We start from the raw sequence: 144179 nt of genomic DNA, 5'->3' as shown, positions 1-144179 counted from the left end.
TAAATTAAGACTGGGTGGGTGAAATTTATCAAGCCTTGTTCGTGCAAAAAAGTGCAACTTTTTTTCCCTTTTCTGCCATCCTCGCAAGTTCCGTGATGTGGTCGGGCTGCAGACCCCATTAGATCTATGATTATAGACAGGAGTTGACTGGTGTGAATGATGCCTGACATCTATGTGAGCTACGGCCCCCTTGGAGGATGCGTCAGATGAGGCAGCGGTGCAGAGATTATCTAACACGGGTCTTAATAAATCCCCCAAATGTTTTGTTTGAGCTGCAGCCAGCAGTGCCTACAATACAACATCCTTTCCCTACATTTAACCTTCTTTTCAAATTCACTCCCAGCTTCGGCTTAAAAACTGCATTAAAATCTGCAGTGGCATTTTTCCAAAATATCTGTGTTGTGAATAGATATTTTTCATTTCTATCATAGGAGCAGAAAAACAACTCAAGCTGTGATCGATCCATCTCTTGACACCCACAGCGCCCACCAGACATCGCTGACTTACAATGGAGTGCAGAAAGTTATGTTATTATAGCTGTCATCTTGCCAGACAACTATAGCGCTGCATGCACCAGAGAGAGATTTGTGCGCCTGCTGCTGTATATGCTGGATCTGCATCGATACATTGTAACAAACCCTCAGTTTTATGACCAGGTACAGTCGTGACTTTATGACTTATCTTATTGTAATGCCGGCCTATGAGTGTATCCACAGTTGGCGTGTCTGTTTGGATCGTTCTCGACATATATGCCAATAGGAACCCATTTCCCCCGGCTGATACCATCGTCGGTATAACTTTTGTTGTATACAATAGTATAGTTTGCTGCACTGTTCTATGCAAACATAAGAGCCCTCAGGCGACGTATACGACAGTATGGATATGTAGTGGTGAATATTGGAGGCATCCATTGGAGATGAAGTCAGCAAATCCTCCAATGACATGCGCTGCAAATTGACCTTTAAGAGGAGTCGGATGCCAATGCAGCATATATAAGAGAGAAGAGTGAGCTGTGACAGCTGACCTATCAGCACTCCCATAGGTGAATACCATCTTGTCCGCACGCCTCTTTATTTGTCTTTCTATACTAATATGGTGCCCCTGTAAAACCGAGGAGAGGAGTGAATGCAGTTTCTGCCTACGACAAGATCAGAGGTTACATCCAAGATAAATAAGACACATTTCTGAGACATTTTTGTACATGTCTCTCTCTCTCTCTTGCAGCCGCCCAGATGCCGCAAGCTCCGGCTTTGGCAGGATTTGTCGGGTTACATCACCAGGGCACCAGCCCAACAATGCAGGGTGGCAATCATGCAGGAAGTCAAGTCTTAAAGCTGTTACAAGTCTTGCCAAACCTCATCGGGAACTCTTCATAGGAAATGCAAATCTATCTAAGAGGTTTTAGATGAACATCTTTACTTAAGGTAACTAAGCCAATACAATTCAGAGTGAAAATAGAAAAAAAAATCTTTTATGTCTTCATACCTCTTACTGGGTCTCGATATGGCGGGTGAACACACAGACCATTTACCCTAGTCATGGGGCTATAAGTGTGACACAGCTCTGAACTGCTACACTTAGAAAATTTTGGCTGCTTAGTTAAAAAAAATAGTGCCACACCTGTCCATGGGCTGTGTTTGGTATTGCAGCTCAGCCCCATTCATTTCAATGGAGCGGAGATGACATCCCAGGCACAGCCCATAGACAGGCGTTGCACTGTTTTTGGAAAAAACAGCCTGGTTTTCTTAAATATGGACAACCGCAAAGACAAATCATTTAGGTCTACCATAGGATGTATTGCCACTGTATAGACCCACGGTGAGGCTAACTATGTGCTGTGGATACTAATGGTTGTCACCCACGGCTGGTTTCCTGTTGAGGAGACCAAGATTACTCAGGACGGGAACATCAGAATAAACAAGACTATGGATGGCTATTTCTAGATCAGTTTATATTAACTCATTTTTAGACCACGCCCCTTTTCCCTGTAATTAGCTGTTGGGAGAACCCTACAAGATTCATCTTGTGAGGTTCACCTGGTGGTTTTGTTTGGACAGTACACATCTAAACCAAAACTGCTATTATTATACTCTGGGGGTCTCTTAAGACTCCAGAGTATAATAAGCGGAGGGCCAGGGAAGGTGTGGAAACATAAAAAAACAGTGTTATTGACAAGCTGATATCAGGGACCACTGATTAGTCCATAGCGTCATGTGGTGTCACACAGTCCCTGACGTCAGGCAGAAGCCCAAAGACAGCAGAAAGTCACGCAGGACAGGTGAGTAACACTGCTTTTTATGTTTCCTCACCTCCCCTGACCCTCTGGGGTCGCTTTAGACCCCAGATTATAATAATTGCAGTTTTGGTTCGGATGATATTGCAAATATTGTAATAACGAAACCAAAATAACCTGGTTGGTTCAATTTCAGTTATTTTTCGATTAGTCGCCCTACTGTTAAGTTTAACATTCTGCACAGATGAAAATCATAATGTGTCATTATACATACTTGCAAACTCTCCTGAGTCCTTGCATAAAGGGGTGACCTCCTGGAGTCCCAGAAGAGTGGGCAGATCACCTGTGCCCCACAGAACGCTCCTGTATCTGCCAGGCTCCTTGTCTTTTTGTATATGATCTGGGAATATTATGTACCAGTCATGTAACAAAAAAAGAGCCGTGGCTGTCATACTGTATACCAACACCCCAAAAAAAGGAGTAACTAGAGCAACAAGGGGGCATGTCACTCCCCAGAAGGGGCAAAGAGAAACGTCCACCCGAATATGCTGTTCTCCCTAGACCTCCTGGATAGATATTGACAAGTATATCTTTTATAGCAACTAGAGCTTTGCTTTTCTGCTACAGAGCTCCAAATTCACTGCATAGTCATAGAGTGAAATGATAACATTCTTTCTGCCTTTAGTCACCACTAGGGAGAGCTTAAGAGCTTACTGCATACTGTTTATACTTTGAACTCTATGATAACCCAGTATGCAGTAAGTTCTTGAGCTCCACCTAGTGGTTACTATGGACAGAGAGAATTATATAATTTAAAGGGGTTTCCTGAGATTTACTATCCCACGCAGATCAGCTGTTTGTGGTGCCAGTGACTCTCCCTGAGCATCACTTCATCACAGTTCATGTCATGTTCATTGGTCATAAGGCCTGTTTGCAACTCTGTCCCATTCAAGTGAATGAACTGAGCTGCAATGCCAGGCATAGCCACTATACAATGTATAGCGCTGTGCTTGGTAAGTGGTGAAGATCCCACACGGCTCACCCAAATGCAGAATCTTCAACCAGTTCACCAGGTGGGGTGCCCAGGTGTCAGACCCCCAACAATTTTGAGTTGTTGCCGTACCCTAAAAGAAAGTCATCAATTATTAAGCCTGAAAAATCCCTTTAATTCTCTCAATACGCAGGCAGTTTAGGGCTCTGCAAGAAAAAACTGAGCACCAAAGGCTCTAAAGATATCAGGGTATGGTTCAGTGCTCAGCTCTGGATCTATTATAGATTAATATAAAATGGTGATCAAGGGCGGCCATTCACTTTAAGACTTTAGCTAGAAACCTCAGAGGTGATGCGGTGAATAATTCACCTTGGATGCAGCTGTGGGTACTTAAGGACAGGACTGAGAACGCGTGCTCACCTTATCAGTACAATAAATATTCTTATCATGCCCATTGCCAACATCAAACAGGATTAAAGAACAAAGATCATATTGCGCCTACTTTTATGGGAATATAAAGGGCTTGGAATGTCTGCCCGATGAATGGACAAGTACCGTATAGTGGAGAACAAACATCGGAGAGCTGGTAATGGGGTATGTGGTCAGGGCAGTTTGACCGGGGAACTTCCCAGAAGTCTACAGACCATATCAGCTTTAATTGCATTTGTTGTGCCAGTAATGAAATAAGTATCCAGTTTAGTCGACAGGGTGATGAAAATACGCCTTCATTGAAGTGATCTTACACTGCTCCATTGATCCACCTTGGCGGTGGGAATAACATCTGTGTAGGGATCAAACATCAGCCTTTTACTTGTACTTAAAGAGGGTCTTTCATGTCCTCTACGATGTGACATATTATATACTGCTGCAAAGCAGATGACACTGAGCTGTGAAGCCGGCCCCCCTGACAGTACAGTAATATCAGTAGCCAAAGCGAACGGCACCAATATCTGTGACCACGGGGCACCTACCTGCAAAGCTGAAAGTGTTGAATTCAGGGCAATATCAGCCTTGTAGTAGTATATAATATGTCACATTGGAGAGGACATAAAGTAGGGCTGGGCAATGAATCGAAAAATAACCAAAACCGGTTACGCAAAATTCCTCTGCAGTTTTGTTCAGATCAAAACTGAACCAAAACTGCTCTTATTGTACTCTGAGGTCTCTTCAAACACCAGAGTATAATAACTGGAGACACAGGGGAGGTGAGCAAATATTTTAAAAAAACAGTATTACTCACCTCTCTTGGGCTCCGGCTTGACTCCCTTCCCTGAAACACATGGGTGTTGGAGCATCATGGCGCTTGTGACTATGCGTCATGGCACGTCACAGAAGTCATTGGTCCCTGACATCAGTCAAAAGCGCTGAAGACAACAGGGAACTTTGACCAGGAGAAGTGAGTAATGTGTCCAGTCCAAACTAAACCGCTGGGCAAACCTCACAGGACGAATCTCGCAAGGTTCGCCCAATACATAATCTTAATTTTTAAAGGGGCGTGGTTTAAAAAGGGGAGTGACTTAAATAATCGCCATCAATCATAATCAAGATAAAATGCCCAATTAATTACTATTTTGATTTAGGTCATCATCGCTGGCCCCTAACCTAAAGGTCCTGTTTAATTGACATGTCAAAGTTGCTGAGCTCGAGCCTATATGTTATGATGCAGACTGAAGCGCAACAACTCTGACATCTAAATTAAGAGGTCTATAAACGGTTTAGAATTTCTTGTATTACTCTTATGCATGTAAAATACTGAGTGAAGGCAGCACAACTAGTATTCAGTTCCTGCGCAGACGTATGTGTTTTCATGGTTACAGGCTACAATGAAAACCCTGTGCAGTCTGATCCTGAAGCCATTAGAGATGAGCGAATATACTCGATCGAATACCTCCGAGGCAGGGAAGGTGGGGGGGCAGTAAAAATTCGAAGCCCCGGAAGTGTTTTTGCATCGGGAGCTATGCAGCGGAGGTATTCGATCGAGTATATTTGCTCATCTCTAGCAGCCATGTGTTACTCCCTATCTGTATAGTATAGTATAGTACATCTATATAAGGGGTTTTCATCATGGCTGTTTGCATATTGGCTTTATTTTTACAAAGACTGCGCAAATGGACTTTACCGAGATCTCAGTCACCATCGGAAGCCCCAATGCTTTATTCATGCATAGACACATGTCTCTCATCACCTCTGAAGATCAGGATGGCCGCTTAACAATGGCTTTTGTGATGTCACAGTACCCCATTGTGATATCACAGTTCTCCATTGTGAGGTCACAGAGCCCATAGAGATGTAACAGTGCCACATTGTGATGTCACAGTGGAGTTGTGTACAGTTTTATCCAATATGGAGTTGCCTATCAGGCCATTTAGGTCAGAGGCGATGAACAAAGGAAATTCAATCTGTAGATGTCATAGGGCTCGTTCAGATGGAACAAGAGGGGGTGGATTTAGGCGCTGAATCCATGTCATAATCCACCCCCTCAAAATAGAGGTCTATGTAGACCGCTAGCTTACTTTTTTCCGTGAGCGGCAAAGAAATGAGCTGGCCTTTCTTCAAGTGGATTCCGTGTTTCAGAGAAGGGAGTCAAGCTGGAGCCCAGGAGAGGTGAGTAATACTGTTCTTTTTATGTTTGCTCACCTCCCCTGTGTCTCCGGTTATTATACTCTGGGGTTTGTAGAGACCAGATCAACAACCGGGGTACAGCTTGTGCCTAGAACAATCATGTTCTCTACATATTCCTCTGTCCGCACCCGCTGTATCTGCCTTGTGCCTCCCAACATAGGTGGGAAAGGAAATGCAAATCAATTCTTCTCCATCCATGTTTCTTTTCCTAGAATTCCCAGGGTCGTATGCACTCCCTTTACCTGAAAAGGTGGTCTCAGTTAGAAGACATAATGTCCCCCTAATCCAACATAGGTTATCGGATCAGTAAAAAAGGTATTGAAAGGAGTTCTCCAGGAGTCATTGGAAACCCAGAGGTGGGCAGGGTACGTGTAACACAAAACAACAAAAAGTCATACTCACCTTTCCCTTTGGACAGTCCTGATCCTCTTTCCCTCCTGTACCAGGACTTGCCAGGTCTGAGGTGGAGAGGCTCACATGACTGCTGACTTTCCTATGATTCCTGGAGAACCCCTTTAATTCTCCCCCATTGACAGAGTCTGAAGAACCTGAGATATAAGGCAGGTGTTCAGTGATACAACCCACATAATACCACCATATCGTGCCCTATGCAGCGTCCACATAATGCATGCTACGATATAATATCACCAAACACCAGTAAGGTAATAGTGGGTGGCTTTAGTTTGCCTAGTAAACAGGGGCTCTAGGCAATTGCCCAATTTACTAACCCCTAAAACATGCCCTGCATGCGCCCTATGGCAATCCTACAAAATACTGGTTAAGAAGCAGAAGCTGCAGCTCACACTTGCTGCGTCTAATGATCCCCCGTCTTAGAGCAGCTTTAATAGGAAAGCAGGTGCAGAGCGCAGATCTATTCCATCCGACATGACAGAGCAATTCATTGTGAACATCTGGAGATGTGCTCAGATCGCTGCCGCATACCAGGGCATTACCAGCACAATAAAGCCGGCTTACTGTACGCACATGATACATGACCGGGCCGCTGCTGATGACAAACGTTTGCTGCATGCCCCTAATATCTGCGATAAGGATTCCTCCAGCACGAATACAAGTAGACATTTTGTCTTACAGGCCGATGATAGAAGAGCCTACAAATACCAGCACATGCATACGAGGCTAGAGAATGTTACACCATGGAAATGTCCTACATCTTATAGTATCAGGACTGTCTCCTACTTCCCACGTTTCTCAGATATTTCTGATTTTGGAACGAACTGAGTGGTAACTAATATGGCTGCCAATCAGTTCATCTACGAATGCAGTAATGTGAGTAAGGGGGATGTATTCCTTCATGGCTTGGCGTGTTTGACATTAACCTGTTTAGAGTTCCATAAATGGAACATAAATGGGTTAAAGGGGTTGTCAGGACTTCAAAAACATGTCTGCCTTCTTCTTCTCAGGGAGTGATATCATGTCCGTTAGTCACGTGGCCATCATGCAGCTCAGTCTCATTCAGTTTAACAGGACAGAGCTGTGGCATGGCCATGTGGCCAATGGATATAATATTACTTCCTGAGAAGAAGAAAGTGGACATGTTTTTGAAGTCCTGCACAACCACTTTAATAATTGATAATTACCATAATTGATACTGATGACCTATCCACAGAATAAGTCATCAGTAGCAGGTTGGTCAAGGTCCAACTCTTGGATGCCGCACCGATCAGCTGATGTGGCCACCAGCAGTCCTGTTGCTATTCAGGTGACTGGGCGCGGGCCTCCGGTTTTGGGCACCACTGCTATAGTGTATGGACCAGAAACTGTACACAGTGCACAGAGCTTTGTACACAGTAGTGGTGTCGCCTGGAGTTAAATCCCCCTCTATTCACTTGACTAGGGGCAGGGCTGCTTTCGGCCCTATATCTTGTATATGGCTTCTAGAGGCAGCTTCAGCTGATTGTTGTGGGATCTGGGTGTCGGACAAAGGCTGATCTGATATTGATCCATTATGTTCAGTTTTCCAGGAATTTGGGATAGGTGGGTGCACTGGTGTAACTATAGAGGTCACTGTTGTTGTATCTGTGACTATGACCATAAACCAGGGGCCCTACAGGTCATTCTCACCACACTTAAGCTGAATACATATCTTTGATATACTTTATGATTTCCTTTGTTTTTCGGGCGTCAGTGCATCGTAGATGTAGAGCATGCCCCTTGCTCTCTGGTGCACTGGAGTGAGAAGTGTTATGATACACAGCCTTCCACTGTCAGAAAGGAGAAAATTAGCCTTTCCAGTAGCATATAGTCAAACTGGACATGGTTACTATGTGGAGGGCCCCAACAGGGAATGGGAATGATAGGAAGCTTGTGTGCACAGACACAAGTCTTTATGGTGGTCTGGATGCAGATAGAGAAGATAAGGAGAATGTAGTGCTGCTAAGGGCTCGTTCACATCAGCGTTGTGAACTCCGTAGTTCAGGTTTCCGTTTCCTGCCTAAAACAGAGGCAGGAGACGGAAACCTGCAGGAGTCTTTCTCACCCATTCATTTGAATGGGTGAGAGAGATGTCCGGCCGTGAGCGGCGGTGAGCGTTTTATGCTCTCCACCGCAAAACCGGGTTTTTTAATCCGGACACAGAGTCGGACATGCAGTACTCTGTGTCCGGATAAAAAAATCCGGTTTCACGGCGGAGAGCATAAAACGCTCACCGCCGCTCACGGCCGGACCCGGTCTGAGCTTTCCGACTTCTGGCATGCAGAAGACGGAAAGCTCAGAACGGACAGATGAACGCAGGTGTGAACCTAGCGTAAAATGTATGGCTAGGACACGGCCTACGGTCATGAGTAGAAATTGCACAGGAGCCCATGAGCCTTAAGTAACGCCCCTGGTTATGTGACAACATCTTGAGCCTTATAATGGCTATGGATCAATCCAGCATCAAAATCATATATAATCCAATGGGGTTTCAACCGTCCTATTCACATACAACAAAAGAGTCTATTAAATGGGACTTTGTGCAGATCCGCGGCACAACAACCTGCACATCTACAGCAGAAATCCAAGCGTACGCCCTAGTAAATATGTGTTGTAATTGGAGGAATCAATAGTTCATGAATAGAATTCCAGAACTGTAGTGAAGACTGACACAAACATCGAGCTATGGAAGAAAGGCAGAGGATTGTAACTTTGGTCCAGCAGTGCCAATATGCTGGGTGACACCTCTATGAATACCATAGTCAGTAGCTGCTATATGTATAGCGGAGCAGATCATTCAGACATGGTTGAATAGAAGAAGGGGCTTATAGGGAAGATTTTACCACTTTTTTTCCCGGTAGAAATCATCATTCATTTGCTCCCACTATAACAACACAGTGGGCTGGGCGACCATTCTTTCTACATAGCCAGAATACCTCCCAAATCTGACCCCTCCCTCTCATTTGTCAGCGACCACAGACAGTAGATGTCAATAAAGTAGAAGGAGGGGGATTAAGTGAAGTAGCACAATGCAAAATATGAAACTTCAGGACAAAGGGCTCATCTTGTACGAATCAGGAGCTCAGGGTGGTAATCCGGGCGACAAAGGATCTATAGATGGGGGAACTTGTCGCTGTCCATTAAGGTGATGGCTTCAAGGACTGTTTTAACTATTAAGACATGAAGCACAAAAAGGAACCTGCAACGTATTTATTCTGGGTAATTGTCTGGGAGTGGAGATAAGTGCCGCTCCGAAATATCACCGCCAAAGGTCGAAATTCCTATAACAGAGCAGGAAAAGTGCCCATTATTCCAGTATAGCCCAGTATTGGTGGGTTATATGCTTCCTTCTGGTCCTCCGCTGTGTCATGTGACCATCGATAAGACTCTCATGTGTGGACAGGTAGTCTGTCATCTGATTTCCTGATACTTGTCATGATATTACAAGACTGACGGCATTACTATAAGTAGTGACAGAACAGAAGAGAACATTCTCTGCTCATCCTGACATCTTAGAGAGGATCGGCTGACTTCACTGGTTGCGGTGATTTTGTGGCTCTCGGTAGCGGCAGACTAAATAAACACATGGATTGTCCCCCCTGCTGTATGTGGACCCTGCACAGAGAATGCCCTGTGTGCTGGAACCTACAGACCTGCTCTATACTAAGAATAAATCCCATTCTGCTCAGGACGTCTGTGTTGTGACAGTGAAGACAGCTCCGGGGCTTTTTCTTGAACTTTAAGTATATTTTCCTATTCCTGATGAGCTCATCCAGAATATTACAGTACAGTACAGAGTACATGGTTTGAGAGTCCAGGGAGATCAGTTGCAAGGAGTAGAAAATCCCTTTAATATCTTACTGTTGCCTAATATGTATATCATATATATATAATAACTAGTAGAAGGACCCGGATTCGCACGGGCATATTTCAATTTTGTTTGATTAGTGGCCCCATAAGAATTGGCACTGGTCTATTTTGTATGTCATTTGTATATAGTTTAAATACGTTTCAATTTCTAAGAATGCTGACATCCAGTATGGCAGTCCAGTATAGGCACAGTCTATTTATGGCTGTCTTGTTATGGAAACCTGGTAAATGAAATGTGAAGTTATATTGGCTGATACACATCATACGACTGAATATTTAAGGACCCATGAACAGCTATTGACTAATTCAAGTCCTAAATAGCTTGTTTCCTATGGAAACCTGGTGTAAAGCTGTGTGTATGTCAAGACTGAAGAACCTGCGAGTTTCCATTGGTCCATAAGCGTCATGTGATCAAATGTATCTCACTTTGGATATGAGTGAAAAACCTGCAATTGGTTGTTATGAAAACATGGAGTAAAGCGGTGTCTATGTGACCTTGTGTAACAGTGTCATCCAAAGCACCCTGCCCCTTTAACGCTGACCTACAGCAGTGAAGAAAAATGGCTGGTTTGTTTTGGAAACCTGGAGTAAAGCTGTGTGTATGTGACCTTGTGTCATCCACAGTGCCTTGCGCCTTTAAAGCTGACCTACAGCAGTGAGGACAAATCGTTGGGTTGTTATGTAAACCTGGAGTAAAGCTGTGTGCATGCGGAGACTAATTGCCTGTGAGTTTCTATTGGCTGATAAGAAACATGTGACCATGTGTATGGCTGTTGGAAGATGATTGAAAGACTTGAAGGCTTCTATTGGCTAATGCAGGTAATTCTTTGGGAATACTATATCTCAGGAATGGTACATCCTATTGAGCTGTGACCCGGTCTAAAACCTTCCAAGACACCTGATGTACCTGTGTGCCAAATTTGGTGAAGACCGTTCCAGTCGTTTGGTTGCGCATAAAGAACAGATAGACAGAAACTTATTTTAATATATATAAAAGATGTATATACAGCCAGTTGTGAGGTCACTACATCACCAGCTCTGACCTTTTCTATCACAGGGACCTCTGATATTCCTATAATTTACAGTAGGCGGTATCCATTATATAAATTGTATACCATGGACATGAGGGGAGAACTGTATCCGGTTTCAAGTTTATTTAACAACTAGCAATAGTGACCCAGTTGTTGCTTATGGCTTAACACTTGGGTGGTTGAGGGAAGTTCTATGAGTAGTGGAAGATGGGAGTCAGGCATAAGTGACATACCATGAATGCTACAAGAAGCTGCAGGGAAAGGAGCTTAGAATATGACACTACAAGACGCGGCCGTGCTCAGTGCAGGGATGTGGAGCTTCAGGAACCGCCATTGAAGAGCAACACTTAATATTGTAGCCTTACGCTGGGTTCACACTAGCGTTCGATCTCCGTTTTCAGGTTTCCGTCTTCTGCATGCAGAAGACGGAAACCTGTCATGCCGAGTCCGGCCGGTGAGCGTATTATGTGCTTAACTGTTTATTTTTTAAACCGGACACAGAGTACTACATGTCCGACTCTGTGTCCGGTTTAAAAAAACGGTTTCACCGCGGAGAGCATAAAACGCTCACCGACGGTCACGACCAGACACTTTTCAAGCCCATTCAAATGAAGAGGATTGAAACATGCCGGCAGGTTTCCGTCTCCTGCCCCTGTTTTGTGCAGAAAACGGAAACCTGCAGAACGGAGACCGGGCGCAGATGTGAATGAGCCCTTAGTCGCAGATTTTTAAGTTATTCTGTCTCATTTTACAAGGAAAGATACATACAAAATCACTTTTCTGTATCCCGGAAGAGCATTCATTTTCCTCCCTTATTTTCAGATCGAACCGTTTTTTGTGGCTGTGAGGCAACTGTCTGCAGCAGGAGCTCTCCCCCCCCAGCTCTGACTCTAGGATCACACTAGCATTGGGGTTTCCGGGAACTGAAAATTGGAAGCAAATGGAAACTCCATCCTGCAGAAACCCACGAACCACATAGACTATAACGGGGTTCACCGGGTTTCCATCTGGTTTCTGCCTGAAATTTCTCTCTGCCTATTTGAAGCGGAATGGGGGACGGGTCTCTGAATGCTAATGTGACTGCAGCCTTACTATAGAAGTAGCCCTAGACATTACGCTAGGCTCACACCTGGGTTTCTGTTCTTCGGGTCCACTTGGTAACCCAAAAAACGGAATACCGATCTGTTTCAAAAACGGTTACCCGCGGTCCACATAGGCTATAATGTGGAGAAAAAAGTCCTGCAAGCATTTTGCAACCGTAATGGGGAACGGAATCCCCAAATAGTCACCAACGCAGGTGTGACTGTAGCCTTAGACTATCGCGGACTGAGCCTATTGGACCAGTAAACCATCTTATGTGCACGGATGTCTCATGATTTGCCAGAGGTGACTCCCCTCTTCCTATTGATAACACATAGGCTCGCCAAGGCAGAGTGTCCACGTGCATGAGAGTAACAACCTTGTGTCCTTGCCGTATTTCTCAGCTCTCCATGCACTAACCTCCTGCTGCATAGTAACCAATCTGAACAAGCATGGCTGCAGTGTAAATCATGGAGGAGAGGCAAAATAGCAGCTTGAGCCTCTAATAAAACTATATCTAGGCAATTTGCCATCACAACTCTGCCTTTATGAAGAAGAGTTAAACAAGACCTAATAAAGTAGATCAACAGGGTGCTGACAGATTTCATCCGAATTTTGAATGCAGCTCTGGATGTGACTGGAGTGTCTATGTAAGCAGGGCTGAGAGGTTGAGCAGTGACTTGTACTTTACCCACTATCTATATATAGAGATAGGTTATTCTTTGTCAATACATTCTTGCAAAAAAAAAAAAAAAAGATTATTAACTATTCATTCTCTGAGTATGGTGTCAGGCAGGGGACACACATTGTGAATGGCATTCCTCAGTATATCCTGTTGCCAAACAAGCTTGTGACATCAAGTGCCAAGAGGTGGCACCGGCTTGTGTCGGCTCTTGTTACAGATAGTTCATAAAGGAGTGCATCTTGCCTTGTAAATTTCACTCAGCAGCTGCTATTAGAAAGCTATGTGGCCTTTTAGGTCATATCCACAAAATAAAGGTCACGTCAAAAACTATTCCAGAAAAGAACTGCCGGGGTGAAGGGGAAGAAAGCTGCAGCGCCGACATACTGTATATGCAAGAGCTAAACGTTCACCTTTATAGTGTTTCTAGCTGTAGAGTTTTTATGTATACATCTATATCTATCTATTTATATGGCTCTATGCACTCAATCATGTTTAGTTTCCGTAAATATCATTTCTATGACCCCTTGCACGGGACTATGGTCCATAGCGTGTATCCAGGCTGCAAAATATAAGGCAGCTCCTATTCCTGTCTGTTTTGCAGTCCAGGCTCAATTATTCAAGTGTATGGGCCCGTGACAAACATGGAAGGTGCATGGATGTCACAAACTCTATGGTCATGTACATGTAACCTTAGGGCCTATGAACATGGAGCAATCTGGACTAGGGAATTTAATTTGTATTCAATCTATAATCCTGGGGGTCCCTGCCCACCTGCGTTGTCACCATCTTCACTGTATACAGTGCCAATGTACGTATCAGATTTTCTGTTCTGGATTGCCCCATGTATATGGGCCTTATAACAGAAAAGTGTCATCTTCCCGCAGTCTGTAGCCAATTCCATTGCTAAAGCCTTAAATGGTAGATTGAAGGGGAGGAGGGGGATGTAGCTGCAGATTTACTCTGAGACTGTATGCTGTGAGAGGGGAAGTATGGAAAATCTCATTGGTCAGAGTGCAGTGATTTGTCTGAAGTGTATATCTATATACTATTATATCCTTTTGTAGGATGGGCAGCATTATGCCCAGAATCCTATCTAGGTGTTCTTGGGGCACCTGATCTCTTGGGACAAAGATTTAGTTTACTGCCCCAGTCCATATGTAAATACCCTGTCCAAGGCAAAGTGACTTGTTTGCATCCCCTTTGTCACTTACAACCCAGGGTACATGCCCCAGCTGTTCCCCTAAGGTATCCCAGAATTTGTATCTTCACCAAACCATGAAGTCTGAGAACATTCATGGAGGATCCAAGTTCATTAAACATATGACGCTGGAATTTTACTACATTAAGGTCCCAGAAGTGACTCGCTCAGATGCACCTGCTTAGCAGCAGAGAGTCTCTGCAAATTGTTTACAGATGGTCGGTAGCTACACGCTGTGCGCATGGACTTTCCATCAACACATGCAACTAAATTAAGCATATGTAGGTCACCGAGCCAAGTTGGGGCCATTTATGAGAGGTTCTCCCCGGTCACACGGTGGTGCATGGAAACCAGAGATACAGAGGAGATAGGGGGTGCACAGATGATGAGCAAGCCTCATGATGGGCTATCACATAGACTCACATCTGTTACTCGTACATTATCTACAGGGCCGTAGGGATGGCTGGCCATGGCCCCTGGAGGGCCTAATATACAGTTCGCTGGGTTTGGTCTTAAAGCAATGACTTGGCATGAGTTTATAAACTCATAAACAACATGAACAGGCAGAGCTGCAGTGTAAAACATGGTAGATGGCCAGAGAAGAAGCCTGTGGTATAGCTAATGGAAATGACAACATGGAGACACCCAAGAAATCAGATGGCATATCTAGATCCTTGGACCCCCGCTTACCCTACCAGTTTACTGCTTATAGTGGCTGCACCTTGGAACACGGACTGTTTTTTTACTTTTTAGCAGTGCCCTCCACAATTTTTATTTTCTAATAGACCTAATAGACTTAGGTACTTGAGTCGTGCGCAAGGACATGCCCTAAAAATCCTGACCTTCTATCATGGCTGTAGTGGGTTGTCATCCAACTTGCCTAGAAAGATTTATGATGGAAATCTTAAAGCAGTTTCCATAATGATGTTCAGTCCTGAGGATACATCATTAATATGTGATTGGTTGACTCCCAACGCCCAGGACCCCCACCAGTCAGCAGTTTGGAGAGGCTGCAGAGGTTGGGTGAGCACAGCTCCGTACATTGCGTAGTGGCTTTGCTGGGTATTGCAGTTCAGCTCTGAGCGTCTGCTGTACCACGTGACTGATGAATGTGACATCATCGGCGCAGTGAGAGGCTCATGAGCACCACAACCTCTTCAAACAATTGATGGGCAGGGGCCCGGATGTCAGACAATCAGTCATCAATATGTAAATCCTAGAAAACCTATCCAGCTTGAGGGGGCGTAGCATAACACAAGGATTCTTCTATCTTGGGAGTTGTCATGCTCCACCCCTTCAGGTCTTCACTAGGTATAGCACGTATTGGTGTTCCTTTAACAATATGGAGGATTTATACCCTGTGATCTATAGATGCTATAGATACCCTAATTTTAGGATAGAGATACTCGGTAACTGCAGCTCAGGATTGTTCAGTGTGAATGGCTCTTATACAATATTTAATCACAACCTCTTGTCTACAATTCTTCTTCTTTTGTTCAAATGTCCTCTTGAAAATTAGCCGAGGAAATTCACTCTCTGTGGAATGAAATGTTCTCAATTGTCTTCCTGCCGAAACCTCATGAGGTTGATTTCTGTATTCAGTGTATGCGTGATTGCGCTAATTAGTGATGGAGGCGAAAATACGGCTGGCAGAGGATACCAATGTACGGCTGGTGGAGAATACCAATGTATGGCTGGTGGATGATACCAATGTAAGGCTGTTGGAGGATACCAATGTATGGCTGGTGGATGATACCAATGTACGACTGGTGGAGGATACCAATGTATAGCTGGCGGAGGATACCAATGTATAACTGGTGGAGGATACCAATATATGACTGGCGGAGGATACCAATGTACGACTGGCAGAGGATACCAATATACGACTGGAGGAGAATACCAATGTATAACTGGTGGAGGATACCAATATATGACTGGTGGAGGATACCAATGTATAGCTGGCGGAGGATACCAATGTATAACTGGTGGAGGATACCAATATATGACTGGTGGAGGATACCAATGTATAGCTGGCGGAGGATATCAATGTACGGTTGGCGGAGGATACCAATATATGACTGGCGGAGGATACCAATGTACGACTGGCAGAGGATACCAATATACGACTGGAGGATAGCACATCTCCCCATATAAGCAGGGGTTCAGTGTTTGTCAGCAGCACATCTCCCTATATATACAGGGGTGTGATTGTTTGTAGGCAACATATCTGCCCGTATATACAGGGGGTCAGTCTTTGTCTGCAGCACATCTCTTCTTATATACAGGGGGTCAGTCTTTGTCTGCAGCACATCTCTTCTTATATACAGGGGGTCAGTGTTTGTCAGCAACATATTTCCCTGTATATACAGGGGCTCAGTACAGACACCTGATGGTCGATTATCTGTCCAAGAATAAAAGAACCCATTGATCCGTATCTACCCCGACATCTGCCATAGGGGAGAGCCAAGAGGCCCCAAGTACATATTAGATGGTCATCCATTCCCATTACAGTCTACAGAGCTAATGTATATGTCGAGTTATAATCCACCATCTGAAAAGTAGTATAGTATAGGTGGATCATAGTTAACAGAACTGACACATTCCCTTCACACAGTATGGGGGTCCTTTCATTGAAACTCAAAAACCCAAACCATTGGGTTCATACGTTTTCTTTCTCCTCCACCCTGCCGAGATGAAGTGTCATAGCTCCACCCTGTCTCGCCTTCACTCAATTACAGCCCAAGGTGGAAGTGATGACCCGCCGACTGACGTCCCACGTAATAAGCGGCTGTTTTTGAACCCAACATAAATAGCAGGACGGCCGGCACCAACGCTGAGGTTTGTAAACCGCGTCATGAATCACTGTTTGTCCGACTCTTCCATTCAACTCCCTCCTTCAAATGTGTTTTGTGTCCCGGGGTTGTTGCAGGAGATGAATCACTTCATTAATGAGGATTATTTGTCTCAGTTGCTGATCTTGGAGCTCAGCACCACGTCAGACTCGTTCTACCAGTGTCTCTTCTCTCTATTTCGGGACCTTAGTGTTTGATCATGACGCGTCGGGTCATAAAATAATATCGCGTGTTGTTCTTTAATTAAAAAAGTACCACGTCTGGTATTTAAGCCAATGGGGCTGCAATACCAAGTACGGCCTGTCGACAAGAGGGGCGTTGTTTCTGGAAATAAACATCAGATTTTTGTATAACGTTATACATTCATATCCAAAGATCTCTAAAGACAAATATCTCCTTGTGCGGGGCAAAAACATCAAATGCGGGTCTCTTCTTTGCACCCAAACAATGGAACCATTCTATGGCAGGCGTGTGTAATAAAGAAGACATCTGCAGATTCCACTCTTGTTCATGTGCCCTGCTCATAGGTGGGACCTATCACCCGCGATGAAGGCTATCTCAGAATCAGCGGCAGCGGCACTGAAAGCTTCTCTCCGCAGTGTTTAATCTGATAGGACTCGCCGGGTCAGGCAGGGCCAAGATAAAAAAAAATCCTATATCTGTCTATTGTTGAATGGTTATTTGTTGGCTGCTGTTTGAAGCCTGCGCCTCTGAAGGCTGATCACAACGCTGCTAAGTATAGACAAGCTGCAACAAAGGCAGAACCAAAGAGGAACGGTCAGACGCATTCATCCAGCGCACGTCAAATATTCATCAGCCAAATCCCACAAGGAGCCCTGCCAGGCGTTCCTCTGATTAAACCTGACGGCGCTGAATATAGAGGGGATCTGAAGGGCTGACGAAGAAGTCACTGGCTAGATGCAGAAATGGAGCTCTATACTAGACTTTTGCAGCTGATTATATTCATGAGTATACAGCTCCTGTGCAGAGTTATGTGTCTCCTTGGTTACAGACTACAAACGTACCCCATATGTAGTCTGTTTCTGTAACCAGGTCTACTGTCACTGATCCAACAACATTCCCTGCTTGTTCAGTTCCTGTGCAGAGACTTCTGATTTCTCTCAGTGATACATGGTGTTGCATCCTTGGGTTGACCTTTGCCAGGAACTTGGGAGACTATCAGGTCCGCACCTCTTGGAGTGGTCCTGGTATAGGCGGCAAATTGGCAAAGGTCAAAGACAGACTGGAGTGAAATATGGGCTGCGGTCAGTGCAAAGACAAACACAAGATCAGGGATGACAGCACAGGTGTGGTAGTCAGAGGCAAGTCGGGATCCGACACGAGAGATCAGCAGAGCTGAGTGAGGATCACAGATGGTGTGATAAACAAGCCAAGATCAAAATACAGAGGGAGAAACAGAACACATTAACAGCACGTTTTTGCAGGAACTAGTAAGTTACAAACCTATATTGCTCAGGCTTCATGTGGACCATGGAGCTGTAACTCAGGATCAGTACAGGATAATGTAATGTAATGTAATGTAATGTATGTACATGGTGAATGCATCAGCAGAATAGTGAGCGCAGCTCTGGAGTATAATAGAGGATGCAACTCAGGATCAGTACAGGATAAGTAATGTATGTACACAGTGACTGCACCATCAGAATAGTGAGCGCAGCTCTGGAGTATAATACAGGATGTAACTCAGGATCAGTACAGGAAAAGTAATGTAAAGTATGTACACAGTGACTTTACTAGCAGAATAGTGAGTGCAGCTCTGGAGTATAATACAGGATAAGTAATGTAATGTATGTACACAGTGACTGCACCAGCAGAATAGTGAGCGCAGCTCTGGAGTATAATACAGGATGTAACTCAGGATCAGTACAGGAAAAGTAATGTAAAGTATGTACACAGTGACTTTACTAGCAGAATAGTGAGTGCAGCTCTGGAGTATAATACAGGATAAGTAATGTAATGTATGTACACAGTGACTGCACCAGCAGAATAGTGAGCGCAGCTCTGGAGTATAATGCAGGAGGTGACTCAGGATAAAGTAATGTAATGTATGTACACAGTGACTGCACCAGCAGAATAGTGAGTGCAGCTCTGGAGTATAATACAGGATAAGTAATGTAATGTATGTGCACAGTGACTGTACCAGCAGAATAGTGAGTGCAGCTCTGGAGTATAATACAGGATAAGTAATGTAATGTATGCACACAGTGACTGTACCAGCAGAATAGTGAGCGCAGCTCTGGAGTATAATACAGGATAAGTAATGTAATGTATGTGCACAGTGACTGTACCAGCAGAATAGTGAGTGCAGCTCTGGAGTATAATACAGGATAAGTAATGTAATGTATGTGCACAGTGACTGTACCAGCAGAATAGTGAGCGCAGCTCTGGAGTATAATACAGGATGTAACTCAGGATCAGTACAGGATAAGTAATGTAATGTATGTACATAGTGACTATACCAGCAGAATAGTGAGTGCAGCTCTGGAATATAATACAGGATGTAACTCAGGATCAGTACAGGATAAGTAATGTAATGTATGTACATAGTGACTGCACCAGCAGAATAGTGAGCGCAGCTCTGGAGTATAATACAGGATGTAACTCAGGTTCAGTACAGGATAAGTAATGTAATGTATGTACACAATGACTAAACTTTTTATGTAGATTTCTTCTTTATGTAACGGGTGAAATTATGTTTATAGCTGAGCATGCGCTTGGAATATATTTCTCTATAATGAATCTTCTGATGTAGAAGGTTTCTCTAGTTTCCTCAGTATGACAACATTGTTTTGTTCTCTGCTGAATGGATAGCATTTCCTCATTGATATTCATTTATCATACATATCTGTTTTCTTATCCACAGCCCTGCGGAGAATTACTGCCTATGGAAAAAGTAGAGAGCTGGCTGTATAATGTAACCATGCTGAGGGCAAGTCTGCTTCATCTTCCTGCTACAATTACAGCACACATGAAGAGCAGCTACATCAAGGTGAATATGTTCTCACACCTCAATCATTATTCACTTCTTTGACTCCTCAGACTTAACAAGAGCCCTGCAGCCCTTCACAAATGGCTTCCATCTGTGAGCGACAATACTCTGTCAATGCTCTTGTAGCCTCGTAGTAGTCAAGTATTTCCAAGTCCTTTAATACGTGACCTGTGTGACACTCCTCCTGCACAGCGCAGCAGGAGTCTATGAGGATACTGTGCAAATTGGGATATATTTAACTTATCATAGCTCACGGCTAAGTATAAGATATATGTGATATATATACACATACCTTGTTTCTTTGGGACCTGTGCCCTATTTATAGGTAAAGGAGAAATCTAAAGACTAGATAGAAGCGTATATCTCCTCCACTCATGTGCCTACATTAGTAAATACTTGTATTCTCCATTGGAGTTGTTACTGGAGTTGTTGTTCTGTTCCTCTGTTATTCCTCCTGAAAAGGGGTGTCAGTATGCAGGAACACAAACCCTCAATGGTAATAGGAGGTACGATATAACACAGAGCTATAAGAAAATATGGTCTAGCCACGGTGGGATGCTGATGTTGCGGCATCCCACTCCGGATGAATGGGCCTAATCAAGAGGGAGTCTCGAGCCACGGATGCCATGGCAGACTCAGCCGGAGAATCCGCCTGAATATAGGTTATGTTGCTTTTTTTTCCCTCTAGCTGAAAAAAATCGCTTGTGGGGAAAAAAATATCCAGTGACTCCGATTGAAATGAAAGGTGGCTTTTGAGGCATATTCCACATCAAAATCCGCCTGCAAAAAACTCTGTGTGAACTGACCCTAACAGTGTTTATAAGCATTTCAATCTCATATTACAAATAATACATATAAGTTGGAATAATTGTAGGTATACATCACATTATACACATCACCCCCTAATTCCAAGCGTGCGTACATCCTCTGAATGCCTGCATGCAGTCCAAGTCACTAGGCAGCCTAACCCTGAGTTACAGCAGTGAAACTCTGTCCGCTATGTTTGCCAAATTTACCGGCCAGAACAGTGTGCCAGGAGAAGGACGACTAGCAGTATAGTGATCTATGTTACTAGGAGTCCCTGCCTCCCAGCTTCATACTGTCCCATAATCAGTATGCAGTATACTTCAGAGCTGCGCTCACTATTCTGCTGATACAGTCACTGTGTACATATATTACATTACTTATCCTGTATTATACTCCAGAGCTGCGCTCACTATTTTGCTGGTACAGTCACTGTGCACATACATTACATTACTTATCCTGTATTATACTCCAGAGCTGCGCTCACTATTCTGCTGGTACAGTCACTATATACATACATTACATTACTTATCCTGTATTATACTCCAGAGCTGCACTCACTATTCTGCTGGTACAGTCACTGTGCACATACATTACATTACTTATCCTGTATTATACTCCAGAGCTGCGCTCACTATTCTGCTGGTACAGTCACTGTGTACATACATTACATTACTTATCCTGTACTGATCCTGAGTTACATCCTGTATTATACTCCAGAGCTGCGCTCACTATTCTGCTGGTACAGTCACTGTGTACATACATTACATTACTTATCCTGTACTGATCCTGAGTTACATCCTGTATTATACTCCAGAGCTGCGCTCACTATTCTGATGGTGCAGTCACTGTGTACATACATTACATTACTTATCCTGTACTGATCCTGAGTTACATCCTCTATTATATTCCAGAGCTGCGCTCACTATTCTGCTGGTACAGTCACTGTGTACATACATTACATTACTTATCCTGTGATCCTGTGATCCTCACCTTGCTCTGCTGATATCTCATATCTGACCCCAATATGTCTCTGACTACCAAACAGGTAACTTTTTTTCCGCCTTCTACTTTGAACATATTCCACCTTCCCTTGACCTCGGCCTGTACAGTATTACCTAGCCTCTCCTCCTGTCAGGCCACCCTGCATCCATCTTGTCTTGCAGTGACATAGGCAAGACCTAGCAGGTTCAGGTAGGTCACTTCTGCTGGTTACACAGTGCTCCGATACTTGTACAGTAACCTGCACTGTATGTCCATCATATGACCAGACCATATCTTTATGTATTTTGCCCCGATTTGCCTGTTTTCTCCCCAAAACTTTAGCTGCAGTATACATTCGCCAAACCTCTATGTTTGGGTGTCCATTTTTACACAATATAAGAACTCTGTTGACTTGTTTAACCCTTAGAAACCAAGCATTTTTTTCCTTGTAGCAGAAAAATTGTGAATGAAATTACATGCCAGCTATGAGATAACAAAGATTTCAGCACATGGCCTCGCCTTAGGAGGCACCTGATTTATAATGAAGCGTACACCATGTCATAAATAAGATACCTGTACCAGCGACGCAGGGATTATTAAGACTGGCCTACTAAATACTGATAATACTGGTCCTGATAAATTTCCCCACAATGCTTTTGAATACTTAAGAAAGGATTGTCCCATCTCAAGGATCCTATCTATACTGGCAGTTTATGTAAATTGAAGACTTTTCCTAAGTATATTCCATTAGAAATGCTGCTTTGTTTGCCTGCTATGTGAACTTATTCTTCCCATTGTTTACAGAGTGTTGCTATAACCACAGACCTGTGAGATAGGACAAGTGACATCACTTACTCAGTTCCGGCAGGACAATCGTTCAGCTAATTGCAGTTTGCTGATGAAGCTGAATCTGTTATCTCTCTATGTAAACACACAGATAATACTGAGTCCATTGTGTACAAGCATCTGCATATTATCTGATCTGCATAAGTTTGTTCAGCAAGCTGGGAGGGGAGGGGGGAGAAATACAGGAAGTGAGAAGAAGAGGCTGCAGGCAAAGCTTAAACACTGAGATGGGAAAACCCCTTTAAAGTTTTCCAAAGCGCTATTGCTTGTCAGTGTAATACTGACAGGTAACCTATTAGACCACCCCTAATAGGCAGATACCATTGGCAGGTCTGGGGGCATTTGTAAGACCCCCTATCTCCAATCAGTGACCACTCTGTGATCTCACTGCAGGGGGAGGGCAGGCAGAGGGAGTCTCCTTCCGATCTCAATCTCCTTAGATGCCGCAGTTGTAATTGACCGCGGCATCTAAGAGGTCAAGGAGCCCCCATGAGAGGCTTTGCTGACGCTGTCAATGGGATGGGCGATCATTATAGCCTAACGGGACTCCCTGCTCTGCGTGACAGTTGTAGTGGTCTCCTGGTTGGACAATACAGCTGTCACTTGTATGTAATATGGAGTCGCTTACTACAGAGACACAAGGATGAGCATTTGTCACCGCACAGGACACTTATGGGAAGGAAATGTTCCCACTCTCCAACAAGGTATGTTTTAACATGTCAACAGGGTCTCGATCTAATGCTGTCATCATTATTCAGGGTCAACCTGCTGACAGACTCCCTTTCAGACTTAGTGAATGCATCATTTTCTCCTCTAATAACAAAATCTCTTCCATAAATCAGTGGGATGATGGATAAAAGACTTTTATGCAATGGATGATACAACTTACGTCATCCATTAGTTTCTTCATTGTCCCATTGACATCATTGCATCAAAAAAAGCAAAAGTCCGGCATACTTCTTACCTGCAGACGGATGTTACCCTGCTCCATTTCTTGTCACTTCCAGTTGCGAACCTCAGGTAAATACATCGGCGGTCTGACAGATGTTACAGCGACGTCTTGGATTGCACCACCAGATCCTGTAATATTTCCGTCTGAATTTTTTAGTTTTGTTCTTTAACTTCTTCCTCTTCCCTTTTCTTCTCCACAGACATAGCAGTTGTTTGCAAAGTGATAAAGATGACGAAAAATTACCCGAAAACTGTAAAAATAATTATATAAGAATTAGTTTAGGTATATTGTAACCCGTCTTATTGACGTCCCCGGAACGGCCATAAAAAATGGGGAGAGCTCCCATAATGTGTCATAGAATGAGAATATCTTCACGTTCCCAGGAGCGATGTAATAGTTATTAACTGGAAACAGACTTGACGTATTTGTTAATTTATATAGCAGTATTATTTGGGCACTATATGGCAGGGCTATTTGTGACTGTATATCAGTATGTCATTGGCACTATATGGAAGTATTATTTAGTTTAGTAGTACTTAGTTTTTGGAGTCAAAATAGTTGTAGACTCAGAGTTAGATTCTATATAGTGAAGCTCCAGTTTATAGTAATAATATTCTATCTATCTATCTATCTATCTATCTATCTATCTATCTATCTATCTATCTATCATCTATCTATCTGTCTATCTATTATCTATCTATCTCCTATTTATCTATCTATCTATCATCTATCTATCTGTCTATCTATTATCTATCTATCTATCTATCTATCTATCTATCTATCTCCTATTTATCTATCTATCTATCTATCTATCTATCTATCATCTATCTATCTATCTATCTATCTATCTATCTATCATCTATCTATCTATCTATCTATCTATCTATCTCCTATCTATCTATCTATCTATCTATCTATCTATCATCTATCTATCTGTCTATCTCCTATCTATCTATCTATCTATCTATCTATCTATCTATCTATCTAGATGGATATGAGATAGATAGATAGATAGATAGATAGATGATAGATAGATAGATAGATAGATAGATAGATAGGAGATAGATAGATATATAGATAGATAGATGATAGATAGATAGATAGATAGATAGATAGATAGATGATAGATAGATAGATAGATAGATAGATAGGAGATAGATAGATAGATAGATAGATAGATAGGAGATAGATAGATAGATAGATAGATAGATAGATAGATAGGAGATAGATAGATAGATAGATAGATAGATAGATAATAGATAGATAGATAGATAGATAGATAGATAGATAGATAGATAGGAGATAGATAGATAGATAGATAGATAGATAGATAGATAGGAGATAGATAGATAGATAGATAGATAGATAGGAGATAGATAGATAGATAGATAGATAGATAGATAGATAGATAGTAGACAGATAGATAGATAGATAGATAGATAGATAGATAGGAGATAGATAGAGAGATAGATAGATAATAGATAGATAGATAGATAGATAGATAGATAGAATAAAATGGCTGCCACACTTATTTGTAGGCTCCTGTATTGATTAGATAAGCCAATGTTTGTAACCTGTGAAACCTGGGGCATTAAACACAACAATTCTTGTTCCATTCCTCTCCGGGACTGCCTTGTGTTACACGCTGTATGAATATTAATAAGGGAACATCATCTGGATTATTTTTCGCAGGGCTGGTAGAAAAATGCACAATTCATGACATGCTAATGATGGCTGATTACCTGGAGGTGGCAGCACGCTGTTGCCACTTGGGTCCTATTATGGTTCTGGCTCTTCGCTCTGCAGTCTATGTTAATTATCATCACTTCCCCGGCTACACACAACATACCCGGCTACACCGGGCCCTGCACTTAGTGCTGCCACTGCGGCTGTCATGACAGTAAGTTTGTCCCAGTATTCATTCATTTATTAGTATTCTATATAATCACAGAAAGAGCATCCAGTATAAAAAATAATCCTCCCAAGTCAGTCACAGTCACCTTCTCAGACTATTCTGTACTACTTTTCCCTGTGACCTCCCACATGTCCACGTTTTGCATCTTAGCCACATATCGGGACTTATTTTGGTAAACTCTTCCGACTGAGAACGTCAAAGCCTACTGGAAGCCTCCAATATGGCAGCCAGAACAGTTGCGGCCATGTAATTGTCCTTGACCGGTATCTAAGGGCACATAAATTCCAAAGGAGGTTTTATTTTAGCCTAATATATTTAAAGGCTGTTGGTCTTATCTTTGGATCAACATGGTGATCTCAGGACAGATCAGTTTGGTGCTACAGAAGTCCTAAGGGTATGTTCACATCTTTATTATTACAGTCCATTGGTGTCATCCATCATAGGATAAGAGCAACGGACAGTAACAGTAGTAGAGTGTAACAGTCATAGACGGAGTTCCTTCCGTTTGCATCCATTCCATCAGAAAAGTAAAGAATATCGTGGAAGAAAGCTTCTGTCGTGTTTTGTACACGGGGGTGAGGTCAAGCGGAGGGGGCTCCGTCTGCATCTGATGTGTAATGTCCATTGCTCCTGCCTTGAGATGGATAAGAGCAATGGTCATTAAATGACCTCCCCTTATACAGATCAACAACCCCTTCATTTATCATTGACTATGCTCTACATGTCACGATACTTGGCTAGGACGTGTATATAAAATTTGTCAACCTAGCAGACAAAAATTTAGCTTTTTTTTTTTTTTACCCTTTACCCTTTACACACTATTGCAGTTTCAAAAATGAACATAGCAATCGCCAATAAGATATTTTTTCTTGACTACCTTGGAGCCATTTTGTCTTCTCGTCAACCGTTCTCCAACCCGAGCGTCCTACAAGCCACAACCAACCAAATATCTTTCGTTAATATGTGTCCCGTCAAACTTTTCCAAAAAAGTTGGTGGTTCTTTGCGGAAAAAGCATCTTTTTTTTTTTTTGATGCGTGATGTCTTCGTTCTCAAAGAAATATGGCCGCCTTCTACTAATTCCTACTTCAACGCTTGGCGTATCCACTGATCTTAAAAAGTATTATTCGAGCTTTTACTTTTCTTCTTTGGCTCGAAACCACTCGACTCAAGTTCTTCATTTCCCTCAACAGGATCTCTTTGAAGACGTGAACATTAGCCCGTAGTGTTGCCGTCGATCAAAGTCCACCTTGAAACGTCTTTTTCTGGTCATCCATAAAACCCAAGGTTATAAATTCATTATGTATGCCAGTGTCCCGCTGAAGCGTCTTTGTTGATGTTGAATGTATGAGGTTCTACAGAAGTAGACTGGATTATCCACAGTGGATTAAAAGATTTGTGACTATGGGTTTACTGAAGGATGTGACAATCGCCAAAGATGAGCCTATTAAAATTCTACAGGAGGGATGTTTTTGGCTTTTTTTTTCTTCTCGAGTATAGTCTACTCTAACAACTAGGAACATATCCAGTTATACAGATAAGACAATTAAAAAAAATTATAAAAAACCCATTAGATCTCGAGAAAACAATCAAATCACATCAACGCAGTCGAAAAGAAAAAAAAAAAAGATCAAAAACGGTGGAAAAAGTTTTTGTTTGGCTCGGAAATTTCAAAGAACTCAAGGATGTGAGCGGTAAGCTGTACTTTGGGATAAGATGCTCCAAAGTCTTCTTTTCTGTCCTCTTGGCTATTCATCTTCCGGTAAGAAGCTGCGACAAGTCTTTGCCCAATTTTACTGATGAAAAAAAAAAAGAGAGAAAAAAATCTAAAAAAAAAGTTCAAAAGGGACAAAAAAGAAAATGATTTAGTTCCCGAATCTTTTTTTTTTTTTTTTTTATTCCTTTAACGGTCCGTTCAAAACGGTGACGTGATCCGGGTCTTTCTTCTCGCACGACATTTTTCTGGAAAAAATGGGTCACGCAGCAGGAACTCCGGATAATATGGAGTACAACAGAGGAGCTTGTACAGCGTCCTGCGGGTTCTGCCGTCTCAGTGTTTCTGCCATTCGATTTTCTCCCTAAAGAGTAAAACCGCGTAGAAAAAAAGAAACAAACAGCAGCCATTGCTCCTCGCCGCCTTTGATGTGGATCAGATTTTCATTTAAATATCATAGAGGCCTTTAGAAAATATCTCTCCTCAGATGTTCCGAATAATGAGATTTGAAGTACGGCGATGAGTCCAATGGTCCCTTCATGTCTTTTAAATACACATCGATTTTCTGTATTGTCACAGTACTCAAGAACCCGAAAGAGAAAAAAAAAAAAAAAAATAAGAGAAGAAGGGGGAGGGGGGAAGTGCCGCGAAGAATGGAAGAAAATATCAAACTATATAAGAGCCCAGCTGGAAAGCTTTGCTAATGCTGTTTTGCAAAATTCGATCTGAAAGGCCTACAAAGAAAATTTTTTTTTTAGTCTGATCCGAGTGGAACGTCCTTTTGCAAAATCTACGCTGTCATTTATTATGACGCTTTTGTTTTGAAAGGCGATGGCGTGTCGGGGGAAGAAAGCCCATGCGGGATGGAGAAGAAAAAAAAATTCCAAAATAAGAAAAAGGAACATTGGTTTTATTAAGGGACAATAAATGGCAATACGCGAGGTCAGGATTATTTTTTTCTCACCTGCTCCTGCTGCGTTGGTCTCCAGCTTCGATTTTCGCAGTCCGCCATGTTTGGGCGCAGCCATTGTCAGCTGTCCGGAGCGGTTTCACTACACTCTACAGACCTATTTCCTTTTTTTTTTTTTTTTTTTTTTTTTTTAGACCGAGTATTATGATGAGGCTGAAGATGAGAATCGCTACTTCTACATATTGCAGAATTGGTGCTACATCCGGATTGGCTGTGCCGCGAACCAGATGATGGTCCGTAGAATCCCATTGTAACTATAGCAACAATCCCCCCAGGCACCACAATTTATAATTGCCATGGAAACAGTTAAACAAAGCCCCTTTTTGTGAATGAATATATAAATTTGCTTCTCCGTTCTGTTCTTAAAGAAACATTTTCCTGGGTAATTTCTAGAGGTCGAGTTCTAAGAAGGAGGCGACTGCTAAGCTGTTTACAGGGTTGTCATCCTAGACAATCGCCTTTCCTGCTGGGACTCTCAGAGATCGGCTGTAATCTGTCACAGCTGCAAGTATTCAATCTCCCTACAGCGCCACCACAGGGGAAACGTAGCATTGCATAGCTCTCAGTAAAATCAATGGAATGACTTTGTATTGCACGGATGCACCAGGTCCTCCAGAGCAAACAGGGATTTCGTTGTGCGTTCCTGATGCCTGTGTGTCTGATGCATATTAGCTCCTTTGTTATGAAGGCAGCAGCCGCTGCTTTCTATCGTGTGGGAACCATGCTGTAAACAATTTTTTAACTGGATTTTTAATGCAATTTCAGTTGCAGAATTTTTTCTCCATGCTGTATATTCCAGCCTTGCTTGTCAAGATTGTCTGGTGTAAGATCCCAAAGCTGATCTAAAGGGTCTTTTTACACTTGACTTTAAGATCAAGTACCGTATTTTACGGACTATAAGGCGCACTGGACTATAAGCCGCATTGCCCATGAGCGCCTTATAGTCCGTCTCGGTTCATATATAAGGCGCACCGGACTATAAGCCGCAGTCCGGTGCGCATTATATGTTATTGAAAGCGGCGGTAGGCAGACTTTGCCAGCGGCCGCTTAACCCCCTGCGTGCCAGCCGCTTCTATTGGAAGCGCTCGGCAGGCGAGGAGGGGCTCTATCAGCAAAATCATGCTGATAGAGCCCAACCGTAAAAGTTAGATTAAACTACCCCCCCCCCCCCCCCCCCCGTTTTAAAATAAAAGCCTGAAACAGAATGTGAAACTTACCGAGCGGTGCAGGGTGGGCGGGCATTCAGGCCTCCTCTTCCTCCGATGTTCCGTCCTCCTCCTCCGGCGCTCGCTAACTGATAATGGCCTGGGTGCATGCGCAGTAGCCGTAGTAGAAGCATTATGATATTGCGCATGCGCCCTGGCCATTATCAGATCGCGAGCGCCGGAGGAAGTGGTCAGGACATCGGAGGAAGAGGAGGCCTGAATGCCCGCCCGCCCGCCCTGCACCGCTCGGTAAGTTTCACGTTCTGTTTCAGGCCGGCGTGACAGCAGGGCTGCCGGACACTTCCCACTTCCCTGCTGTAACGCCGGCGTGTACGGCTGTGATACACGCCGGCGTTCTGTAGTGTGAATGCACCCTTACGGTGCCTTTTATGTATGTATGGAAGTGGCACGCAGACTTTGCAGCCGCTTCCATCCATATATAAGGCGCACCGGACTATAAGCCGCACTTACGATTTCTGAGGAAATCGTAGGTTTTTATGTGCGCCTTATAATCCGGAAAATACGGTATTCATTTACTTTTTTATATGTTTTAATTTTTTGTACAATCATTTAAGGGGACCTTTCACCATCTCCACCAACTCCTTAATAGGTGCCGCTCCACTGATACCAGCGCAGTTGGAATTTTTTCTCTAGCCTGGGCCATTCCTTAGAAATCAGTTCTGTTAGTTTCTTCACCCAATATGCTAATTGGGCTTTGTACTGTCAGATGGGCGGTCCTGGACTGGAGCAGGTAGTCTAAGGGCTTGTGCACACGGAGTTAACGCAAGCGTATTTTAGCATAATACACGTGTATAGAATACACATGAAAAAAAGCGTAAACGTGTCGCGTTTTATGACGCTTTTTTTTTTACACGTGTAAAAGATTTCATTGAAGTCAATGGGAGTGTTATTTTTGCACGTGTATTATACTATATACATGTGTATTATGCTAAAATACTCTCGCGTTAACTCGGTGTGCAGGGGCCCTAAGGCTGCCCACCTAACAGCACTGATTGCTTGAGAAGGGTGACGAATACAGAAAAATTCCAACTGTGCCAGTATCAGAGGAGTGGTGCTTATTAAAGGATGCAAAAAGTTGGTGTTGGTGGAGAGGTCCCCTTTAAATGCAGTATGTACTAATATATACATATATAATACGGTATATTACTGAAAATTGTCTAGTTCTGGGGATATTATCACTCCTTAAGGAGAGATCACCTTCACAGGCGTATGGAGACTTACAAAAGCCTTTTTCACTCCACTGGGGGATTATGGGAAAAATATGCAAATCTGTTTTCCAAAATTGTCATCAATTCTTGTTTAAAAATGTTAATTGTAATTCTTACCCCACCAATCCCTTTAAGGTCCTGTTGTTCCGCCTCCTGGTTACCTACTTCCCTGTCCCTCTTGACAACGAAAATCCCGCTCAGCCAATCACTTCTTGAGGTGTGTCATTGCTGCGACCAGTGATCGGCTGATGTGTGAGATTTCCTGTGTCGATGGACCAGGAAGTAGGGATCAGTAGGGGACCCAGGAAACATTGGATCAGTGAGTTCTGTGCTACTTTTTTAGTTTCTTAAGCCATTCTGAATATTTTTACCTTTTTTTTTTCTTTTACTGGTAGGATAACACCTGTAATAGTAGTTGTTAGGTAAGTATTGAAGTTGCATAGCTCAATATATTCCTAAAAAAATGTCAAAAAACTAATTTAGTGCCCCGCATAGGGTAGTCGTGGTAAGACAAAAAATCATAAAACTACTACAAACCAAAAAGAAGCCAAAAACTTATATTTATCCTGAGGTTTTTGCTCTAAACATGGTTAGTCACTGTAAAAAAAAGTATCACGTCCCTAAACTCCTATTATGACCATCAACTTCCAACCTCTCTATTATGTATATATGGTGGACACCTGAAGATGGTCGCCCCTCTAATACACAGTGGCCTACTGATATGAGTCCAGAGGGAGGGGGAACACAATACTGACTGGGGTCTATACACTTACTCATGTTAACCGAAGGGCACCATGTTGGGCGCCAATTAATAAATGGGGCCCCTTTATAGCTTCCATTCAGTGACTGGTAGGTTCCCCTGACAACACCCCCTCCAGTAATGAGACATTAGTCACAGTTGTCAATGCAGGTAAAAAAAGAACATAAAAAATAGGAATTGTTTCTAAGATTATTTCTCTATCTCTAATTTAAAAAAAAAAAAATTATGCAATTTTTTGAAGTCAATAAAGAGCACAAAACACCCCAAAATTTCTACAGTTTGATACTACAGAGTTGTAAACCCTCAACGTTCCACCACATATATACGTAGTACCTTTCATGGTGCCATATTACAGAGATATTAGGAACGGAATAACACCTCCCTAATATGACGTCCGAACATGGCAGAATTTTTTTCACTTTTGGATTCCACGTAAACAAATCTGCGTTCCTCGAGGTTTCGATATGAGCTCATGAATTTCTTTCGGGGCCATGTTACAGCTTTGTACAGATTGTTCTTATTTTTCCACTTTTTGCTTTATTTCCGCGACGTCACCGGTATAAAATATTTCTATTTGTTATGTTGTTTGTTTGTTTTTTGGCCTTTTTTTTTTAATCCCGTTTTCACATCACAAAAACATCGATTTCGGTAGAGTCAAATAACAAAATTCTGTATCTCAACAATTCCTTCTGTGTTTCCATGGAAACAGGACTACGTTGACGGGGCAAATCGAAATTTATGTCTTAAGCAACAACTCACCTAAGAAATGTAATTTTGTAGATAGTGGTCAATAATAACATTGTTGTGTTTTTTTTTCATTTATTCATTTATTTTGGAGATGGGCCAAGTCCCGGGTTGTGTTTTGATAAATATTAGTTATGGGTTGAAAGGGGGGGGGGGGATTTAACAAAACTAGTTTAGGGTTAGTTCACACGTGAGTTTTTTGGACCGGAATTTGAAGCGGAGGCCGCCTCAGATTCCGATCCAAAAAATGGCTAGCCGCGACTGGATGCCGGTGCAGTGTATCAGTATCCAGTCGTGGCATTCCGCTCCGGATTAGGCCCAAATGAATGGGCCTAGTGGGGGGGGGGGGAGGTGTCGCGAGGCGGATGTCCGCGGCTGAGAATCCGCCTGAAGAAAGGGAATATCGCTTCTTATTTCCGCAAGCGGGAAACAATAGGAAGTGGCTTTTTGAACCGGATTCTGACGCGGATTCTGTGTCAAAATCCAGCCCAATATACCCCGTGTGAACTAGCCCTTAGTGTGCCCCAAAATGTCTGCCTCCAAAAAGTGTCACAGATATAAGCTACGACTATCTAATACACAACATAAGAGTCCTCCACTCACCTTGGCATCAGCTGATCGCTCCTGGCATAGACGTTTGAGTATCTCTTGGCTGCTCGTTTCCTCTATAGCGGCCACTACAGGGGAAATGTAGTATTACACGCTGACCATTCAAATAAATAGCCGTCCATGTCATATATGTTCTAGGCTGCTGCTTGTAAGTACCCTGCATGATGTTTCTGTGTTCTTATATTGTCGAGGCAGCCACTTTAATAATTTAGTTTTCGGAATCATTTCTGTGTACCTCTAACAACCCCTTCCCGTGTCTGACATTTTTGATTTTTGTTTTTTACTCCCCTCGTTCCAAACGCCGCCACTTTTTTACGTTTCTGTTCACAGAGATGTACAAGGGCTTATTTATAGCGGGACAAAATGGATTGGGAAGCGGGAAAAAAAATTCTGAATGAGGTGGAATTAGAAAAAAAACTGCTTTTATGCAATTTACGGTTTTCTTTTTTTTTTTTTTTTTTTAACATTTTAGCTGTAAAAAAAATCTAAAACTTCACCAGAAATTTTTTTTTTTCATGGAGTCACCATATTCTGATACCCATTCCTTTTTTTAGATTTCTGTATATAGGCTGTATAAGGTAGGTTTTTTTGCAGGGCCAGATGTACTTTTTTATTTATACCACTTTGGGGAATGTCTATCGTTTTGTTCGTTTTTTTTCCAAATATTTATGGCAGTTTTAATTTTTTTTCCCCCCACTTGGGCAGACACCATATGAGAAAAATAACTTTATACATTCATAGTTGTATCTCGTGAGCGTCCACCATACATGCCCGACATCCACCTTAATAGTACAGCAGATGTCAAAATTACAGAAATTCTCAATATGATGACATACTGCGCTGTGCAAAAGTTTTAGGCAGAAGTGTAAAATGCATTAAAGCCAGAATTCTCTCAGAAATAGAGGTAAATGTAAATCGTATTATTATTTGGTGTGACCTTTGCACTTTGACCTTCCATCCGTTCTCGATACACAGTTTTTGAAGGAACGCAGCAGAGAGGTTCTTCCCGCCGCCATCTTGGAGAACTAAGCTCAGATCTTCTGTGGATGTTGCTTGCTCCAATCCTTCTGTCTCCTCATGTCATCCCAGACAGACTGGATGTAGGTCTATACAGAGGCTCCTGGGCCCCAGTGCAAAATATTTATCAGACTCCCCCCCCCCCCCCCAAGGATAATGTGATGTGTATAGTAGTGGCCTCCTCATATTGAGAAGAAACACCTAATGGGCCCCTGGGCCCGGGTGCACCCCCTCAAATAATGTTCTTGGTTCTATATGACCTGAAAAGTATATGAAGGTAATGAAGTGATATGACGTTGATTCTCCAGCCCTTACCCCCCCCCCCCCCCCCAGTAGAACTACAAATCCCAGCATGCTGCCCCCTCAGTATCTGATCAGCAGGATATTTCCCACCTTTAGGCGTATGTAGAGATGTCAGTCCCCGGCACACAGTTAGAGTGTTAGAGTTTCGGCTTTATCTGTGTCACGCCGGAGTGATAGATCTCGCCTGGAGATCGCTCACAGCATCTAAAAGGCCAAACCGGGGAAGGAATTTTAAGCAGCGCTGGAGATGAGGCAAAAAAAAAAGCACAAAAAAAAAAAATCCTGAACAATATCAGTAAATAACCCCTGAGGAGCGCTGAGTGTACTGGAGAATGCTAATCCTGGGCTGCCTGAGGAGGGGTCTCCCCTGACTGCTGTACGTTGCGTTTCATTGGGACTACTTAGTGAGCAGCATTTACCCTCCATACATGAGTGGAGTGCACCGCGCGGCCGCCCCTCGTGCTCCCGACAAATCTTCTCTCTTTCCAACCATTTATTAATTTTGTTTCTATAAACGGCCCTGACCTTAACCATCCATCTATCTGAGCGCACCGTGAAGGGAGATACATACGGTGTATACTTCATACAGGCAGATTAAAGGTGCTGGCCCCTTTAAATATACTCTATTAGGGCATATGGAGGATAAAGATGGGGAAGGTCTTACTCCGTTGAGTTGGAAGCATTTTAAACTCACCATATACATTAGATATATGGCAGGACCAATTGGCCATCTGATGGCAGATGCCATGGACAGAATGATAGGGCACCTTCAGTCGCTTCCAGATTTGAATGGTTTCCTCCACTTTCCCTACACTTGGCAGAGACGGATTTGACATATGTAGGGGCCTGATATTGCTCCCACAAACAGTATACTGCGCCCTTATTGTTCCTGCACAGTATACTGCCTTAGTAGTGCAACGGATGGTCAATGTGGGCCCATGCAGATGCTTGGGTTGCGCTTGGGTTGCTGGGTGGGTGACAGTATCCTTGGGTAGAGTCAAGTGTGCAGAATAGGTGACAGCTTTCTGAAATGTGTGGTTAGTGTGCGAGACAGGACTACTTTATATATTACATAGATAATCCATCAGCTGCTAGGTTGTACCCCTTGGGGTCTTAAAAGCAAGACCGCCCCCATACCTCATGGGACCTACTTACTCAAAAAGTCTCTTTAAAAGGAATCTATCACCAGAACTTAGCATCAACCCAATCCCAGACAGATAGCTTAGGGTCACCTAAATCAAATGGTGTGTCCCCCTTGTGAATCACCCCCTCGATTGCTGCGATATTCCCATTTGATTCAGGTGACCCTAACCTATAGATATGCGGGGCTGGGGTGTAGTGATTCTCAATAGGGGTGCCATGGCACCCAGGGGCGTCTTGGAAAACCCCCAGAGTACTGCAACATCTTAGTTGGGAAGATCAGCGCATGCCTTTATGCAAAACTATCCGCACCCTTACGATATTTTTTTGTATTTTGGTAAAACATATTTAATAGGGATGGCCCAAGGAAGTTTTTTCTTATCTTTCCAGGGGTGTCCTGAATCTGAAAAGGTTGGGAGACACTGCCCTAAAGCATTTCATATTACTGCACTACATATTTCCTCCTGTAGGTGGCACTGTTGCATTTTAGCCAACGTATACCTAAGCGACAGTTTGGAGAGCTTTACTTGGTTCATGTACATAACAGTATTACCAGCACACCCGATGGTCAGCCGTGGTATTACAAGTCAAATTTCTGAAAGTTTTTATTTAAAATTGTTCAATGGAACCTGATTTTTAGAATTTCCCCTACTCCAGGGCAGAGGCGGGTGTCTGTAGATAAAATCCTTATAGTGTCAGGCCTCCGCTAGCTGGTAATTTAAAGACTTAGCCCATTGTGAATTATGAGAGGAGTTTCCATAAATAAACCTTTCTATATTCTTTTGATGGGAACTTCCTACTCCCGAAAAAGGTCACGGAGAGCATGTAAATAGTCCGAGCCTTCTAATACGGAAGTTGATCCTTCCATCATATATCTGTCCTGATTGAATTTCCAAAGAGATGCCGGCCTATAAATAGCCGCGTGGACACAACACATGTTCTAAGCTCCTTAAACTTCCTGTGTTACTTTATCTGGTGCTGCAGGGAATGAGGGATCATTCAGGATAATGAGAGATGAGTAGATTCCTGTGTGACACATAGCAGCTCCATCGCCAGGCACTAAATTAATGGAAAGGATGCCATGTGATGAGCGCTCGTGTCAATGCACATGCCAGGGCGCAGCGCACAGCACCATCACAGCCATCAGCCGCCTGCTAGTACTGCCGAGGATCAGGTGTAATATGGACGAGGCAAGTATGTGCTCATCCCTGCTGTTACAGGTAGGGGGCACTGTGGAGGGATTATTTAGGTACGAAGGGTATTCATATAGATGACCAGATAGATAGATAGATAGATAGATAGATAGATAGATAGATAGATAGATAGGAGATAGATAGATAGGAGATAGATAGATAGATAGATAGATAGATAGATATGAGATGGATAGATAAATAGATATTATATTATCTGTATTTTATCTATCTCACTATTATCTATCCCTTTGGAGTGCAGATATGGTAGGATACAGAGGAAGCGTTCATACTTGAAATCTGGTGCCTAAGACGTCTCAAAAGCCCCTCTGCTACATGAGAAGACCCCGGTATTATAAATAGCATGTACTGTATATCTATCTATCTATGAAGATATGTTCATACACTCTGTGACCCTATACTCATGTCTGTAGCTCATCCTATTTACTCTCATGGACATTGAGTAATTCCCAGTGTACAGGTGCAGCACGAGAGAAGTCATGGAGGCGTCCGTTCCAAGCTGTACCTGAGGAGATCACTGCCGTATTCTGGACACAATGCATTAGTGTCAGAGTAGTTTTCACTTCCCTGCCCCCACTGGCAGAGGGGGGATTTATGGTGTAATATCAGCCATGGCTGGAATAGCTCTTAGCACACTGACCAGTATTATACAGAAGGGCGAGTCTGCTATTATTACTACATACATTACATACATGAGAAATGTCTTCTCATGTATGATAGAGGGGAAAAACGTGGTTGTGTAAACGTCCGCCACAAAGGACTCTGGGAGGGTTTTGCCCTCATGCTTGGAATGCTGTAGATGGAGGCCGGCTCTGCAGTTGCTGTTTCTCTTTCAGGGAAGAGCTTAACTTGAAACAGATGGCTAATGGATTGGTTCTGCAAGAGCACAATGCAAAATCATTTAGACAATTGTTTCCGGAAATTACACATCTGAGCCCAGTTTATCTGTGCAGGAGGTCTATTATATCTTGGGATATATAAGTAAAAACCAGCATGCATTGCATGGCCAAAACATATGCACAATAGTGCACTACAATCAACTACAATCACATAACCCATATTACAGGGGCTCTGTGGCTCCTCTTACATGGGAATCATTCTTAAATCTATCATTGAACAAAATGTTTATTAATGGTGTAGGATGATAAAAAAAAGTGCATTGGGAAAAAAACTACTCCTCTCTAGTGGCCACTGCTGTGTTTACAATGCTGGGCAGCTAAAGGTGGGTGGGACTACTATGTGATTGTCAGCTCTGTTTTTAGATCCTGTTGTGTCACAGTCCTGCACCTTGATATGTTGGTATTATTGTTATAGTTCTGCTTTCAGGTCCTGTGGTGCCATACTACTGTGATAGAAGATGTGTCCCCCCTCCGACATCACTTATCTCAGCTGACGACTTCGCCTCCTACTTCAAAACTAAAATTGACACCATCAGAGACAATCTCACCCTACTCCCCCGACAATCCATCCACCCAACTACTCGCTGCTCCCCATCCCTGACCTGTTTCTCCTCCATCACTGATGAAAAACTCTTCTCCCTAATCTCCAAATCCCACCTCACCTCCTGTGCGCTCGACCCGATTCAATCACATCTCATCCCCAAGCTCACTGAAGTTATCACTCCAGCCCTAATCCATCTCTTCAATCTATCCCTAACCAATGGATCCTTCCCCTCAGCCTTCAAACACGCCACTGTCACTCCTATACTTAAGAAACCGTCCCTCGCCCCGTCCTCTCCTGCCAACTATCGTCCCATCTCACTGCTCCCGTACGCCTCAAAACTTCTTGAGCAACACGTCCACTCAGAACTCTCCTCCTATTTCTCATCCAACCTGCTCTTTGACAGACTTCAGTCAGGCTTCAGACCCCGGCACTCCACTGAAACTGCCCTAACAAAAGTCACTAACGACCTGCTAACCGCCAAAGCCAAGCGCCATTACTCTGTCCTCCTCCTCCTCGACCTCTCCTCTGCCTTTGACACAGTTGACCACTCCCTCCTGTTAGAATTTCTCTCATCCCTTGGTATCTCAGACCTGGCCCATTCCTGGATCTCCTCATACCTCACCGACTGCACATTCAGCGTCTCCCACTCGCACACCACCTCCTCACCATGCCCTCTCTCTGTAGGTGTCCCCCAAGGCTCCGTCCTAGGACCCCTCTTGTTCTCCATCTACACCCTTGGCCTGGGCCAACTCATAGAATCTCATGGCTTTCAGTACCACTGCTATGCCGACGACACCCAAATATACATCTCTGGACCAGACATTACCTCCCTGCTGGCCAGAGTTCCAGATTGTTTAGCGGCCGTAGCCTCCTTCCTCTCCTCCCGCTTTCTCAAACTCAACATGGAGAAAACAGAGTTTATCATCTTCAGCCCATCCTGTATGGCCCCTCCACCTGACCCATCTATCAAAGTTAATGGAACCCCACTTACCCCTGTCCCACAGGCCAGATGCCTTGGGGTTACCCTGGACTCTGACCTATCCTTCAAACCACATATTCAAACCCTCAACACCTCTTGTCGCCTCCAGCTCAAGAACATCCACCGAATCCGCTCCTTCCTCACCCCAGAAACTACCAAGATGCTCGTCCAGGCCCTCATAATCTCCCGCTTAGACTACTGCAACACCCTTCTGCATGGACTCCCGGCAAACACCCTCGCCCCCCTCCAGTCCACCTTAAACTGTGCTGCTCGCTTAATCCACCTCACCCCCCGATCTTCATCGGCTGCTCCCCTCTGCCAGTCCCTCCACTGGTTACCCATAGCCCAGCGAATTGAGTTCAAGCTACTAACGCTAACATACAAAGCCATCCACAACCTGTCCCCTCCATATATCTCTGACCTCATCCACAACCTGTCCCCTCCATATATCTCTGACCTCATCTCCCGCTACCTGCCCACACGTAACCTCAGATCCTCCAACGACCTCCTACTCCGCTCTGCCCTCATCCGCTCCTCACACAACCGTCTCCAAGACTTCTCCCATGCATCCCCCATACTCTGGAACTCCTTACCACGACACATAAGACTGACCCCCACAATCACAGGATTCAAGAAGGCCCTGAAGACTCACCTATTCAGGAAGGCCTACAACCTCCAATAACACTATCACTGCACCGCCATCTGTACAGTCTCCCCCTCTCCTTCTGTCTCTACCCCCTTCCCTCATAGATTGTAAGCCCTCGCGGGCAGGGCCCTCTACCCCACTGTGCCAGTCGATCACTGTTAGTATGATATGTACCTGTATATTTTGTGTATTGTATGTAACCCCCAAATGTAAAGCACCATGGAATTAATGGTGCTATATAAATAAACAATAATAATAATAATAATAATGTGTCTCCACCAGCTCTGAGCTGCCCAGCATTTTAAACACAGCGCTGACCAGTGCAGAGTTGTTTTTCTCCTTGATATGCTTGGTATAATTATTACAGATCTGCTATCAGGCCATATGGTGCTATACTGCTGTGCTAGAAGATGTTTCCCCACCAGCCTTGAGCTGCCCAGCATTGTAAACATAGTAGAGGACAGCACCGAGTTGTTTTTTTCCTCCTTGATATGCTTGGTATTATTGTTATAGCTCTGCTTTCAGGTCCTGTGGTGCTGTACTACTGTGCCAGAAATTATATCTCCACCATCCCTGAGCTGCCCAGCATTGTAAACATAGTAGAGGACAGCACCGAGTTGTTGTTTTTTTCCCTTTATATGTTGGGTATAATTGATACAGCTGTGCTTGCAGGTGCTGTACTGCCTTATTACTGTGCTAGAGGATCTTTCCCCACCAACTCTGAGCTGCCCAGCATTGTAAACACAGTAGTGGACAGCACAGAATTGTTTTTTCCCTTCATATGGTCAGTGTGAGTGATACAGCTCTGCTTTCATCAGATCCTTGTATATCACATTGTATCTATGAAAATACTGATAGCTCTGCGCAGGGATCAGCACGATTAACTGACTTCATCTTCTCCAGACCTGTACGCCTTCCGTATAGTCATGGATGTTTCTCTACAGAACGTTCTTTTTGTGCGCTGCACTTTCTAATGTAACTCTGCACAGGAAGTTACAACTAATGTCAGCCATTTTGGAGACTGTGAAGAACATGTTTTTGGTCAGACACAACAATCTATTATGAAAAATAGTAGTAGATTTCTATGTTAGCATTTTATTTTGAGTCGTCTCTCTATAGGTTACTTTACTTTATATACTTTTCTGTGTCCATCCGATAATCCATAAAATGTACTGCCAGGAGGAATTAAAGGGATATTCACATCTCAGAGTTTCATAGCTGGGATTGATGTCTATGTGTCTTTCTGTATAGGGAGGCTTTATAATGATAGGAGCTTGGGCTGCTATTATGTAAGAGGGCCCGACATGATAGCATCGCTCAGTGTCTATCTAATACCGTATCTATCTACCTACCTACAATTTGTCTGTACGGCACCTTTAAGGATATCATTTATTTTTCTCACAAATGGGAAAAAAAATCATGACTCTGGATAGGGATTATTAAAAATGTACAAGACATAAATGTGCGCTATGACAGTAGATTATTCCTTCCCACTTCTGTGCCTTGAGGAAGGAATAAATAAATAGCCGCTTACCACTAATGTATTCCTCTCGCTCTCCGAATTTTCCCCAGGAATCGACAACACGACATAATGAGCGTTTAGTTTTCATAACAGCAAATTAATCCGATCTCCCATATTAATAGCAGGTTAATGTCTCCTCACCCCGACCTATCATCACTACAGACAGCTGGGTGGCACTGCCGAGACCAGGCCTGATAGGTGATGTGTACTGTGTGCGGTATGTTTGTAGGGTGCGAGGTACCCTCAGATATTGTGTCCGATTTAATGTTAGGTAGAAGAGCAAAATGACTTCTTCTCCTGTAACAATGGTGGAGTATAGAGGAGACCAGGAGCGTGCTATTCTTCTTTGCACGTTGTAAGCCGGGTGGTGGATTTTAGTTTAATTTTTATCGTTGGACGTATTCTGATACTATATACAATGTATATAATGAGCAACAGACAATATAGGGCTTAAATATGGCGGTACGAACAGTAAACCCCTAATAGAGCTCAGAGCTCCTGCACACCCAAAATAATCAATATTTTATTCTTTAATATTTAAAAAATATTATATATTATTAGAAATAAAATTAATAGTAATAACAATAATAATAATAATAATAATAATAAATATTTATATTAATAATACTAATACTAATAATGATTAGAATGGTTATAATAGTAATAATAATTATATCAGTAGTAATCTATATAATAATATCTAATATTAATAATGAAATAAATAAAAATAGTAGTAATAATAATAATTGTAATTATAGTAGTAAACAGAATACTAATAATATTAGTAATAATATTTATATTAGAAGTAATAATAATAGTAGCCGTAATTTTAATCTATAAATAAAGAGTCTGCATCAATTTTTGGTCACTACTGTTTCATCATGAACATGAATATTTGGTACCACTGGACGGGTCCTCATGTCTACATGATCCAAAAATCACTGGATTTGTAACTAAAAGTCACAGCAAGGACAAAGTTTTCCCATTGACTTTTACATTCTGCAGTACTTAGTAAACTGAAGACCATTTAGTTATCTTTTCTGTACATTTTGCATTATCACAAAGTGAATATCTGGTCATAATAATAATAACAACAATAATAGCAATTGTAGTAACATTAATAATCATAATAATAGAAATTAAATAATAGTAATTGTTGTAGTAATAATAATAGAAATAAAAATTATTTTTATGATTAAAAAAAATTAATAAAAAATTACTAAACAAAAAATAAATGCAACAGCCCAAATCCGTAGTAAAAAGGTAACAAAAGGTTGAGTACAAATCCACTCACTTGATCCCGTTGATGGTATAACGTAGGTTAATGGATGCAATGCGATCGGTGCTCGGATATCTCTCCGGCAGAGACAGGAACAAATTAATCAAAAGTAGCAAGGTCCAGCACGAACGATCAGCCATCCATGTATCATAAAACGTAGCTTTTATTTTACATATAAAAAAACTTCATGTGCAGCAGTAGGGGTTACAAGAGCCTACATGTTTCGGGGTTGCCCCCTTACTCATGGCATATGGATGCGTGTTGAGCTGCATCCATATGCCATGAGTAAGGGGGCAACCCCAAAACATGTAGGCTCTTGTAACCCCTACTGCTGCACATGAAGTTTTTTTATATGTAAAATAAAAGCTACGTTTTATGATACATGGATGGCTGATCGTTCGTGCTGGACCTTGCTACTTTTGATTAATAAAAAATTACTACCTGATATCTGTTATTACTGGAGACCTCCGGACCACCCCGCCTTCTGTGCTATTCCTTACAGGCAAAAAATAAAAATAAAAAATAACGGGAAACCTGTCACTATAATGGGGGTCTCTGGATCTGTGTAACTGGATGCGATAAACGAACACAGTGTAATAAAGTCTCGGACTATTTCTATTGGTGTCATAAAAATCTTAAAAAGAAAATAAATGTAACAACAACCTTTTGAGATGAGTCTGACCAAAAAATACTCAATAAAATTAATATAAAAAAGTTAATTGTGATGTTTATTATTATATTATTATATATATTATTTATTATTATAATATTATTATTATATATTATTATTTATTATTTGATTATTATTATTATTATTATTATTATTAATAATAATAGAATTGTTTAATTTTTATATAAAATAAATTCTTTATGTGATACATTTTTAATATGATATAATGTGTAATAATGATTTCTATTACACGTCTATCCTCTGTATGTAGCAAAGCTGTGCGCCCGGCCTCACTGAATAGAATAGATACAATTATGATGTAGTATGGCAGTATTATGACACGTCCTTAATGTGCATGTAATGATATTTTCTAAACTAAAAAAATTTATTTATTATTAATTTTAACACATTTTATTTTATTTTTTTCTCTCTTTTTCCATTTTTTTTCCTAAGTTTATTTCCGAACACTCTGCTTGTGAAGACGCGATGCAGAATTATTGCCGAAGTCCTCCAGATACATAATGACGGCGGTGTCATTAGCATGCAAACAAGCTCCAGAATCTCCCTCATTGCGTATCCCGCTGCCATTACAACGCGCCAGTGAAAATGTCACCAAGGCCCCGCTGTGTCACTCTGATGACTATTAATTATACATAGAGAGAAGGTGAAACAGCAAAATATCTTCACAATATTTATGCCCCATCACCACGGGATACTCATTAGAAGGATATGTCTTGATAAATCTCCCTAATTGTGTCTACATCGAGGCCAAGGAGGAGGGAGGTGCGCGTAACCCGGACAATTACCTCCTGCTAGGTTGTATCTTGCTTTCTAATAATGTAGGGACACCTGTAAGGGTTAAAAGTAGCCATGAAAACCCTTAAGGTGGTGGTTACCCCCCCAAAAAAAGACATTGGACTGCCTATTCACTTACAGCAAGCAGAGATCTTGAATAGGGTGAGAGTATGAGAAAGCTAAAAAAATTTTTTATTAGGCTTAAAGGGGGTTCCAGGTAATGGTAAGGCCTGAGGGGCCGGGGTTGGGGTAACATTTAGAAAAAGAAGCAAGACCTACTTCTGGTCCTCTGTTCCCACATCGGGTCCTCTGTTCCCACATCGGGTCCTCTGTTCCCACATCGGGTCCTCTGTTCCCACATCGGGTCCTCTGTTCCCACATCGGGTCCTCTGTTCCCACATCGGGTCCTCTGTTCCTGTGTAGGTATTGGCCGGGCCAAACAGGAGATGTCTTATTAAAGCGCTGCAGCCAATCACTGACCTCATGGGTCACATGTTTGGCACCGGTGGTGTATTAGCAATGATGTCACTGGTAGCCAACATGTGATTGAACACAGCACTCACCATAGCCACTTCATTCTCAGCTCAGGTGGAATAGGGGGTCTGGCACGATAATGGAGAATCCCCAGGGGTAGTTGAGCACTGCTTCTTTCTTTTTTTTTTTTTTAATGTTACCCCCTGGTTTTTAACCTTATTTTGTATGCCGTTGCCGTTGGACCTATATGGATCTGGCTAAGGTCTGCTTAGCTTTGTCTTCTGGATTTTGGAAGCCAGACCCTTACTAATTAGATTCAATTGGAAAAAGGATTGTCTTGAAACATTCCCTTTAAATGGATTATCCACCACTAGGGGGAGCTTACTGCATACCCTGATATTATGGAGTTCAATGGATTACTGTATGCAGGAGCTCATAAGCTCCACCTAGTGGTGGCTGCCACAGACAGAATATTATCGTATCTCTATGTCTATGCCGGGGATTCGGAGCTCTGGCTATTATAAAGGAATAGTAGAAAATAAATGGGCACAAAATACGGCAAGAAAATAGCAGAAAAATCAATAATGTGACCTTTCAATTTGTGGTACGTCAGGTTCAACAAGCTGCCGTCACGTGCCACTCATTGTGTGGATTGCTCGGGACAGTTAAGGGTTAACAATGCCCCTTCCCCCTCCTTATTACATAGTCAGGACGGTGTATAGTATATATCTGTGTGTATCTTCTATATGACTATTATGGGTTACAGATTGTCATGACAGTCGCTGATATCATTATGGATGGCCCCATGACAACAGATGCTCCATGACAACAGGTGGCGAAGGCCCTAAATTATAGATGGCTCCACAGGGGGCCGAATTCATCAGGGGTCAATCCATAGTAATGAAGGGAGGAAAAACGCGCTACAATGTAGGTCACGGCAGTGAAGATCTATTCCGGGCGATCCCTGAGATCACATTGTACGACCATCTTACCATTTACGTTCACCCTCTCACAATGTCCACTGCCTGAGAAGAACCTTTAGCTCTGTTCTTCCAGAACCTTCTGGTTCATAAATGGAATTCAGAACAGCAGTATTGACTGACAATTATAAGAGCAAGGCAGGACATTTGATTTATTATTTATTTATTATTTTAATTTTGCAATTAGGCCCAATGCAGCACTTTTCTCTACGCATGTTTCGTGCGGAAACCGAACGGAAACCACATGGACCCCATTATAGTCTACGGGGTCCATGTGGTTTCTTAGCTAACTGCTTTTTAATGCATATAGGTTTCCGTTCGGGAGGGTCCCCAAGAGGAATTCCGAATGCAGATGTGAACCAGGCCTTACACTGGTTTCCTGCAGTCTGTAGCAAGGTCATCCCTGGCAGGGCCTTCTGAGACTTGTAGTAATATTACAATTACTGGGTCTGTAGTCTGTACTGGTACGTCATGCTGGGGCTTATAGTTCTTCATTCTCTATGACAGTGGCTATTCAACTATTGCAAAACTACAACTCCCAGCATGCTCGGGCAGCAGATTTTGCAATATCTGGAGAACTACAGACTGCTTTAGGATTGCTTTGGTAGGGTTACTATTGACTGACCATTGTCTACTTGCGCCAGTTAGATTCTAGGGTTCCCATGACAAGTAAATCTGGCATTTGTAGTTCTACACCTCTTGACAAACCTCTTGGTTATTACTGTAACTTCTTGGTCTCCAAGTGGAGAATGCGGAGACTTATAGTACATAAGCATAAGGTTAAGACTATTCCAAGAGTTGTAGTGTGTAGTCTACATGAAATTCTCCTAAAATATAACGGGGCCCCCACTTATATGTTCTATCTATAGTACTGGTGTCTTATGTTGTAAAGTGGCCTTCGGACCCCATACAGCTCCAGGACCAAGTTGCGATTGCTACCTCCGTACCCCCTACAGCTACGCCCTTGATGCACCACTATCACTACGGCCAAAAGATGATGGGACTTGTAGTCTTATGACCGCCATGGACCTCACCCAGCTTGCAGTGGGGTCTGGCCCCTCCATTCATCACATATGTCTATGGCGTCGTCCAGGTCTGCCACCTTCAGGGATATGCCTCTGTACATTAAAATTTATGAACCCGGCAGTCACCTGGTGATGGACAGTGCGGCCCAGAAGACAAATCTGCACATGTCATTAGCGCTAATGAGGGCAGGATGTCACATCCACTGGGGAGAGCGGCACGAAAACGGCTGAAACTCTGCAAAGACCTAAAAATGTCACGAGCTGCATCGTTAAAACCGTCATTAGGCAAATGTGACCTTAAACCCTCGACGCCATTTACACCGCAATTAACGCCACTAATTATTCTGGTATTTACTGTTTACACCCCACGGGCTGCCGAGACTGCAAAACAAAGCTGAAAGTTATTATTTTGCCATATTTTAATTTCCTCTGCCAGAAAGTCCCCTCTGGGTTGTGGCTCCGTCCTCCCGGCTGGGGATCTTGGCTCTATGAAAAGTTGTCAGAGATTATAGGAAAGTTATAGGACAAGATGTTATCCCCCGAGGTCATCGGGCGAAGCTATGAAATGTCAGCGCTCCAATCTCTTAATATCGTACACAGCATTATTCCGTAATCCTAATGCAAAAGTATGTGCCCCCTTATAATGAGTAGCAGAATCTGCCGTATTAGCAGTAAGGGTCATATTGGAGGTCAGGAGCTGGATCAAAAGAGGTCACCTTTCCTGCAAGCAAATGTACTGATAATAGCTTCTACTGTGAACAGGAGATGTCCAGGAGGACCAAAAGGTCAAATATCGGGGGGGTCAAATAAGACCATGGGATGGGACCAACAAGTCCTGAAACGTGTTATGCATACAAAGCTTCCTCCTTGGAGGTCACATTCACTACAGAAATCCGAACTGCAACTAGACTGAAGGTCAGGATGAGGACTCTTCACCAGGAACTTTACGAGTTGGGGGTTACCAGAACTGAGCAGCCAATGCCAGGTTTCAGCTGTGTAAAGCCATCAACACTGAAGCAGTACAAATGTGCTGTAGGGATGTCATTCTGATGGAGGACAAGAGATTTGATGAGCTGTAGAGATATCCTTTACAGCAGCCACATGGACTCTAAACACAATAATCTAGTCTGATGTCTAAGAGGGAAGTGTCTTAACCATGTTCTGTGATTTAGGCAGAGGTCATTGTGCAGGGAGCGGATGAGGGAAGATGTGACATCACTTATTGTGAATGGTGGATCCTATAATAGAGGTGTTATCTTTCATTGTAATCCTGCCTGTGATAAACATCACCAAAAACTCTCGCTAATTGCACTCTTCAATATTGAAATTGTTACACCAAGAAAATATAAGTTTTAGAATGATGGAAATCCCGGGATGGATAGATATGTTAATGATATGCAAATAATAAAACATGGAAACCAAATATTGAGCATCATACACAAAAGTACATGCCTTGGCCTGCTATCGAAGCTCAATGGGAGACAAGTTCAGAGACACTGCAGGTCATGGTATCACGTTTAGTCCACGCAGGCTGCCCATAGTAGCACAAGCAACCTGTAGCCTGGTGTTGTACTGGAGATAAATGACTCCTAGGACACTCTGGAGAAATAGCTGTACCACTGGATGCATGACCAAATCAATGTAACACCAAGCTTTGTGTACCTAAAAGGAAGATTTGAGGGGTACAGTTATGGAGCATTATTCCACCCCACACCATAAAATCAGGAGTAGGACCGGTATTCCTTACTGAAGGCCTTTTTATGGTGTTGTCCATGTGGTCTCCAGACCAATCTCCAGCTATCATTGCATCAGAAATAAAAGCGAGACTCATCATTGAAGAGGAAAAGCCTCCATTCCAAGGCTCATCGCTGAAGAGGATAGACCTCCATTCCAGGAATCAGTAGAAGATAGATGGGTCCGCAACACTTGCGTGTGTTAAAATTTAACCTTTAATCCATAAATTGTTTAAAACAGACTATCATTGCATCAGAAATAAAAGCGAGACTCATCATTGAAAAAGATAGACCTCCATTCCAGGTCTCATCACTGAAGAAACTAGACCTCCATTCTAGGACTCATTACTTAAGAGGATAGACCTCCATTGCAGGACTCATCGCTGAAGAGCTTTCCCCATGTTATTTTCACTGTGGTTCTTCTTGTATTCCAACCCTTACACTTGGTACAGCCCTGGTCTATCACAAGCCATTGGGGGGGTTTTGAGAGATTTAGCCGTTACACTCTCAGTCTAGTCTATATGTGTGCAGAGGAGACTGTGCATGTTAGCTCTGTGCACTGAGGCCTAGCAGATCTGCATACAGCCCCAGGGGAGGAAGAACAAGGCTTATCTAATGACAGCCCTGAGACCGGGAATACCAACTGTCAGCACTTTGGACATTGTGCCAAGAGCAGCAGTGGAGTGAATTGACAGGAGGTGTTGTCCTGGCACCCGCTACAAGGTAACCAGACCCCTGTCAGGACTACCCTGGAGTATGGCCCCCAGTATCTGTTGCTGTAGGAGGCTGGAGAGTGGAGTTGGAGTGGAGTACAGCACTAGAGCCTTAAAATCACTGGGCATCCTCCTAAGACCAAGGCTTGGAGAGTTGAATATTGGGAGACTACAATCCTTACATCATTTCTATAAATTGGCCTCCAGTTTCTCAGACTACTCTATGTACAATGTGATTTAGGATCCATTCAAGATCAGGGGGTTCCTTCCACTCTGTAAGCATATAAGGGGTGACAGTGGGAGCAGATCAGTTTTGGTCCCTCTCTCAAGACACTAATGTCCCGGACCCTGTGGCAGCTGCTTCCCCGGTAGTTACGCCACTGGTTACCAATCCTTTCACCTCTCCATGGCCTGTACTCAGTTATTCCAAAACTCCCATAGAGATAATATAGCAGCAACACACAAGCACGACCACTGCTACAATGTTAAAAAGGGACCCCCATTGTCGGAAGCGGTGGGGGTTGAACCCCCACTGTTCTACAACATTTCTCTATGTCCAAGCCCCTATATTAAAACCAGGCCACACTTTACAGCGGCGGCTCTTGTGTTTGGCTGGAGGAGAGTGGCAAGTGGAGGAGAAGACCTAAAATAGAGAATATGGTGTTAGGTCGCCATCTTGTGGCAGGATATGCAAATTCAGGGCACCCTATATAAGAATTAGTGTAGAAGTAGAGTGTGGGCTGTGTATGTCTTATAAACAGGCCCAGGTTTCTATCAGAGAGACTAGGGTGTAATCTCAGATCCCTCTGCTGGCTCGGAACTAGAGAAAGTAATAGCCCCCTTCAATAACTTCTTATGGTCCAAGAGGGGAGGGGGGTTTCATTTGTACAATATAGGAAAAGACATCACGAGATCCAGTGACTCCACAATGTATTGATCCTTCATATGTCAGCAAGTTCTTCTGTTTCTGACCTCTTGTGTCTCCAAAAAGCAGCTCATCTACAGAAGCCATCGACGCCAGTTCTGTCATTTAGTCACAGGGTCACCCGGGCTTCATAGGAATGCACAGGCTCTGCTCTCCTTTCCCTAAGTTACCTCTGACACTGAATTCAACCCATTGCCCTGTCTAGGAACGAAAAAAAAAAAAAAAGGTAGGGCATTTACCCTCAGTGGGTGCTGACAATTTGTGCTCCTCCAACGTGATGTAGCCATTAACCCAACATTGCTTGGTGAAAAGCTGGGATTAGCAAACGGGGAACGGAGCCTTTATGTGTATTTAAACAACACAAAAAAAAGGGAAAAAAGGAAAAAATTATGTAATTTCATGCAAATCTACAAAAATGGGTCAAGTAAAATTACTGGCGCCCCCAAGTTAATATTTGGTTCACAGCCTTTGGAAAACGTAACTGAAACCAATCACTTCCTCTAACCATCCACAAGCTTCTTACACCTCTCCACTGGTATTTCGGACCCCTCCTCTTTTGCACACTGTTCCAGGTCTCTCATATTTGGAGTCGCCGTCACTTCTATCAACAGCAATTTTAAGATAAGGGGTTCAGTGAGATTTAGATCCGGACTCATTGCTGCCCCTTCCGACCTCTCCAGCGCTTTGTTTCCATCCATTTCTGGGGGGTTTTGAAGTAGGTTTGGGGTCATTGTCCTGCTGGAAGAGCTTTCTGACACTGCGCATGACATGGAGACCCAAAATCCTTTGGTACTCTTCATGCTGTCTTTCACCCTCCACCATATTTGATTGATGGTCCTGTGTCCTTTTCTTTGGAGACCTCATCCCATTATTGGGAGACAGTTTTCTCTTCTGTCCATATCCAGGGAGTTTAGCTACAGTGCCATGGTTTGGAAACTTCTTCATTATATTGCGCACCATGGACAAAGGAACATCAAGATCTCTGGAGAGAGACTTGTAATCTTGAGATTGTTGATATTTTTCCAAAATTTTGGTTCTCCAATCCTCAGACAGTTCTCTTCTCCTCTTTCTGTCCTCCATGCTTAGTGTGGCACACACAGACACACAATGCAAAGACTGAGTCACCTTCTCTCCTTTTTATCTGGTTTATGTGATTTTTATATTGCCCACACCTGTTACTTGCCACAGGTGAGTTTGATCGAGCATCACATGCTAGAAATAAAGTTATTTACCCACAATTTTGAAAAGGTGCCAACAGTTTTGTCTGGCCCATTTTTAGAGTTTTGCATGAAATTCTGTCCAATTTGCCTTTTCTTCTCTGTTTTTTTTGTGTTGTTTCAATACAGCGGAATAAGCAGGGGTATAGCAAAAAAACTGGGTAATTGCAATCATTTTCTGGAAAAATTTCAGGGGTGCCAACACTTACTAGTACTACTATGACTGTATGGAGGGGTATAAAAGTGTTCATAAACTGTATCATGGCCCTAAATAGGGGGATCATAGGGGCAAAAAAAAGGGGGTTCATACATTATATGGGGCCAGATACTGTGTGGGGGCCATAAAAAGATGTAACACGGCACCCGAGTTAACTAGGGTTTTTCTGTTTTTTTGTTTTTTTTTTTACAAATTTTGACACACTGAGCTCAATAGGTTAGCCACTACCGCCCCAGGTCACAGACCATCGGACCCTTCATATTTTTGTGTCTTCTGATGGACTTTTATTGTGTTAGACCTGGGCCCATCGGAGGACTCTCTGGTACTCTATGGGGTCAGTTCCCTTTTTTCAGTGAGACCACTCCTTTAAATGAAATGAAATATGTATATAAATATAGTTCACATCCCATGCAATACAGAAACTGTGCAGCAGATGGCGCTATAGAATAAAGGATTTTAGACAGAACTAGTCAGGGGAGTGACTAGAAGCCGCAGGGTCACCTAGCATAAAGTGAGATGGGAGATTTCCCATAAACACCTCATATCCAGCAGGGGGCATCAGTGGGCACAAGAGAAATGAATATAAAATCTATAAGTGCTTTTGTGTCTCGTGTTTATTACCAGGAGAGAAGAGAATGATCACATCCTACATGGAGAGCTGACAGATCTACTGACATTGTATTTACTTGTTCTTATCGTCTTCTTTCTGAATCTACAGGTTATAGATCTCCCTTCAGGTCACTGACTGAGGCCCAAGCCCAAAGTTGCCTGGTCTGGACAAAATTGCAGCTTTTGCAGATATTTGCTACCCGCAAGTGGTCAGAAGTGGTACTACACAAAGAAGGTCAATGGAAGTATGTCTAAGAAATCAGGGCCCTCTTAAAGGGGTTGTCCCACAATAACAGCTTATGGCTTATGCACAGGTTAGGTCAGGGGTAGGGAACGTACGGCTCTCCAGCTGTTGCAAAACTACAACTCCCAGCATGCATACTTGCTCTGCTGTTCTTGGAACTCCCATGGAAGTGAATGGAGCATGCTGGGAGTTGTAGTTTCACAGCAGCTGGAGAGCCAAAGGTTCCCTACCCCGGGGTTAGGTGATCAGCATCCGGTCGTTAGGTGGGACCCGCATTGATCAAGAGAATTGGGGTTCCATGTCCCAGTCTGAATGGGGTGATGATTGCACCCCATTCGCCTATTCCCAATCCATGGCACTACCAAGATTGCCAAGCATTGTTTTTGTGGGACATCTACTTTACCCATAAGGATTGGGATCATTTCCTGAAGACACAGGAGAGAGGGGGGGGGGGGGGGGGGACTAATCTGGGGTCAGGGCCGTATATGCTTATATTATTCCTGTAGACACATAAACACATTATGACTGTGGGGAGACACAAAGGGGTATTATGTGGGGCACAAATGGGCTTTTATAGCATCGAAAATAAAATAATAAAGCAACTTGCAAACTAACGAAGATTCTTACTGCTTCATGTCTATGTGTTTGTTGCTTTGTGTCAGCTTCTATGCTGATCTATGTGTTTCCATGGCTACAGACTACAAACAAACCTTGTGTAGTCTGATTTTGCCCTCTACTTCTCCTGCTTGATAACCTGCAGATGGTAAGAGACAGAAGGAAGACAGCAACAAAGATACAAACGTAACAATGATGGCAGCGCAAGATCGTGTCAAGTTTGTCAAGAATGCGATGAGCATGCTGCTGCCACTACACAGGCTGTTCACTACTCCTGCTGCTGTAAGTATATAGGCTGTTCATTACTCCTACCAGTACACAGTCTGTTCATTATGACACTATAATGTACATAGTAAAGCAGATATTAGCCTGCTGTATATATAACACATCCATTATCTGCTCATATTCTTGACCTGTGTACAATCAGGAAGATATACTAAGCAGGGGAGGGATGAAAGCAGACCACCCTTTCAGTATCAACACTGGAGGAGGAGCGTTTCTCATATGCAAGCTCCACCCCTTTCTGTGATCTAACCAATTGCACTTTGCCGTTGATGTATTGTTACAAGTGACACATTCTCTCCTTCATGTCCAGTTATTTTTCGGCTAAGGCGAGCAGCTGATAGTGACATGTGGAGGAATCCATGAACTCTCCATCTTGTGATTTGTAACGGGTATCATATTCACCTCCCACCATATAAAACCATAACAATAATCTGGGGGCTCGCTGGGTGGCATGCAGAGAGGAGAACATGACATGGCTGCCGGGAACAGGTGGTCGCCTCACATCTCAATGTCTATTGGTCAAAGTCCACATTAGGCTTTGTGCCAGTCCCTTTAAGTGGATAGCGTGTGGAATGGAGCGATTCTCACCAAAGAGCCGGTCCAGCTGGCCACAGATGTGCCCTGGGCGGCTACAATTACAGCAGCGTGGAGGACTCTAGAGTGGCAAGGCTTGGATATTCCATCAGTCCCTGACACTCCCCGAGGGGGACATTGGAAAGTATATAGTCTATAGATGCACAAACAGTATCCTACTAATATTATAAATGTGAAAGTTTGTGTGTTTGGATGTTCGTTTCTCAATCAGGCAAAAATGACTAAATGGATTTGAATGAAATTTGGCACATAGATAGATTGTAACCTCGATTAACACAAAGGCTACTTTTTATCCCGGTAAATGACATGGCTTCACTACTGTTATGAATTTATGTTCATATACTATATTAAACTGCTCTTCTCTCAGCTTCTCAGAAAGCCAGGTCTGTTTTCTCTTTGTGTAAACACATGCTCTCAGTGGATTGTGTTCATGCATTTGCATATTATCTGATCTGCTCCAGTGCTGACAAACTGACATGGGTAAACACCTTTCTTCCAAATTGGCAGTTTGCCAATTTTAAACATGTCTGGAAAAAGAAAATCTAATTTTTGCAAACAACAAGAGCTATGAAGGAAGCCAGAAGTCACAGAGTTCTCCTCAAGCGGAGCTGAGCAGTATCATTGGCGCCAACAACACGCTCATTATATGGCATCGCAGAGACCTGCTGAGATGCCGTAACAATCACGGGCACAGCGCAAGGAATGAGTTCAGCGACAGGCCAGCTTGACAGCTACCGAAACGCCGGAGCAGGCAGATCATCAACGCCAACAACACGCTCATTATATGATGTTCCAGTCAGGCGCTGAGATGTCGGAACAATCTGGGGCACAGCGCAAGAAACAAATTCAGCAGCAGGCAAGCTTGAGAGCTGCCAAAACGCCAGAGCATGCGGATCATCAACACCAACAACTCGCTCATTATATGGCGCCCCAGCAAGCTGCTGAGATGCCGGAACAATCACAGGCACGGTGTGAGGAACAAGGTCAACAGTAGGACAGCTTGAGAGCTGCCAAAATGCGAGCGAACCATTGACGGCAGCAATTTGCTGACCGACGCCAACAACCCGCAGACGAAATCACGGGCAGAGGCTAGTAATATATATATATGTTTATTCCACAGATGCCTAAAACTTTTCAACAATACTATATGTACTCTACATACTGAATGTTCATTAGTACAGTGATGCGTGTATGTGTGCAGGAATGTACAGTATTGTATTTGGGTTTATGTGGTTATGTATACTAGTTGTCACCCCCAACCCCCTCTCTCCCCGGCCAGATAAAATCCTGTTCACACCTTTGTACTGTAGTGTGTTTCTAGGCCTAGACATGCTATGCACTGAAATGTACAAAATGTAAAGTGTAAGAAAAATATATAACCTTTAATAAAACAAAACCCATTCACATCTGCACACGACCTCACCCTTGTTGTTGTAGCAATGAGAAAGCAATGTAACATGAAATATGAAGACTGTTCTCAGCTGTACTGCCCCCTATCTTTACAGCGCTCAGCTGTTCAATGTGGGTGTTATGGTCACTTACTGGTATGTGGACACAAGCTGGTCTGGGGTGTAAAGTCGAAGGAATTGCCTGGTTTTCATCCTTAACTCAAGTTGTAGTCCCCAAAATAGTCATTGACTGGTGACAGTAGTGCTGTGGTGTGGTCAAGAACCAGAGATTATCACCGAGAAAACTACAGAGCCCTGGGATGAGACTGGACCGAAGTTATGAACAAGACCGTTGTGTCAGAGTCAGGAGTAGCACTACAGGCACCCTTGTAATATCTAATGGGCTGGTGTATAGTCAAGATGGGCTGGTGTATAGTCAGGAACAAGGCTGGGGTCAGAATCAGGAGAGGCATTACAGGTACCTGGCTTAGTATCCAAAAGGAAGGTGTATCAAGAATATGGTGGGGTCAGCGATCAATAACAGCAACCCAGGACAAGGACCGTGAAGGATGTCCAAGATAACACCAAGGAACATGACAGGTCAACCTCTTGGAGACTTCTCAGCAGAGACATTGATAGTGTTAAGGATGTGTTTTGTATCAATGACATGTGCTAGGTCTTCAGGTCTAGGATGAGATACGTCAGATGACCTGGAGATAGCATATACCCTGTGGTTCTTCTAGGTGAGGATGAAGTGATATTATAAGAAGAATAAGGTCCACTAAGCTTGTCGTGATGAAATCTATGGGCATATGGGATAATCTGTGAAGATAGTCACTGGGAACCTTGTACCCTACAGAACTTCTTCAAAATGATTGTCACCACCAGGAGCTCACCATCTTTAATGCAGGATCTGCTCTCAAAAAGGGTGAATTTTTTTTATTAGAGAAAATCCAACACTAAAGGAATTTATTCTCATATTGCAGAGAGTAACAAACCTCATCCAAAGGCATTGACTTCCAGGAAAAACAGCCTGGCAGATGTCAGATGATGGAGAACCAGAACTGGAACAGTAAAGATGTCACAGGCTTGTATCTCAGCAGTTTGCCAGGCAGGACCGGCTCCAGGCTTGTGTGAGCCCTTCAACGACGGAGAATAAGGGGCTCCTTTTGGAGCAACTCGTGCACCGCAGCAAAAAAAACAAACAAAAACGAAATTGATGTTTTTCTGCTGGGGTGGACCTACTGGAGTGGAGTGTAATACAGTCCATACCATAGATGTCACAAAGTAAAGAGAAATTTGAGGTGGACGCCTGCCCTGGATTCTTCTTTGTTTTCTGACCTCGGCTCACAGTTGTGGATTATTTTTGTTGCTGGTGCCATAGGGTGTCAGCACTGGCAATCTCTGTCAAAGGGCCAGCATGTGCACCAGTAATTGTGTCCCCAGTGAAATCCTGTCGGCCCTCCCCTATGAAACTGTTCTCAGCCATCTCCTTGGGGCCAGGCATAGGAGTCTTACTATGTACTAGCTGTTCCAGTTATTTCACCTGACCTGTAATTTGACCTTTGGTTTCCTCCTGACCACTTACCTGTCAGCTGTTCCTGTGGTGTCTGCTGTGTTTGAACTTGGCTTGACCCTGACCTCTGTATTGTTGCTGTCCTGCTACGGTGCTACATTCTCTTGCCTAATAACTGGTGTGTTGTATGGTATCCCTCAGTCTGCTAAGCCACCAGCTACCAACACAGGACTATCTCAAGGGGTAACAACCTGGCAGCCTCCCCAAAGTCAGATGTTTCTACAGGGGTTAAGGGGTAAATAGTGGGAAGAATTTGGGCAAGTCTTGAGCAGTGCCTGGTTTTCTCCACACATAACACTTAGAATTAACGCCAAAAAGTTCAATCTCATCTCATCAGACCAGAGAATCTTATTTCTCATAGTCTGAGAGTCCTTGATGTGTTTTTTGGCAAACTCTATGTGAGCTTTCACATGTCTTGCACTGAGGAGAGGCTTCTTTCATAAAGCCCTGACTGGTGGAGGGCTGCCATGATAGTTGACTTTGTGGAACTTTCTCCCATCTCCCTACTGCATCTCTGGCACAGTGATCTTTGGGTTCTTTACCTCTCTCCCAAGGCTCTTCTCCCATGATTACTCAGTTTGGCTGGACGGCCAGGTCTAGGAAGAGTTCTGGTCGTCCCAAATTCTTCCATTTGAGGAATATGGAAACCACTGTGCTTTTAGGAACCTTGAGTGCTGCAGAAATTTTTTTGTAGCCTTGGCCAGATCTGTGCCTTGCCACAATTCTGTCTCTGAGCTCCCTGGGCAGTTGCCTTTAACCTCATGATTCTCATTTGCTCTGGAGAGACCTCAAAATGGCTGTTCACTAACGTTCACCATCCAATCTGACAGAACTGGAGAGGATCTGCAAAGAAAAACGGCAAAGGATCCTCCAATCCAGATGTGAAAAACTTGTTGCATGATTCGCAAGAAGACTCCTGGCTGTACTGTCTCAAAGGGGTGCAAATACTCAATACTGAATAAAGGGGCTGAATACTTATGTGATATTGATATTTCATTTTTTTTTTTTTCATAAGTTTTCAAAAATATCTACATTTCTGGGGGGGAAGGGGGGGATTCCGTCAAGATGGGGCTGAGTGTATATTAATGAGAAATAAAATGAACTTTTTTGCTTTTAGAAAATGGCTGCAATGAAACAAAGAGTGAAAAATTTAAGGGGGTCTGAATACTTTCCATACCCACTGTAACTACTATAATACTGTCCCCTATGTACAAGAATATAACTACTATAATACTGCCCCTATGTACAAGAATATAACTACTATAATACTGCTCCTATGTACAAGAATATAACTACTATAATACTGCCCCTATGTACAAGAATATAACTACTATAATACTGCTCCTATGTACAAGAATATAACTACTATAATACTGCTCCTATGTACAAGAATATAACTACTATAATACTACTCCTATGTACAAGAATATAACTACTATAATACTGCTCCTATGTACAAGAATATAACTACTATAATACTACTCCTATGTACAAGAATATACCTACTATAATACTGCTCCTATGTACAAGAATATAACTACTATAATACTACTCCTATGTACAAGAATATAACTACTATAATACTACTCCTATGTACAAGAATATAACTACTATAATACTGCTGCTATGTACAAGAATATAACTACTATAATACTACCTCCTATGTACAAGAATATAACTACTATAATACTGTTCCTATGTACAAGAATATAACTACTATAATACTGCTCCTATGTACAAGAATATAACTACTATAATACTACTCCTATGTACAAGAATATAACTACTATAATACTGCCCCCTATGTACAAGAATATAACTACTATAATACTGCCCCCTATGTACAAGAATATAACTACTATAATACTGTTCCTATGTACAAGAATATAACTACTATAATACTGCTGCTATGTACAAGAATATAACTACTATAATACTCCACTCATAATGCCATCCCCTTAAGTTCACACTAGCGTTGCATTTCCAATGTCCGAGTCCATCAGGGGACCCAAACAATGGGGAGGCAGCCCAATACAACAGAGGTTACACATGGAGCCTAGCAGACCCCCATTGACTATAATGGGGTTCATTGGGTGTCCATTGTTTTCTAAACTCACACTGGTGGAGGCAAAAGTTTTCCATGCAGGACTTTATCCTTCGCCAATTTGTGTGAGATTGTGGCAATTTATTAAAATTTCCCTTGACAAATCTGACGTTGCAAATTCTTTCACGCCCTTAAACTCAAACAGTTGTGAGCCTCTAGCTTGGGTTTTTTTTTACCCCAGGATTTTGGAGAACGGGGCTTGATACGTCCGCTGGTAATTCCATGCGGCAGATGTTGTTGGCTTTTGGAGAATGTCTTTTGGGTTCACATTAGGTGTTTTTCCTGAGACAATGAGGGATCCGGTGATGGCGCATTCCTGTGGTGAGCTAGGGTTGTAGTCATTATCCCACTCATCATCCATCCCTGGTGATTCTCCAGCGGCTCCTTACCTCCCACTTCCGTCATCCTCCTTAGAAGACACATACAATCGGTTGAACCTGTTCTCACTGTTTATTATGATTGTGGCGTCTGATGTGGTCATGTGACCGTGTGAATCACGACCATTTGCGTCTGTACCAGATGTAAACGTAATAAGAGCTGCAACATGAAACCGACAGATATAAGAACAATATTTTATAGCGTTCTACATAAACATGGATCCATCTCTGTAAGATGAGTCACATCGCCCAGACACTGAGATTTATCATGTTTTCAGTCCACTCCGTTATTTTACACTGAAAACCAGATTTCTGAGAGCAATTCCAGTCAGAGCTGAGATACTGAAGCAGTAGTTGTTCCAAAGTTACCCAATGATGACACGTTTGAGGATGGAGTACAGAATGTACAACCGCTATATACTGGAAGCAAACAGAGGACGAGCTGCTAAGAGGAGTGGGGGAAGGGAAGCGACAACTCATCTCTGGTAGATGTCAATTTCAAGCCAGATAAAGGACTTGTACCGTGAATCATTTTCATCATAGTACACAGCAAACTGCAAAATGTGACTGCTTGTCTGACAGGTCGACCTCCAGCCATACTCATATACAGTATATCCTGAGCAGAATTCTAAGACTAAATCAAAGTACAACTGCCAAATACTCTGAAATAGCGTAATACCGAACCCTAAAAGTAACAATATTACTACTATAATACTGTACCCTACATGTAAGAGTATTCCTACTATAATACTGTACTCTACATGTAAGAGTATTTCTACTATAATACTGTACTCTACATGTAAGAGTATTACTACTATAATACTGTACCCTACATGTAAAAATATCACTACAATAATACTGTATCTTACATGTAAGTATATTACTACTATAATACTGTACACTACATGTAAGAATATAACTATTATAATACTTCCCCCTATGTACGAGAATATAACTACTATAATACTGCCCCCTATGTACAAGAACATAACTACTATAATACTGCTCCTATGTACAAGAATATAACTACTATAATACTACCTCCTATGTACAAGAATATAACTACTATAATACTGCTCCTATGTACAAGAATATAACTACTATAATACTGCCCCTATGTACAAGAATATAACTACTATAATACTACCTCCTGTGTACAAGAATATAACTACTATAATACTACCTCCTGTGTACAAGAATATAACTACTATAATACTGCCCCTATGTACAAGAATATAACTACTATAATACTGCCCCCTATGTACAAGAATATAACTACTATAATACTGCTCCTATGTACAAGAATATAACTACTATAATACTGCCTCCTATGTACAAGAATATAACTACTATAATACTACTCCTATGTACAAGAATATAACTACTATAATACTGCTCCTATGTACAAGAATATAACTACTATAATACTACCCTATGTACAAGAATATATCTACTATAATACTGCTCCTATGTACAAGAATATAACTACTATAATACTGCTCCTATGTACAAGAATATAACTACTATAATACTGCCCCTATGTACAAGAATATAACTACTACAATACTACCTCCTATGTACAAGAATATAACTACTATAATACTACTCCTATGCATAAGAATAAGGTAGAGCAGAGCAGTGAACTCTTCTATATCTTACAACAGATATATCCATCTTACACATTGTGTTAGATAACATATAATAGGTTTATGTTCACAATACACTAGTGTCAGTAGATGCAGTGCGGTATTCTAGTAATGCCACATACAATGTAATGAACTGTAGATGACCCATACTATACATTGTATTATAGAGGTAGTAATCTACCCTGCCCCAAAGCTATGTAGTGTATATAAACACTGTACTGCGCTGCAGGTATACACTATACACCTACTGTGGGATCTAATAATGTGTTGTACATTACTGTACTAATCTAAGTAGTATAAAGGCAGGATTTGATTCAGTGCAGTAGAGACACATTGCATTATACTGTATATCAGACAGTGCACTATGCAGTATATAGCAAGCAGTATAGAGACACACATACAGTACAGCACACATGATCCAGTGCAGTATACACATACAGTATAGTACACATGAGCTGATGCTCTTTATACAGTTACAGTATGGGACATATGATCCTGTGCAGTATAGACACACATACAGTATAGTACATATGATCCAGTGCAGTATACACACACACACACACACACACACACACACACACACACACAGAGAGTATAGTACATATGATCCAGTTCAGTATACACACACACACACACACACAGTATAGTACATATGATCCAGTGAAGTACACATACACATACAGTATTTTACATATGATCCAGTGCAGTATACACTCACATACAGTATATTACATATGATCCAGTGCAGTATAGACACACATACAGTATAGTACATATGATCCAGTGCAGTATAGACACACATACAGTATATTACATATGATCTAGTGCTGTATACACACACATACAGTATAGTACATGTCATCCAGTGCAGTATACACACACATACAGTATAGTACACATGATGCAGTGCAGTATAGACACACATACAGTATAGTACATATGATGCAGTGCAGTATAGACACACATACAGTATAGTACATGTCATCCAGTGCAGTATACACACACATACAGTATAGTACATATGATCCAGCGCAGTATAGACACACATACAGTATAGTACATATGATCCAGTGCAGTATAGACACACATACAGTATAGTACAAATGATCCAGTGCAGTATAGACACACATACAGTATAGTACATGTCATCCAGTGCAGTATACACACACATACAGTATAGTACATGTCATCCAGTGCAGTATACACACACATACAGTATAGTACATATGATCCAGTGCAGTATAGACACACATACAGTATAGTACAAATGATCCAGTGCAGTATAGACACACATACAGTATAGTACATGTCATCCAGTGCAGTATACACACACATACAGTATAGTACATATGATCCAGTGCAGTATAGACACACATACAGTATAGTACATATGATCCAGTGCAGTATAGACACACATACAGTATAGTACAAATGATCCAGTGCAGTATAGACACACATACAGTATAGTACATGTCATCCAGTGCAGTATACACACACATACAGTATAGTACATGTCATCCAGTGCAGTATACACACACATACAGTATAGTACATATGATCCAGTGCAGTATAGACACACATACAGTATAGTACAAATGATCCAGTGCAGTATAGACACACATACAGTATAGTACATGTCATCCAGTGCAGTATACACACACATACAGTATAGTACATATGATCCAGTGCAGTATAGACACACATACAGTATAGTACATATGATCCAGTGCAGTATAGACACACATACAGTATAGTACAAATGATCCAGTGCAGTATAGACACACATACAGTATAGTACATATGATCCAGTGCAGTATAGACACACATACAGTATAGTACAAATGATCCAGTGCAGTATAGACACACATACAGTATAGTACATGTCATCCAGTGCAGTATACACACACATACAGTATAGTACATATGATCCAGTGCAGTATAGACACACATACAGTATAGTACATATGATCCAGTGCAGTATAGACACACATACAGTATAGTACAAATGATCCAGTGCAGTATAGACACACATACAGTATAGTACATATGATCCAGTGCAGTATAGACACACATACAGTATAGTACAAATGATCCAGTGCAGTAGAGACACACATACAGTATAGTACATGTCATCCAGTGCAGTATACACACACATACAGTATAGTACATATGATCCAGCGCAGTATAGACACACATACAGTATAGTACATATGATGCAGTGCAGTATAGACACACATTGCAGTGCACTGTATACAAACCCCTCCCCAGCAGCTGTCACTGGATCCCTTGGGAATGCTGCACGTCCACCTAACCTCCCCTCAGGCCCCGCCCCCCTCAGTGACAGCTGAACCTGCTGGCCGCTATTCCTCAGCTTCTTTTGTTATCCTGCGGGAGGAGGGGGTTGGGGGAGGGCGCGCCGTGCTGTGATTGGCTCATCCCGTTGTCAGTCACTCTTCCCGTTGGCCCCGCCCGGCTCCTCTCGCCCGGTTCGTTCCAATGTCTCAGTAAGCGGCGGAGAGCAGAGCGGGGGAGGCGGCCGGGATTCCAGGAGCAGCGGGGCTCCCCGGGATGTGAGTGTGGCCCCGAGTGATGGGGGAGGGCCCCTAGTCTCCTCTCACCGAGCTGCGCTGCTGTGTCACCCCCGCCCCGGCCTCACTATGTCGGTGAAGGAGAATCCGTGTAAGAAGTTCCAGGCCAATATCTTCAATAAGAGCAAATGTCAGAACTGCTTCAAGCCCCGGGAGTCCCATCTCCTGTCAGACGAGGACCTCAACCAGGTGAGCCAGCGGCCCCTGCGCTCCGGCCTGCCCCCTAGTGGCCTGCGCTGGGATGTGTGCCTGCAGGCGGTCTCTTCCCCGGGGTCACGGACTCTCTTATGTGTCACCCATTCCTCTCCTGCCCCACATTACGGTGTGACCTTTCACCTCCCCTGATCTGTTATCCTTGTGTTTCTGGATATTGGGGTGACACCTCATACCCCCCCCCCCCTCCATGGGTAGACTGGTCCCCTAGTAGCCCTGGTCATGTACAGGTTTGTGGCACAGCGCCATCTTCAGGCTGCCCCAGGCCGGACTGTTACATTGTATCTCTCTTCTACATTGATACAATTGTTATTATGTTTGCAGTGAATGTATAATATACAATGCTGATCATGTGACCTGTCATTCTATTCTGGGGCTGAGGATGTGAAGAGCCTCCAGACATTGATGCGGCCTTGCATTAGGCCCTACTTATTTGCCCCCCCCCCCCCCCGGCAGTGAAATGGTTAATCCGTGACCATTAAGCCCTGGGCCGCAGCGTTCTCCAGCTTTATGGGTTGCACTTAACAGTGGAAATTGCATATTTCCTGAATGTGCAGCAGAATTCCTGCGCTCGGGAGCTGCCGGGGAGCCTGGAATCATCATCATCACCATCATTGTAGGGGAGGAATCCTCATCAGGCTTTCCACTTGTCTCCCCGCAGTAGATCTGGATGATCTGGTGGCCATTTCATCAGCAACGGCTCAGCACTCCCAGACAAGTTTTTGCTTTCCCCCTTTTTGGTGTCTGTATATTTGGCCTTTCTGAGCGAGGAGGCGGCTGTCAGTTCATTGTAGTGGTGTGAATGGCTGTAGTCATGGCGCCCGCTTATGTGTGTCTCCACAGTATAATACATGGGGGTCCAGTGACGGCGCAGATAGAGGAGCTTAGAAACTTCTATCCGGGGTCTTGGCTTGTAAAATGTTTATTGGAGGTGCCGTGTAACATTGCTGTGTCCTACATTACATGGATGGGGCCAAATCTGCCCTTCACATTCAAAACACTTTAGAATGTATTTTATTAATATGTGTTGCCATAGAAAGATACAGCCTTAAAGGGTATGCCCATCTCCAATTGCAAATTTTACAGTTTATATATAGATTTAGGCTTCATAAAAAGTTGAGTCATTTTGTAAATATATCACATTACTTATCCTGTGCTGATCCTGAGTTACCTCCTGTATTATACTCCAGAGCTGCGCTCACTCTTCTGCTGGTACAGTCACTGTGTACATACATTACATTACTTATCCTGTATTATACTCCAGAGCTGCGCTCACTATTCTGCTGGTGCAGTCACTGTGTACATACATTACATTACTTATCCTGTATTATACTCCAGAGCTGTGCTCACTATTCTGCTGGTACAGTCACTGTGTACATACATTACATTACTTATCCTGTATTATACTCCAGAGCTGTGCTCACTATTCTGCTGGTGCAGTCACTGTGTACATACATTACATTACTTATCCTGTATTATACTCCAGAGCTGTGCTCACTATTCTGCTGGTACAGTCACTGTGTACATACATTACATTACTTATCCTGTATTATACTCCAGAGCTGTGCTCACTATTCTGCTGGTGCAGTCACTGTGTACATACATTACATTACTTATCCTGTATTATACTGCAGAGCTGCACTCACTATTCTGCTGGTGCAGTCACTGTGTACATACATTACATTACTTATCCTGTATTATACTCCAGAGCTGCACTCACTATTCTGCTGGTACAGTCACTGTGTACATACATTACATTACTTATCCTGTATTATACTCCAGAGCTGCACTCACTATTCTGCTGGTGCAGTCACTGTGTACATACATTACATTACTTACCCTGTATTATACTCCAGAGCTGCGCTCACTATTCTGCTGGTACAGTCACTGTGTACATACATTACTTATCCTGTATTATACTCTAGAGCTGCGCTCACTATTCTGCTGGTACAGTCACTGTGTACATACATTACATTACTTATCCTGTATTATACTCCAGAGCTGCACTCACTATTCTGCTGGTGCAGTCACTGTGTACATACATTACATTACTTACCCTGTATTATACTCCAGAGCTGCGCTCACTATTCTGCTGGTACAGTCACTGTGTACATACATTACATTACTTATCCTGTACTGATCCTGAGTTACATCCTGTATTATACTCCAGAGCTGCGCTCACTATTCTGCTGGTACAGTCACTGTGTACATACATTACATTACTTACCCTGTATTATACTCCAGAGCTGCACTCACTATTCTGCTGGTGCAGTCACTGTGTACATACATTACATTACTTACCCTGTATTATACTCCAGAGCTGCGCTCACTATTCTGCTGGTACAGTCACTGTGTACATACATTACATTACTTATCCTGTACTGATCCTGAGTTACATCCTGTATTATACTCCAGAGCTGCGCTCACTATTCTGCAGGCTGTAGAGCTGAAACCTTGTGTTCAGTCTGTGCTGGTGTATTCTGGGATGTGTCCTCTACACCGGACAGTGTACAGTCATCTGATATAGAAAACGCTGGATTTTCCCTGTTGCTTTCACACCTATTGACAGTGGGGCCCCAGCGCTGGTTAGCCTCCTCTTCTTTACATAGGTGAGGTGAATATGGGGCCCCAGCTCGGGTTTTCTCCTCTTATTATCCTTCCTCATGACTGGTGTAAAGAATGGACCTCTGTCTGTAACTGCCTTCCCCAGGGATGATGCCCCAGCATTAGCAGTATGAAGAAAAGTCCCGAAATCAGGTTGGCACATCCTCCTTGCCCATTGCAGGAATGACTCTGGTTGGCTGTAGACCAGGTGAAGTTAGTCCTTGATCTGATCGTTCTCCTTCTCTAAGGCCTGTCATGGTGCCAGGCGCCTGCATTTCCTTACATTGCATACAACTATACCATCTTGATCCATTGTGCAGATGTGATATTAGGGGCTCTTCCCACTATTTCGGGTACCGCTTTGGGGGTGTCCTATTCCTGTTTTTTAGGGGGGTTTTTATCTGCTTTTTTAGCTCCTGTTTGGAGTCTCCGGGAGCAGAGTTGTATCTATCACTGGCCAAGCATGAATTATACATATCTGACATGTGTCTCCTACTCCGTGCTGACGTCTCTGTCCTGGGGCTCTGTATCTTTCAGGCCCCCACAAGCCCGCTCCGAATTCTCACACCTGAGCTCAGTGCCCGGGGATGTCTGAGGGAAACATTACCGGGGCTGCTTGGCACTGCCACCTCCGCACTCTGCCATGGCTACAGGGGTTATATAATGTTATTACAGACGGGTGCTTGATATGGGCATGCTCATTAATGGCTGGCTAACCCTGTAACCTGTATACTCTATTTGTTATGAAGTCTAGTATTCCCTGTTATCAACCAGTTCAAAAAGCAGAAAACGTACCATCAGTGTGAATAGACCCCTGCTACTTCCCCAAGGAGTTTCATCCTCTCTTTGGAAAGCTGAGTGATAATCAAAATGGATTCCTATGAGCTCCTACGGTCAGGGAATGTATCGTTGCATTCCTAGGAAAGCTGGGTGACATTTCAGCAGAAGCCATATTGGATATCATCCAGCTTTTCCAAAATGGATAACTACAACTCATATCGGAGTGTCCTCTTCCATCAGGTTGTGATTATAAGACTGGAACTTGAAGTCACTAAGTTGGGGGTCAGCGACCAGGATGCAGCCCCCGATTTCTATGGGGTCTGGACATGATGGGATTGTTTTTCTTTCCTTCTTCCTGCAGTATCCGGTTGCTCGCCTTTGATCTGGCCAATTATTTTGGGAACGCCTTTGTTATTGTCGCCTCCTTCTATTATCTAGGAGGATGCACAGTGTTGGGGTTTGTCACATGTTGATGGGTAATGCTGGTAGGAGTATTCACAGGACATTCTGGGATGTGTGGTTCAGCAGGATTGGCATTGCTGTAGAGCCCGCTGTTTATTTAGGACGCGCTCCTGGTGATATGTCGGTATTGTAGGGCACAGGATTAGAAGGTGGATACGGATTCTGCGTGTTGGCAGAGACCACTGTGTACATAGTGTGTCAGTCATCCCCTGCACGTCCTGCCAGAACATGAAATACTATACAAGTAATCCTGGGCATTACTAGGCTTCATCCAGTGCCAAGGCGTTCTGCACGGGTACAGCAAGACACATGAATGCTACCGGGTGCAGGGCTCATCCTCTACCCCCGAACTAGAAGGTTTCCATTAGAAGTTTCCACAACTGGTGCGTTTGGTCTCCAAGTTCTGCAAACTCTTGAAATATGACATCACATTTATCGGTCACATGATACAGCAGCAGCTCAGCCCCATTCAAGTGTAATACCAAATACAGCCACTGTCTAATGTACGGCGCTGCGCTTGGTACTCACTCACCTGAACATTGTGGCCTCTTCAACCACTGCATTTATGGGGGTCCTGGGTAGAAGACCCCACTAATCACTTATTGATGGTGGCTCATCAATATATATATATATATATATATATATATATATATATATATATTTTGGGCTAGGTTGGCACGGGCCTCCGTTTTTCAGGTCCACTGGGGAATCAGACCACTAAAACAGCGGTTAGCTGCGGACCCCATAGACCATAATGGGGTCTGTCGGGTTTTCACCATTTTTGTAGTGAAACCATTGGTGTTCAAAGCCCTTAGCGCAAAAATTTTCACTTGGGTGATTTTCGGTGCTTCCAACAGGGACTTTGGCACACGTGCACCTATCCTTACTGACATTAAATGCATTTTATTGTTCCCTGTTACCAGCCATTTAAGGCTGGATTCTCACTTGCGTTGGAGTTTCGATGGCTGAAAAAGTTCTGAAAGTCTAACTTATTCATCCAGAAATTTGTTGGACCCCCATTATAGTCAGTACGACCATCAGGCAGTCTTTGTGACCGCTAGTTTAGTGGTTCGTTGTTTTATTCCTCCATCATCCATGACTGTAGTGTAGGACTATGGAAAGGTTCAATAAGATGAGTGACGGGATACAAAAACTTCCTTGACCCCCCCCCCGACTTGCACAGGCATGACCGATAAGAGGCCGCACTATTAATCTGACCACTTTGGTGTTAGTATCCCTTTAAGAGGACAATGTAGGACAGCGAGCTCCATGTTCCTTTGGCTCTTATGGATCTGACCCGTCGTCGTGGAGGAGACTCCATCTTGCAGTTGTGTTTGTTGCTCTGGAACGTCTTCAGTTTGGGGGGGGGGGGGGGGGGGTGTTGAGTTGTGATTTCAGCGTCTCCACAAAGTTCTTTGGTTTTCTGTGTGGGCCCCGGCCGGTGACATAACAGCGTAATCCACTGCGGTGATGTAACCAGTAATCTTATTGCTTTAATGAGTCTCTGCCAAGTGACTCACTCGGGGAATGTTGGCTCTCCGCTTGTAGAGTTTTTTTTTTCTTTCCTTAATGGGTTAAGTGCCTTTAAATATTTAACACCTTAGATGCTGGTGTGAGGCAGGTAACTATTCACACAAGGGTCAGGTTGCCCTTGGTCAGCTGTGATATCAGGATACCGGTCATTAAAGGGCCCTGCATAGGAGTACATATATATATTAGTAACGCTGTATCTAAATCTGACTCCCTGCAGGACATCGGGGTCACTAAGCTTCCATGCTGTGCGCGCTGAACCGCCATATTGTGCTCAGTATTACATGGATATAGATATATATATTATACTCCCCAGAAACTGCCAAAATACCTGCAGTATACAATATCCAGCACCCTCTGTATGAGGTATATGGAAGTACTGTAGGAGCTTAAAGGGATTCTATAAACTGAATACACGTAGGAATAGCCTTAAGAAAGGTTATCCTTCTCTTACTGTGCTATGGGGACTAGTTGACTATAATAAAGAATGAGGGATGGGGACCCAGGGGACATAGGTGTGGACATTGATGTGGATTGGAACCAGGCCAGAACCCGGAGTCTAATTTGAAGGAAGGTAACTCCTCTAAGTGAATTGCAATACTAAGTAAAGCCACTATGCAATGCATGGCACTGTTCTTGGTATTTAGGAAGCGGTCACAGCTCTTACCCAAACACTTTGGCTACCTCAACCAGCTGATCAGCACCGGTCCTGGGTGTTGGACCCTTCAGATCACACAATGATAACCTGTGCTAGGGTTAAGTCCTCTGTATAGATAACCTTTAAGAAAATTCCCTATTTTACCTCACACTGGGTGATCTGGAGCCGGGGACTGCTCGCTATGTATCTACTGTATATGGTGGAGGTTTTATATATGTGATTCCCCCACGTAGACTTGATCAGTCTGAGCACTGGCTGTGCTCTCATGGGTTACTATGGCTTCCCTGGGTTTGGCGAGGGTGATCGCTCCATTAGTGTTTCTTAATGTTCAGGGATTAGCATAATTATTGGTTTCAGAGGCGTCTTAAGTGCTTTATTACCCAGCAGCAGGTACGGGTGGCTACTGTAGAAATGGGAGCCTCAGGTGAAGCAGAGGATATGGGTGACACCAATGTCCTCAGGGGGTGGGAGTAGTGATACATGGGTGACACCAATGTCCTCAGGGGGTGGGAGTAATGATACATGGGTGACACCAATGTCCTCAGGGGGTGGGAGTAGTGATACATGGGTGACACCAATGTCCTCAGGGGGTGGGAGTAGTGATACATGGGTGACACCAATGTCCTCAGGGGGTGGGGGTAGTGATACATGGCCGGCCAGGCCAAGGCAGCAGCAGGAGCCTACGTGGGTCTATGACTGAATAGGTTTGTGTAGTGTCAGCAGTAGCTTATTGCGTTATAGGATTTTAGCTACTGCCAGCCAGCAGGGTTTTTATGCTGCTCTGGGTGTGACTAGAGGATATGATGTGATTAGAATGATTTAGGTAGAATTCTGATTCCTTACCCTGCTGCTCTCCAGGATTTGCAAAACTACAACTTGCAGTTTACCTTATAGCTGTCAGGGCATGCTGGGAGTTGTAGTTTTGCAATAGCAGGACTGTGAGGTGGGAGAAGCCGATCTATAACAACAGCGACAGTGTACGATGACACTTTCCTGGCTGATCGGTTCAGACCACGCCGCGCCTCAGGACTGATTCATCCTTAAAGCTGCGGTTCCTGCTCAGTCCATCAGCGCTATGCTCTTAATTCCTTTGTCAGTGGGCGGTTGTTGCCCTTTAAATCCAGGGACCTCACATAACCTGCAGGCTATCAGGCGGAGGGACCAGAACTATTTCCTTAGGTTGCAAATATACAGTCCTCGCCCTGCACAGCGCTGGGTCCATGGCTGCTTTATTAGGTACCACCCCCATATTGAGGCTCCTCCCCTTCTGCAGTATATCCAGCAATCAGTATGATTAATCTGAGCTGCAGTGTAAAGCATGGCAGGCTATACTGCAATCTGACATCTTCAGACAACCCAATAGAAAACGCAGCTAACAATCGCTCATCTAATAAGTAGTTCTCGTGGTTGGGATCACTCTGGACAGGCGCCAGAAGGAAACGCAGAAGTCGCCCCGTCCCCATCCGAGCCAGCACTATTAATCAGATTTTTCAGGCAAAAAAAGGGAAGTTTAGGCTGAGGATCCCTTTAAAGTGCACATAGGCAAGTAAAAGAGTAACCCACAATACTAGAAGTGAATAGGCGGGGGAGGGGCTGCTTTAACCCTTTATGAGCCACAATCTAATGAGTGGCTGGATACACTGAAGCCTTTTTTTGCCGCTTTGCTGGATGACGGTCTACATGAGAAACTCCACACGGGTGAGGCCGAGAGCCAAGTGCTGGGGGTGGTGGTCACCTCTGGTTACATGGAGCATTTACTGCCTGGCTGCATTCACCAGGGGCCGCGGTCTCCATGTCACACTCCGTTGTCAGGGGACTTTAATGGGGACAGAAAACACAAAGCACAGTCACTTGGTTTCAGCCTCAGTCACTCCCGGTCTCCAGGCAAAAGGCCATTTACAATTCTCCTCTGTGTTTACATCAGTGAAAGGAACTTCTATGGGGGTTGTCCCCTATATAAGATGCCCTATACCTGGGGCTCTTCAGCTGTTGCCAAACTACAACTCCCAGCATGCCTGAATACCCATCATACACAATTTCTAAATCTGAACATTTCTGTTGTTTTTTTTTTTCTTATAATGGACATCCCCTTTTACAGTGCTCTGCATTACCTGCTCCAATCATATAAACCTATATAATCAATAACGCCATATATCACATGGCTGAACTCCTCTATCCTATAACCCTATATATCACAGAGCTCAGCTTCTCTCCACTATCATATACCCCTATATATCACAGAGCTCAGCTTCTCTCCACTATCATATACCCCTATATATCACAGAGCTCAGCTTCTCTCCACTATCATATACCCCTATATATCACAGAGCTCAGCTTCTCTCCACTATCATATACCCCTATATATCACAGAGCTCAGCTTCTCTCCTCTATCCTATAACCCAATATATCACAGAGCTCAGCTTCTCTCCACTATCCTATAGTCCTATATATCACAGAGCTCAGCTTCTCTATCCTATAAACCTATATATCATAGGAGCTTCTCTTCTTTCCTATATAATATATACTTGTATATGCTTATTTTGGTCTGATTCCCTTGGGGGGTATTAACCTGTGCAGGACTCTATTCTACAGAAATCCACATAGTTGACAACCCTGGTGGTAGGAATTGCCCCTGGGGTCTAATAAAGGGCGTGACGGGATACCAAACAATGAGGGGTCTCTTCTCTTTTATTATTCGATCCATCCCCTTTAAGGACAGTCGTGTAGTTGTCTCCGGGGTGGTGTGGGCCCTTTCGTCCTTTGGGCCCCGGTATGTAATGCGTAGGCCTCACTGTGTGCGCAGTATCATTGTTCTGGAGGTCTGATCATGTTTTCCGATGACAGCAGCTCTCGGCAAAGAGATTAATTGTATATTAATTTTTTTCAGCCGCTCTGGCCCTGACTCATATAGTGTACGGTGCGGCCTCGTACACATTACGTCAGCTCCAGAGCGGCTGCTCATTGTCTGCGGGGCTCTGGGATATGTTACAGGGCAGCAGAGCTGGAAGGGCTGTTTACAGGGCTAGACTGTGAGACATATGTGTGTATGTCAGGGGGGAGACCAGGATGCTCCCCAGCTGAACCTGGCCCTGTCCGTCAGACCCCGCGCTCAGGGATTTCCTCTCTGGTTGTTTTTGTACCTTCCTAAAAGTGGACAGGCAGCTGTCGTCTGAGGGGATCAGGATGTCCGAAGCCAGCGCCCCATACACAGACAGGGGGCTATAGTCACCTGATGGAATGTAAAGAGGTTCTGCAGCTTCGTTCCAGATTTGCACCCAGATCTCCGCCTCTTGTCAGTGAATGTGACCATTCTTTTTATGTTCTATTATTTGCTACAATTGTATCCAGTCCTGATAATCCTAGAAACCTCCGCATTACACATCGCTCTATCCTGATAGTTCGCTACAGTGTATCAGCGCAGGTACAATATGGCGAACCCATTGGGTGGAAATCACCATTGGTATAGATCAGTATATACGTGACTTTAGTCTCTAGCCACCATGTGACATCATTGTGATTCCGCTTTTGTTATCCCGCTTATAGTGCCGTACTGCTAATGGCTTTTATGACGTTGACCCATTATGGGGGCTGTAATTCCAGGAGTTATAGGGCGGTTGTAATGGATGGATCTCCCTTTCAATAAAGCGACCATGAAATGCCTCACAAATATTCCCGGGGTATTAATGGAGCGTTTCACGACCCTAATAAACGTTGTCATCACCTCCCTGTATAGACAATGTATGGAAGGTGAACACCACAGCTGACATGTCTATAAATCTGTTGCGATCAGTGCCGGGGGTGGAGCACATTGGGCGTTGTGGCTTTATATGCTAAATTTCCTCCCCCCCAAAAAATCTCATCCTGTCCCCAATATTTGCATTTGCCTCCAGATGTCTCCATGAAGCCTGATCCTAAGTGTCAGGGTACATTGTATAGGCAGCGGTACTATAAGGTTGGGTTCACACACAACAGAAAAGCAGAAATTTTATTAGTTTCATGATGCATTTTTTTTTTTATATGGGCTTTACATACTTAAAACACCTAGTGCTTCCCTTATAAGAAACCGGATCACAAACCAGAGCTAACTTACCGCATGGCACGCTACTGCTACGTCTTCAGTGCTCTATTGGCTGGGTAGAAGGTACTGTCACAACTGTTACAAGGAATGGCAGCAGCTCAGTCCCATTCAAATGAATGGGGCTGAGCTGCAGTACCATGTATTCAGTGAAGAGACTGCAGCCTCTTCAACTGGGGGTCCCGGCTGTTGGATCTCTACTGATCAGATATTTGGATAGATCATCAATATCCCAGAAACTCCCCTTAAAGGGAATGTCATATCTATGGCCGATTTAAAGGGTTAGTCTGGAGTGAATGTGCAGTAATATGAATATCTCATGGCTTTGCTCATCTCTGCCTGGTGTAAGTGAATGGGAGCGCTGCAGCTGAGGGTTTGTTACAGTTGTATCCCCTGTCAATGTCACACATTCGTCAGTCTGGTCTAACTTATTGTCTTGGACTCTCTGCAGTTGTAACAAAGCCTCAGCTGTGGTAAGGTCTTCTGTCCTTGGATGTATTCACTGACAACAAGTGTCAATCTTCTAAAATTCTCTTAGACCTATGCACACTACAGGCCCCTTTTACTCTCACTTTCCCAGGACGTGTTGACTTCTGTGCCTCGCTGACAGGTGAAATGATCTGCAGCATTCACAGGAATATAATGTCCGCTCACAACATGGCGGCCTCCATTGTGTCCTGCGTTACAATGTGCCGCCATGGTCCGTGAGCCTGATACCCTCCTGTAGCCTGCAGAGCTTCCAGGGCGAGGTAACTCGAGACACAGGTAAAAAAGCCGATACAAAAGGGCCCGAATTCCTCCAAGGAGGCTGGAGCAAGATGGTCTGCAGATCTACCCGGTCTTGTGTGTCGTCTGGGGAAGTCACGTGATCTAATGGTGAACATCAATACAGATAGATTCACCACTGTATTACTTTAGCAAAAAATGGCATCAATGTTTGTTGATAAATTCACAAAAATGGTGGAAAAAAAATAATTTCTGTGCATATAATATAGACTGAAATATCACAAAATGTGTAAGATTTATACATTAACCCTTAACCATCCTACAATGTAAGAACAGACTACTGTGTTGTTACAGTGTCTCAGAGCTTGTTCATACAAGGGTCTGTTCACATGTAACAGATCTAATACAGGGAATTAATTGTGGATTCTGCAAATCTGATGACTCTCCACATGTGTAAGAAATCAGATGAGCAGCCTCAAGTTTTTGCTGCGAGGTCCTCAAGCACATTGGGTGCCGCGAGGTCCTCAAGCGCCATGGGTGCCGCGAGGTCCTCAAACCCATTGATTATCTCCTGTGTTTGGGGTCCTCCTGGAAGGTTATGTCAGGGACAATGAAGATTGGGCAGTTGGATTTTAATGTGCCCAATCCTTTTGTTCTCCGTGAGATAAGCTGCCGTCAGAGATGTCAGCAGATCTTACCCCTTCCGTGTTCAGTAGACATCCATCTCTTGGCTCAGCCATGTGTGCATGTATATGGAGTACTTAGTCAAAAGAGCAATATAAAGTGTATGTCCACCTTAAAGGGATTTTCTGGGACTATTATATTGACCTCCACTACCTCTTCTCAGGCCAGTGACATCCATATCCATTGCTCACATAGTTATGCTGCAGCTCGGTCTCGGTCAAGTGACTGAGCTGCAATGCCAAACACAGACACTATACGTTGCATGGCGCTGTGCTTGGTCAGTAGTGAAGAGGCTGCAGCAATCACTACTATAGTCCTGGAGAACAGCTTTGTATGTCAGAGAAGGTCACAGTCAGCAAGCAGAGATCTTGCAAATGCTGGAAAATGTATCAATCTTCTATGCCAGTTTTCTGCTTTAGAGCGATGACGTTGTAGCGCATATTTGGTGAGAACCTCTCTTGCTCAAAATGTGCGCCATGACCCCCTTTCTGTGATTGTCACCATATGTACAAATGCAAGAGGAGCGGATCAGGGATGCCACGGCCCGACATATTTATTACTGGGGTAGATTTCCATTCACTGCGCTGAGATGTCCATGTGATGGGTTCCCTGGGCCAGTCTGGGCATATTGTATACCACTGTTAAGAAATCTGCCCCATTATTCGACACTTTTGTTTTTATCCCCCATTGGGCCACTTCTTACATTGATGTGTAGCGGGTCTCTTAGCGTTGCCCTAATATGGAGGGTCTCTGTTCCCTATAGAAATGTGTATCTTCTGTCCATAGATTGATCATACAATGAGAAGAGATCACCCGTCCTCCTCCAGCCGAGCCCCACAAAACTGCCGCTAACCTTAACTTGGCCCAAAACACTGGGGGTCTGTGTGATGTCTGGGTGATGTTAACAAGCTCTGCTCGCCGCGGTGTCGGGACTGGTTTAAGTAAACTGTTTATACTCTGCGCACCCATCACTTATCCCTTATATAGTCATGCAGTGCTGGGCCGGACCCCGAGGTGACTGATGCATCTGATATGCTTGGTCCGGGGTTTACTGTACTCTTTGCAAACAGGTGACTTGTGCGATCAGTGCTGTACTAAACATGGCAGCCACTATGTTACCTAGCACAGAGCGTGTGCGGCTGCTGCTCAGGATCACTGTGGCAGATCTTCCTGTAACGTATAAACTAACCCCAGGACTTCCCGCTGGCCTTTCTCTCCTTGTCACCAGCTGGCTCATGATGGCGGCTTCTGTCACCTCTGATCCAGTCCAGGCGCAGACAGAACGCTGAGCAGAACAGCCCTGCGATCTAATGTGTATATACAGGTGAAATCCACCACCTTCCAGCAGGCTCTCCAGGACTTGGTTGTCACCCAGATTTCCCAGACTGCTGAATGGTAATGGTAAATGCCATTCAGGACACTGGGCTGCAGCCCTTCAGTTTAATGTAAGTTACATAGGTAGTCATTCAGCTTTCCCAGGAGCAGATAAGACTTGGTAGAAGGATTGTGGGGCTTTTCCTTCATGTTTGCTCATCTGAATCATGTGCTTTGTCTGCTGTCGGCCTCAGTAATTGAATGATCCTATAATATGACTTCTTGTGTGTCTTACAGGCCAAACCCATCTACGGAGGATGGCTTCTGCTCGCACCAGAGGGCACTGATTTTGACAATCCAATGCACAGATCCCGGGTAAGAAGGAACTTTATCTAAACGTAAAACGTGTCATCTAAACACTCTATTATTGTTTTTTTTTGGGGGGGTATATCAGTTGATGACCTATCCTTAGTATAGGTTTGTATTGAGGATCAACAGGGGGGTCTGACACCTGGAACCTGGAAGATCAGCTGTATGGGTCCACAGGGTTCGGGTGAGAGCTGCGGCCTCTTCCCTGAATATGAAGTGCAGCACCAAACGTTGTGTAGTGTTTGTGCTCGGTAACGCAGCTCAGCGCATTCACTTGAATGGGACCGAAATGTGAGCAGGTCAAGTGACCAACGAACATGACGTCATATGTCCTGCTTCAGATAGGGTTCAAGGTGTCGGACCCCACTAATCTTCAATTGATGACCTATCTTAAGAATAGGATAAAGCCTGGAAACCAGATTAAAATCTATCACATCATTACATTGGAAATTAATGTAAATCCTCTTTTTTTTGGAGATCTGCTCGTTCTAAGATTTCCCTGGGACTAACTGATGGCCTATTCATCGGCACTTGCAGTACAGTGAAAAAGTTGAAGGGGCTTTAGAGGGGTTGCTCCATTAAAAATGACTTGGGTACCATTTATTGATATGGAGAATGGGGGACTAAAGGCCCCCCATGCCTCCTCCTTGTGTGACCAATGCCCCATTCACTGCCATAGGGCCACTGTGACTGTACTGTCTGGCTGCTCCTGCTACCCCATAGCAGTGAAGGGAGTGTTGGTCTCACAAGCCCACTCGCATTGGAAGCTTTAGGGGGACTGACTTTTGGTCCCCTGATCACTGGAGGACCCGGTGGTCATACCCCCAATAGTCTGACACTTAACCCCTATCAGCAGCCTAGGGGATAAGTATCCTTAATGGCACAACCCCTTTAAGAATTTTGTTTGGTTCCCCTTTAAGAATGATTATTCTTAAAGTAGCCAATCAAATTACATTATAATTTGGATGATCCTCTGTGTATGGGGTTGTCCCGATGGCAGATGTTGGAATGAAAATGGTTGGGTGCCTCAACCGGAGGGGTCTGGCAGGTTCATCTGTTGTGCCAAGTGTGCATGTGCATGGGATTTAAGGGTGGATAACTTTTCAGCTATCTGTATGTATGGCCACCTATACAGGTCCTAGTAATATGCCATCATATAAGAGGATAAGATAATATCACAGTCAATGTATTTCTCGGAAATCTGATTACTAAAGCCATAGGAAGTTTATTCCCAGCCTTTCTCCTTATGTCCCCATCTGACAACTTCTAGGTAGGATGTCCATGACATCCAGACCATCTGACATCCGTTTAGCCACACTGACCGCGTTCACATCATGACCTGCCTTGACTGGGCCTGCTTTATTAATCAGATTTATGTACATAGTAGGACTGGAGATCCTGTATATTATGTGTGTTGTTCCTGTTGGGATTTGTCTTGTGTGAGAATGTTGTTCTCGGACATCTGCTACCAATTGTGTAAGGGTTAATTCCTTCCTCGCTGTTCCCATTGGAGACGCTGGTCGGAGAATTATCCCATCGCGTCCAGCCTCGTGTTTTTCCGGTCTCTGATCTCATCGCTTAATAACACATTATATATAGACGTTAGCCGATAGAGAACTCAATAATTTGGGGGGATGAGGCGACTTCAAACAGGCCCAGGAGCCAAACCGACATAGCTGTAGAGCGGACGTGTTGTTTCCAGCCCGCCGCTGATCCAGCACACCGGCAGTTAAATGCTGCGATTTTTTTTTTCGTTTATCTCTAACATAATCTTCCGACACGTTGTGTGAAGCTTGTGTCATTCCCAAAAATAGCAGCAGGATCTGAGAGACTTTGCCTTTTGATTAAGGTTTAATAAAAGAAGTGCGGTCTATAAGAGCAGAGCAGAATATTCTCTTATATGGAAGAAAGTGCGCCTGTAGGGGAGGGGGCCGAGGCTTCGTAGCGGTCAACGTAAGAGAAATTTAGGGTATTTCTTTAATGTATTTTAAGACTGATTTCAGGCAATTTCATATAGATAGATGGATGGTAGATACTAGGGTATATCTTACTTAGTTTTAGGACACGGGTAGCTATATGAGATTGTGTAAAGACGTTGTGTGACCATATCCCGAGGGCTCAGGTCGCCTTCATTTGGTCACACCACTACTTAAGGATCTTTGACACAATTCTTTGGCCCTATTTAAAGGGGACTTACCGTCTGGGGATGTTATGCTCTAACCACAGACTAGGGCGTAACTTGCAAACTGGTGGGGGTCCAACTGCTCAAACACCCACCGATCAAAAGAACAGAGGAGTGTTGACCCCTGGTCTGAATGGAAAGGTGGTCGGGCAGCACGCCCACTCATTGCAATACAGATAGCCAAGCACCGTAATTCCGCTTTCCCTGGCACTCCCATAGAAGTGAATGGTGCGGTGTGTGATGCCGGACCCACTTCTCCATTTAGAAGGTGGAAGAAAACCTGTCTTGTTCTGCGGGTTTGGAGCCTGCAGAAGGTCAATGTCTTGCTGAGGGTTTGACAAATTTTTCAACCCTGGAAATGCAAAGCTTTAAAAGGAAAACTTATAGGGGTTGTCTAGTTTAGAAAACCTATTGTCATAGGGCCCATTAGTCAGTAAAAGAGTGTCTCTCTCTGTGGAGGACCTGTCCTGTCCTTCTTTACACAGACAACCCTTTGATTGCAATGGACATGGTGTAATGCTTTGTCTCTCCAGTGGGGGTGTTGCAGAGAAACTGCACACTTATTGCCAGCTTCCTCATAGGTTGATGGCTGTAATCTGTGGGATGCAGTTGGGGGAACTTTTCTGATCTACCGTTCTAACAATAATAGTCCATATTGGAAGACACCTCCCTATTTAATCGACAACCCTTCAGGTTCTCTGTAGTGTGCCCGCCAGTAGCGAGGATGGCCTCCCTGTGACAGAAGACGTCACTCCCTCCCTGCTAATAGTTTGGGTGAGCACATACAACCCAGTGATATTCTGCAGGAGAGGACTATGTTATGATGTAGAGAACGATGTGCTGTAGCCTGCGCTGTGACCAGGTGATCCTCTCCCCCCTCCCCCACCGCTCCCTCAAGTAGGAGAAAGTTGAAGCTGAAGTTTATTGGAGCAGAATTTGCCTCCTGGATAATGCTGCCTTAAATGGGCATCAAAAGAGCAGCCAACGGGGGCGAGCGCCGGCAGCGGCTGGGTGGTGACATAAACCCCAGTCCTGGTAACCTCTTCAGCGGCAGATGTGGGGTTAAACCATTCGCTGTATCCTCCTCCTCCCTAAAGGCAAAATGGGGTTATTCTAGGGAAACTGACGACTTTCCAAGAATAATATAGATCAGTCGATTGCATTTACAGTAGGCAGTTTTCCCTCTTTCCGAATGCCACGGCGTTACATTTGTGCAGATCATTATCCAGCCTCGTTCTACACGCAAGGAGACTGTTGGCTCTCAAGGAGCTTGTTGGCAGCGGGGCATGAGGCACGACCTACCTCATCTGTAAGCGTTGCCAGGCACTATCTAATGGCACTTCAGTGTCCTCCCCCCTTCCCTGTGTCAGTTCCTTTACATTACGTATGACATGTTATATTTTGGCCCTATATTCCGCACCCTTCTCGGCCTAACCCCCTTCGCGGCTCCTCTTGTCTGACATACGCACGTTTCCTAGTTGCTGACACTTGGCAGTAATATTCAGGTGATGTATGGCGCTGCCTCCTGCCAGGCGGCTCTGCTGAAGTGCTGTGTCTGCTTCTCCCCCCCGATCTTCTGCTCAACCTCAAGATGACAGTGTTGTTCGGAGCTCTGTAGTATTTACTGTCGGCGACCACCAATGGGGGACAGAGGACCGCTGACCGCCCCAACTTAGGTTAATAAGATAGAACTAGAACAGCTCTGATGATAGCAGACATTGCACCACCCAAGGACTGTGAGTTCCATAGTGCCCCCTAATGATGGAGGTAATCCCTATACCTTCCAGAGATCATCCCCCGTTCCATTTGTCTCTATGGGACTACAGTGCTAGAGTTGACTGATGCTGCAGCCTATATGTGTGACCCCCACTCTACCCTATTCTTGTGATTGATGAGACCCCCAGGGCTCTGCACTTGAGTGTTGTGACCTATAGGGGTGACCATGAGGAAAGGAAGGTTTCTAGACTTCCTGTCTCTTGTCCAAGGGAACAGCACAACGTGGCCTGAAATGGCTGATAATAGGGATCAATAGATTGTATTCCGCTGTCCTACTTTAAGGCCTTACATGGGGCACGGGACTGCATATTTTGGTCCTGATTCTGATGCGGGAAGCTGCGTCAGAATAGGACCAGAATGCGCTTGCCGCGACTGTTGCCGCTGTTCCCGCTCCGGAGTAGCCTCAAATGAATGGGCTTAGTCCAGACGCTGCTGTCACGAGGCGGACACCACGGCTTTCTCAGCCACGGAATCAGTCTGAAGAAAGGGCAGCTCGCTGCTTTTTTCCGTGAGCCGGAACATACCGCTAGCGCAAAAAAGAAGGCTAGCGGTCTACATAGACCTCTATTGTGAGGGGACGGATTCTGAGGTGGATTCGGTATCAGAATCCGCCCCGTGTGAACGAGCCCTTAGCCTTTCTGCTCCTGAAATGGCTGATAACAAAGAGCAATAGATAGTATTCACCAGTTCTATTGTCATCCTTTCCCTAGCCTGAAATGGCTGATAACAGAGAGTAATGGATGATAGAAGCCAGGTGCAAGGTCTCATGTCCCTCTCTGCTTGCACGGTGTGTACGGATGAATGGCGTGCGTGTATTTCTGCTGTCAGCGGCGGATTTACTCTCTTCGCTTTGTGTTTCTTGCGCTAATCCTTTCTTCTTCCTCAATTTTATTCCACAGAAATGGCAGCGGAGATTCTTCATTCTGTACGAGCACGGCCTGCTACGTTACGCCCTGGATGAGATGGTAAGTGAGCCGGCCGCCATCGCCTTGTGTCCTGTTAGCCCCGTACCGGTGGAATGTCACATGTTGTGTGTTATTTCTGGCATGTTGGGGCCGTGTCCACGGAGTAACCTCACAGGAGCCGGAGGATCAGGTTTACTTCTACGGCTCGCTACGCGCTGTTGTTATAGGGCACCATTGTGTGTGCCATTTCCTGGGTGTCATCATGGTGTTGGGCGCTTATTTTTCTATGCTGGTGATTTTTTTTCCACTTGGCGCCCATGAGAATTGCCTGCGAGAGTTCCCTGGAGGTGTATATAGCTATATACAGAGGTGTATACATGGAAAGTAACCCTAATCATTCTGTAATGGAAAGTTCTGCAGCTTTCTAGTATATTCCGTGTCTTTCTCACCATACCTCTGCTTGCTTTCTGTAAATGGGAATATTAGTGTGGCAGCCAGAGGCAAAAAAACCGTCTAGGTCTAATAAGGGGGTGTGAAAACTGTATCCAGTCTGAACAATTCTCCATAGTGCAGGCTGACACTTTTTACCTGCATCGATACATTGTAACAAACTATTGGAACAAAGTTATACTACTAATGTATTTAACTTATGGACGATTGTCTAGGCTGGATGCAACTGTAACAAACCCTCAGCGATGAGAAATATGGGGTCTGTACGCTTATGGATGGAAACAAAATTGTTCCCAGTCACTGATAGCAAGCAGACATCTTGGAAAGGGTGAAGATCTGCAGGCCTAATTCTAGATGGGTGTTGGCCAATCCCATTGATGTCGGTGGGTCCGGAAAACAGTCCCGTGTGTATGGGGGCGTCTGAAATCCTGATGGCCGATGTTGGATTTTAACATGTCGGCTTGTTTTGCCACCGGAGGAGATGCACTGTCACCAGCGCTGTCTAGTAGCGGATAATTCTCTCACAACTGAGGCTGCATGTCCGTGTGTGGCTGTTAGAAAAGCAAGTGACTGTCTAAGGTTTATGGCCATCTTAAAGGGACTTGTCTATTGATGTCCTATCCTTCTGATAGAGTCTCAATGTATGATGTCACAGATCAGTGGGTTGGAAACACCGCGTCCGCTTCACTGTGGCTGAACATTGTATAGTCTGGTTATGCTTGGTATTGCTGCTCAGCCTCATTCACTTGAATGGAACTGAGCTGCTGTTGTACCATGTGACTGATTAACATGTCGTGGGCCAGGGTAGGCGACGGCAGCACTCAAGCATCACGGTCCATTTGAACGCCTCCGATCATATATAAAAGCGATAGAAAGTCCCTTTAACCTACATGATGAATGATCCTATACTAGATTAGTAGGATTAATCTGGTAGTCTGCCTCCTCTCTAACCTGTCATGTGCACAGTATTGGTCTGTGTCCTCCAGCAGTGACCCGTCCGAATGACCTATCTGCCCATCCTAAGCCAGTGTATGGCACTGACACCATAGGGGCCTAATCCTAGAGGTTTCTGTAAGTTGCTCACACCCATAAATCTGAGGTGTCTTTAGTTTTGCGCAGGTTTTTTGGTTGCCTTCAGGCCCTATTGGGTGTCTCTGGTGTCTCCTTCATCCAGCGGGGCCCCTACCTCTCCCGGGTGTGCAGGATACGTGTACGTCTCACCTCTGCTTCATCCTCCTGACAGATGGTGGAATATTTCAGCAGTAACGTTATTCTGTGCCCCAGGATAGAAGACGAAACGCAGACTCAGCAGTTGCACATACAGACATGTCCTAGACCTCTGCTTTCACGTGGTTAAGTCAACTGTGGCCGCTTATAAAACTGCGATGTTGAACTACAACTCCCAGCATTCCCTATCTGTCTGTAGTGCGTAGTTTATGCCGTAGTCACTATAACCAGTGTAAGGGAAGTGGCGAACATGAAGGAGTTGCTACCCTGCGCTAATGCAACCCACAACCTGTAGTGTACGGTACCCGCTGCCAGCTCCATGCCACCACCATTGACTGGCCAAACTTTCAGCCATGTTGGAATTTCTCTATCCTATATACACAATAGGGATCCTTGGTACCAGTTTAGGGTAGGGTTGGAGGTTGGGGTAAGTTGGTTCTAGGACCTATGAACCGATTTGAGGGTCCTATAGTCATTAGTAGCCTTTTAAGATCAGGACAGTCAAAGTTGTAGTAAATAGGTTTGGTAAATTTTTTGTTTACCTATTAGCAAAATCCGCTTCACGTCGCCAATAGAGGGCGTCCTGTATGATTGCTGCCCCCGGGCGGTGAAGGGGTTAAGACTGTACATGAGCAGTTTTATTGTCTCCGGCAGATACGGCGAATGGAGAAGCGTGTCGCTACGTGCCGCAGCCGGTGTACAATGTACATTCCTCAGGCCCCGCGTTCTACCTGAGCGGCGGCATCTGTCTGTAGGCGCCAGCCACCCAAAAAATGTGGCAGCCATACAAGAAATAATTAAAAAGGGTGAAAACAAGAAAATACATTATATACTACATGTATATAATCTCGCTCATCTCCGGTCTGCAAGAACTGAAGCCGCCACACAGTTACAGTGCTGGGCCGCTGCCAGCTCCCCCTCCCCCGCTGCGCAGAATACTATACCAATACCGGGGACATTCTACAAGGGGTTGACAAACTTGTCTAAATGATTAATGATTTGTGTTGCCGCGCACAATGATGCCCTCTAATATCCTCCCGGTATCTCAGCAACCAGGAAGGGACAGGTAACAAGCTGTGATACCAGGACGCCAATGGCCACCCAGGGCAATGAGGAGGAAAAAGAACCCCTAACCCGAAATAACATTGATCTATAGAGTAGGGCCCCCTAGTCCCGTTGTCTCCCCTCCTGCTTGTGTCAGTGTATACTGTGGTTTTAGCATTCTATTCATAAATCATCTAAAATTTTGCTGCATTTGCAGTTATTTGATTTACTTAATCCATGCAGATTCAATCCCCCCCCCCCCCCAAACCCCCGGGATGCTTGTGATTCAAGTGTAACAGAAGAACGGCAGATCACTGTGGGTGTGATGGTACCAATTACCCCCCTGCGGTGCCGATGTCTGGGGAGAATGGGTTTGTTTGGAACGTTTGCTGCAAACAGTATTTTATTTCTGTGTTGTGTAGCAAAGTCGTAGTAAATAAGCTGCGGGCGCCTCCATCTCTGCTGGTGTCGTCTTATACATGGCAAGTTAATAAGGGGGAAGATCCTTAAAGATCAATTAAGGCGACGCTGCACGTACACTTGTTTTGATAAGGAAAACAAACAAAGCGGCAATTACGAGCGCTCATCCCTTTTATATCGCTGTCCTGTAGATGACTTAATAACTTGTTGTTGATATGAAAGCTACGTACCCTGCCGGAATAACAGGTGGCTGTCCAAATAACCCACAAAATGCCTCCAGGAGACCTTTATTGGGGCCCCGGACTTGTGATCCAGGAATTTTAGTTTGGTATTGTGTAGGCAGATTCACGGTCCTGGTGAAGTGTAATGTAATATCTCCTCTAAGATGGTGGATGTGTGACTACAACTGTGATCTACCCCGTACTCTGTGCTCTATAATTCTAATAGAGTGAATATATGTATATTATAATATCTATGCTGAAGTCACATTTATATTGTGACTTCTGTGTATAAGAATATATCTACTATATATAATACTGTCCCCTATGTACAAGAATATAACTACTATAATACTGCTCCTATATACAAGAATATAACTACTATAATACTGCTCCTATATACAAGAATATAACTACTATAATACTGCTCCTATATACAAGAATATAACTACTATAATACTGCTCCTATATACAAGAATATAACTACTATAATACTGCTCCTATATACAAGAATATAACTACTATAATACTGCTCCTATGTACAAGAATATAACTACTATAATACTACCTCCTATGTACAAGAATATAACTACTATAATACTACCTCCTATGTACAAGAATATAACTACTATAATACTACTCCTATGTACAAGAATATAACTACTATAATACTACTCATATGTACAAGAATATAACTACTATAATACTACTCATATGTACAAGAATATAACTACTATAATACTGTCCCTATGTGCAAGAATATAACTACTATAATACTGCTCCTATGTACAAGAATATAACTACTATAATACTGCTCCTATATACAAGAATATAACTACTATAATACTGCTCCTATATACAAGAATATTACTACTATAATACTGCTCCTATGTACAAGAATATAACTACTATAATATTCCTCCTATGTACAAGAATATAACTACTATAATACTGCCCCCTATGTACAAGAATATAACTACTATAATATTCCTCCTATGTACAAGAATATAACTACTATAATACTGCCCCCTATGTACAAGAATATAACCACTATAATACTACCTCCTATGTACAAGAATATAACTACTATAATACTGCCCCCTATGTACAAGAATATAACTACTATAATACTGCCTCCTATGTACAAGAATATAACTGCTATTCTGCTGCCCTTATGAATAGTAATGTGCTTTGACCATATAGTAGAATTGTTCTATGTTACTGTAGCTGCTTGTTCTTGGTCTGTTGTGATGTTTCGGTCTCCACCTTGAGGAAACGCTCTGGTTCTAGGACTTATTACTCTTGACCTTCTATGTCTGCTATCTTGGGTTTATCCTCATTACAACTGCTCGGATTCTGTTTCTTAGGAAGTGAGGATAGTCGCTGTCAGGAGTTGTGACAGTTGCACGTTGTCTCTGACGGTCGATAGGATACGTGTTTATCATGGGAGTTTTCCACAGATAAGCCGCGCTGCCAGAGGACTTTGGAACCATCCTGCAGCTCTTGGTATTTCTTGGTGCCTTTTAAGGGCACTGGCCGTGGGGCTCAGCCTATGTTTACTATAGTGGGTTTTGGGCAAGGATATATACCCCTTGTAATTAGAATCAGATGGATGGGAACACAAGAATCTGACGTCCCTGCGTCCTCCGTCCCCTTCTCCCATTAACCGCAGGCCTGCGCATCGTGGGAGCTTCTGTCTGGGTTAATAGTGGACTCTGTATCTTCAGCTGCTTCCCATGGACTGAGTGTTGTCTCTCCAGGAAGTATGGGGGAGGGGGCCCGTCCCCGAATGGTTAAATTAACTCTCAGCCTATGTATAAATAGAATAAATGAGCGGCGCTCCCAGGATGCTGCGTATTCATTTATAGGGCTTCACAATGACTTGCTGGAAAAGCGGCCACCAAAATTTACCGTCAGGGGCACAAGATTCAAGTCTGCTGACAGTAGATTGGGGCAGAATAAGAAATAGTGGCTGGGGGGCAAAAACCTTTTCTCCTCTGCACGGAGCACTGGATATGAAGGGCTACCCCATCGGGACCATTAAACTAACTTGCATAACCATCACTCCAGGTATATCTACACTGCTCTCCCCATTCTCTATGTGAGGGATGAAGACCTCCTTTAATAGGAATCCCCACCAGGAACACCATGCCATTCTTAGCTCCAAAATAAATAAGTTTGTGCTAGTTAATGTCTGTAGTATTTCTTAATTCTATTTGGAGCGCCTCATGTAGTGGTAGAGTAAAAAGATAAAGTTCTGTCTGTCTGCAGCCACCTCTAGGGGGAGCTCAAGAGCCTTGTTTTATAGATTGGACTCCAATGATGACACAATGTGCAGCAAGCTTCGGAGACTTGGTAGGACTTGGATCAATGATACTGATAACTGACTTGGCACCTTGGCCACATCTATTCCTGTACAGCTCTGACATGCCTTCAGTGGTGTAACTAAGGCTCACAGACCATAGTCCAAAATCTCAGCTTGAGCCCCCGTCTCGCAATCATCTACCATGTCTCGTTAATACATTTTAGCAGAATTGACATGTCCCTTTTCTTCTCCATCTGGGATCAAGCCACCATACAGACTTGTTTACAACATGTCTATGCACACAAGATTCCCATCTTTCACATCCCCTATCGGGAGGGTCTTCGTACCCCCTTTTGTGTCACAGCCTCTCCCACAGAATCCCTTCTTGACTATATGTTGCTAATCAGCTACTACTTTGACATCTAAAGGATAAATTTGTCCATTCTGACAGTGGCAGGCTGTGTATCGTATATCTTCTCACTACAGTGCACAAGAGAGCAGGGGGAAACCATTTGATGCACTGAATGTCAGATATCAAAGGTGAGGGTGACCGGTGACATTAGCTTTCCAAATATTTGCAAACTTCATCCACCTTTTTCATTATGGACCGATGTTGTTTGGTCTGAACTGGAGGTCCCTCCCATTTGACAGCCAGCATTCCCTTGGGATCCTCTTCTGGTGTCTTCTGGCCTCCTGGGTGATGTCACAAGCCCTTGGGCATCATTGGGGCTTATGATTGGGTCTTGGTGGTCATGTGGTACACATCCATGACATGGCGCTTTAACACAAGTGTCATGATGTCTGCATGGAGTCACGAACTCAGGCCTCAGCCGCTCTCAGGGACTGTGATCTCACCTTAAGAGGCCGGAAGAGGGAAGGTGAATATCAGTGTTTTAAGTTTCTTCCCTACTTCTTATTATATCCTGGGGTCTGAAGACAACCCAGAATATAAAAGTGATTTGTGGGTGGGAAATATGCAACAAATCTGGTTGACTTTTCTTGCATTGCTGGACATTTAGGATTCTTGGAGAGTTGAGTGGTGTAGTGGCAGCCATATTGCCTGTTAGCCAGCCTTCCCTGAAACAGATGTATCTAAGAAGAGGATGAGTATGGGACTACGGCTCGCTAGGTTTTAGGGGGTTTAGATCCTGGATATGTGTCGGCCATGTGTCCTGCCCGGCGAGGAGCGATGGAGTTAAATCCTGATGTCATTCCTTCACCTCCATCTGGTCCTGGTAGCAGAAACAGCTGTTCCTCGCCCGCGTCTGGGAGTGTGAGACTTCTCTGGTAGCTGCTGTGTGTAATTACAGTGGAAAATCGCTCCCCGCAAAGTCCTCAAAAAACGCCTCTCTGAACCACTTCCCGGCCATTCTTGGGCAAATTGCAGCAAATCCTGTGTAATATGTGAGCGCTCTCTCCTGTTATGGGCAAGCCGCGCGCTCCAGGTCGTGACGTTCCAGCCCAAGTGTTAAACACGGATTACTGGCCGTCGGCTCTCGCCCGCTTTGTAGCCGCTTACACTTCTAAAAACCCTTTCATCTGCCCTCAAACTTATCGGCTTTCACTGCCTTGTAATGCCGGGCGATGCTCAGGTTATTTTCAGGTCAGTCACACTGACACGCTAATTCAGACATAACATAGGGGAATCGCTTCGTAGGCAATTGCTCAGGGAGCAACTGCAGGAAAATTGCTCCAAGGGATGATACACCCATATAATAGGAGGTGCTGCAGGAGCTGGGGTAGCAATTGCTCATGCCTCTGACTCCGCTTTATGAGCAGCTTGTGTAGCCCTTTAATTAAAGGTGTATCCTGTTTACTATGTGGGCTATGTAATATCTATATTAAACCATCGCTACAAAGCCTTGTACTTTTACAAGCATGTCCTCTGCGACACACACATGTAGGCACGCGGGCGCACACACGACTTATCTGTCTCTTCCATGTGATTCTCTGCTCTGGTCCTATTATCATTTTATTAGTGTGAGGCCTTCAGTGTCCCAGCACCCCACCCTGTGGCCCCCCGCTGGCTGTGGGAAGCCTAAGCCTGAGGCTATATTCTCAAGCATTCCTAAATTCGGATATATCTCCCCCCCCCCCCCCACACTGGCAGCGAGCCTAATTGATACTTTACTTGTGCTTTGGAATGGGCCGAGGGTTGGACGTCCTCGAGCTCAGTGACATCCAGAGCAGGGCTCCATGTGACATCACCTTGGGGGCAGAGGATGTGGAAACCAGATGATAGGAAGTCAGTAGCTTAGATAGAGAGATGTGAAATAAGGATGCGCTCACACAGCGCAGTGATAACCACATGGTTTTGATTTTGCAGGCTCCCTAAGAGGTTCATGGAGCAGGATCCGGGTTGACCTGTCATGGCCATAATGGCTGCCAGTAGTGTATTTTGTCCATGATTTGCTTTGCACTGCGGTTCATCCGTTTTCCTCCTCTAGGGTCACCTACTCTGCTAGTGACTAGTAAACCCCCCTGCAGAGCTCACAATCTACACACATGGGGGACAGCACATTCAGCTCTTATTATAAGGGTGAGCACGGTATATTGTGTTATGCAGCAGAGGTAGGGGGCAGTTTCTTGGAATATTCACAGCAGTGGCGAGGTTCCCCCCCCCCCCCCCCATACATGGTTTAGCTTAAGAAACAGAAGCGAAATTGCACAACGCGAGGAATGAAGACTGTGTGATAACACCTGGTTACAATCTGGAGGCTGCCAGCGTTTGTCACTCACAGTGATTTAAGTGCCGAGATATTGCCCAAGTCCGTCTCCTGTAGAGTCCGCGTATTAAAGAGACAGCAGGCAGTCTGCATTAACCTGCACAGCTCACTGAAATCAGTCTGTTGCCCCCTGTTATCTGCCACTACAGATAGCGAGGATCTAGGCCTTATTACTTATGGGACTAGGATAAGTTTGTCGCTTCAGATCCATTAATGGGTAAGTATGAGTTGTCATTGTAAACCCCCATTATAGACGCTACATGTCTGCAAGGAATTGGACAAGGTAAAGTATCATGATTCAGGAAAGTGTAAGGCTAAAGCTACACAGGGTCTTGCAGCCACATAGCATTAAATGGGCAAGGTACCCTCTATCCATGGAATAGGCGATAACTTGCTGCAGATCTGCGTCATTCTGGCCACTAAGACCCCCATTGAACAGGAGAATGGTAATGTTTTGTCCCCACCCTGCGCATACACTGAACCATTCATTTCAATGGGAGTGAAGTCAATAGAGCAGTGCTCGTGCTGCCTAGCCACAGCTGTATTCTGGATGGGTAGACCTAACACCCCCATTCTCCTGATCAACGGGGGTCTGATTGGTGAAACCTGATGGATAGGGGATAACTTGGCCAGATGTCACCACCCCATTAAGACTGCAAATGATACACATGGTGATGTAGGAGTTTAGCAGTCTTCGACAGACTAAGGCAACATATGATCGCCATAATAAGGGATTAGGAGAAATGTCAAGATTTGTCGCTTTTACTATCATCCAAGGAGAACCTGAGTGATAATGGAAGTTCACAAGACTGTGGATGGGCATAACCAACGTGACCCCATGCCCTCAAGGGTATAATGTAAAGCTACTAGGCCTCAATTCAAGACCCAACTATAATGTCCCATATGGTACTGGTCTTGTGTTGGGAAAAGATGACTTATGGGCCCCCCAGGTTTCTGGGCCTGAGTGCAACCACATCCTGTGCACCCTCTCCAGTTATGCTCCTGTCTATTGATTTCGGCCCATTCATAGAGTAAGATAAGACTCTTAGCGGTATTTGCTTGTCGACGTGCGCTTTCCTTCTCCTCGGCTGCTGACACTATTTTTACGTGTTATTTTTAGGACGTTCTGATTTATTATTAGGCCGTGAAAATTAATTCTGAACATCCTGTGATCACAAATCCAGCGCCAACTTCAGGCAACATTGTCTATGCGGAGAAAGTGCTGCCCCTCCCGTCCAACGCCCAATCATGAATTCACCACCCGATGCTTTGTCTCATTGTGACCCTCTTGTATGTTGGATATCACCGTGTCGGGGTCTGACTAAATAACAGGAAGGGGCATTGTATTCACATTAATAAGATATTTAGAGATTACTTCAAGATGGTGATACTTCCTTACGACGTCTCCCATAAAAAGGAAGAACACATGTCACTCTACAGAGAGATTTTTACATTGTTCTCCAGTCACATCCAGAGCTGCACTCACAACTTTGGCTCCTTGTTACCAGTCTCTAGTGTATAGTAGGAGCTCAGAGGTGAATTGCATCAGACATTTGTGCTTTTTGTTCTATTTGTCACCAGAGTATGATAAAAATAAGCCCATTGTGACTTTGTCCTGGGTAGTAGCAGCACAATTCTTGGTTCTGGAAACCAAGCTTGTATACCTGTATACTGCTACATTGTGACAAGCTGCAGCTCTCTGAGCTGGACTAGGTCACTAATTTGAAGCAAAAGCATCCCAAAAAGTTGCAAGGAAAAGAATGTGGAAAAAGAATAACTTGCTGTAGCGCCACCTTTGGAAGGTCGCCCCTTTTATAGATCAGTATCTGGTTTTCTAGAAGCCGAGTGACATGATCTGGAATTACAGCCAAATCAGAATATCTCCTCCAGAAAGCTAGAGCCATCCGCAGATAGCTGTTTCAGGATTATTGGCCCTCATAAGTGAGAAGCAGGATACTATTCGGCTGGGTGAGAGATCATAGATTTCCAATACTAGGCTTTTCGGTATGTCGTGTTATAGACCCTACATGCCCAAACTATCAGAACATATCGCTACGGCATGTTGTGCCCTTAAGGTCAGACTGGAGCCGCGGGTGATGTGGGCAGTGCAGTCATAAAGCCTTATAAAGTAAGTGAAGCCCATGTAAACTTTTACAATCTGTTCCTGTTTATCGGAGGCCCGGTTTACCATCCGCTTTACGGGCCTAGTAAAATCTCCCCAGCCTCTCCCTGCAGTCTGTCAGCCACGGTTTACATAGCAGATTACATCATTTACCAGATCACAGCCATTATATAACCGCAGTGTGCCAGCTGATACATTGTAACAAAAAGTACACATCAGCTTTACTGCGCATACACCAAACCTCAGGCACATGCGCGGTGAAGCAAAGATGTATTTCACCTGGCTTCACTGACCCTGCCCTATTTTGCTCCATGTCATTGGATCATTAGCCAAAATTGTGTCCATCCGAATACATCCTGTTAAAAAAAAAATCGTCCCTTGCTCTGCGGGCACACCCAGTCGTGTGTCTGAGGCCTTTGTGTCCCAAATAGCTCTGACAGGTTCCCTTTAAAACACAAAGCATTTGAGAAAGTTGCATGAAATGGCCGTATGGCTTGTTTGCATTTTAGTAAGGAATCTGCACTTGGCGGCCGCTGCTGTGGGTGCACTGAGGGCGATACACGGTTGGTTAGTTACAGGATTGCAGGAGTTTGCGCCCTGCACCGTACAGCAGAGATTACAGGGTTATGAATGTAGCATTATGCTGCAGATCAGGGCCGTGTGATGTGGGAACGTCTCATAGTGAAGGTCAGAGGGGATGAATGCATTGTTCCCGCCTGCACGCCCTGTGCATATTTCTCAGTATACAAACATACACAGTCGTCTTGTTTCGCATGTTGGTATTGACATCTGCTGGCACGGCACGGGTTCATCCTGTTTCATACCTCCAGCATATACCTGATCTGCCCAACACACACTGCTGTATACTAGCACTCACGACATGTGTACTGGCCCCCTGTCTGCTATATGGCATGTTGGTCGATAAGATATTTACAAGTTATAGGAAGAAATCTTTAGTCTGTCAATTTTCTGGTATCACATGACCCTATGAAGTAAAGCCTCATGTACACAATTAATGTGGGGCCGGGTTTGCAGCAGAGTGACCTCCAAGTGCATTTTGTGATGATACCTCTGAAGGTCGTCCCTTTTTACAGATCAATGTATCAATGCGCTGTGTTCTGATGACATGGAGCAGGGTAAGTCCTGCTCTACCTTCATCACAATGGACCATCAGATACCCCCTCAGAGGAGTATTGGATGTACACTCTGCCCTGTGCATGGCTACAGTGATGCAGAGTCCCCGCAGTCTGCACAGAGGACTTTTTCCTCATCCGCTTTCAGTTTAAAAGTGAAGGACCCCATTATAGTCAGTGGGGTCCGCCGGGCTCCGTGTGTAAATGCTGTTTTTTTTTAGCTGTCCGCCTCTTCATTGTTTTGGTCCCCCTGACAGACTGGAACAACAGAGAGACAGCCCTACTGTGAACCTAGTGTAACTGGAGATGTTGGAATTGATCTAAAAATTATCACGGATCCTTTCATTCTAGAAAACGCAACTTATTGCTCATAGTCATGGAGTGCAGTGATTTATAAATATCCAAAGGCGTGAGAAGGGTTATTACTGTGGGGCTTCAATCTAAAATCGAAGTGGTCGGCCTGAGGGCATCAGAACTCTGTCCAAGTGGAGGGAGCGTGACCCTGGACGAATTACGTGGAGGGCGAGCGAGTCTGTGATGGAGTAGAGAGCAGCGTCTGCCGGTTAAGTCCTCGCTCACATAATAGCCTTATAAGGACACAGATGGACCCGCTATGCGGGTGGAATCTTAACTTTTTTGTGTGTGCTTGAAGCAGACAGATTAGTTATTTTGGGTATAAGGTCGTGTTCCAATTACACCCTCCTTCCCAGGCATTTGTTTTGGGGAAAATCAGAGAAGGGAGGGTGGTAGTAACCCCTTCCTCACTGCAGTGACTTCTTTAAATCTTTGACCCATGCACCGTTTCTGCACCCAACACTTCAAGTAGTATAGAAATGAAAAACGAGTGGACTTCAGCTGCCAGCACCATTGTACGGAGCCAGACCTCCTGTGACCCGAGTCTTGCTGCACCCATGTCTCCGGCGACTTTCCCCTGAAATAGTCCTGACGTCTGCTCTTCTCATTGAACTCTTGTCGCTGCTTCTCAATGGCTCACTTCCTTCATGACGCCTTCACTTTCCAAAGGAGGAGCACGACTCAGTTTTGTATTCATACTTAAGACTGTCAACGTTAAAAAAAAAAAAAAAAAAAAAAAAGCCACTACCTGCTTCAGGCCAGGGACATCAGCATTTGTATCACAGACAGGATTACAATAAAAGATAAGACCTCTTTTGATAACACTTCTGATTCCTCATTACATCCACTACTAACAATAAACAGTGTCACAGCTCTGATATCTCCTCTCCTTCCCTGTTCAAAGGTTGACTTGAAAACTCTCCATAGACTTCGGTGAGTCGACTCCAGACTGTTGTCTATGGACATGAGATCTCTAGATGCTGCTAACAGAGTAGATGAGTAACTCAAGCAGGATGGCTGCTCCCATATTTATGTATGGGAAAATAGGATACAAATACCATAAATGGAAAATAATTTAAAAAAAAAAATTAGAAAAGGTGATAATTTCTGGTTTTAATAAAAAAAAAAATAAAAAAAAAAAAAATGTTGCTATATTCTCTTTAAGAAACTTGGGCAGTAAAGGAAACAATCCAACGTAGGAGGAAAAAAACCCAATCGTGCCATAATTAACCCATTGCTGCCAGGTCTGAACACTGCCTGTGGATACGTTGGTTGCATCTCTTAGAGGAAATGCATGATGTTCAGCGAGCTCCTTCTTTACCTAAGGCATTGCTGGAGATACTAGTGAACTCTCACGCTCTTCAGTCATTCATCATCTTCACTTCTGTCTTGTAAAGAGGCCTCTTCTTCGAAGAAGGTATCTTGACACGCTGATGAGCAAGTTCTTCAACCTTGTTATTTGTGAACCTGGTTTCTCTATTTTAAAGTCAATATGACCACTATAGGCATAGTCTCCATGGAGGTGCGAGAGCGACTGCTGTATTGTCCATGCCTGACATGACCTACAGGATTGTTGCCGATGACTCGGACAGTAAATCATCTCCACTAGATCACCATACCTACCAGTAATCATAGCAAACACCTAAGGATCCTGCTGTACATGACCTGTCAGGACAAAGGCGCCTATATCTGACAGTAGATTATATCACCATAATTTATAGCATGTGGTCACACTTCTCCAGCTCTTACACATCTGTGCTTCAATATGACCATACACGTCTTATGTATAATCATATTTACTTAAGAAGTATGACTTAATATGAACTAATATAACTTTATTAGTTCACTCCTGATGAAATGTGCAGAACATGGTAATTATATGTCATTAACCCGATAAAGGTAATAAAACCAAACTGTACTGACTACTGTATCATTTTCATAGCGGCTATAGTAATGTCCTCCTGTACTGCTGTACAACTGCCATAATACTACTAGTGTATAACTACTATAATACTGCTCCTATGTACAAGAATATAACTACTATAATACTGCTCCTATGTACAAGAATGTAACTACTATAATACTGCTCCTATGTACAAGAATATAACTACTATAATACTTCTCCTATGTACAAGAATATAACTACTATAATACTGCTCCTATGTACAAGAATATAACTACTATAATACTGCTCCTACGTACAAGAATATAACTACTATAATACTTCCCCCTATGTACAAGAATATAACTACTATAATACTGCTCCTATGTACAAGAATATAACTACTATAATATTACTCCCTATGTACAAGAATATAACTACTATAATACTGCCCTCTATAAGCTAGAATATGGATGGATACTTTTGTAATCTTCCTGGTAATTCTCTTATGTGGTTATATTATAAAGGAGCGGAGTCAGCCCTGGTATATATACCGTAATACAGTTGACTACAGATTTCACACATATGATGAGCAAATTAAAATGAAAATGTCGCTGGCTTTGTGTATCGGTCTCTTCCAGTCAGACTTTCATCTTCTGTACTCAAAGGCCGGCGATCTGGATTACAATAATGAAAGCTTTATTCAGCACCACTACTGAGATGCACTCCCCTCTCTTCCCATGTCGCTTTCTTTTTCGGCCCCACTCCCCCCCTCTTTCATTGCTTGCTCTGGTGAACATTGTTATGCCGTGTAGGACTCTTCCCAAGTCATTCTCCATGTATAGAGCCCTTGGCGACTCCTTGGCTGCAGCATGTGAGGCAGATCAGGCTGGCCAGTATGGAGACGCTGTCACTTCCCTCCATATGACCTTTCTGGAAGGAAGAAGTCAATATGTTCTACCAACTCCTGGAGACTGTGATGATCTGTGTAGATGCTTCCATGCATGACCCAGGCTTGTAGCATCTGGTACCATTCACAAAACCTGTTTGTCCAGTTCTGTTTGTGAGCCGCAGCCTCCCCTGTGTGGTACAAACTGGTATCATTGTCAGATGTCGGTACATCGTGTGGTGTGCGGCACACTATCTTGCGGATCTCTCAATATATAGACCACAACCAGTCAGTTATTCCAGGGGTCCTTATGAATTGCCACTACTAGTGTTGGACTGGCTGATTAGCGTACCAGAGGATCTGAAGTACAGTAGAAGACGCTGAAATTTGAAGGGTACTATGGTCTATTCTTAGGGGTTGTTGAAGGGTGGGCCACCAGAATTATATTATCTAGTGGTCCCAAAGACCCACACGGACCACTACTTATATGAAACCCAATACTCATCTTGGCATTTTGGTTCCCTTTTTTGTCTTTCCTTCTTTATTTCCATGGACTATTTCTGTTCTGTTGCATTGGTCCCCCAGGAGCTACAAGTTACACTTCTGGGGGTTGGTGTAGGTACAATATTGATTCATATACCATTGAAATGTGGCAGCCATGACAGCACTCCAGAAAATCCTGTACACCATTGCTCAGAAGACTATGTGGATGTATTGGGGTTTATATTAATCTGGTACTGCCTATCTCAGAGGGTGCAGCGTTTTGTGTTTTCTCACCAAATTTTTGTACTTTCACCTTCGATATTACTATCAGAAGATAGCCGCATATCCTTAGTTGAAACCTCTTGCTATGTAATTGGGTTGTCAGGCTACCTAAGCTATAGATAACACCATCAGCTCATTATGGGCTTACAAGGTTTAGTCGTACTCCATGCTGATGCTTTAAGGTGCCCGTACACAATAGTCCACCAAACCAGAGTATATCTGCAGGTCTCTTATGTGTGTGTGTGTGGCTATCGCAGCTTTCCCTTGACTAAAGATATCGCGAGAACAAACGGGAAAGCCGATATTGCGTTGAATTCAGCGCACTGTCTGCTTTCTAACGGTGTATTAAACCGCATGTGCCCAGGGAGGTGAAGGGTCCTCTTTTTCAAAAATAGCTCGTTTTCTGGTGACATTCCCCTTAAACATCTGTGCCCTCCGAGTAACTGGTATATACTATCAGTACAATCCTGTAGGCTTTCCTAAAAGTGTTCTTCCTCCTATGAAAAGAATTTATACCATTGTTGCCGTGTTCTTCACTGGTACCTGGTGCCCATAGAGATCAAATTCTACAAAATCCAATGTTCATTTCCCACGTACACACGCATTGGACATTGGGGCAGACGTGTGGGACTTGGCTGGATTTCTTTTGTTGCCTCTGATCCCCAGTGAAAATTCAGAGACGGTTGTGGGTTCATGTGTGTAAGGGAGATGGTCTGATGCATTTTCACCTGCACCCGGGCCTGTATAGTTATGTACAATGGGGACATCTATGGGTGAAATTATCCTCTTCCATTTTGTTTCAGATGATGTCACTTGTTTTATTGCCGCTGTTCTGTTTTCTGAATACATCTTTCTGTTCTTGTGCAGCCAACTACTCTACCACAGGGGACCATCAACATGAACCAGTGCACGGATGTCATAGATGGGGAGAGCCGCACTGGACAGAAGTTCTCCTTGTGCATCATGACCCAAGATGAGCATTTCATCAGGGCAGAGAACAAAGAAATAATCAATGGGTGAGTGAAAGACGGAGACACCATGGACTGCAAAAATGGGTTTAGTAATTTCAGCCCAAAGACCAGGAGCTTATAGGAGGACAGCCACAGTATCACAAATATGGATGTTTCTGGAGATTTCCTGGCAGTCTCTGCAGTTGCTTTTGCGGTTCCTTCTGACATTATATCATCTGTATTGTAGTACTCCTGTTTACTGTCCAGTGCTTATATATACGGGTAAGGTTGTTGTCTGGATGGGACATGATCTGAGTTCACGAGTCCTCTCTCTAACACTAGAAGCAGTGTGTGCAGGTGTGCTGGGTCTGCTCCAACCTGTGCCTGCCCGCAAGCTGCCTACAATAGGGACATTGTGTCTGATGCTTTGTTCTTGGGTGACACCCACAAAGATTATAAACTGTACTGTGCTGACAGCCTCAGCCAAAATACACCTCTCTATCAAGATCCTGAACCATGCACCCACCTCTGTATTTCTCACCTATGTACTCACATCTCTCAAGTCTGGGCCCTCTCCTACTTTGCGTATATTGCCCTCCATAAACACCGGACTCCCCTTTTTCCTCCTTCTGCCCTGTGTGCCCATCTGGCACTTGTTTTTTGTTTTGTTTTTTACCTGTAAATAAACATATTCCCTCTTTTTCTCAAATTGCATTTTTAGCTAAGGCTAGGTTCACACATGAACTGGTCAGTCCATTCTTCTGATGTGGAATCTGCAATAAAAATCTGTGTCAAATCTGACATGTGTGAGCCTTTCCTCTGTGACATTACTTTTCCTCTCTCCTCTTAGTAGTGTTTCTGTCTGATTCTCTTGAACTGTTCAGCCATCTTTTTTTCCCACACTTCCTCTTATTTCTCCTGTCTGCTTTCCCGGCACACATCCGCTGCTCTCCACCCTGCTCCGCACCTCCTCTCTCACTCCGGCCCTCTTTACTTTCTGTCCTCTGCTCTCTGTGTTTGTGTTTGAAATGCTTCACCACACGTTGTATAAATCCTGCAGATCTCTTTCCACGGTTGGATGTTCCCATGTAAATTCTCTTAGCATTCTCTTTAGCCTTCCCTCCAGAGTCCGAGTGTTTGCCTTCCAAACTCTTCTCTCTCCCCTCCAGTACTTCCTTCTCTTTCATGCACTCCTCCATCTTTTTTTTTTTTTTTTTTCCTTTTCTGCTTCCCACATTCCTTGATCTTTTTCCATGCTTACCTTGCTCACCTTTGTCAGTGGCTTACTCTACATTTTGCTCTCTTTATTCTTTGCTGTCCTTTCTCCAATCTTCTCCTTCCTTCTTCTCTTTATTTCGTCTTTTGTTTTTAACTTGCTCTTCTCTCCCTTTTCCCTCTTTCCTTGCTCTTCCATCTCTTTTCCTTCTTTTATCTTGCTTTACATTTTCCAATCTTATTTTTTTTTAAGTTGCCCCTTTCTGCCTGCTCTTTAATCTCTGTTTTCCTCTTTCCTTTTCTCTTCCTGCTCTTGTCTCTTCTCTTCCTGCTCCTTCCTCTTCTCTTACTGCTTTTGCCTCTTCTCTTCCTGCTCCTTCCTCTTCTCTTCCTGCTCTTTCCTCTTCTCTTACTGCTTTTGCCTCTTCTCTTCCTGCTCCTTCCTCTTTCACCCTGCTCCTTCCTCTTCTCTTCCTGCTCCTTCCTCTTCTCCCCCTGCTCTTGCCTCTTCTCTTACTGCTTTTGCCTCTTCTCTTCCTGCTCCTTCCTCTTCTCTTCCTGCTCTTTCCTCTTCTCACCCTGCTCCTTCCTCTTCTCCCCCTGCTCTTGCCTCTTCTCCCCCTGCTCTTGCCTCTTCTCCCCCTGCTCTTGCCTCTTCTCCCCCTGCTCTTGCCTCTTCTCTCCCTGCTCTTGCCTCTTCTCTCCCTGCTCTTGCCTCTTCTCCCCCTGCTCTTGCCTCTTCTCCCCTGCTCCTTCCTCTTCTCTCCCTGCTCCTTCCTCTTCTCTCCCTGCTCTTGCCTCTTCTCTCCCTGCTCTTGCCTCTGTCTGATCTTTCTTCTCCCTTTCTGCTCTTTTCTCTCTCTCTCTCCTCCCACTCCCCTTTTTCCTTTTCTCTCTGCCATGCTATTTCTCCTCCTTTTATCTCCCTCTAGCTCTCTTCTCTAGCTCACACTCCTCCTGCTCTCTAATTCTTGCTCTCTACCCACGCTTTATTCTCTTTCCTTTTTTCCTTTATATTACCAAAGACCTTTAATAGGCCAGTTTTTTTGGAAAACTTTTCTTTTTTTTTCCACGGTTGCCATCAGTGTGTATCGTTGTGAGCTCACGCACAGACATACATCATTCTTTCACTGATGCACAATTTGCTGTTTTTTACCAAAAGGAGCATTTTAGAAATGGGACCACCTTAGGGGCTTAAATAATTGAAACATAACTAAGCTATAGAACAACTTTTGATTTTCTTTCATTATTTGTGTCATTGATACATTGTGTAATATACTTTATCAACAAATGTAGTCTCCTTTCTGTGAATTCCGGCATTTCTTTATTCTTTCTCTTGCTTCTCTATTGAGAACTGACCGCTGCTTCTCACTGCATACGGGCAGAATAAATAAGTGTGAGGGAGGGTCACTTCAAACTGTTTTTATCTTGGGCAGTATTAAAAAAATAGCTTTCTTTTGGAGTCATATGAAGAGGAGATTCTCAACATTCATATGAAACTAAGGCTGCAGTTTGTGTTGTTTAGTTTTAGTTTATTGCATTTATTTAACAACAATAGAGGAGTTTAATGCTGTAGGAGCCCCGCTGATCTGGGATTTAATAGCATGAATCTGCTTGGTGTTACTGAAGTACAAATAATGCAGCTACACAATGCACAACTGTATCAATAACCAATCAGCAGCAAGAGAAATACAGCCATTATCTATAGCCAGGATAGTATTATAGTAGCTATATACTTGTACATAGGAGCAGTATTATAGTGGTTATATTCTTGTACATAGGAGCAGTATTTATAGTGGTTATATTCTTGTACATAGGGGCAGTATTATAGTAGTTATATTCTTGTACATAGGGGGCAGTATTATAGTGATTATATCTTGTACATAGGAGCAGTATTATAGTAGTTATATTCTTGTACATAGGGGCAGTATTATAGTAGTTATTTTCTTGTACATAGGAGCAGTATTATAGTAGTTATATTCTTGTACATAGGAGCAGTATTATAGTGGTTATATTCTTGTACATAGGAGTAGTATTATAGTTATATTCTTGTACATAGGAGCAGTATTATAGTAGTTATATTCTTGCAGATAGGAGGCAATATCATTGTAGTTATATTATCATCCATTATTAAATACCGCTGTATTAAGGTTTGCTTGCAGTATCTTCTAATGTGATCTTTTTGCTCTTGTCAGGTGGCTGGAAATGCTGATTGTGTACCCAAAGACCAACAAGCAAAATCAGAAAAAGAAGAGGAAAGTGGAGCCCCCTACTCCACAGGTAGGTGAACATTGCATGATTGGATAAATTATCAAATGTATTTTTGATTCCTTTCCTTGTCTAGCTATGGTTAGGAGTTGAAGCCTACCTGGTTGCTGTCTGCCATACTGTCATTTATTTTTTTAAACATTGGAATAGCCGTGCCCATTGAAATCTTTAACGTGTTGTACAGCCTTATCTATGTCCAGGATCTGCTGTGTTAGGAATGTGGGGAATTGTAAGGCTCTCTAAAAGAACTGTGGCCCCATCTCTTCTCCCTGATAACGCGGGTGGGAGAGTAGGGTAACTGCAGTGGAATTCCATAATCCTCCGGTAGAAGTGATGTCAATGAGGGGTCTTGGTGTCCTGACTTTGGCTCTTACTATACATGGTAATGGTGAACTAGTTCTCTGACTCACCCTGACTTGTGCTGTGTGGGAGCCCACAGCTGAAGTGCCAGTTCAGTTACATGTCCCGGGAGGCTGGTGCCACATGATGTGCAGAACAGGTGCCAAGGCAATGTATATGTTGACTTGGTTTGCAGTTTCCTGTAATTTCCTTAAAAAACGTGGTCTGCCCATGTGAGTTATAATTAGGTTGTCTAGATTGGACAACCAATTTATTTTAGATGATTTCTATGTGGCACACGGGACCCTCTGTGGTCACCTGGTAAGCGTCTGTTCATGATGGGTTGTCCATGTAATGCACAGACATGCTGAATCTTCACGATAAAGTCTGCTTTTACTCTGACTAGGGTAAGTTCACACGGGGCTTTTTGGACCGGCATCCAGTCGCACACTCCGCTCCGGAGAAGGCCTAAATGAATGGGCCTAGTCGGGAGGGAGTGTCTTCAGGCGGATGTCGCGAGGCAAATCCATATGAAAGAATGAGCAAGCCGCATCTTTCTTTCCGGCTCCCGGAAAAAAGAACTGACTAGCTCCCATTGATTTCAATGATGTCTTTTTGGTCAGGATTTTGAGGCAGATCTTGGGGGCTGACATTCAGGATCCACACAGACGTGAGCACTTTGGCCTCCTTGTTGAATACCAAGCACAATACTGTACATAGGTATTGGTAATGCAGCTCAGCCCTTTGGATTTGAATGAGATAGAACTGCTGCTGTATTATGTGACCAATGAATGTGAAGTCATCGGCACAGGGAAGAGGCCGGAACAGTTAATCGATCGCATATTAATGACCTATGCTAAGGATAGGTGGTCAGTATGTAAGTCCCAGAAAACCCTTTTCATGGTGCATTCCGAAAAGCCATCATCCTCCTATCAAGCATTTAGCCACTAGAGGTGCTGTTCTCTTGTAGCTTATCTACGTTGCTTGTTTGTGTATCTTTAAATCATGTGATGAAAAGCTTTTGTAATCTGTTATCTCTTGTATCAACTTATTATCTCAGGAACCTGGACCAGCCAAAATGGCAGCAACCAGCACAGGGATACCTACTGCAGAAAAGGTCCCGGCCACCAAATCCACTCTCTGGCAGGAGGAAGCAAAGGGCAAGGATGGGCAGGAGAGCAGTGGCAGCAGTCCCATCCAGAGTCCAGTCCACATGCCCTCTTCCCCAAGTGAGCCTGCACCAGACAACAAAGTCGGTCAGTTTCTTGTTGGTCTTCTTCCATCTATGGCTTCACAAGACTTGTAGTCTAGTATGTGTTCTTGGTGCCCCATCAGGTATAAACCCTGTAGGATAGTGAAGTCATTTTTATATGCTTTCTTTAGATGGAGGTTTGGTGAATGGAGACCGCGTTGACGGCGGGCGCAAGACTCGAGTGGAAAGTGGCTATTTCTCATTAGAGAAGACTAAAGACTTGAAATCTGAAGATCAGCCATTACAGTCCCCGTCATCACCTTCCACCCCCGATGCCCCCAGCAGGTATAGTGTCCACAATACATACGACCAGGAGCAAGATCCCTTTTCTCCCCCAGGTAACAGGGACTGTAAACCTTGGGAACCGCATATCAATCACAGAACACCGACTGCCCTTCTTCATGTTGCCAATCGGGAGTATGTCACCCTGGCTGATGTGCCCCGAGCACGCAGGATCACACACAGGGAGGTTTTCCAGGTAGAGAGGAAACGACTGGAACAGAAAACCAGAGCGCGGAGCCCGGGCAGGGAAGAAGTGGCAAGGCTGTTTGGCCAGCAAAGGAGGTGAGTTGACTGTGAGATGTGTTGATAGAATTCATCCATTTTTGGGAGACTGAAATGTTGCAAGGATTGGGTGGGTTTGTTGTACTAGCTACAAGGTTCGTGTCTATGGTATCTTGAACTACACAAATTTAATGCATTGTTTTTGGTGTTTTATGGGTTAAACAGTATTGGTACACAAAAAGGGGTATGCATTTGTAGATGCCAGTTCAACATCCACCAATATACTTCTTGCTTTTCGTGGTCCAAAACTTTTAGTGGATGAAACTGAGGATAATCAGATTGTAGGGTGGTTCATAAGTACAGTGACGGCTTTTATGGACCGGTCTTACGTCTGGGTGGCCTTTAGTGGTTAGGTTATAATACTTGACTCTATTACAACCAGATCAGGGTCCATTTACCTCATGGGTTCATGGGCCGAGCTCCCAGCTTCACGAGGTCTTATAGATAGAATAAACAAATTAGTTGCTTTTTATGTGCACCGGTGATGGCAGTCGCAACTCCTGACAGAATTTAACAGTGATGCACAGCGACCTAGCATGGAGAGCATGCTGTCTGGTAAAGCAGCTGGACTGTCTGCTCTCCATGCTAGGTCTTAGTCCATCACTGTTAAATCCTGTTGGGAGATGCGGCTGGACAGCCTGCTCTCCTTCTGGTTTACACTATAATGGACAGGCGTTAGTTGTATTATGAGGTCTTATTGAGGCACAATTGGCCAATATGTTTACGATCAGGGAATCTCACTGCATATTTTTGTACAGTTTATTGGAAAAAACATTTTCATTCAGTGCAACCATTGTAAGTGCAACTAAACTTTTCCATAGGGGAATGCTTCAGAGATTGCTGATACGTATTGTTATCACAACCTACCTGTTCTAAGTTATACTTCAGTGATCTTCAGCTTGTGGCTATTGCAAAACTAGAACTTTTAGCATGCCAGGAGAGCTGCAGGTCGGGTAGTTTTGCAACAGCTGGACGGCCACAAGTTGAAGACCCCTGCAGTATATGAACACAAAGCTGCAATTGTAATAAAAAGATAAGTCATGTGTTCCTAAAGCAGACACAATTTCAAGATGGTGGAGAAAGTGGATGAAAATTATCCATAGGGAGAATAAGCAGTTTGTGTAAAGTTGCTCTATGGTGTATTTTATTGATGGCGATTTATATACTGCCCCAGCAATGACTTAAACAAATGGGATATACACTATGCTGTGTTTGTGTCCTGCACCCTGTGATCTCCAGTTGTTGTGTAACTACCACACCCAGCGTGCCCTGACTACTCCATGCTGCGAGTTGTGATCTCATAACTGCTGGAGAGTCGCTGACCTGTGTAGCCATGTCCCTGACTTGCTGATGTGTCCTGTATCTGTTCATCTACAATTATGGCCAATGAATAAGTATTGTAGTTTTAAAGGGGTTTGCAGGCTAGTTAATTGATAACCTTGCCTTAGGATAGGTCATCAACTGAAGTGTCAGCGGCAGTCTGATGTCTTAGGAAAGACTGACCTTCCTCTCGTTCCCCCCTCAGGATCAGCTGTTTGAAGAGGCAGCGATATCCCCAGTGTGTCGCTTCCACTTCGGTCACATGGACTGTTCCAGTTTTGATACCAAGCATAGCTACTATCCATTGTGCTATACAGTCCTGTGAATAGGCTGAAAATGCTGCAGTCCCTTCAAGCAGCTGATCGGCAGGGGAAGCCTAGGTGTTGGTCCCACTCCCCTCCTAAGGATAGGTTATCAATTAACAATCCTTGAAATCCCCCTTTAACCCTCTGGTCCACCTGTAAGCACAATCTGCATTTATTACTAACTCACTAACTCCTACTTCACTGTAATAACTCACTAACTCCTCTTACTGCGCCATACTAACTCACTAACTCCCCCTACTGTGCCGAGTTAATCTACTAAGGCTCCCTACCATGCCATATTAACCCTTTGGTATCCTCGTCCTCACGTCCAATCTTTCCGCTCCGCTAACTCATTGACTGCTGTCATAAAGCGTTCCTTGATTTTCTAGGTGTCAAGGGTCCGCAGGTCTCGTCTTGTACCCTGCAACAATGTGGGGGGAAAAAAAACTATTTTCTAAGCTTGAGCTCATGTTTTCTCGGGAGGGTTTAGTTCACAGATTTGTTGCTACAACGGGCATGAGTCAGTATAGTTAAATATTTGCATTGGATATTATACGAAAGAAAGTGACCTGGCCCCATATAGAGGTCAAATTATGTCTGTACATTGGCTGGTGACTGTAGTGTCCTTCAATGGGGGGGAATGACGGGACGTGCGGAAACACTACTGTATACTACTACTCCTATGGTCAGCGAGTAGTCTTAGATTTATGATGGCCAGGTCCTATACTGGGAAGATAACCAGCACAGAGTAGCAGCCGGGCATTGCTTGTTTTGTTCTGTCCCTTCAGACACTGTGTTGTCTGGACAGAGATATTTAGGACACAGTATTGTCCTTCAGCATCAGATGATGTGTGTCAAATGAGGGAGGGGGGTTGTGGGCCGCGGGCTGTTGCAGCAAGGTCGACGATGATCTGAGCCGGCCTGTAAAGTTGTGGCTGGAGAATGATGTGACCGATCACAGTTACGCAGTCTGCAGAGGTCATCAGGTACAACACCCCAACTGGGTCACCTACACCCTCTACAGTTAGGAATAAGGGACTCTTATATCTGCTTCCTGCTTGTTTTCTGCATGTTTGCATTGCTTCCTTCATTTTTTATGTTTTAAGCCTTTTCAGTGCCATTAAAAATGAAATATGGCGGCCAAGAACGTGTCTCCTTGGCATATAAAGCAATGCTGATATAGGATGATGCACAGGTCCGCAAGTCATAAGCAGATTATATTTGTGTCTGGCACTGAAAAGGTTTCTACTTGTCTTGTGCTTCAGTCATCCATAGCTGGCCGCCATCTTGTATGCTACACCAGCAAATAACCTGTTTGTTCAGTGATCTGCACTAAAGGTCTTCTATGTGGCCCTGGGTGACGGCTGAAATGATATCAAGTGAAAATCGAAAAGATAAAAGAAAGTTCTGTCAGTCTGAGCACTTATCATGGACGTGTCTAATGTCTGTAAATGAGTAGAAGGCTCGGGATGGCTGCTTCCATTGTTGGTGGTGCATGTCCACTTTTGAACTCCAATTCATACATATATAATTCTACATAAGAAGTTGTGTCACTTTAGAAATAGATCATATACTTATTGTGCTCCAGAGCTGCATTTTTATACTAACAGTGTAGTCCAGGGAAACCTATAGTTTGGACTGTAAACTTCCTTAGAATGCAAACTACAAGAGCAGGGTCTGTGCAGACAATGAAGAAGCAGGGAATGCTGGTAGATTTAATGTTTGAAGTTGCAGGCTTATGAGTTCAGCTCTGGAGTGTAATATTGGTTCGAAATTTGAATCAGTACAGGTTAAGAAACGCAATGTGCAAATATAGTTTTACTCCATGAGCAGAAATGTGAGCGCCACTTTAGAGTATAATACAGGATGTAACTCAGGATCAGTAATGTAATGTATGTACACAGTGTCTGTACCAGTAGAATAGTGAGCACAGCTGTGGAGTATAATACAGGATATAACTCAGGATCAGTACAGGATAAGTAATGTAATGTATGTACACAGTGACTGTACCAGCAGAATAGTGAGTGCAGCTCTGGAATATAATACAGGATGTAACTCAGGATCAGTACAGGATAAGTAATGTAATGTATGTACACAGTGACTGTACCAGCAGAATAGTGAGTGCAGCTCTGGAATATAATACAGGATGTAACTCAGGATCAGTACAGGATAAGTAATGTAATGTATGAACACAGTGACTGTACCAGCAGAATAGTGAGCGCAGCTCTGGAGTATAATGCAGGATAAGTAATGTATGTATAAAGTGACGCAGTTTCTTATGTGTTTCTATATGTAAGCTATAACATTACCTAATGGGGCATAGATTGTAATAACCCCTGGACTTGGACCTTTCAGCAAAACAGGTGAACATTTTCCACCTGCCAATGAACCTGTCTGTGTATAATGCCAGCACCCCACGTCCAGACTAATGAGAATCTCTGGCAATAACTCCAGTAGATATTGTGATTGATGATGATTCTACATTTGTAATATTATTAATGTTCATTGTTGATTGCTCTGATAATTGATAACATTGATTTGACGCCTTCTTGTTTGTATCAGTCCATACACTCATTTTCCAGCCTTGTTCTATTTCCAGGTCTTATTGCTCTCCACCTCCTCCTCCTGCTGTGCTGCTGTGCGAGATGGTCTTTTCTGAGCCCGCTTCGCTGCCATCTCGTCTTAGTGTCCGAATTTATGAGACAAGAGATGTGACTATTTTCCTTTTCCTAGGAAAAACAAACCAGTCTGTTTTTTCCTCCCTCCCCTCCCTCCGAAAATCTGCTGTCTCTTCTACTGACTCGCTCTGTTTTTTATTTAACTTCTTTGGCTGCCTGGGAAGGCCAGTGCTAAGGAGTCTAAAACAGACCAAAAGAAAATAAATTGTGCCTTTTTGGGTTTTTTCTAAGTTGCTATTGAGAATTATATTTGATTTTATGAGAAGTTTCTGTTGCTAACAGAGTGTTCCATAACTCACAGCAACCAGATCTTTGCCCTCTTGGACTCGCCATGGCCCTTGGGGTAAAACTTTTTTTTTTTTTTACTTATTTTGTTCAGCCCAAAGTCAGCAGTTGAATCCTACAGAGCCACCTAGTGGACAGTTTGTTTGAAAAACCAATCACTGAATCAACATCCTCAGCTACCCACCAGCTTGGTACTGGCCACTGCAGTTGGACTCTAACCCAATCCTACCCTGCCCTATCTCTTATGGACCTAAAAATGTTACGGGCAATATTATTTGTATTTTTAGATAAAGGTTAGATTAGAGAACTAAATTCCCAGCATACTAGTCTTCATTTGCCCGAACCAGGGCATGATGGAAGTTGTAGTTTTACCACTGCTGAAGACCACTGCCTTAGACAAGAGATTTATCTCAGTGGTTATAGTCTACATCGAGCACAGCCAGCAGTCTCTACATGGATGACCCGACTGGAGAATGGGATAGGACAAAATGGATCCTTACCCATCATATCCTTTGCTTCCTCCCAGGATATGCTGGTGCTGTGGGTTATGGGACAAGTGTTCATGAACTAATCTGGGTTAAGATTACGAATTATTTCTCAAATGTTAAAATTGAATCAGAAGGAAAAGACAAAAGTGTTCTATGTAACGTAGAGGTCAGTGAGTCATCTCCCCCATAACAAGGACAGGGTCCGATTGTTTTGTGTGCGCCTCACTGCTGTGTTATGGTTTCTACACAATACCAACCAGCGACTTCTCTCCATGACACATATTAGCCTATTCTAGATTAAGTCGGAAAAACATTCATTCAGTCAATTTTCGGACCTTCCAGACAAGGCACCGATCCGCCGATGAACGAGCCAGCTGATTGTATCTTTAATGCTGCCTCAAAGATGGTGCATCTGTGTTTGAACAGGGGTTGTGCTGCTGACATAATGTAAACTAACAGGCGGTGAACAATCGTGTTAATAGTCACTTGTTCCCTATGTAGTTTTTACACTGGGTGGCGTGAATGTCTGTTAAATAAGCACCAATTGACTTGCTATATTGTCGAACAGCCCTTGTTCTGGGAGTTTCCTGGCCACACCCACAAATTGCCACTTTAAGGGGAATGGAGGTAATTTTACCCAAACTCCACCCCTTTTGTGGTTGGCCATGCCTCTTCTTGCCTGTTTAGTAAAAGGACCCTTGGGTTCCTACCCTTCTTGTGTTACACTCCTGCTTTCTTTTCACATGTGACAGCTAAGCTCTACCCAGGGTGAGAGATAAATGAAGTAACGTATCAGTGAGGGCAATCACAATACTGCTATATGATGGCTGGAGTGTTACTTTAAGGGCTAGTTCACACTGGGTTCTGCGAGTGCATCCCATCGTGGCTTTCCACTCCGTATTAGGCCCAAGTGAATGGGCCTAGTCCGGAGGGTGCTGTCGCGAGGCGGAATCCGCCTGAGGAAAGGGAAGCTCGCTTCTTTTTTCCGCTAGCGGTCTACATAGACCTCTATCCTGAGGGGGAGGATTCCGCACCAAAATCCGCCCCCTCTTGCTCTGTGTGAACGAGCCCTAAATTTCAGAAAACTACCTGATATGGCAGTGAATGGGTAAAATGCTTCATTATACAAAAACCCATTAAATAAAAATGCAACTCTCTGTGATGTTGATCTGCTCCCGTGTTGTGCGACAGCTCGCTCTGTGTGTCGTAAAGCCGAGCACCCTCCCGTAGGGAATGTACCAATCGTTTAATAAGTAGCTCCAGGGTTCGGGAGTAGATGAGGATTTAAGATCAAAACGACTGAAGGGAATAGACAGACGCTTCATTAAAGGAACCTTGTGATCTTGTTAACCGGAGATCACTGCCAGCAACCTCCTGCTCCAGGAGCGCGAGCGACCCCCGATCACAGCACAGCCGGGGTCCAGTCACCTAAGGACTTGGCACTGTCACACATTTCTTTATCAACTTTTCCAATTAAAAAAATCTGAATTTGGGGGCAAATTGAATGCGAAGGAACTGAATATTTTTTCTTCCTTTTGAAGTTTGTAATCCTTAATGAAAACCACCCCTGACTCGCTGACCTCCGATCACATTGTGGGAAGTTACAGCTCTACACTTTTGTCTTTTCATCTGTAAAGTTTTATATGGAGACGTGCGTGAGATGCGGGTCGTGTGTTACACGCTTTGATGTCCCTCACATGCCATATGTATATGTGGTGGAGGCGGTCATTTTGTTGGCGGACCAGATGGTTAATAAGAGAAAGATATCGTCTCTTCTATCAGGTTCAATCCATACCACAGTATTATCTGTTTCTGAGAAAGCTGGGTGACTAATACAAAGGTTATCACATGACTTTTTCAGAATCTATATCTAATATTTATTATTATAATCTTAGTGAAACGGTGATAAATATGGCAGTGGGAGAGCCCTGATGTCAGCCGTTGCGGTAATCACCCAGCTTTCCTAATCACAGATATAGCTATAAGGCACAGGAAATTTTATAGGGATTGAAAAACATGCCGGCTTTCTTTGGAAGAAACTGCACATCTGTGTAGTATTGCAGCTTTGCTCCATTCACTTCAATGCACCTGAACTGCAATACCAGACATTGCCTGAAGAAAGGTGTGGTGCTGTTCTGGATTAAAGCAGCCATGTTCTTTCAATCCTAGACTGTCCCTTTAACAGAAGAGAATAATTTGTAAAGCTGACATGATGGCTGCCTCCACCGTGAAAAGGTTTTTAAGTAAGTTTTATAGATCTCTGTATAAGAGCTTATACTGTTTGATGATGTACTGACCACACCTAAAGGGTCTTTACTGCCTCCTTTACTAATATGGTGGATTTATAAATGCAGGCAATGCCAAGCAAGAAGCCTATTACATTTACCAATCTGCACCTATTTGTGTCCTGGATAGTACATACGAGAAGACGAATGATGATGTGTATGGGAACAGTGCACAACCTATAGCTCTGCTACGTGAGACTACAACAACTAGCAAGCTGGGGTTATAATTTGACAAGAAATGAAGAGCTGCCATTGCAGACCATTGTACTGTCATTGGAAGTTTACCCTATATCGTAGTGCGTTGTAAACCACTCCATGTTGTGTGTTATCTGAGCCAAATACAGACTTTCCTGGGTAGTATGGATAATAACTAGAGATGAGTGAGTAGTATTTGATCTAATACCTCCCCTGCATAGTTATTGGTGTAAAAAAGCGCCAGGGAAAGTGGGAGGGGCATCAAATTTTTACTGTGTTTACCGCGTGGTATTCAACCGGTAACACCAATAACTATGCAGGGGAGGTATTCGATCGAATACTACATGCTCATCTCTAATAATAACATCCAATGTATAGTATCCAGAATGGCATGCAATTAGATATACGATATAATTTTATCGGGACCATAATGGGTGAGGTAAATACATAGCCTTTGTTGGTGTTGCCTACATTTGCAGGGTTATAGGAGAATGTTTGCTATTTTTACAATATTCCAGTCTATATATGACAGTTTTAATATATTTTGTTCTTCTATCTGTGGTGAAATTTTAGAGCCTGTTCCTTTTCTTTCCTCTACTCTTTGTTTCTCTTAGGCGTTCTCTGGTCATTGAGAAGTTTGAAGCTTTGGACATCGAGAAGGCAGAACACATGGAGACCAGCTGTTCCACTACCTCCAGCAGTGAGGCCCGGCAGGGCCGCAGTGAGAAGCGCACCTTTCCCAGGAAAAGGGTGAGGGATATTGGAAAGATCATTGGCCCTGAAGTCCTTTCACGTCCTGATCGATGTGCGGTATTATATAGAATTAATTCAGTGCACTGACAGCTTTCCCTGTTTTTGAAAGGCGTGCTATCGCTCTCTAGGGCCTTTGCAGGTGTACTTGTGTAGAGTCTGTCTGTGCACACTATTGTAAAGAATATGCTAATAAGTTCTTCTTGACGGAAAGGTAGTTCTACTTTTGGAAGATAGCTCCCTCTAGATCAGTGCCAAGCTTTCAAGAAGCCTAGTGATTTGACCTGGAATTAAAGCCAAACGACGATATCTCCTACAAAAGGAAGAGACGCATCTAGTGATCACTGTCTAGGTCGGGGCCATTGCCCCTCATATGTTTGAAACCGGGTGCTGGTTGGCTAGGCGAGCGGCCATAGACTTTGGATGCCTGAAAAGTTGGCCTAAGGCCGTCTCCTTAAGGAGACCTAGTGCTCCTCCTAACCCATGTCTATGGCCTCTCACCTAGCCAACCAATATTCTTCTTCCTATGTATGAGGGGCAATGACCCTGAGAAAGCTATCTGTGTATGCTTTTCTCTTCTTTTTGGAGATGTTCTGGTTTGGTTTTTAATCCCAGACCATGTTACATGGTGGCACTACTTGGAGAATTATGCTTTTATTGTTTCCCATGTTGTCAGAGGATATGTCAGTGCTACTCTGATTCTTAGTGTTAGTTGACACGGGGGAAGTTGGCAGCAGATTTTGACGCAGAATCCGCCTCAAAGTCTGCTGCCAAAAATGGCTCCCATTGACTTCAATGGGAGCTGCTCGCTGCTTTTTTCCGCTAACTAGTAGCGGATAAAAGAAGCGAGCTGCCCTATCTTGCCGTGGATTCCGGCAAGGCTCCGGGCCATTCATTTGGGCCTAATCCATCGCGGAATGCCGCAACGCAATGTGTACACGCGGAGTTCATTTGACTCTGTGTGAACTAGCCCTTACTGTATTTGACCTGTTTTAAGTCCTGAAACTTAAAATCTATTTCTTCCCTTTCAATAGGATGATACAGGGGGGACTTCTATTCCTGATGTGTCAGCATCTCCTATTTCACCCTATCGAAGAGCAAAGTCCCTGGATCGCCGATCCACAGAATCCTCAATGACGGTGAGTGAACACAGACAGACGGTAACTTCCAAACTTTGTCCTCCGTGTACATTCCTCCCCCTTTCGAGCAGTGGACATCTTATAATCTCCACTCCTACATGAAGTGTGACCTGACCACAGCTGTTCTCCATCTGTTAAACGGACTTCTAGCTTTGTCATTTGATGGAGTCCATGGCGTAAAGGACTCTTTGTTCCACGAGTGGCTTTTGTTTTTTATGTGAAGATATCTTAGGCACGTCTAGCTTCTACTATCAAGACTGAGCCTCGCAAATAGCTGGCGTGCTGCTCCTGAGACGCCCATCAAAACGTCTGTGTATTTCAGCCATGTTGCTATTTAAATAAGATACCTAATTCAGACCCGAACCTTGCAGAGGGTTATTGGTGGATGCAAAGAATCCTTTTTCAATTTGGCAGACTCCCCTCTGCTGACCCCTTCCTCATCTTATCCTTAATGTATTTTGGTATTCTTGGGAATGGAGGGTTATTCTAGGGTCCTAGTCATATGACTGCCTTGTGTATATATAAGAAGCAGAGGTGATACTTCAGCGGCTGTGTACGTGTGGACTACAATCATGAAACTGGTGGGAAGAGATCAGGTTTGTAGGCATCTGTATTAAGGCCATGTCCATAGCATTGCTCCAATAAGCCTACAGTTAATTCCCAGATCTGTGAGTTGTTGAAGAACTTTGGTCTTTCTATTGGCAGAACAGAAAAGATGACTTGTATTTTTACACTTGGTTTAGTAATTTCCTTATATCTCCTTCCGCAGCCTGACCTTCTGAACTTCAAGAAGGGTTGGTTGACCAAGCAGTACCAGGATGGGCAGGTGAGTCATGACAATATGTGGGCTGGTGGGGTAGTAATGATTCTGTGCAGGGGAAGGGAGAAGGGTCTAGGCATGCCATAACAATGACAAAGCAATCCTCTGAATGTTGTTTCAATAAGCAGAGATAAATCCATGGCAGACAGAGGCCAGTGTCGGAGGCTGTCAGCCGAATGCTTATTCATCTGACCACCATTTCTCCCGATGCCCCACACACATTTACACTGGCCTATTGTGATAGTAGACGGTAACCCACACGCCTTTTACTAGAGGGGGGCAGAGGGTTTTGGAGGTAGACTGTAGTCCCAGATATGCTACACTTACCACAGCTGAAAACTGGCAATGGGTTGACAGTGTGGCTGTAGAGATGATTTGGAGAACCAGATGACTGTTTGACTTGTGGTCTGAATTTGTTAAGATGTGTCTTGTCGCCTAGCATTAGTTGGCCATGTCCATTAGATGAACACTGGCCCAAACCCATTGATTTCAGTAGGAATAGCTAACCATTGAATGTGTCCTGACTATCATTATCACACTTGCCATGGGAAAGAAGTTTCGATAACTTGGATTTAATGCTTGATTCTTTGTGAAGTGGGGCAAAGAGTGTCTGGTAGTGGCTTATTCCCCCCGCCCAATGGGAAAAAACAAGCATACTCAGAGGTGAATGTACATGTATAGGGAGTCGTAAGGTGGTCAGTGTTGGCATGCTAATTGTCGGTTGGTGCCTCTATCTTAATACATTACTGAGGAGTCATCATAGTCAGTAAACAGTGATCTAGTTCATCTTCTTGCTTAGTACCACATTGAAATATTGTGACACTGGAGGCTGGTTTGTGCAGGAAGATTTGCAGTCCTGTTACTACTGATATTATTTCACTAGGATTTCCCTTCTCCTGTCCAGCTGGGAGGTGTTGGCTCAAGCTGGACAAGTAACCGGCCATCACTTATGACTGTGGTTTTCTGTGCCCAGCATGTACCTCTTATCCTGGGATGGTTGCCTGTGTTTGGGTCTTGTGTGGTAATGGCAGCGTACACAGACTACATTCCGGGGAGTGCTCACCAGGCTGTGCCCATGTGCTGCCCAAGGATGAGGTTGTGCTTGTTGTGATGCGATCTGGAAGCTATGCAGGCTCTGTTTACAAGCAGAGGCAGTAGGGGAAGTGGACTTACATCATGACCTTATTACAGCTGCCAGCTGGGCCCCCCCTGGGACTCTGGGTTACTGGGATATGGGGAGGGATCCGGTTACAACATTAGCTGCCTCTGTGAGATGGATTTAACATTTGCTGGGAGCACAAACAACGCTCTATTTTGGTCAATCTCCTCCTACCTCTGTTTCCTCTCTTTCATTCAGTTATTACTGCTGCATTGTCCATGGACACCATTAAACGGATCCTGATGTGTATTTCGGAATCTAAGGGACTCTCTGCATTGTTTAGGGGATAGGTTAAACAATGGCTTTACACCTTTATTGGCTTTGGTCACCTGTGTCCTTGTCTGACTTCTTTTGGAGAGCTGTTGAACCTTATTTTTAGAGCTGGCCTGTCATGATGGTGCATGCAGATTGCTTGTCTCTAGCTTAAAACCTCCAGATCCCCTTGCCCCAGCATCCTGCTCCAATTGTTTACCATGGGAGGCCGGAGGCCAGAATATAACTCAAAATCAGCCGCAGATTGCACTGTGGGTCCCTTAGTATTCGACACCACCATCTTTATCCACATCAAACCAGGCTTTAGGGCTCGTATTTAGGAAAGACGTGTTTAGTTACCATTTTGACCACACTTCAACAACAAATGCCAAGGTGGAATGTGTTATAACTGTGACTGGTAGTACCACATATACTGGATACACGCCACACAAGGAAGAACCTGCTTTCCTAACAGTTGTATATATGTATACACTGCCTACATGTATAGAGATGCATCTACCATGTTGTATATATGACAAGCTCACGTACAGTCTTGGAAGTTGTCACAGTGCCTCCTGCTGGCCAAGCAGTGCCCCTCCTTTTGGCTGTGATAACTGCCATTTTCCTGATACATGTTCTCTATTTCAGTGGAAGAAGCACTGGTTTGTGCTGACCGACCAGAACCTGAGATATTACAGAGACTCTGTGGCAGAAGAGGTGAGTGACATTCCGGCCATCTGATCATCGTACTAGGCTCTTGTCCAGCGACTTAGTCTCCTTTTTCTTTTGGTCAGGCGGCTGACTTGGATGGGGAAATTGATCTGTCCACCTGTTACGATGTCACTGAATTCCCGGTCCAGAGAAATTATGGGTTCCAGATTCATGTAAGTCATGTTTGTTGCTTTTAGTACACTATTTGTCTCTGTATTATCATAGGCAGAAGTGTAACTTGAAGCTTCAGAGCCCTAAGGCATATTTTCCCATACTTTGGAAGATGTCTAACGATGACCCAATTTTCATTATTTTCCATTAGAATTTGGCAAAAATCTACTCCCCTACTGTGTTGTTGCTCACCTATCCCACGCTATGTATGATTTATTTGATAACCTCCTATTTTATTTTTAGACAAAAGAAGGGGAGTTCACTCTGTCCGCGATGACTTCGGGCATTCGTCGGAACTGGATACAGACCATCATGAAACATGTGCGACCCAACACTGCCCCGGATGTCACCAGGTGAGGAACATCTCTGCTCGATTCCAATAATGTCCACTAAACTTCTTAACAACCGGCTAAGTAGACCGAAGGATCATCGCCTTTCACAATTTATATTTCTATGAGTGAACCTTTCATATCCCGACTTCTTTCTCCTGCCCTTTCCCTTCTTCCTTTTCTCATTTCGCCATCTCTTTAATTTCCATGCAAACCCCAGGAAAAGCTTCTCTCTGAAACTGTCTGTGCTGAAGCCAAGGTTGGAAAGCTGTGTTCTCTCCTGTATAAACGTCTTGTGGTTTGTATTCGTTGTGGTTCACTGCATGCTATGCTTCTCACATCCCGAGACTCTTGGAGTAGATTCTTTGACTGACCTGCACTCAGTGGAGACTGCCATAAGTGGCCTATTCTACTGCTCATTTGTTCCCGATTAAGCTCATGAATGAAATGGCCGCCTCTACTGTGCGTGGAAAATGGGTACAATGAAAAGAGATGAGATTACTTGGTTCCTAACGCAGCAAATAATGCACAGAAACAGGTGGCCTGTTTATGCTTGTTGCTTGTATGCAATGTCACCACATCCCGGCATGGCATCGATGATCTGCCTGTACTGCCACACAAGTATTGGAGACCTACTAGTGCTCATTTCTAGGGGACTTGCCGATCTTCTCCAGATGCATGATGTGTGCTTTTATTTTATCCTTGTCCTTCACTCTAATGAAAAATCTCATTGACATGGGTGATAAGGGAAGGCTGCACTGAAAACACCAACCACATCAAGCCTATAATCTCTGGGGTTCACTTTCGATCAATTCATTACTTCCATGATGCAAACTGGATGTGCACTAAAACATATTTGTTGCCTTACCAAAGTTAAAGGGATGTTCCTGGTCCCCCAGCATTTTTCTGTACTGATCACCTAGCCACAGGACAGGCAATCGGTATCTAATTGGTGCAGGGTCCGGGTGTCAACTGATATGGCTTCCCCAGGTGCTGTAAGATACTGCTGTAAGCTGCCCAGCATGTAGGCATGGCAGTCTAGAAATGCAAAGGGAAATGCACATCTGGTTCCACAATAGACTGAAGAATAATATACTTTATGTAGCTGAACAAACCTACCTTTCGTTTCCCGTATTTCACACACTGTGACCCTCTCTCCACATAATTTCCTCTGTTGTAACTTTTTTTCTCCATTTTGGTTTCTTCAATATTTTTTTTCTGTGCCTTTCTTCGAATTAAAGTCTGAATTTATTATAATGGCTAATTTGTAAAATTGGAAATGTTACAGCTTGCTATCTCCTACCCTGCACTCCTTTTGCTGTTAAGGTCTCCTGAGTTAGAGTTCCCCTTTGTGTGTGAGGATGTTGGACCTGTCCCATTAACCTCATGTGTTTCTTTATCTACAGCTCTTTGCCTGAGGAGAAGAGTAAAACGGCATCTTCGTTTGTCTCCAGTTCTGTGCTGAGTGAAAAACAAGATTCGGAGCACTCAGATGCAGATGGAGAGCAGAAGAGGAGCCGGGCCCGGGAGAGAAGAAGAGAAGGACGCTCCAAAACCTTTGACTGGGCAGAGTTCCGACCCATTCAACAAGCATTGGCTCAAGAGCGGGCTCAAGCAGCTGAGGTCACAAAGTCGATTTCTTGCTATGACACCACTGACTCCAAGAATGATCTAGGGGAGCTAGAAAGGGAGCGAACGCGGCGAAGAGAAGAACGCAGGAAAAGGTTTGAGAGTTCAGACTCCGTGGAGGAGTCTACAGTTGAAGAATCCTCGCGGATGGAGGTAGACAAAGGACCAGCATCTCCCGATTCCATTGACATTAGGCCAAATGTTCAGGTGGAAATTGAGCAACGCTGGCAACAAGTAGAAACCACTCCGCTAAGGGAAGAAAAGCAAATACCCATTGCTCCACTGCCTTTATCCAATGCTTCCCCCAAACGTACCGCCGAAGACATCACAGTCCTCTTGGAAAAGCAGGTAAGAAGAAAGGTGGTTATATGGTCAGTCATGCAAACTGTATACACCCATATCTTCTGTATAGCTATAATTTGCTCCAGGATCAAGAGGGCGACACAATACCAATTGGAATTTTCTATCCCTTTTTATTCTACACCTGTGATCCAGCTGGAACAGAGTCAGAAAGAAGTGTCCGATCTCTTGGCTGAAAATCTAGTACTGCAACAGCGACTGAAGGAAGCCTTGGAGCAACAACAAAATGCGAGAGATGGATACGTGTTACAAGTAGGTACCAACAACACCTTCTTATGGTCTGCTAAACCTCTCCATTGCCATTCTGTGACACTTTGGCTAGCAGTGGAGAGGTTTACTGGTGTAGTAATAGAACATTAGATATAACTGTGCATGCTCCTATCAGACATATTCTCTTGTGGCCTTCAGCTTGCGTCTTCTGTTTCCTATGTATTACAAGTAACAAATCATAAAAGTCTGATTTTGGGCACATCTTTTTCGGGGATATTTCATATTTTACCCAGGGCTGTTGAGTTGGTAGGTCAAACCACTGACTCTGTCTCCACTGTATGACTCTGACTCCTTCATAAATGTCTCTCAACCCTAGTCATACAGGAGCAGCAAAGTTCCTCTACTTTGGGGGGCGGGGAGCAGTAACTGTGATAACACGAGAGGGACAGAACATAAGGAGGTTTCAATGATACTGAGAAGAGTCCAAAAATTAAATCTGATTTCATTAATGAATCATTTTATTTTGAAGCCAGAGTTATTAACCCCCACCCATCATTTCTGGCTCCGACTCCTCGACTCCGGTCCCGACCCTACAGCCCTGATTTTACCACAGACAAGCTGAACTCCATTACTTCTGTAGTCTATTTTGAGTTCTTGCCATCATGTTCTCTATAAGTAGTGTTAGCACTTTTAGAAGAACTGAAGGGTTCACTTGCATCTCTCCTCCTCCTGTTGCTTTTCAACAACCGCAAACCTAAATCATCTGACTTCATCTTCTCTGTACGCCTATAATTAGGGCAGAGGGGTCTTCTCACTAACACATCTTGGTGGCTTGTATTGCATGGTGTCATTTTTTATAAGCATGGTTTACATCTAATATTTCACTGAGTGTCACATCTGTGGGCTTTTCCTACCAGCGTTATAAAGGTTCAGCAGTTGAGGCTAAATTCTCCGGCTTCTGGCTGTGCTTCTGTCTGTCCCGTGCTGTATTTTTGTCCGTCTGCATGTCTGTAGTAACCTTCTATTATTTGCTCTGGAACCTAAGACATTGCTTTTTGTTTATTCTGTTTTTTTACCTTTCTACTTCTGATTAAGTTGCTTCTTCTTATGTGTTTTAAGTTAGTAATAAAATGCTTGCAATAAAAAAAAACAAAAAAAAACATATCTTGATTTTTATTTAATTTTATTTTTTTTTGTTCCCTACTTTGCATGCTATAGGAGGATATTTATTTCCTGTTAGCTTCATGTGATTTTGCTAAGAAAAACAATTGTTTTTGATCTGAAAAACAATACCGATCAACAAGCTTTTCTTCTGCCCTGCTACCATCACCCCCCTACTCCCCATTCTCCCCTCCCCCACCTTGTTCCCTACCCCATTCTCAACTTCTTCATTTTCCTCCACCTCATCTTTTAGAATCTTTTATGCATACTTTTTTTTTTGTTTGTTTTTATGTTCTTCAACAAATTCTCCAGCCAATCTGAACCAGCCTGAAAGTAAAAAAAAAAAAAAAAAAAGCCTCGAGCTGCAAACTTTAGGTAGCTGCAAAAAGAGGCAAGGAGTTTTATTACGGTCCATTCTGACCAGAGGTGTGACACTCAGCTTTGTCCAATGAGAGTGTTACTAATATCCATGTTTAATCAATTTCTTTAAGACTGAATTGGCAGATCCGTCTTCGGACGCATGGCAAAGACTCCATAAAGTCAATGAGGACCTTCAGAACGAGCTAGAGGCGCAGCATAAGCGTCAGGAAATGCTCAACCATCAACTACAGAGTATCAAACACTGCTACGGTGAAGCCAAGGACACCATCAGACATCACGAGGCTGAGATTCTGAATCTTCAAGCCCGTCTTAGCAGTGCATCTGCAGAGCTTTCCATCAAGGAGCAAGCTTTGACCAAGCTAAAAGTGGACCTAAAGCTAGAAAAAGAAAAGACTCATGAAATGCTGGAAGAATGGAAAAATAGTGAAGTGACGCTAAGCTCCCAGCTTAAGGTCAGTCAGCAGAAGCTCAAAGAAGTCGAGTCTTTGCTTTTGGAGAAAAGGCAGGAAATTCGTGAGCTTGAAATGCAGCAAGCTCTGCAGAAAGACTATCACAAAGAAGCGCAAAGGTTGCAAGACAAACTTGCAAGTCTGCAGGCTCAGCTGGATGCGAGCGAACAAGCTCAAAGACTAACAGAAGAGCGACTTCAGATGAATTATGAGGAGTTGATAGACAACTATGAGAAGGAGAAGCAACTATTGATCCTTAACTTGAAAGAAACTGAAGCCCGTCTTGTAGAATATGAAGATAAGTTGCAAGAGAAAGACCAGGTGATGGAGGTTTTACAAAAAGAGAAGCTGACGGATGGTGCCCAAGCCAGTGTGTGTGTTCACCACCTAGAGGAACAGCTGGTTGGTAGGGACGCCGCTATTCAGAGATTGAAAGAATGCATCAAAGAGCTGGAGTTAGAAAGGGACCAGCTTAAAACAACCTGCCAAGAAATGGTCCAGCAGATTGCTGGTTCAGATGCCGACATTTCCGCTTTACAAAACCGAATTAAGGTTCAAGAAATGGAATACAACCTGTTGAGGGCTTCACTGGAGAAGTCAACGGAGGAGATTGTGAAGGTTCAAGAGTCTCTCAGAGCCAGAGAAGAAGAAATAAAAAATATCTATGAAGCTCACAGAAGGCTGATGGAAAAAAAAGATCAGGATATTAATGAAGCTCTTATTAAAATGGCAGCTCTGGGGAGCAGTCTGGAAGATACGGAGACAAAACTAAAAGCCAAGGAAGAGGCCTTGAAAAGCTTGGGTGGGTTATGTTCAGAATCACAAGCAAAAGAAATAGAGTCTGTTTACCTGCAATTGGAGACTGCAAAATGTAGAATTTCAGAAATGGAGCAATGTCTGCAGGCTGAAGGGGGTGTTGTGTTTGGTGAAGTTTCACAAAGAGATGGTCTCATGGATGTCTGCCATGATGTCCCACTAACCACTGATCAAACAAATCCTTCCTCCCACTTCATAGAAAAAGAACAAGACACGGCAGTAAAAAGACAGAGAATACGATTTTCCAGCATTCAGTGTCAGAGATACGCTCATCCTGATGGCATAGAGAAAACGTGGTCAAGTAGTCCTTCCTCTGATACAAACCAGGAACCATCTGAAGGAAGCATTACACCTGAAATTACTGTTCCAGATCATTCTTCCAGAGATAATGACTTGGATAGTTGTATGTCAATTATCCATTCACTTGAAAGTAAGCTATATCTAACAGAGGAAAATCTGAAAGACCTAACCCTTAAGCTGGAAAATGAAAAAACCAACCATCAGGAGACCCTTTTGGCTCTGCATGACCAGTGGGGAAAAGCTGAGGCTAGTCTTAGGGAGCAGCTCCAAGTTAGTATATGTCAGGTCAACTCTATGACGAAACATATGGAAGACATGCAGAAAGAGAGAATAAGCTGCCAGCCGGATATGACCAAAGCAGAAATTGTATGCTGCTTAGAAGCATGCAGTAATCTTCAGAGAGAATTACATAATGTCGATGAATTGCACCCAACTTCATTGTCCAGCGTTAAACATGCTCTGTCAGGCATAATAGATTCATTACGGAGAGCTCTGAAAGATTCATCAGATCTCCAAGGTCTGGATAAGGGTTGCCAAGCAGAATCTACGTTGCAGTCTCCTCAGGATCCTATTCATAGACTTTCAGAAAAAATACATTTCCAGGCTCAGTTGTTGTATAGTATGGTTGAGTCCTTAAAAAACACCTCTGAGACTAGTCCACAGGGGCAAGATGGCGAGCAAGTGGTAGATTGTTCTACAAATTATTTGGTAGAGATGTTCGCGAGGAAAATTAAGCTAGAAAGAGATTTCTGGGACAGGGTTTCTGAGCTTGGTAAAGCTATTGTGGGGAATGAAGGGGTAGCAGATCCTATGGCGTCTGAATCAAGTCTAGGTTCCACTACCGATCTTCTCCAGATCTTGGCAGATAATACTGTGCTCAAAGCAGAACTTGTCCTGGCCATTCAGAAGTCGAAGGCTCTGGAAGCCAATCTTAAAAAAACAGAAAATGCACTTGAAGGATTATCTGTGGAGGACTTGGGAACAAATCCATGTGGATCTCAGAAGTTAGGATATCACCACATCATTGACTCTGAACCGCCCTGTTTAGAGGATCTTTCTTTACATTTAAAGAAGAATGCAGATGAACTAAAGAGAATTTCCTGTGCCCTAATGTCCATGTCACAAGATGATTGTCAGGGAGCTATTCAGACATTATTGCAAAGAGATCAGCAGATTTCTAGCTGTGTTCAGTTCGGCAGTTCTCCGATGTTACATATACAAGATGCTGTTGTGCAGGCCCAACTCTGCTATGTTGCTTGTAAAGCCCAGCGTGAATATCAAAGAGAACTGAGGAGTCGCCTTAATTCTGTGTGCACGGCTCACTCCGAAGCTTTGTCCAAGGTACATCAGGATTACCAGGAAATACTGCAGCAGAAGCAGATTGAACTCTCGGATGTGTTGGAACGAGAGAGAAATGCAACTGCTGCCGTAACGGCTAACACCGAGGATACCGAAAGATTTCTTCGAGAAGCCGAAACAAAATTTAAAGTAACCATTTCACAGCTTGAAAGTGAATACAAGAAGGAGATCCAAAACCTAATGGACCAATGGATAGAAAGGGAGAACACTCTGAAGTCACAACAGCTGGAGACGGATACTAAACTTCAGGCTTCGGAACATGAAAAGGAAGCAGCGGAGAGAATTCATTGGGAGAAAATTAAGCAACTGGAGATTCAGTTCCAAGAGCAAATTCAGGAGCTCCAAGTCATTCACAGAAATGAAATGAAGTGTTTAGAGGAGCGGTATACACAAAGTATCCAACAGCTTCAGGATACACTTGATAGCTATCATAGGGATCAGTCATATACACCATCACCTGTGGACATGACAACTCGAGGTATAGCTTCTGATCAAGAGACCATTGCTGATGTGGACTCAATGAATGTACTGAAAGGTCGAATTCTGGAACTGGAAGCTCAGATGAACAGGATGAGAGAGGAACTGGAACAGCGACATCCAGAAGGCACTATGTCCTCTATAAGGGAGAGATACCAGGCAGACTTTGAGAACCTGAAGGTCCTGTCAGATTACATTATGTCTTATTTTACTGTCATCTCAATATTACTGTTTTTGCTGCTTAAATTAGTAGGGGTGACTTGTGATGTCCTAGATCGAACTTCTTCCACCCTTTACTAGATTTTGTTGGGGGTCAGACAGGTTGGATTTTACTCATCCACTCCTTTCTGGTTTTTCAGTCTATACTAAATCTTGGCATTATGTCTTAGGTTAGATCCACATATGCAGAGCTGAATAAGGTGTCAGAAGTGATCCCTATAGTTACACCACCTGGCAGAATATTTGGGAGATTTTGCATTATCGGCCGTTTCATAGGGAAGTAGGACTTGATCCATAATTTGCAGATAGTTTCTACAGGCCGAATACCCATGAGTAAAAACTACAGATGTGTGTATAGGGCCATAGAAATTTATTGGGTCCATATACTATCCACAATTGTGGGCAATATACTGAAAACTACTACGGTCAATGTGCATGGGGCCTTCAGGCTGGCCACACGTGTTCAGTGACAATGGGCAAAAGTTGAATACTTTTTACAAGGAAAAACTGTTCATGGATGAAAAATCTAAGTATAGGATGAAAATGTCATACATGGCTGACTGATGGCTACAGAGTCATTGGTCAGCTAAAACTAATGTCAGATAAATTGTACCTGGTGTTTGCTGAAATCTGCTATTTTTCATCAGCTTTACTGTGTATGGGCAGAGAAAGAGAACTTAGATTATAAACTCATATCTGGAACCTGAAAAGTGCATTAGTTGGACAGACGTCTTTGATTCCCAGAGTCTCTGACGCCTTGTCCCTACCACTGTCTAAATTTGTGGCCACTGAGGTATTATATAGTAGCCGTGTAACACTACTATTTAGGTACTGTCTAACACAGGCTATGGATTCGGTAGGCCAAACCACGACTCCTTCACTTTTCCACAATTTGACCCCGACTTCCTCATTAATGGCTGACAGCCATTAGCAGACAGAAGCCGTAAAGATTCGGGGGGGGGGGGGGGGGGCAGTGACTAAATTCCTATTAAGTAAATACGTAAGAAATTATACATTTAATTACATAAACTAATTGTATAATATAATTTATTTTGAAGACTGAGTTAGTAACTTTTTTTCCACCTCCACCTAAAACTGGCCCTGACTCTGGTTCTGAAGTCTTGCTCTTACTGCCCCATATGGCGCTGCTGTGGTTCGACCCTTTGTGTGATGGCATTATTTAGGTACCAAATGGCACAGTTCTATCTGTAGTAATTTCAGAGCTATCACCAATATGATATCTATAGGTCGCTGCTTTCAATCCAACTAGGATTTCAACTGGTGATATCTCTGGAGATAATACTCTGAGAACTGTAATCTTGGTGTCTTATAGAAGCTGAGAATCTCCTTTTTCACATCAAGCATTCAGAGATATAACTGTTTGAAATGACCCTCAAGCCAGACACCGTGAAAGCAGTGTACAGTTTTTAGCTCTCAGTTGTGAAACAAAGTAGTGCCGGATTTCAAACACAGGAGCCAATACTTTTAAAAGAATTCTTTCATTAAAATCACATTTTTTCTCGATCATACATAGGAATGGCCTTAAGAAAGTCTATTCTTCTCCTACCTTTAGATGTCTTCTCTGCGCCGTCGTTCCGTAGAAATCCCCGTTTTTGTCTGCATGCAAATGAGTACTCTTGCAGCACTGGGGGCGGTCCCCAAAGCTCAAACAGCACTGGTGGCGTCCACAATGCTGCGAGAGAACTCTCCAGCGCCACCTCCATCTTCTTCAGGAACGGCCTCTCTGCGCGTCTTCTTCTGGAGCTGGGTTCAGACTTCTAGGCCTCGGGTAGAGAGGACTGTGCATGCCTGTGGCCACAAGAAAATGGCTGTTTACACAGTAAGCTGTGTAAGCGGCCATTTTCTTGTGACCACTTATACAGTAAGCTGGTGTAAGCGGCCATTTTCTTTTGGCCACGGGCATGCGCAGTGGGCTCGGCCTGAGGCCTAGAAGTTTGAACCCATCTCCAGAAGAAGACACGCAGAGAGGCCGTTCCTGAAGAAAATGGAGGTGGCGCTGGAGATTTCTCTCACAGCATTGGGGATGCCCCCAGTTCTGCGAGAGAACTCCTTTGCATACAGACGAAAACCAGGATTTCTACCGAATGGTGGTGCAGAGAAGACATCTAAAGGTAGGAGAAGAATAGCCTTTCTTAAGGCTATTCCTATGTGTGATCAAGAAAAAAAATATGATTTTAATGATAAAATCCCTTTAATAAAATATATTCCAAACTTTACACAAAATGCTGCCAGAAAATCAAAAGTTGTACAAAAGTGATGTTATGCTTCACAAGCAGTTTTATTAACTGCGAAAAGGCTAACCGGGCCTAAATAATCAAGCTCATTTTTTTTCCACGCTGTCATCAGGCACGTTGCATGTTGGTTTTCACGGCCCTTAAAAGATTATTGTATTGAGTAATTAGCTTGTTTTTAAGTGTGATTAGCCCATTTTATGCATTATCCGAGCACACCATCAAGTCGGCAGCATCAATGGATAGGACTTTGTAAATACCCGGCACGGAAAAAGTATGAGATAAGGAGACAACTCACACCCTGCTCATTATCACATGATTATCCTCCAGCACGTCCTGGTCCTGGTCTATCACATCACCCCTTTTGTTCTACAGTAGATTTCTTTCCTTCCCCTAATTAGCTAGAAAAATCTAGGACTTTGAAGAAATCTGCTTGTCCACTCAAGAAATTCTCATAAACCACTTTTGACTAACACCCTTGAACATTCTTGGTTTCTAATTTATTTTTTTTTCCCATAGACCATAGATGAAAGTCTGCCGTAAAAACTCATATGGGAGGTTTTACACAGCTATTAAACAAAGTTCTTTACATGAATATTTGTTCCTAAGGCTGGTTGAATTTTTTTCAAGCAGGTTTTGTCTTAATCACATGTGCACACTTTCCAGCAGTGTACCCACCAAAGTACTATATAGGATGCCTTGGTGGGTCCAGTAAAAGACGCCTAAATTTGAAGGGTACCATGGTCTATTTCCTAGGGGTTGGTTCATTTGGTGAGCCCAAGAAACCTCAGTCTGACACTGCTTTCAAAGGGTGGTCCTTTTCACATAGGTGACAGTCTTACATAGAGTTAAAGCCACAGGTCAACTGATGTATCATTCATAAATCGGCAGACTCTCCTTTTATGTCTGTGACCACCTTCTTTTACTCCTCGGTTGACCATCACCTAACGCTGCCGCCTTTAGGGTCAACCATAGATTATTCTTTTCATGTTCCCGCTCTGTCCCCTTCTTCTTTTTTTTGTTCTGATTTTTTTTTTTTTTTTTTTTTTAGCGGCCCATGGTATAGCATTATTGTAAAGGGTTTTTTCTTCTGCAGGCGACATGTGAACGAGGCTTTGCTGCTATGGAGGAAACCCATCAAAAGAAGATTGAAGACCTTCAAAGACAGCACCAGCGAGAGTTGGAGAAGTTGCGGGATGAGAAGGACCGTCTCCTAGCAGAAGAGACTGCAGCCACCATATCAGGTACAGGACTGTGGTTCAACCATGATATGTCAAGTATTGGTGGTCTGTGAGTTGGAAATTGAATACTTTAAAGCTTTTTGTCATTTAACCAGCTTTAATTTCATGTTAATATTTTTACTCTTCTAGCCATTGAAGCAATGAAAAATGCACACCGCGAAGAGCTTGAGAGGGAGCTGGAAAAATCCCATCGCTCTCAAGTCAGTAGCATCAATGCGGACGTGGAGTCGTTGCGGAGGCAGTATTTGTAAGTTATAAGCTCCGAATGACTATTGGGGTACTTTCCTAATAGATAGTAGTATCTTGTAGTTTTATGTTCCTTTGGGTACTTGTATGAGATTACAGAAGGAAGTGTGAAAATTTCCTCTTGGTATTGAATTGTCGCTGACTCCCATTGTGACCCTTCTTACAGGGAGGAATTGCAGTCTGTGCAGAGGGAGTTGGAAGTCCTCTCTGAGCAATATTCTCAGAAGTGTCTTGAGAATGCCCACCTTGCTCAGGCCCTAGAGGCAGAACGCCAAGCTCTACGCCAGTGTCAAAGAGAGAACCAAGAGCTCAATGCACACAACCAGGTGAATGTAATAATGTTGCTGTCTCGTCTTTGTTTTACGAGCCTCGCTGCTCTGCTCATTGGTTTCCACGTCTCATTGTTTTTATTATGTTCCAGGAGCTGAATAATCGTCTGGCCAGTGAGATAACACGGCTTCGAAATCTGGTAACAGGAGACGGAGGGGAGGTATCGCCTCTCACCCAGGGGAAGGATGTCTATGAGTTGGAGGTAAAGCCTTTCTTCCATTGTCTTTTAGCTTTATTTGACTGTGTTTTAATGCTCTGGAGAGATTTTTTTTCCTGCTAGTGTATTTTTGGCCTCAAGAATAGACTTGATAGCTTTGATGTTTCTTTTTGTAAAATATGGATGTTATCTTTTGGGTGTACTAGCTCTACGGGCAACATACTAACACTTATATGCTGGATACTGTGACATATTGCAAGTGTTAAAACTGTCACGTACTTTTTAATTTACATCAACTACATAAAATATTCTCCGTATCCACCATGACTCAAAAGTTCTTCTTCATTGTTACTACTACAAGGTGGTTAACCTAAAGGTTAAAGGGTTTGTCCCAAACTATAAATTCTTTCCTATCCACAGGATATGTGCTAAGTGTTTGATCTGCCATACGCAATCTGTCCCCATAGCCCCACTCTCACGTACTGCCCAAAGTTCCTCCCCTTTCATATGGTCAGGACATACCCCCAAAACGTTTTTCAGAGTTATCAGCAGAAATTGGTGCAGCTTTACAAGGACCACCCAGGACCTTTGGTAACTTAATTCTCCAACACTAAGATCCTGGAAGGTACATTTCAGTATTAGTGGTTTTTCCAAGACAGGAAACAGACATACAGGTACTAGACATGGGTGACAGCATCAGTAATAGTAATTGTGAATCTTCTTCAATGACTACCTTACATAGCTTAATAAAAGATGCTGGTGTGCTGCTTTAATTCCACAGACGGCCAGAGATAGTGATACTCTTCTCCTCTATAAAAGTCCCATAGAGTAGGAGTGGCCGCTCACATACCTGAACACCGCTCTATTCTGACAGGGTGCCTTCCCTTCTCATGACCAGTGAGGGTCCCAGTGGTCGGACCCCCATTGATAAGACTCTTATCGCCTCTATGGGAACAGGTGATAAATTTTAATCTTGGACTCTAGTCCCAATTCCAAGAAATCGTAATGTGTTGTATTCTAAAAGGTTCCTGTGTATAGCTGGTGCAATCTTCTCACATCATTACGTTCATGTTTCCATCCATCAGGAATGTATCTTAAGATTAGCACTAGGGGCTCCTGTTCTAAATGACTCGTGTTTTGCAGGTCCTGTTACGTGTGAAGGAGTCTGAGATCCAATACCAGAAACAAGAGATCAGCTCCCTGAAGGATGAACTGCAGACGGCTCTTAGGGTAAAAGGGTTCCTAGTTTATGTCTTCAATCCTAACTAACTTTTCTGCTTCCAAAAAAAGCTGTGTATCAAGAAGCATCGGAATTACGCTCACCATACACATTAGGTAGCTGTCAACCGACAGCTTGTTTCTACAGGTTTTCAGCCGACTGTTATCTCTCCCAACTTTACTATACAGATGCATGCTTGGCTTGCATGTTTTCCAAATGGGAAGAGTAGAGAAAGCCGCTGGCAGAGATTTCTGGATCAAAAGGATTGTGTGCTTGCTGGAATCCAACTGTCCAATCTCTCAATCCTCAGATATCTGCCATTAGGGAGGGTTGGGAGTTGTCCACACGCCTTCTCGACCTCCTCCCCCCCATACATACATTTAGCAGCATGTAATTGTAGATCTGAGAATGATGTGATTGCCATAACGTTTTTTTTTTTTCTTCTTGCCAAAAGGATAAGAAATATGCCACCGATAAATACAAGGACATCTACTCTGAGCTGAGCAATGTGAAGGCCAAAGCTGAGTGTGACATCAGTCGGCTAAAGGAGCAGCTGAAATCTGCCACCGAGATGTTGGGGGACAAATCCCCTGAGAATGCAACGGTGTCTGGATACGGTGAGAAGGAGGACTTTGCATTTTTTAAAACTTCTTGTTCTGTAGATGCTCAAATAACCCCTATTGCAGATTCATGAGGGTTTTTTTTAAATACATGAAGTAATTCATTAAAGGGGTTATTCCACAAAAAGTATTTATCCTCTTCTCATAGGATAGAGGGTCTGTCCCGATAAAGTGAATGGGAACACCGCCCACCACCAGTCGCACCTACATTTGGCTGCGGTTAGGCTGAATGTGCAGCAAGGGAACGGACCTCCCATCCTCGCCTCGTGGCATAATCCCTCCAAAGCCATCTGTTTCCTACAAATAACAGGAACTACAATGTTACTGTTGACTGGGAAAAGCAGCGCATCGGGGTTTTTTTTTTTTTTTTTGGGGGGGGTTCTGCTGTGTGTGAAAATACAGACTTTATGACTTATGAACAGTTCGGCCGTCAAAATGGATAAAGCTTAGTGACCACTTGCTCTGTTTCACAGATATCATGAAATCTAAGAGTAACCCAGATTTCCTGAAGAATGACAGGTCGACCATCAACAGACAGCTGCGGAACATCAGGTCCAAGGTATGCTGGTTCTCGTACTTCAGGGAATGTGAGATCTATAAAGCAATTGTCACCCTAACAGATTTCAAGAGCTATAGAAGTCTGTCTGATTTGCTGGAAAGACTATCTCAGGATTTTTTTGGGTCCAATATTTAGAAGTGTATTTAATTTTAGGGAAAAAAAAAATTCCTAGTCACAGGCGAATATAGAAGACAACATGGTGTGACCACTGCTATACTGTTACTGCTCCTATGCTGTCTCAATCCTTATTTAAGCTCAATAGCTGTGACCTGTTGGTTGCTGGGGGTATACATTACCTAGCAGGTGCTGTCACCAGGTACCCATTGGTGCTGTCACCAGGTTATCAACCCGACATGGAGTATTGGCAGGAATTTATTTGACCGTTCTCTGTATTTTAGATAGATTCTCTAAAGGGGTTGCCTGAGAAATCAAAAAAATGACTTGAAGAGGTTGTTCCAAGTTATCCCATATCAATAGGATAACTGAATTCTGTATTGGCTGCCATAGAGAATAAATGGGTGCAATAATGTACATTCATGGCCTGCTTCTCCATCAGGACTGGTGAAGTGGATCCCCATTTTCAAGATCGGTGGGGGTCGCAGCAATAGGGCACAACCTGATACCTTGGTACAACCTCTTTAAAAGGTGGAAATGCCAATAAACAATTAAAATACAAAAATTAACCCACTTGATAAATTCCCACTGATCTGGTAGTTCCTGCAGCGGTGACATGCTGGCATATATAGCATGCAGCCAGTCATTGACCTCAGCAGTGATGCTGGCATATACAGCATGCTTAATCCAGGGATTGTCTGTAGTGTCCATGAAGGGCGTACAGGATGTTACTTTTGCAGGAAATCAAAAGACCCCGATGGGGACCACTGGAGTGACACAGCTGGTGCACTAGGGGATTTATCAGGCAACCCCTTTAGATTTTCCCATGATGTCAGCGGTTCCCTATACCACACAGATGCAAGTGACAGACTTCTATAACACCTGAAGTCTCTGATTCCTTACAGATTCCCAGTTTTTCAATAATATTAGAGGATTATTATACGGCCCCTTATCTGCTTAGACATAGCTAATGAAATAAGAGCTATACAATTTCTGACAATTCCGTACGTTAAACCTTCCATGTCTAAATGACCTGTTTTTGTAACTTGTTTTCAAAACCCCAAATCGTCTCCCATTTATCCTGCCTGATCCTTGTGATTTTATCTCCCTAGTTGGTCACACCGTATAGATCATAATTGTCTGCCTGTTAGTAAGTATATGTGAGTGGTCTTCATCTCACTGGTTAGCCTATGTCCGTGCAGGATCCCTGCATGATATCACACGTTACCCCCTTCCAGATATTACATGGTCAGGGGTGAGGGGACGGGGTTTGAGCACTGTCACATGGGATTCATGCGCTTTCTTTGTCTGTCTGTGTCTGTGTGTCCCTTTGTCCACGGAAGTCCGTAATTGAGCAGGTCTCATGGGATAACTGAAAAGTTCCACGTACCAGGTTCCCTGACATGTAGGTAAAAACCAGGCCACCAAACTCTGCATGCACAACTTCTTCTCTCCATCCTGAGTGCCGCCACCGCCAGCTTGTTCCTTTCTTATAACTATAATCTTCACTGTGAAAATTTTATCAACATAGAACATACCAGAAGATGGTATGATGGCACATTTCCCTGAATGCTCCACGTTCTACGTAACAGGCTTAGGTTAAACTTGACTGGATTTGCTAACCATTGAATGATGTCTATTCTCACACATAAATGACCATGCACGCTACACATTGGGCAACTTCTAGAAGACAGGTTTCCAGCAAACTCTTGGAGTCACCATGTGTGATTTTTGTGATGTGTTTTGTCCTAGATTAGTTTTGTGTGACATAAGAGTCTGTGAGTCCGGTGTCTTCACACCCCATACTCTAAGATTCCCTAAAACATCATGTTCTGTGTCCTGCTTCAATGCAGGGACATCTCCCTAATATTCATCTAAACACATTTTATCATCTTTATTACAATACTGCATATGGTAGTATAGTATACATCCGCCACCATGTTGTACAGCAGAATATCCTTTCTATAGGGCTGGATTTTTTGCAACAAGTATGTCACAAGAAGTCGTATGTCACAACACACCACATGGAGGGTCATTGGATGTGATGTCATACATTGCATTCTCATGTGGTGCAACATGTGCAGCTCTAGCCCAAAGCCTTGAGGGAAAAGAAAAAGCTCAAAGGGATAGGTCATCTATATGTGATTAGTGGGGGTCCAACACCCAGAACCCCCACAAATCAGCTGGTTGAAGAATCCATAGCATTTATGTGGGTGCTGCAGTGTTGTCCATATCATAGAAACTGTGCTTGGTATGGACTCATTGGTATAAGCCTCATTGACTTAAATAAGATTGAGCGGCTGCTATCCCACGTGACCAATCAACATGATTATGTCATCAGCATCAGTAAGAGACTGCAGCACTTATAACAACTGTGGCCTTTTCATACAGCTGATCTATGGGGGTCCCTGGTGTTGGACCCCCCACCGATCAGAAGGATAGGTCATCAATATGTAATTACCATAAAACCCCTTTAAAGGAACATGTTAGATTTTACCAATATGCCACCTTGTCTGGGTGAGACAACATCTTTTATCCAAACTTCATTTTCATGTCACCCCAATAGGTTTTGCAGTTTATAACTATGCAGGAATATTTCCCCCTCCTTCCACAGCTAAAGGGTTTTTCAGAGCTAACAATTTTCTGACTGGCGGAGGTCTAACTCTGAACAGAGAGTCAATACAGTTTAAGTATTAAACTACAGTACCTGGTCTGGCCACTAGAGAGAACGGAGCTGTCTGCTTCCTGTTCCATTCTCTGTATATCAGTTGATTGTTGGGAGTTGCCAGACCTCCACAGATCTGATATTGATATCTTATTCTTAGGATAGATCATCAATATTTTTGACCTGAAAACCCCTTTTAAGCTTTATTTTTTGTAAAGTTTTTCATACGTACACATTCATTATTGTCCCCTCAGACAGCCCAACCAGGGGCTGATGTCGCCATCACACATAATATCCACGTCGTGTCCAAATCTCAAATTTTTTTAGACTGTTATGAATCGGTCATTTCAGTCTCTACCTTTTACCCAGCTTATGAACAGTTTCAGGACCAAATACATCTTTTCTCTCCGCAATGGGATTGTAATTCAGACCCTTTAACACTTACATAATTGTCACTTAACCCTGTATTGTGGCCCACTGTTACGGTCTCTCTTCATGTCTGGTATTTGCACCCATTTTCCTCACATCCATCTGTCATGTGTGACACCCCTGTCGTCCTTCAGCATGCAGAACTAATCTGTTCCCATTTCACGTACGTGTGCTTGTTCCCTGGCGCTTTTCGCTTTCTTGCCACATCCTTGACTTTAACATTTGCCGCTTTTTCTCTTTTTTCCAACACAGAGCCTGAAGGAGGGGCTGACAGTCCAGGAGCGCCTTAAAATCTTTGAATCCCAGGACTTCAAGAAACACTAACATCTCCCGCTTTCTGCTACGTCTCCCGATTTCTGCTGCGTGTCCCTAGGATGTGGAGCAGAGATTCCGCCGCCCTGGATCCATCGGGCCTCAGGGGACTCTGATGTGCAGCTCTTTGCATGTCACGTGGCTCTTGAAATGTGCAAGACCATTCAGGTGTTGAAATGGTTAATTCCTGTGGGTACCTCTCCAGCTCAATATCTTTTCCCTAAACCTTCCTCCTCCTCCCCTTCTTGCTCCAGGATTAGGGCACATTAACTCGCCTTCTCCATCTTGTCAGAGCTTTAACTCTCATTCAGAATTGTCAGTATTAAGGCACTGCTGCCGCTCAATAAGCTATCAGGTGAGACAACATTGGACCTTCGGGCCTCATGCTGGCCCCAGATACTGCCATCTGCAGGAGAAGAGGTGACTCGCGGACAGGTAAATGTGACAGGGCTACCTGCCTGGGTACAATCTGCGCCCCTCATTCTCTCCTCACAGTGTATGTAGTTATTTATAGACGTGTTTGTGTGCGTATAGTGTGTCTACGGGATGAGAACTGATCCTGCTTCTTCATTGTGTAGTGATGTCTCCTCTCAGTACTCAGATTTAGTGGATAGGATCTGCTGGGTGTAGTAGCATATTCTCAAGTCCTCCACTTGCCCAGTTTTTTTTTACAATGGACATGGTGTTGACCTGGCAGCTGGTGTTATAGCTTACCAATAATTGTGTGATCCGTACAGGACACGTCTTTGTGATTCTATTATCTCAACTGGGCTACGTTCACATTGGTGTGGAGTCTCCGTCAGATATCACATGAATGAACGACTAAAGACTCTGGTTATTACTGGTCTGTCCTCGGTTATAATTTTTGCAGACTTTCTCTTCTATATAGATGTTATTCGCAGCCTCTTACTCGCTCCTTTAAAGGATTTGTTGGGGATTTAAAAAATTGTGAGCAAAGTTATAGAAAGGAAAAAAGCCAAACTTTTCTTTTCTAAATTAATGTAAATTGCTATAGGATTTTTATCTATTCTTTCACATTTCAGTAAATATTACAATTTTTAGTATTTCCCATTGGCCACTAGAGGAAGCGTCATCTGTATACTGTGTCCTAGGGTCGGCTCTCCTAACTCCATCTCCTATGCTGCTGTCTATCTAGTTGCTAAGGACCTTTGACCATGTTATCACAGGTCCTGAAGTAGCAACAATGACATAGAGCTGTATTGTGCGTCACTGTGATTGCCTAAGAATCTAAGATGTCATCAAAGGTCCTTTCACAGCTAGAAATCACCTGCATACTGCCTGATGCATTGTCACAGAATGGAGATCAGGCGCCCTCTAATGGCCCACAGTGGAAAATATAAAAAAAATTCATAAACTCTTATAATTCTCATTATTTCCAAATATTTATAAATTAATAAACAGTAACTTTCATTTATAAGTTGTTTTTTTTAGACACATTACTTTTAAGCTTCCACAGTCCCTGTTTAATTCCTGCAACAATAATGTGTTGTGGATGTAAAATGGCCACTGCAGCCAAGTGTGGTAATGGTATCATGTGACCACTGTGTCCAGTGCAAATGTATAGCATGTAGTGGGGGGGTACTGAAGTGATGGCGCTGGAGTGGTAGGGGATTGAAGAGGCGAGTATAGGTGTTCTTATTTCATCCCGTTCTTCTTGGACAATTTTATGTAAACCACTTTAAACCTTTAGTTTAAATGATTTTTCTCCCCGTAGGCTTGTAGTAAATCCTCAGTGTATTTTGATAAGAAGCTACAAAGTACAGTTTTGGTACTGCGTCCTCTACCCCATTTTGGGCTGTACCAGTTTTCATGAAAATCTAGCCCATCCGTTGACCAGGAATCAATGATAGGACAATGCATTTCATGGGCCCAAGTAATATTAGTGAAAATGCAGCCTATCCATTCACTAGGTTCCTATTACTGATTCTTGGCCAATAGTACTTGTTCTCATGAACACCCGTCCATGCCATAAAATGGTTTAAGGTAGCAGTATAGACTGACATTGGGTGCTGGTAAGGGCTTGTCCTGCAGCGCCCTCTGATGTCTGAGTGGGGCTCCTAGGAAGACTTGGCAGGTGATGTATTAATTTGAGAGTATTACGTTATGTGATGATGTCATTGACCTGCTCCAGGTGTCATAAAGTGACTTGTATTAGAACGTGAAGGTTTTTGTTATGTTCCTTTGTGTTTTGATTGTTTTTCGGAATGTTTCATTTTCTTCTGCATTAGAAAATGTGTTTGTTGGAGGATCTGCAGGGAGGATAGAACTTATGTGGTATCCTCACTTGCACAGACTTGGATGGGATCCTCCGGCACTCATAGGGTTGACTGTCCAGCAGCATTTCCCTTCGAAGGGAATTTTGTGAATGCCAAACCCAACTGAGTGTCGGAGATGCCGGAAAGCAATGAAACGAGGCTTAAAGAAGGTGACTTGTGTGTCTTTGTTATGTGCAGTCCTGTGATAGTATGTACGCTGATGGTTGAGAAGGTGGAGAGGAGCTGGCCGCTGTTGATAAAAAGTTCTAAGATGCCCCATACACATTAGTTAGCTATTAGCTGAATAAGCGACTCCCCTAGACACATGCATACTCTGGCCAGAAAGAAGGAAAAAGCATTTGTCGGTCATCCCAGAGGATCAATGATTTAGTATGATAATATTCATTGTGTGCTATCTTTTCTTCCCCCGACTTCACCTATCAAGGTCCCACTTTGGCTGACTTTTACATGTATGTAGGCCTTCGGTCGTCAGTCCTTGTGCTTTTAGTTGTATAAAGTGAAATCCTCCATATGCGGCCATGTAGACTGAATCCAGTGTTCAATGTCTATTATATACTTACAGAACAACTTTTTAACAACATTTATATCATGGCAGCCATGTGTTGAAGTTATGGGAGTGGCAGTGAGGGCTTATTGTAATGCAAGGCTTTGGAATATGGTCGCCATTTTTTCTATGCTTTTCAGACTTACAAAAATCCATCCATCCTTATACTCTAAAGCATTTCTTTCTTTCATAGGTTTACATTTGTTTTCACAGTGTTAGAATTATGTCTTCATTCTGCACTTTTCCGTGTGGACGTAATCTGTTACAGCCATATTTTTTTATATATATTTTCTACTTGTATATGCAGCTCTTCGTCTTGTCCTTTGGTATCAGAATCTGCACCCAGTGATATAAAAGCAATTCTGTAAAACAGGGAAACGGCTACATTTGATCAGTCTATAAATTCTGTTAAAGCTGCCACCAGACCTGAATGTCACACTGATTGTGTCTTTTGTCTTTCCAAAGGCCCCCTAGTTTGCCTTCCCCAGATTATCGGTAACCAGTATAATACAGTTTTGCCAAGCTATGCGTGGCTGATGTAAAAATGGGCAAACTAATATCAGACAATGTTCTACATGCACTTTGCAGTATCCTTCATGTTATCTGAGATCTGTGGAGAAACGTCACCGCAAAACCTGGAAAATCTAGTCTGATCGTTTCTTCTTTCCGTATGCATGGTATGCACACATTTCTTTCAGAGGAGACTTTGAGGGGTCAGCAGGGTTGATTCTGTCATGTGCTAGTGTGTATATGGTCGTAATGTATTTAGAATTTCTTTTTTTTTTTTGCGATTCACACCTTCTCCTTCAGATGGCGCTCTCTGGGGACCCCAGCGAAGGTAGAGTTAGTGCATGCGCAGGTCCCACCTACCAATCACTCGTCTGTTTTAAATGCCAGATAATTTAAGAAAACCTGTATAGTATTCAGAACACACTTTGTACATATTTCTTAATTCCAGAGATAGTGAGGTTTGTGTCCGACTTGTGTTTTTAACCTTTGACCCCCAGATGTTTAATTTTTTTTTTTTCCCCCCTCTTCCTTTCTTCTTCTTTGACGCTTGTGGATTGAGTGTAACATTTGGAGTTAAATGAACCCTGTAAGTTTTGATAATGTTTTAGAACCTCACCGAATGTGAGTCCTGCATTTTTCTGTCCCGTGTAATATATATATAAATATACGTTGTAGAGGATTGTACAGCCGGCCTCTGACCAGTATTCCACATTCCTCCAAGTGAGCGCCGGGGTCCTCTTCCTGGCCGGTGCCAGCTGCTGAAGTTAACTGAGTCTTCTGTCGCCTGTGGGTTCTGCAGCATCGATTCTAAGAGGAGATAATGTTTTGTGTAATATGTAAATAACATGCACACTTTTTTTTCTTTTTCTCGCTCTGTAACATAAATCCAGCTCTTGGTTTATGACTGTTTTGGCTCCTTTGCTGCCCATGCTCTACATTGTAACCGGTTCTGGCAGTGAAAGGGTGTAGGTGCCACTGTGAACCTTATGCACTGTTCTGCCATAGAACAAATCCAACCAAAAGATTGTTCAACCTACAAGATTGTAGTGGTGACACTACACGTCACATGTATGTGATTGGTTTGTCCACAATTTGTTAGATTTTCGGTTTGTCCCAAAAATTTATCTAAAAAAAACCACATCATCTTAATGTGGTTCTAGAGCTGGTACTGCAAAGGGGTCCTTGAGGATCAGATGGTAGTGAATTGCACTTCTCGAAATCTCCAGCACCATCAGTCATTTATATTCTAGGCCATTGTCTCTATGGCTGAGGTAACACTATAGGTTCCAGCTTGTCCTGCCTCAGCTGTGGTGCCACAGTTGCCTATTTTTTTCCCCCCCCCTCTCCTACCATCTGCCTTGGCCACACCATGTGCACACCCCCCCCTTTGGGGTCGCTCACTGGACAGCCCAATAAAATATGCAAGAAACAACCCAACTCCAAAATAAAGACAGGGATACCAGAGAGACATAGTTCTTCTGTCTGGATGTATATCGATGTGTCATTCTCAAAGTTACTTTTACTTTTTATTATTGTTTTTATGATGCCCATTGCTACATCTTCTACTTCGGTATACCCTCCAGTTCAGGCTGGCACATGTGTTTGCCTGGGGTGCAGGGTTTACTGCAGGCAGCAATTGGGCTTAAAATTACATTGATGTTCTTGTCTCTCAGTACAACATATAGTATGAATGCTTTCATTTTTTCCTCCTCTTTTTATTTGTGGTGATATCTTAATTTCGTTCCTTGATATGCCTGTACCCTGCAGCTCACTTCGGTCACGTTATTTCTTCCCGCCGGATGCGTGCGACTCGCTAGGTTCCTGTGGATGTAGCTGATCATTTTTATTTTGTAAATATAATTACTTAACTTTACATAAACTATATCGTAATAAACTATTTTTGCACCACCCTTTATATGGTGTCTGAGTGCTCTGTCTGTTTATGGGAAGTTGGGGTTGCCCAACTTTCGGAAGAACCCAAAAGGCACATCCGTCATGAAACAGTTACAGCATTAATCGTTGTTGGGTTTTTTTTTTCCCAGCTTTCCTGGAACCCTGAAATGCATATGTAGCAAGGAGTGATATTTATTGGGATACATACAGTATTTGCTATTATAGCAGTGTTTTGTTGCAGATTGGCTCAGAAAACTGCAGCAAAAAGTCAGGATTGACTTGAAAAGGAGTGAGAGATATAATGGAAGTTTTAAAAAGTTTCCTTTCAGTTTAATCCACTAGTTTTGTCTCCGCAAAATCTGCAACATGGGACCTTAGCGTCTCAGCTTTCCTGGAATCCTGAAAGTCAAATCTGGCGTGATTTGGGAACAAGGAGAAGAATATTTTGTATTCAACAGTCCCTATGGGGATCTTGGGGCTTGAGACATTGAACTGTAAATCTGGCATGGTTTGACACACTTACTTAGTGGAGGTATTTAGACAGATTAGACGCTACTATAATTCCAGATTATTTGTTTATCAAAACCCGAAATAGGAATTATCGAACACAGGTCCAAGGCCACATCACGTACACCAGCCATGGCTTTTTTTTTTTTTTGGTACACAACTAGCACACCATTATATTCTATTGTCCCATACACACCTGTATATTTTCATGGGATGATGAGCCTGAAGAATAACACAGCACAGGTTTTATTCTCATCGGTGTTTCAGCCTGGGCTGACTTTAGTCAAGTAATGGTTCCATGGAGGCGCAAAGATTTCATTGATGTTCCATGAAATCACAGACTAGGCCAGTAACAATTTTCCATATACTTTCTATATTAAAGGGATTCTACCACCAAAACAGTTTTTTTTTTTTTTTTTGTGTTTAAGACGTCGGAATAGCCTTTAGAAAGGCTATTTGTCTCTTACCTTTAGACATGGTGTCCGGCCCGCTGTTCTGTAGAAATACCAGTTTTTACCGGTATGCAAATGAGTTCTCTTGCAGCAGTGGGGACGGGCCTCAGTGCTTAAACAGCGATGGGGGCGTCCCCACTGCTGCCAGAGAACTCTCTCCAGCGACGCCTCCATCTTCAGCTGCCTCTTCTGTCTTCCATGCCAATCCAACCTCCGACACCTGCGCAGTACACTCCTTTATTGAACTACAGGAGCGGCCTCCCAAAAAAAGGTTTTATTGGTAGAATCCCTTTAATATCTGATTTTTGTTAAGTTTTAAAATGGCTGGTTTTCTTGGACACACAAAGGATGGTGCTGGACCTTAAGGATGCAAAAAAGTCAATTCTACATCTTCATTTTCACTATCTTTGGAGAGTACAGTAGCAACCATCAGCGCCGATCATATACACAGGTCACAGAACTAGTTATGTCATCCATTGCCAATCTTGTGCCGCTTTCTACCACTTCATGGACCTCACTGTCATTGCTGAATGAAAGTGTGGTATCGCTGAGTCCCTGTGATGGGTTCTCCTTCCTGTAACCGATGTTTTAACTCTCCTCCTCTTCGTAGTCAGGATATGTAAGTTCTGAAGCTCTGTCTTACTTCCTGACTCTGCGGTGGACAGATACTTCACATGATCCTGGGTTCACGCCTGCGCCGACAGAAGAGAGAAACCTGACAGACTGTGTCCAGCCATGAGCACCAGGGAGTGTTTTGAACTCTCCGCGGCGAAAGTTTTTTTTTTTTTTTTTTTTTAACTGGGCACAAAGTCCAGCATGTCCGACTTTGTGTCCGGTTAAAAAAAAAACAAAAAAACTTTTGCCGCAGAAAGCACAAAACACTCACAGCTGGGCACTTTCCAAACCCATTCATTTGAATGAGTTTGAAAAATGCCTGCACGTTTCTGTCTCCTGTCCAATTTCCAGCAGTAAACGGAAACCTGCATAACGGAGACTGGGGTGCAGATGTGAACAATCCCTCACTGACAGAGTTGCTGGCCTGTCATCTGCTCTGCATTCACAGTCTATCCCTGTTCATTCTCAGGTTGAGCCCTAACAAAGCTTTCTCCTCTGTCCTCTCCTGCTTCTAAGGTAGGGTTCAAACTACCGTTGGTGTCTGTTAAAAAAAAACAACAAAAAAAAACGGACACCTATCATAACGGACACAAACTGACAGTAACTGATGGCTAGTGTCCGTTGCCCATAGACCTCAATGGTAAAAATAAAAACAACCCCCAAAACGGACACTTACTGCCGTTTTTTTCGAACGGACAGAAAAGTCCTCCATATGGGATTTTTTTGTCCGCTTGAAAAAAGACATGGTTGTAAACAGACTAAAGGACACAAAGGGACACAAGATAAAATCCCATTGAAATGAATGGAAATTGCAAAAGGACCAGCGAATGTCTGTTGCTAAAATCTTGTACAGACAACAACCATGGACACCAACGGTAGTGTGAATGCCCCCTTAGCTGTAATATCATACAGTAATATCTGGAAATCATGGATTATTTGGTAAATCTAGACCCCACACTTTTAGACCACAGGCTGAACAGATCTGAATTCAAGATTTTTGAATCGACACTGTAATAGTTATACTTTAAAATATGATCCCAGTGCAATCCCAACTTGAATTTTGGTACAAATGTGGCTTGGAGCATAGCAGGCACATGCATTTTTGGAAATTAACGTTTTTTCGGAAATGCGTTTTAAAATTTTGCGTTTGCATGGGTAAAATATTAAAGATACTCTTGTGACGTATCTGGTGAAAAACAGGACAGTTATGAGTAGAATGGTGATTTTGTTTATCTTTCTTTTTTTTCTAGCCGGAGTTTTGAGGAGAAATGTAAAGGCAGGCAACACAGAAATTCACACTTTTTCTGAACTTTGAAAATCAAAAAAAATTTCTAGAATTTTTTTTTTCTTCACATTTTGCATTCTCTGGCACACTATTACCAAATAACAAAATCTCAAAAGAATTAAAACTATAGAGGTAAAAATCATTGGTTCACTTGACATGGAATGAGACCACACAGATCAGATTACTGTGCTGTGTCTATAACAAACCGTGCAACTGTGTGTACATCACATAACCATGGACTGATTTCTATCCAATGGCAGAAATCTAGAAAAATCAGGAATTGATACAGAAAGTATATTGGAAAATTGTACAACTATCTGTATAACATTTCTATCAGTCTGAAAGTGGACAACCCCTTTAAAGACACTTGACTCTTTAAATACTTTTGACACTTTCTCTGGTGTATACAGTATGTCAAAGATAATGCTCAGATATAGTGAGACAGATTTCCTAACATGCTTGTACCTAGATCTTGTTGTAAAATATGCTAATTTCTTTTTCTTCCCAAAAAGAATAATCCACTGTGCCTTGTAAGATCAAAATATGACATGCTTCAATATTGAGGTATAAGTATTGAGTATCTGAAGAAGCAGCATGGGGTCACTGTGACAAATTTGGTGCATTTTCAGACTGCCAGCCTAAATATACATTGTTATGACAAGATTATTGAATCTGACCAAGTGTGCAGAGGGTCGCAGTATTGTGTGGTGGGTGAGACTGCACTAAGATCACACAAGAAACACTTCCTATTACTTCAAGCTTATTTCATTGAACATGAAAAATTCTCTTTAACTACACATTCATTATGCACCAGAGGGCACCCAATGGATACATCAATTGCTCATGCTAGGACTGTTAAGCGTATACACCAAACCTAGACCTCAAATGTTATATGTACAGAGCCTTACTATACCAGACTGACATGCTCCAATCTTCTAGGCTACAAAAATGGACCGAGTCCGTGTGTAGTTATTCTTACTGAAACTGCAGGCGGCAGAAAACTCTGTAATTTCTTTTTATAGCCCTGCATTTTTATTTCTGTAAAGTAAATGCAGTGCACATAAGAGTGCCAGGAACTGTTATAACAACGGATAGAGGATAAACTTTTACAAGAACAGATATTTAATACTGAAACTACTTAAAGAAGCGCTGCTTCTAAGGTCTTATTCGTACAGCATGGTTTTGGTCAGTATTTAAGCCAAAACCAAGAGCAGGTGGAATACAACAGAAGAGGTGCAAATTTTTTTCAATACACATCTTTGTGTAGTCTCCACTCCTAGTTTTGGCTTGCAGAAACACAGATCTGTTTAATGAATGCAAAAATAGACACCAATGGATGGCTATTTATTTGGGAGGATCCCCAAGCTGACTCCCCAGCAGATGTGAACCAGGCCTCAGAAACCAGCCATTATTTCTAAGGTTGTCAAAGTTTAATTACACTACTGTCTTCAAGTTTCAGTAGGATTTTGTTCATAGAAAAACCCCTTTAGGCCGGGGCCCTAATGTGACAACCACCAGAGCAAAAACCACAGCAAACTGTCCCTGCAAACTGGATGTGATTCTAACATCCCGTCCACATGTTTGGGAAATTATAACATCAATTATACCTACGGAAACACCAGCGGTTTCCCTATAGGTATAACGTAAACAGAAATTCTTCAGAGGAAACCTCAGCAGACTTTCTGTGGGGCTATGGCCTAAGGGATTAATGGTCCAACACCCTCATGAGTTCTGCAGCTCCTTCCCAGTGCCGATGTTGCATTCATCTGTCCCATGGTACAGCTCACTTCTATTTGTTATGTGGGGTGCTTTACTTGGCAAACAGCTGTTTCATGGAGTCCTAGGTGTCGTACCCCCATGATCAAATGGATGACCTATGTCAAGGACAGGTTATCAGTAGAGATGAGCTAACACTATTTGAAACAGCCGTTTTGAATAGCACACTCCCATAGAAATGAATGGACGTCGTCAGCACGCAGGGGGTTAAGTGACCGGCCACCAGCGTGCCAGCCGCTTCCATTCATTTCTATCGGAGCGTGCTATTCGAGACGGCTGTTTCGAATAGTGTTCGCTTACCTCTAGCTATCAATCATCAAGAGCCAGAAAACCACTTAATGGTCCAGTCTGTCTTCAGTCTACACATCTATAAATAAAATAGCCATATACAGGTAGTGATCTCAGACTATGGTCTCTGTTTATACAGATTGTCCCAATATTAGCCAATCAAATCTGGA

The 144179-nt window shown here is 43.4% G+C and overlaps 1 protein-coding gene and 1 pseudogene across 14 annotated transcripts; one reads left to right on the top strand and one right to left on the bottom strand.

Moving 5' to 3' along the window:
- The first annotated feature begins 62930 nt into the window (after window positions 1-62930).
- MPRIP (myosin phosphatase Rho interacting protein) lies at window positions 62931-139108 on the top strand. Of its 14 annotated transcripts, none has more exons than XM_075285209.1 (26): window positions 62931-63238; window positions 76393-76470; window positions 81322-81387; window positions 97730-97878; window positions 101223-101307; window positions 102695-102890; window positions 103018-103450; window positions 111621-111756; window positions 112791-112895; window positions 113665-113721; window positions 115775-115843; window positions 115921-116010; window positions 116252-116361; window positions 116558-116596; window positions 117744-118314; window positions 118462-118578; window positions 120189-123659; window positions 127047-127194; window positions 127321-127438; window positions 127604-127763; window positions 127859-127969; window positions 129068-129154; window positions 129598-129760; window positions 130237-130322; window positions 131780-131841; window positions 133783-139108. In XM_075285209.1, the coding sequence occupies exons 1-25, from the start codon at window positions 63119-63121 to the stop codon at window positions 131810-131812; spliced, it is 6798 nt and encodes a 2265-aa protein (XP_075141310.1). In that variant the 5' UTR covers window positions 62931-63118; the 3' UTR covers window positions 131813-131841; window positions 133783-139108. The 14 variants fall into 14 exon arrangements, with proteins under 14 accessions (XP_075141310.1, XP_075141312.1, XP_075141313.1 ...); XM_075285211.1 differs by lacking the exon at window positions 131780-131841 and adding an exon at window positions 131549-131586; XM_075285212.1 differs by lacking the exon at window positions 131780-131841 and adding an exon at window positions 131549-131596.
- Window positions 99302-100404, bottom strand: LOC142216731 (uncharacterized; annotated as a pseudogene).
- Window positions 139109-144179: the final 5071 nt, after the last annotated feature.

Source organism: Leptodactylus fuscus, chromosome 8 (genome assembly GCF_031893055.1).
Source record: "Leptodactylus fuscus isolate aLepFus1 chromosome 8, aLepFus1.hap2, whole genome shotgun sequence".
NCBI lineage: Eukaryota > Metazoa > Chordata > Amphibia > Anura > Leptodactylidae > Leptodactylus > Leptodactylus fuscus.
The sequence above is the reverse complement of the archived record's forward strand: the minus strand, read 5'-3'. Positions and strand labels throughout refer to the sequence as shown.

Bases quoted from the DNA above. Each gene is read 5' to 3' on its own strand.
- MPRIP (XM_075285207.1), top strand. From the start codon at position 63,119: ATGTCGGTGAAGGAGAATCCGTGTAAGAAGTTCCAGGCCAATATCTTC. The intron at 97,879-101,222 runs GTGAGTGAAAGA...TGCTCTTGTCAG, and splicing joins AACAAAGAAATAATCAATGG to GTGGCTGGAAATGCTGATTG. The intron at 101,308-102,694 runs GTAGGTGAACAT...TTATTATCTCAG, and splicing joins TGGAGCCCCCTACTCCACAG to GAACCTGGACCAGCCAAAAT.